The following is a 144,179-nucleotide window of genomic DNA, read 5'->3' as shown; positions in this document are numbered from 1 at the left end:
AAGCATCATACTTACCTGCTGCGCTGTCTGTGACCGGCCGGGAGCTCCTCCCACTGGTAAGTGACAGGTCTGTGCGGCGCATTGCTTAATGATCTGTCACTTACCAGTAGGAGGAGCTCCCGGCCGGTCACAGACAGCGCAGCAGGTAAGTATGATGCTTCTAATATTGTAATATTGCTAAGTAACCATGGCAACCAGGCCTGCAGTAGCGTCCTGGTTGCCATGGTTACCGATCGGAGCCCCAGAGCGATTAAACTGGGACTCCGATCGGAACTCTCCGCTGTCACCAATGATCGGAGGGGGGGAGAGAGGGGAGGCCGCACACTGGCCACCAATGATATTAATACAATAGAGGGGGGGGCCGCACACTGGCCACCAATGATAATACAATAGAGGGAGGGAGGGGGGCCGCACACTGGACACCAATGATAATACAATAAGGGGGGGGAGGCCGCACACTGGCCACCAATGATATTACAATAGAGGGAGGGGGGACCGCACTGGCCACCAATGAAATTAAAACTGGGGAGGGAGGGGGGTCTGCCCCCTGCTGCCTGGCAGCCCCTGATCTCTTATAGGGGGCTATGATATGCACAATTAACCCCTCAGGTGCAGCACCTGAGGGGTTAATTGTGCGGATCTCAGCCGACTGTAAGAGATCGGGTGCTGCCAGGGGGGCAGTCATGTACACAGTTCGTAGTATATTCTAACTAGAAGCGTCCCCATCACTATGGGAACGCCTCTGTGTTAGAATATACTGTCGGATATGAGTTTTCACGAAGTGAAAACTCATCTCTGAAAAAGCTTTTATGCAGACGGATCTTCGGATCCTTCTGTATGAAAGTAACCTACGGCCACGGATCACGGACGTGGATGCCAATCTTGTGTGCATCCGTGTTCTTTCACGGACCCATTGACTTGAATGGGTCCGTGAACCGTTGTCCGTCAAAAAAATAGGACAGGTCATATTTTTTTGACGGACAGGAAACACGGATGCGGCTGCAAAATGGTGCATTTTCCGATTTTTCCACGGACCCATTGAAAGTCAATGGGTCCGCGAAAAAAAACGGCACAACGGCCATGGATGCACACAACGGTCGTGTGCATGAGGCCTTAAGGTGGTTTTCGATGCCCAGAAAATTGGGCAGATTACCGGGAACAAACGTTCCTGCCAATGCTCGTTCCCGACAATCTGCCCGTCTAAATGTGTCGTTTGTGCAGACACCTAAATTTATTATTATGGGCAGCGGATCGTGTGGTCTAAACCGCGATCAGCTGCCCAGAATCTGTGCAGCTGTATGAGGACAGGTGACCGCAATAGCCATCCCGTGTCCTCATACTGTGGAGGTGATCACTGCATGGAAATGCAGCAGTCTCCTTCACTGCACAAGCAGCCGACTGTGGGGAAGAAACTCTTCCTTCCCCTTCCTGACAATCTGCTGCTCATCTGCCTGTCTAAATCCACCTTTAGGCTTGTTTCCGCGGTCAGTATTTGGTCAGTATTTTGTATAAGTATTTGTAGGCCAAAACCAGATGTGGAACCTACAGAGAAAAGGTAGCAGAGAAATAGTTGTGCCTCTTCTGTATTTTTGGTCCAACTCCTGGTTTTGGCTTACAAATACTGATATAAAACTACTGACCATGTGAAAGAGGCCTTACACTAGGTTTACACCCCATCAGAGGCCCTGTCAGGAGCCTTCATCGCAGATTGTTTTCAATCAAAACAATCACCTTGGAGGAACCCGACAGATCCCATTATAAGGCCTCATTCACACGTCAGTGTTTTACCATCAGTTGATTGTGAGCCAAAACCAGGATTGGAGCCTCCACAGACACAAGGTATAAGGGAGAGATCTGCTCCTGTTCTGTGTGGAGGCGCACCTGGTTTTGGCTCAAAATCACTGACGTGTGAATGAGGCTTAAAGGGCTTCTGTCACCCCACTAAAGTCATATTTTTTTTTTGGGCTAGTTAAATTACTTATACTGCGATATATGAAAATATAATGGTCTTACTTACTTTGATTCAGCAGTTTCTTCTAAAAACGAAGTTTTATAATATGTAAATTAGGTCTCTACCAGCAAGTAGGGCGGCTACTTGCTGGTAGCAGCTGCAGAAAACCGCCCCCTCGTCGTGTTGATTGACAGGGCCAGCCGGGATCTCCTCCTCCGGCCAGCCCTGTCAGCATTTCAAAAATCGCGCGCCTGTGTTCGTTTGGCGCAGGCGCTCTGAGATGAGGAGGCTCGCCTCCTCAGAACTCCCTCAGTGCGCCTGCGCCGATGACATCACCGAAATAGAAGACGTAATCGGCGCAGGCGCACTGAGGGAGTGCTGAGAAGGCGAGCCTCCTCATCTCAGAGCGCCTGCGCCGAATGAACACAGGCGCGCGATTTTTGAAGTGCTGACAGGGCTGGCCGGAGGAGGAGATCCCGGCTGGCCCTGTCAATCAACACGACGAGGGGGCGGTTTTCTGCAGCTGCTACCAGCAAGTAGCCGCCCTACTTGCTGGTAGAGACCTAATTTACATATTATAAAACTTCGTTTTTAGAAGAAACTGCTGAATCAAAGTAAGTAAGACCATTATATTTTCATATATCGCAATATAAGTAATTTAACTAGCCCAAAAAAAAAATATTACTTTAGTGGGGTGACAGAAGCCCTTTAACTCAGTGTGATTCTTTAGAGTCCAGACATGACAATAAGACAAATCCATGGCACACACTGATTGTTATCATAGCTGGCTTTTTTTTAGTGCTTCGTGGCAGGTTAAAATATGGAAAACAGATGCGGCCAATGACTGTTTTTCATTACCTGGGAAGATCTCATAGGGATCACATGATGTGATCCCCATCAGATCAAAGCCAGTTCTCTCCACTTTCAAAGATCCATAACATTTTTGGTTTTCTGTTTTATACTCATTTGAAGATTTGTTTTCTCGCCCAATTCCTTGGGGGACACAGGAAACCTTGGGTATAGCTCAACTCCCTAGGAGGTGTGACACTAAGTGAAAACTGTTAAGCCCCTCCTCCAGCAGCTATACCCTCAGCCTGGAGAGAGAGACTACCAGTTTTTTGCTTAGTGTCCAAGGAGGCAAGACACTCCCTGCTCTGCAGGGCTGTTTTCTCTCCTTCATTTGAATTTTTTTATTTTTATTTTTTATTGTTCTACTTTTCGCAGGGACAACAGAGACGCCTGGACCTCTCTGTTTCTCCTGGGGTCGAGCTGCACCAGTGCCGGCCTTCCGCACTGCTGCCTCCCCCACAGAAGACAAGGAGGACCAGGGCAGCCTAGCTCCCCTGCATCCCGCCAGCGCAAGGGTTGCCCGCACGCCAAGTCCCTCTCCAGCGTCCTGCCACTACGGTGCCAGTAGCTGAAGGGGCGACCCTGCTGGAATGGATAGAGGGTGAAGACATCAGGATGGTGAGAGTGGCTGTTCCAGCCCTGCTCTTTCCCACTCCCCCCCTCCAATGCCTCCTTCCCTGACGCTGGGGCAGATGTTCTGGGGCTACAGGGGCCCCCACTCCCTGAAGTGGGGCGATATGCAGGGGGGTTGAGGGGAATCGAATGGCAGAAGCCACATTCCATTCTGCACCGTGATGCAGAAGCTATCAGTTTGAGTCCCCCGCTTTACAGGCTCCTTCTGCAGCGGGACTAATGGGGTTAACACTGAGATTCCCGGAGCAACCGCAGGGGGATAGTGTCCCCTGTACTGGCCGCAGGGACTGCAGCAGCGGCACCCAAAAAGCGCCGGCAGGCTACGCCTGCCTATGCACTGGAGCGGCCGGCACCCCTTAACTGCCGACTGGCAGCGCGACGGCCGCACAGAGATCGCGGCGTTGCTCTTGTGCTGGTACGGCCAGTACCTCTCTGCGGCGACGCCTGTCATTACTACGCCGCATACCGCCAGGGGGGAAGCATGAAAATAACTGGCGCGATTACTGCGCAGCAGGCCGTCTCTTCCGGCCTATCTGTATTTAAATCTCGCGCGCGCGAAGCTAGCGGGGGGCGGGACTTTGCTTCCCGTTCCTCTCTATTACCGCCTTCCGGTCTTTCCAGGAGACCAGCAATCTCTGCTGCACCTCCTTCCCTGAGGAGAGATCGTGCTCCTGCTCCGGTGCCCTGCTCTGGTAGGACTGCTAACCCCTCCCAGCGACGCCTCCAGGGCCCGGCACCCCCAGAAGCGGTCTAGGGCGGAGTGCGTGTCATCTTCGGACCCCTCCTCCTCACAGGACATGCCCTCAGAGGGAGAATTAGTGGATTCGGATTGGGATTGGGATATGGACTCTGCTTTACCGTCCAAGCTGGCCTCTGCTGTGGGCCATCTCATTACCAACATTCGTGACACCTTTAAAATTCACGATGACCCTCCCAGCTCTGACAAAGCCGGTGTGTCCTTTTTCCGCCCCAAGCAGGCGTCCACAGTATTCCCTCTCCATGCCGACTTCTCGTCGGTAGTTTCTAAGGCCTGGTCTCGCCCTGATGCCCGTTTTACCCCCCCCCCCGCCCCCCCTAAGAAGTTGGATATCTGTTATCCCTTCCCGGCGGATTGCATCTCCGCTTGGGCGTCTCCGCCTAAGGTTGACCCTCCCGTGGCCCGCTTGTTCAAAAGCACGGTCATTCCTGTGGCGGACGGCTCCTCTTTTCAGTCCGCTGAGGACCGGCTCATGGAATCCCTTACAAAGGCCATATTTGCCGCCTCCGGTTCAGCCCTCAGGCCGGTCTTTGCTTCCGCCTGGGCCGGGAAAGCGGTCTCGGAATGGGCTTCCCAGCTGGATCAGGATCTTGATTCGGACGTCTCCATTCAGGACCTCCGTGCTTTAGCCCAGCTCATTGTTCAAGCAGGAAAATTCATTTGTGAGGCCTCCCTTGATGCAGGGGCCCTCATGGCTCGTTCCTCTGCTCTGGCCATTTCAGCTAGGAGAGACCTTTGGCTAAAGGTTTGGACGGCGGATGCCGCTTCCAAACGATCTCTTGCTCGCCTTCCCTTCACGGGCTCCCGTTTATTCGGGCCCCGTCTGGACGAGATCATTTCTGAAGCCACGGGGGGGAAGAGCACCCATCTTCCCCAGCCTAGGACCAAGAGCGCCATTCGAGGCCGTCCTGGTTTCTCTCGCTTTAGGTCCTCTCACAGGGCGGCTTGTCCTCGATCCGCGTCCGGTCCGTCGTCCAACTCTTCCCAGGATAGGCGTAAAAAGCCTTTTTTTCGGACTCAACCCTCCTGGCGTAAGTCCCAGCCTGCTCGCCCCCCCACGGCCAAGCAGACCTCCGCCTGAAGGTGCGCCCCCACCCACCCGGGTGGGGGGACGACTTCTCCTGTTCAGGGACATCTGGCAGGCGCACGTCTCCGACGCCTGGGCTCTCGAAGTTGTATCTTCCGGATACAAACTCGAATTTGCGTCCCTCCCTCCGGTTCGCTTCTTTCGCTCCCGTGTCCCGAGGGACCCCCAGTGTGCGGCCGACTTCTCCGAAGCCATTCGCACCCTTCTGGAAAAAGTGATCACTTCAGTTCCTCTAAGGGACCAATTCAAGGGGTTCTACTCGAATCTTTTTGTGGTCCCCAAAAAAGAAGGTTCGGTAAGACCAATATTGGACCTCAAGCGGTTAAACCGTTTCCTCCATCTTCGGCGGTTCTGTCACGGCCAGGCCCATGACCGTGACTTCTTACCGCATGCAGTTGCCGGCGGTTTTGCATGGGTCTTCAACCACGGGTGAGGGCCGCTTGTCTGTGGTCTCACTTGTGGTTGCCGCGGGCAACCAGTGTTGGGGTTTAGCAGCAGAGTAGCCTGAGCGTTGCTAGGCAGCTTGCTGCCCTGGCATGCGGTCACACCTAGCTTCCTTTTGTTAGGTGTGTTTGTTGTGTGCACTGTGTTGTAAGTTATTGTGTGCACTTTCCCTTTATGTATGTTTGTTTTCCCTTCTGTGTTACTGGAAGGGTTAACTTCCTTCCCAGTGTGTGTGTGATGTCACTGGGTGTGTCCAATCCTTGGGTGTGGCCACTGGGGCCTATAAAGACCCTCTCTCTTGCAGAGCTCAGTAGGTTGCTTCAGCATGCTTGCTGATAGCAGCCTCCTGTGTTTGTTCATCCGCCAGTGAGAGCCACCACTGTGGTCATAGTTTAAGTTTGAGTTTGAGTTCATAGGTTTAAGTTAAAGTTTTATGTATGCCTATGTCTTTATGTGTGTGTTGTAGCAAGTTTGTCTGTTGGGATTTTCATATGTGTTTGTGCAGCATAACGGTTCTGGATCCCTGTCTGTTTAGGGATCCAGTCAGCAGGGCTGTGGCAGGTTGGTGAATGTCTGTTCACCTGCCATTTCCGTATTGCTGTTTTTGTCCCCCTTTTCCCAACAGCTTGGCCATTGAGGCTCCTGCTCCTCCGTGTCAAGGAGGAGTAGGTTGCCTTACCCAGCTCCTAGCTCAGGGATCTGCGGAGGGTAAGATAGGGCTCCGAGGTTCCGGCGCATGGGCCCTCCTACCTTAAAGGTCGGCCCATGCAGGTTAGGAGTTAGGGTCAGGGTAGGGACGCTGTAGGAGGTGACCTGCTCCCTGTCCTGTGGCTTCATGGCCGAGTAGCTACTTCAACACCTGGCACCTCACGGCTGAGGGTTTCCCCCATCCTCAGCCGTGACAGGTTCAGGATGGAGTCTCTCAGATCTGTGGTGGCCTCTATCTGGAGAGAGGGGAGTTTCTGTCGTCTATCGACATCCAGGACGCTTACCTCCACGTCCCGATCGCTCAGTGTCACCAGCGTTTCCTTCGCTTTGCGGTGGGGAACGACCATTATCAATTTGTCGCCCTCCCCTTCGGCCTGGCGACGGCTCCTCGGGTGTTCACCAAGATCCTTTGCCCCTGTCCTGGTCTTGCTCCGCTCCAGGGGTGTTTTTCTACTTCCCTACTTGGACGATCTGCTCATCAAGGCACCCTCCTGTTCCCAGACGTCCACCAGCGTGAACCTCACGCTGCAAACCTTGGAGCGGTTCGGTTGGATCATCAACCTTCACAAGTCCTCACTTACCCCATCCAGACAACTCGTCTTTCTGGGGATGTTACTGGATACAAAAGCGGCGGAGGTTCGGCTCCCACCGGAAAAGCGTCAGCTCCTTCACCATTCGGTTCGGACCCTGCTTCTCCACCACCGTCCGTCCTTCCGGTCCAGCATGCGAGTACTGGGACAGATGGTGTCCTGTTTCAAAGCGATTCCTTTCGCGCAATATCACTCCCGCACCTTCCAGATGGCAATTCTGTCTGCCTAGGACAAGTCTCCGGAGAGTCTGGATCGGACCTCCCTCCTCTGGTGGTTACGGACCCCCCTTCTGGGAAAATCCTTTCTGCCAATGACCTGGTTGGTGATTACCACCGATGCAGTCTGCAGGGTTGGGGGGGGGGGGGGGGGTGTTTCCTCCCCGGTCCGTCCAGGGCACTTGGTCTCCATCGGAGTCCAAACTGCCGATAAACATTCTGGAACTGAGGGTGATTCTCCTATCGCTCCGGCATTGGACTCCTCTACTTCGGGGTCATCCCGTTCGGGTCCAGTCGGACAACGCCACGGCTGTGGCGTATATAAATCATCAAGGGGGCACTCGCAGTTCAGCGGCTATGCGGGAGGTGTCTCCATTGGGCGGAAACTCATGTTCCGACCCTGTCGGCCATTTACATTCCGGGTGTGGACAACTGGGCGGCGGACTTCCTCAGTCGGACGACGATCGACCCGGGCGAGTGGTCTCTACATCCCGACGTGTTCGAGTCCATTTGCCTCCGTTGGGGTTGTCCGGATGTGGACCTCATGGCCTCCAGGTTCAACCACAAGCTCCACACCTTCCTGTCCAGATCCAAGGACCCGAGGGCGTATTGTGCCGCCGCTCTTGTTCTTCCGTGGACGGAATTTTCCCTCCTGTACGTGTTTCCGCCCCTCCTTTTTCTGCCACGGGTCCTCCGAAAAATCGCGTCAGAGGGCGTGCCTACGGTTCTCATAGCCCCGGATTGGCCTCGCCGGCCTTGGTACGCCGACCTAATGCTGCTCCTGGGTGACGCGCCTTGGCCGCTGCCTCTAAGAGAAGACCTTCTCTCTCAAGGGCCGATCTTCCGCCAGCATTTAGGGTCGCTACGTTTAACGGCATGGCTATTGAGACCGCAGTTTTAACGCGACAAGGTTTTTCAGCAGATGTGGTTCGTACCATGATCCGCGCACGGAAGCCGGCCTCGTCCAGGATCTATTACCGGACCTGGCGGTCTTACCTGGGTTTTTGCGAATCTCTGGATGTTCATCCCCTTCTTTTTTCCCTACCCACGGTCTTGTCCTTCTTGCAGTCTGGTCTGGACCTGGGTTTGGGTCTCAGCTCATTAAAGGGTCAGGTCTCGGCGCTTTCCATCCTTTTTCAGCGTCCTCTCGGGCCTGTCAAAACCTTTATCCAGGGAGTCGCTCATTCTGTTCCCCCGTATCGCTCTCCCATTCTACCCTGTTGTGCTAACGGCACTCCAATCTACCCCTTTCGAGCCTTTGCGGAGGGTTTCTCTTCGTCTTTTGTCCTGCAAGGTCATGTTCCTTGTGGACATCACGTCGCTTCGACGGGTATCTGAATTGGCGGCACTTTCGTGCGCGGAGCCCCTTTTGGTCTTCCACCAGGATAAGGCGGTTCTCCGTCCGGTTCCTTTCTTCCTTCCGAAGGTGGTCTCCGCCTTTCACCTCAATGAGGACATCGTCCTCCCTTCCCTTTGTCCGTCTCCTTCTCATCCTCGAGAACGGGAGCTTCACCACCTGGATGTGGTTAGGACACTGAAGATTTACCTGGAAGTCACCGGACCCTTTCGGCGCACGGACTCTCTCTTTGTGGTTCCAGAAGGTGCAGGGGGTTGGCGGCGTCCAGGGTGTCTATTGCCCGCTTCATCAAGATGGCTATTGTCGAGGCTTACTGCGCTAAGGGAAAGGAGACGCCCTTTGGTGTTACCGCTCACTCTACCAGAGCGGTCGGTGCTTCTTGGGCTCAGAGGCATCGGGCTTCGGCTGAACAACTGTGTAAGGCGGCCACCTGGTCTTCCTTGCACACCTTCACCAAGTTCTACAGGGTGAACACCTATGCATCGGCGGATGCTGCTTTGGGCCGCCTGGTCTTGCAGGCGGCGGTTTCTTGATACCTCCGGTGGTTTTCTCCTTGGGCTGTAGTCCCTCCCTTCTTGGACTGCTCTTGAACGTCCCAAGGTTTCCTGTGTCCCCCAAGGAATTGGGCGAGAAAATGAGATTTTTGTATAACTTACCAGTAAAATCTTTCTCGCTCTTCCTTGGGGGACACAGCACCCACCCATTATCTGGTTTACCATTACAGTTTAGTTGCCCCTGTCGGGTAGTTGACTTGTTTGGTTTTATAGGTTGGTCATTGCCTTTCTTTCACTACTTGGACACGCAACTGGTAGTCTCTCTCTCCAGGCTGAGGGTATAGATGTTGGAGGAGGGGCTTAACAGTTTTCACTTAGTGTCACGCCTCCTAGGGAGTTGAGCTATACCCAAGGTTTCCTGTGTCCCCCAAGGAAGAGCGAGAAAGAGTTTTTACTGGTAAGTTATACAAAAATCTCATTTTTTTGACGGATGAGTTGTACTTTTTAATGGTTTAATGTTTCATATAAAATATTGCAAGCCTGTAAAAAATGTATTTGAAATAGTGAAAAAAATGCAGTACCGCCGTTGTTTTTTGGTTTTATTTTATATCACTTAATATGTGGTGAAAATGACATGCCAGCCTATTATTCAGTCAGTGCAGCAGTCCCAAATCTTCATAAATTTTGTTTTCTTTTGCTTCTGTTAAAAAATGATGAACCCTTTTAAAAAAAAAACAAAAAAAAAAAAAACAACTACTAAATAACGTTAGCTTTGTGTAGCCATATTAGGACTCCTATAACATTTATATTTTTCCTTTGATGACATTGTGTGAGGGTCTACATATATATATTTTTTTCACCTAATTTTTATACTTTTTTTTTGTGCTTCTAGGGGACCTGAACCTGGGGGTGGTTTGATCACTTTGTATAGTTGTATAATCCGGAGGCACGGTGCAATATGAGCAGTCACTAGGCCCCCAACTGCCATGACAGGCGATGGGCACACCGTGATAACCCACTCCCATGGCATCTGACCAGTTAAACACTCAGTTCCCCTCGCATCCAGTGATGTGCACGTACATCACTGGTTGTTAAAGGGGTTTTTCGATTTCATACTGATGACCTATCCTCAGAATAGATCTTCAGTATTCGATAGGTGGGGGTCCAGTCCCGATCCCCGCCAATCAGCTGTTTGAGGAGACTGCGACACTTCACTGAGCGCTGCTGCCTCCTCACAACTCCAAACATTGTATAGCGGCTGTGCTTGGTATCACAGCTCAGCCCCATTTAGGCAACATGCACACAAACGTATTTTGTTTCCGTGTCCGTTCCGTTTTTTTGCGGATTGGATGAGGACCCAGTAATTTCAATGGGTCTGCAAAAAATGTTCTATCCGCATCCTTATGTCCGTTCTGTAGCCCTGCAAAAAATATAGAGCATGTCCTATTCTTGTCCATTTTACGGACAAGGATAGGCATTGTTACAATGGATCCACAAAACAAACGGATGCCAAAAAGAAGTCATTTGTATTTTTTGCGGATCAGTGTTTTGCGGACTGCAAAACATATACGGTTGTGTGAATGTAGCTTTACCTGAATGAACTGATCTGCGCTTAGGCTACGTGACCAATGAACGTGATGTCACTGGCCTAGGGTAAGCTGCAAGAAGGCCACGGCGCTCACTGGAGAGCCACAGTCTCCTCAAACAGCTGATCTTTGGGGGTCCGGAGTGTCGGACCCTCACCGATCAGAAACTGATGATCTATCCAAAGGATGGGCCATTAGTATAAAACAGTTCAAAAACCCCTTTAAGGAGGTTTAGTCCCGAGGATGCAGCAAGAACAACAGATGTATACAATATGAAACAGGGAAAGTAAAGCAGCTCTCACCCACCATCCACCTGCCTTGAGCACGGATGGCAACCTCCGGACTTGATTGCTGTGAAATATTCAAAACCAAGAAAAATACAGCTTCCAAGATGCAAAAGGTAGAATCTTTATTGTCTGTTTAAAATCCAATGCAAGACATCACAGGTTACAGTAACCTATGATGTCTTGCATTGGATTTTAAACGCACAATAAAGATTCCACCTTTTGCATCTTGGAAGCTGGATTTTTCTTGGTTTTGAATATAACAGATGTATACAGTATATAATAGAAATACATGATATGACGACATAACATAGTGACAAGTCATTGATCCGTAACATTACCTGAAGAAGCCCAGCACGTAATTATGTATGAAATAAGTCTCAGGTTCTTGTCCCTGTTTTCAGTCAGAAGGTTTTCTTAGAACACAATAACCTTACCTGTGTAAAGCAACTTCTACGGACAAAATATCACATCTACATCTAAGGGCTCATGCACACGACCGTAGTCTTTGTCCGCATCCGATCTGATTTTTTTAGGGCTGGATGCGGACCCATTCACTTCAGTGTGGCTGCGAAAGATGCTGAGAGCACACTGTGTACTGTCCGTATCTGTATGTCCGTTCCGCGGCCCTGCAAATAATATAGAGCATGTCCTATTCTTGTCTGTTTTGTGGACAAGGATAGGACAGTTCTGTAGAGGGCAGGACGTTCTGTTCCACATATGACCAGTATCCATGTTTTGCGGACCGCAAAAACAGCTACGACCGTCTGCAAGAGCCCTAAATCTGAGTGCCATGATTAACTATAAGCACGTGTCACACAAAACCCCACATAGACAAGATGATCTGTCTGCATAGCTTTACTTAAAGAACAATGTCTGCATTCATATGGTTCTCCAGTTCTTGCGTCTCTCCTGAGATCTATACCTTACCAGCTTGTCCAGGTTGGTACATCTCATGAGGGAATTTAGTACTGTGTCACGGTTCCTGTTATAAACCGAAACCACTATGCAGGTGTGACGGCGACACAGATGACCCCTGATACTTTTCTCTTCCTGACGTCGAATCTCCCCTGTTCTGAGTAATAATATACTGTAAATGGGAGTCCCGAGGCAAGGCAGCTGGTTCAGGCCATCAGCTGGAGGAGAGGATAACCAGAACAAATATCTCTTTCACTGTCCAGACGCTTTTATTTATTGGGGATGAAAGGGTGCGTCCAGGATGTGGAAGCTTTGTTTGACAATGGTACAGATTCCATAGGAATGCATTGTCCTCTCTTAGCTTTCCTGTTGATATGTCAACGGGGAACAATACAAACAAGGACTCCTTTGTTCCGTCTTAAGTCTTCCTAATGATCTTCTCTGTAAACAGTTGCAGCGGCTGAGTCCCAACAAGTCTTTTATTAACATCGCTTGTGAGAAGAGTAGACACGGTAGATGGAGGCGGAGGGAGACAGTGTCGGCAGGCTACAATACTCAGTGATGCGGTATTAAAAACCTGACAATCGGGAGGTTTGTGCACAATATAAAATGCAGCAGCATGGGAGAATTTAGCACAGGGTACCTGTCTCCGGCCCATACTTTATAAGTGATGGTGGGAGAGAGGGTGGTGTACTTGCTTAGGCAACCATGTGACAGGCAGTAGAGGTTTTCAGTGTTGTACAGTTTGACCAGCCGGGGAACATCTGGCGGGGGGATTCCCAATTGTGTTTTGTCATAAAATTGGTGAACTTGACCATAATGAATGCTGCCAAACAATAGTGGTCAGGATTTATAAATATGGCTTTCTCAACCTAAATTCTTCCCCCTAACAACTGTCTTACATTTGCAGTCTGGAAAAGCTGGATCACAGCCCCTGTATAAGCTTATAAGCTCCTATAAAGGCTGTCACCCAACTTTTCCAGTGACAGATATTTCTTAGAAGGTGGTATTCACAAATATACATGATTAAAATTCCGCCAAACACTGTGGTATGACTACAGCACATGAATACACCCTTAAAAGGGTTTTCCAAGGTTTTAATACATATGGCCTATCCTCTGGATAGGTCATCAGTAGGTTGCCGATTATCCTTTGGGCGCTGCTGCCTTCTCGCAGTTTACCAAGCACAGCGCCGTACATTGTATAGTGGCTGTGCTTGGTATTGCAGCTCAGCCCCTTTACTTCTAATGCGGATCGGATGCGGACAAAAACCACGATCGTGTGAATGAGCCCTTAGATGTAGATGGCGCCTAGGCCACATGACTGATGAACGCGACGTCACTGGGCTAGGAAAAGCTGAGAGAAGGCCGTGGCACTACTGTGAGCACTGCTGCCTTCTCAAGCAGCTGATCTGCTTGATGACTTATCCTGAGGATAGGTCATCAGTATTAAAATCTCTGAAAAACCCTTTAAACAGTTGGTCCATACTGTTTCAAAATGTGCCCCATGCCAATAAATGGTATAAAATAAAGCATCCTCCTGTACTCACCTCTTAGGCCCCTTTCACACAAGCGAGTTTTCTGTGCGGGTGCAATGCGTGACGTGAACGCATCGCACCCGCACTGAATCCTGACCAATTCATTTCAATGGGGCTGTGTACATGAGCAGTGATTTTCACGCATCACTTGTGCGTTGCATGAAAATCGCAGCATGTTCTATATACGTGTTTTTCACACAACGCAGGCCCCATAGAAATGAATGGGGCTGCGTGAAAATCGCAGGCATCCGCACTGAATCCTGACCCATTAATTTCAATGGGTCTGTGTACATGAGTGTTTTTCACACAGCCCTGGCCCCATAGAAGTGAATGGGGCTTCAGTGAAAAATGCATTGTATCTGGAAGCAAGTGCTGATGCAATGCATTTTTCATTAAGGCCCCTTTCACACGGGCGAGTATTCCGCGCGGATGCGATGCGTGAGTGGAACGCATTGCACCCGCACTGAATCCTGACCCATTCATTTCTATGGGGCTGTGCACACGAGCGGTAATTTTCACGCATCACTTGTGCATTGCGTGAAAATCGCAGCATGCTCGTCTTTGTGCGTTTTTCACGTAACGCAAGCCCCATAGAAATGAATGGGGTGCGTGAAAATCGCAAGCATCCGCAAGCAAGTGCGGATGCGGTGCGATTTTTCACGCACGGTTGCTAGGTGACAATCGGGCTGGGGACCCGATCATTATTATTTCCCCTTATAACATGGTTATAAGGGAAAATAATAGCATTCTGAATACAGAATGCTAAGTAAAATAGGGCTGGAGGGGTTAAAAAAATAAATACAATTTTTTAACTCCCCTAATCCACTTGTTCGCGCAGCCGGCATCTCTTCTGTCTACATCTGTGCTGTGAGCAATAGGACCTTTGATGACGTCACTACGCCATGGTGATGGACCATGTGATGAACGCAGCACAGATGTAGACAGAAGAGATGCCGGCTGCGCGAACAAGTGGATTAAGGTGAGTTAAAAAAAAAAATTCATTTTTTTTAACCCCTCCAGCGCTATTGTACTATGCATTCTGTATTCAGAATGCTATTATTTTCCCTTATAACCATGTTATAAGGGGAAATAATCCAATCTACACTACAACTAACCCAAACCTGAACTTCTGTGAAGAAGTTCGGGTCTGGGTACCACAGTCGGTTTTTTTATCATGCGCGTGCAAAACACATTGCAACCGCGCGATAAAAAACTGCACAACGGAACGCAATCGCAGTCAAAACTGACTGCAATTGCGTACCTACTCGCGCGGGTTTGCCGCAATGCATCGGGACGCATCCGGACACGCCCGTGTGAAAAAGGCCTAAGGCCCCTTTCACACGGGCGAGTGTTCCGCGCGGATGCGATGCGTGAGTTTGAACGCATTGCACCCGCACTGAATACCGACCCATTCATTTCTATGGGGTTGTTCACATGAGCGGTGATTTTCACGCATCACTTGTGCGTTGCATGAAAATCGCAGCATGCTCTATATTCTGCGTTTTTCACGCAACGCATGCCCCATAGAAATGAATGGGGTTGCGTGAAAATCGCAGGCATCCGCACTGAATCCTGACCCATTAATTTCAATGGGTCTGTGTACATGAGTGTTTTTTTTTCACACATCAGTTCTGTGTTGCGTGAAAAACGCAGCATGTTCTATATTCAGCGTTTTTCACACAGCCCTGGCCCATAGAAGTGAATGGGGCTTCAGTGAAAAATGCATTGTATCTGGAAGCAAGTGCTGATGCAATGCATTTTTCATTAAGGCCCCTTTCACACGGGCGAGTATTCCGCGCGGATGCGATGCGTGAGTGGAACGCATTGCACCCGCACTGAATCCTGACCCATTCATTTCTATGGGGCTGTGCACACGAGCGGTAATTTTCACGCATCACTTGTGCGTTGCGTGAAAATCGCAGCATGCTCGTCTTTGTGCGTTTTTCACGTAACGCAAGCCCCATAGAAATGAATGGGTTTGCATGAAAATCGCAAGCATCCGCAAGCAAGTGCGGATGCGGTGCGATTTTCACGCACGGTTGCTAGGTGACAATCGGGCTGGGGACCCGATCATTATTATTTCCCCTTATAACATGGTTATAAGGGAAAATAATAGCATTCTGAATACAGAATGCTAAGTAAAATAGGGCTGGAGGGGTTAAAAAAAATAAATACAATTTTTTAACTCACCTTAATCCACTTGTTCGCCGCAGCCGGCATCTCTTCTGTCTACATCTGTGCTGTGAGCAATAGGACCTTTGATGACGTCACTACGCCATGGTGATGGATCATGTGATGGACCATGTGATGAACGCAGTGATGTCACCATGGCGTAGTGACGTCATCAAAGGTCCTATTGCTCACAGCACAGATGTAGACAGATGAGATGCCGGCTGCGCGAACAAGTGGATTAAGGTGAGTTAAAAAAAAAAATTCATTTTTTTTAACCCCTCCAGCGCTATTGTACTATGCATTCTGTATTCAGAATGCTATTATTTTCCCTTATAACCATGTTATAAGGGGAAATAATCCAATCTACACTACAACTAACCCAAACCTGAACTTCTGTGAAGAAGTTCGGGTCTGGGTACCACAGTCGGTTTTTTATCATGCGCGTGCAAAACACATTGCAGCCGCGCGATAAAAACTGCACAACGGAACGCAATCGCAGTCAAAACTGACTGCAATTGCGTACCTACTCGCGCGGGTTTGCCGCAATGCATCGGGACGCATCCGGACACGCCCGTGTGAAAAAGGCCTAAGGCCCCTTTCACACGGGCGAGTGTTCCGCGCGGATGCGATGCGTGAGTTGAACGCATGCACCCGCACTGAATACCGACCCATTCATTTCTATGGGGTTGTTCACATGAGCGGTGATTTTCACACATCACTTGTGCGTTGCGTGAAAATCGCAGCATGCTCTATATTCTGCGTTTTTCACGCAACGCATGCCCCATAGAAGTGAATGGGGTTGCGTGAAAATCATAAGCATCCGCAAGCAAGTGCGGATGCGGTGCGATTTTCATGCACGGTTGCTAGGAGACGATTGGGATGGAGACCCGATCATTATTATTTTCCCTTATAACATGGTTATAAGGGAAAATAATAGCATTCTGAATACAGAATGCATAGTAAAATAGCGCTGGAGGGGTTAAAAAAATAAATAAAAATAATTAACTCACCTTAATCCACTTGCTGGCGCTGCCGGCATCTCGTCTGTCTCCTTTGCTGAACAGGACCTGTGGTGAGCATTCATTCCAGGACCTCTGGTGACGTCACTCCGGTCATCACATGATCTTTTACCATGGTGATGGGTCATGTGATGGATCATGTGATGACCGGAGTGACGTCACCAGAGGTCCTGGAATGAATGCTCACCACAGGTCCTGTTCAGCAAAGGAGACAGACGAGATGCCGGCAGCGCCAGCAAGTGGATTAAGGTGAGTTCAATGTTTTTATTATTTTTTTTAACCCCTCCAGCGCTATTTTACTATGCATTCTGTATTCAGAATGCTATTATTTTCCCTTATAACCATGTTATAAGGGAAAATAATACAATCTACAGAACACCGATCCCAAGCTCGAACTTCTGTGAAGAAGTTCGGGTTTGAGTACCAAACATGAGCGGTTTTTCTCACGCGAGTGCAAAACGCATTACAATGTTTTGCACTCGCGCGGAAAAATCACGGGTGTTTCCTGTAGCGCACCCGCCACATTTTCCCACAATGCCCGTCGGAAAGAGGCCTAAGGGTTGCTAAGAGATGTTGTTTGTAAGCATTCCGTTTTTTATCACGCGCGTGAAAAACGCACGAAAACGCATTGCACCCGCACGTAAACAACTGAACACAATCACAGACAAAACTGACTGACCTTGCTTGCAAAATGGTGCGAGTTTCACTGAACGCATCTGGAGCCAATCCGTCACGCACGTGTGTAAGGGGCCTTAGGCCTCTTTCACACGAGCGTGACGGATTAGGTCCGGATGCGTTCAGGGTGCGTTCAGTGAAACTCGCACCGTTTTGCAAGTTCAGTCAGTTTTGTCTGCGATTGCGTTCTGTTCAGTTTTTTCCGCGCGGGTGCAATGCGGTTTGATGCGTTTTTCACGCTCGTGATAAAAAACTGAAGGTTTACAAACAACATCTCTTAGCAACCATCAGGGAAAAACGCATCGCACCCACTTGCTGTCAGATGCAATGCGTTTTTCACGCATCCCCATTCACTTCTATGGGGCCAGGGCTGCGTGAAAAACGCTGAATATAGAACATGCTGCGATTTTCACGCAACGCAGAAGTGATGCGTGAAAAACAACGCTCATGTACACAGACCCATTGAAATAAATGGGTCCGGATTCAGTGCGGGTGCAATGCGTTCACCTCATGCATTGCACCCGTGCGGAAATCTCGCCCGTGTGAAAGAGGCCTTACTCTTTCCTCAGAGTGGCAGCGCTGATCCTTCTCCCTGTGTTTGTATACAAGGCTGCAGCAGTGACAAAGAGGTATATGGCATATGACGGCTGCAGCCAAACACTGACCTCAGTATATAGTACAGGACTGCTGAGGCCAGTGATTGGCTGCAGCCGCCATGTGCCATATACCTCTTTGTCACTGCTTCAGCCTTGAATACAAACACAGGAGATGTGGTGGAGAGAAAGAGGTGAGTTATAGCAAGATTTCTTATTTTATAGCATTTACTGGCATGGGGTACATTTGGAATATTCAGAAGAGGACGAGGTAGGGATTATTACTGTAGACTGATATGCTGTAAATCTTATTCATTTCATAACTTTTCACATTTTTGCGTGTTCTTCATTCATTGACATATTTATAGCACCTTAACTTGAGAAAATGAGCTGTGCCATGCTCAGTTATTTAAAAAAATATGACTTGACATGTTTTCCACAGGACGGCATGTTTTTCCTTTTACGACTAAAGACAGTATGAGTCAAGTGGGCCTTGTAACAAGTGATAAACAGTCATTCTCAGAAGAAGTTTACAAACCCTGGGAATGATTCTCTTGTAAGAAGTCCTGATGTTTTAGTGGCAGATGCAAGAGCCGAGCAGTGACCCATGATGTTTCTCCAAAGCCCCGGCTTCACTTCCACCAGTGTTTAATAGACTGGTGCGGAGTGAAGCACGGCCGCTCATCCATGCAATGTCTTCTCTGGATGTTTTTAAGGTGTTTTTTTGTAATCTTGGCTATGTTAGGCAATTACTTTTTCTTTCTACACTTTTCTCATGGATTTTATCCCCTCTGACCTCAGGGTCATACTTTTACTTCAGCTACATGTGCACAGCCTGGACTCTTACAGGTTTATGAGCTGGATAGATTAACTGTGTACTTGGCCGCAGATGCTTCCTGGCCATTGATTGCCAACTGGAAAGAAACAGTTGTCTTGTTAGCCATGATCAGATTTATTAAAGGGGTTGTCCCATCTCACACATTGGTGGCAAATTGCTAGGATATTGCAGCAATATCAGATTCTGGGACCCGCACCTAACATAGTAACATAGTACATAAGGCCGAAAAAAGACATTTGTCCATCCAGTTCGGCCTGTCATCCTGCAAGTTGATCCAGAGGAAGGCAAAAAAACCCTGTGAGGTATGGGTTTCTCTAGAATGGGTCCCCTAAAGTGAGTGAGGATCACAGTGCAGGCACAGCCACCCTCCATTCACTTCTATGGGAGTGCCTGCTCAGCTGTTTTGAGAACTTCCATAGAAGTGAATGGAGAGCACACCGAGCATGCTTGGTGCGCTCTCCTTCGCTTTGGGGGCTCCATTCTAGAGATGGATGCTGGTCCCCGAGGTGGGACCCACACCTACCTGACATTGGTGGCATATCCTAGCAATATGCCACCAATGGGTGAGATGGGCCAAGCCCTTTAATGTAATGTAAAGCTTTAACATTTCCCACTTACATGTAATCATGATGCCATAGTCTACATGTATGTTTACACTAAGGCTGGGCTGCTGTGACTGCCTAAATGTTTGCATTTTTATTCTAATATCTATATAGTTTTTATTGTTTGGGTACAGATCACTGTGGCTCTGTTCATAGAGGAAGTTGTGAGTGATCCTGGTGCTAGCCTAGCACAGGTAAGTGTATAATGGTACCCGTATGTGCATGTAGTGTGTGGTGATATAAGACTGGCACTGTAGCTTGACAATCTGTATGGAAAGACCATAAAATCCAACCATATCTGTAGTACAGACAGGGTAATCCTTATTTGTGTATAATAGAAACCCACTTTCTGTCTGTGAAGTGACTTGGTAAAAATATTTTCTCTGCACACAGATATGGACTGATCAGCCTGGGCACAGTTAGCAATGTGTTTTAGCCATGCTGTAACCCCTATCGTTGGTCCCCAGGGTACATATCAGCTGCATCGGGGTATCTATCAGCACGTTTTTATCACGCTTAAGAGGAAGCTGAAGGACCGGTGAAATGACGCTAAGACGTTAATGGAGCGCAGTTGTGTTATCTAAACACTTCAGAGCTTTCCCCATGAGATGCGTTGCCTGGAGCAGTTAGCGTATTGTCAGCATTAAGTCTTCCTTTCTTCGGACTCACAAATAGGATTTGGATAAGGTCAATTAGAAAGACCCTGAAAAAAATTACCGTACATTGCTTTTTCATTTTAACTTCTAGGAGGTCTAGTGCAGTCCGTGTAAGGGCTCATGCACACGACCGTATGGCTTTTTCAGTGTTTTAACGGTCCGTTTTTTACGAATCCGTTTGTTCCGTTTTTTCCGTTCGTTTTTCATATGCCATATACATTATACAGTAATACATAGAAAAAATTGGGGCTGGGCATAACATTTTCAATAGATGGGTTCCGCAAAAACGAAACAGATACGGAAGACATACGGATGCATTTCCGTATGTGTTCAGTTTTTTTTTGCGGACCCATTGACTTGAATGGAGCCAAGCACCGTGATTTGCAGAACAGAATAGGACATGTTCTATCTTTTCACGGTATGGACATACTGAAACGGAATGCACAATGGAGACACTTCAGTTTTTTTTTTTTGCTGGAACCATAGAAAATGAATGGTTTAGTATTTGTACCGCATACTGAACGCAAAATACTGTCGTATGCATGAGCCCTAAGGCTACATGCACACGACCGTATGTGTTTTGCGGTCCTCAAATTGCAGATCCGCAAAAAAAAAACGGATGAGATCTGTATGCCATCCGTTTTTTGTTTTTTTTGCGGATCCATTGTAACAATGCCTAAAACGGACAAGAATAAGAAGTTATATTTTTTTTGCGGGGCTACGGAACGGACATACGAATGCGGATAGCACACGGTGTGCTGTCCGCATTTTTTGCGGACCCATTGAAATGAATGGGTCTGCATCCTATCCACACAAAAAAGGAACGGACACAGAAACAAAATACATTCATGTGCATGAGGCCTAAGATACATGGAAGGATACTTTAACACCATATGCTGTGGTGTATTAAAATTCCAGTAAATTGGATGTAATCCATATGCAGATGAGCAGTTAAGAGCACCGAGGGGGGCCCAAGCCACTCTATGCACTCTCGCTCCTCCTGCTTCCTCTGTAGGCCCCTCTCTCCTTGATACATATGGCCAGGTTCCTCCTTATACATCTCTCCTGGCCTTTGTCAGTCAGGAAGGATCAGGAGTGCACAGAGTGGCTTGGGCCCGCCCTCCATGCACTTAAGGGTGGGTTCACACTAGCGTTATGGAGTCCGTTATGGCTTTCCATTATAACAGGGTTATAATGGAACATAACGTAATCCATAAGACAGTTAGGGTGGGTTCACATTAGCGTTAAAGAGTCCGTTATGGCTTTCCGTTATAACGGAATCCATAGGATGGAATGCAAAACGGACGCCTTTAAAAGGCATTCCGATTTTGCTCTCTGTCCTAATAGAAGTCTAAGGGAATCAAAGCGGATCCGTCTGGGTCCCAATATGCAAGACGGAAAACAAAGTCCTGTCGACAGGACTTTGTTTTACGTCGTGCATAACGGGACCCAGACGTATCTGTTATGTTTTCCCATAGACTTCTATTAGGACGGAGCAAAACGGAATGCCTTTTAAAGGCGTCCGTTTTGCATTCCATCCTATGGATTCCGTTATAACGGAAAGCCATTACGGACTCCATAACGCTAGTGTGAACCCACCCTAACCGTTAAGCTAGCCCTACAAGGCACTGCGCCTGGTTTAATAATGAGTTTTGTGGTGAGAGTGCAATGCATAGAAAATCCGCCACGTGTGGTCATACACTGAAAGGCTCTAAGAAAGAGTGGAATATGGACCCAGAGATCACGTTGGCTTTTCATATGACACGTTTGATTAAATCTGTCAGCAACTAAGTGTATAGGGAATACACTGTGTACTGTGGATACGAACGTGCGGACAGACATAGGTAGGAGCAGGGAACAAGAGATCAGGGGTGGACTGGGAACTTAATGTCACCCTGGAAAAAAACTAAAAGTGGCCCCATTTAGTAGGTGGGTCCAAATTGACAGATGGTGGACATATCAAATGTAGTATTAATGCAATATACATGCAAAAAATATATATATTTTTTTTTATGTACATTCCATTTTCCTCTCTGGCAGGGCCCCCTGCTGTTTATCTTTCTGGTCCACCTTCTCCTACATTCAAAGGTGGACTGACATGCTCATAGCGTTCCTGCTCCCTCCTTCCACACCTTTCATTCATCCCTACTTCTAAATTCACAGAAATATATACAGGGTGGTCCACGACAAAGTAGCCTGCCTCCAGCGATAGTATGACAAGATGAACGAGCAAGTGGATTGTTTTTTTTACTTAGGCTACTTTCACACTAGCGTTTTTGCTGGATCCGGCAGGGTTCAGCAAACACGCTTCCGTTAGGCCCCTTTCACACGGGCGAGTATTCCGCGCGGATGCGATGCGTGAGTTGAACGCATTGCACCCGCACTGAATCCCGACCCATTCATTTCTATGGGGCTGTTCACATGAGCGGTGATTTTCACGCATCACTTGTGCGTTGCCTGAAAATCGCAGCATGCTCCTCTTTGTGCATTTTTCACGTAACGCAGGCCCCATAGAAATGAATGGGGTTGCGCGAAAATCGCAAGCAAGTGCGGATGCGGTGCGATTTTCACGCACGGTTGCTAGGAGACGATCGGGATGGAGACCCGATCATTATTATTTTCCCTTATAACATGGTTATAAGGGAAAATAATAGCATCCTGAATACAGAATGCATAGTAAAATAGCGCTGGAGGGGTTAAAAAAATTATAATTTAACTCGCCTTAATCCACTTGTTCGCGCAGCCCGGCATCTCTTCTGTCTTCTTTGCTGAACAGGACCTGTGGTGAGCATTCTTTGCAGGAACAGGACCTGTGGTGACGTCACTCCAGTCATCACATGGTCCATCACATCCATGGTGATGGATCATGTGATGACCGGAGTGACGTCACCACAGGTCCTGTTCCTGCAATGAATGCTCTCCACAGGTCCTGTTCAGCAAAGAAGACAGAAGAGATGCCGGGCTGCGCGAACAAGTGGACTAAGGTGAGTTAAATTATTTAAAAAAATAATTTAACCCCTCCAGCCCTATTGTACTATGCATTCTGCATTCAGAATGCTATTATTTTCCCTTATAACCATGTTATAAGGGAAAATAATACAATCTACAGAACACCGATCCCAAGCCCGAACTTCTGTGAAGAAGTTTGGGTTTGGGTACCAAACACGCGCGATTTTTCTCACGCGAGTTTGGTACCCAAACCCAAACTTCTTCACAGAAGTTCGGGCTTGGGATCGGTGTTCTGTAGATTGTATTATTTTCCCTTATAACATTACAATGTTTTGCACTCACGCGGAGAAATCGCGCATGTTCCCGCAAAGCACCCGCACATTTTCCCACAACACCCGTCTGAAAGAGGCCTTACTGATAATACAACCGTCTGCACACGTTATGAACGGATCCGGTTGTATTATCTTTAACATACCCAAGACGGATCCGTCATGAACTCCATGGAAAGTCAATGGGGGACGGATCCGTTTTCTATTGTGTCAGTCTTGCTCCGCATCCCAGGACGGAAAGCAAACCGCAGCATGCTGTGGTTTGCTCTCCGGTATGAGAACGAGACGGAATGTATTTTGGAACATTCCGTTCTGTTGGCTACGTTTTGTCCCCATTGACAATGAATTTGGACAAAACGGAAGCGTTTTGCTTCCGGTATTAAGACCCTATGAGGGATCTAAATACCGAAAAATATTAACGCTAGTGTGAAAGTAACCTTACCCACAAAAAATGCTGACAGTGGTCCCCGTTCACGTCTATGCATCTTTGGGCAGGTCGGATTATGTTGGCTGATACTGCTTGCAGCTCTTCAACAGTGATGCTGCAGAAGAAAAAATATCCTGCTTTTTCCAACAAGATGGGGCAAGATGCCGCACCTCACAGATCTCACTGGCACGGGTTAATGAACTGTTCACAGAGGACCAAACTGTGAACAAGGGGCTATGGCTGCCACGTTCCCCAGACCTGTCCACATACGATTTTTATCTGTGGGGAAATTTAAAGCAGAAAGTGTCCGCTAACAATCCACATCCCCTGGATGAACGCAAGGAGAACATCACAAACACCATCCGCAGCATCACAAGCAGTATCAGCCAACATAATCCGACCTGCCCAAAGATGCAGAGATGTGACCGGGGACCACTGTCAGGATCTTCAGTGACTTGTGGGTAATTAAAAAAAACAATCCACTTGGTCGTTCATCTACTCATACTATCGCTGGAGGTGTGCAAAGAAAAGGGGGTTAGTCAGCACCTCCCAATGCGCAAGTGCACGCTGCCATGGCTGAAAACAGAGAAAAAAAAGACAATACAACAGCACCCCGCAAACCAGATAAAGTACAATAATGCCATAGTCACAGAAAATATTATAGTGCTAATGCTACGCTTATTTATAAAGTGAGATGCTTGGCAAATACATTTTGTACAAAACCATCTGAGCCCGTCTGCTGAACGTCAAGGCGATCTCTGTTAGACTGGTCCTAACACTTAATAATACCTGTTATGCTGGAGGTGGCTACTTTTTCGTGGGCCACCCTTTAGATAGCTATGTTTCTCTCTCCAGAATGCTGCCCCCCCACACCCCCTGGTAATGTGAGTAAAGAAGGGACATTTATCAAAACTTTTATACCTGATCTCCCTGCATTGGCGTGAGATGCGCCTAATTTATTAAGATTAGGCGCATCTCTGCCACCCGGCAGATCCTGTAGCCTGCCCATGTTACATGCTGGCAAAGACTTCAGCTATAACTTATGCCACTTTCTGGCCTAAGTCATAGTAAATCCACCGGGCCTCCACCTGCTAAGCCCTTCCCCTTTTCTTGGCACTTTGGAAAAGTGCAGAGAAGCACAAAGTCGCAAATTATTACACACACATATGGCATGCGTTATAATTTGTGACCTTTTACGTCACAATACTGGTGTAAAAACTTTAGTAAATGTCCCCCAAGGAGTTTAATATTAGTGGTATAACCCCTTTTCACTAAAATATGTTGGAACAAAATGTACATACTGCATATTAAGAGGTGCAGGCCTCCTAATAAATTTGGCGCGTCTTTTGGGGGTCCATGTGCCAGAAGTGTACACATGCTGTCAGCAGGCACAGATTTGTGACACATCAGTAAATGCAGTATTTTTGTCTGCAGTGAGTGGCTTAAAAAGTTGCTAACTTCTGCTCAGCTATGGCATGCAGCAGAATTTACACCAGTTTACCACCACAGAACTGGCGCAAATGAGTTGATACAGTCCCTGCATGTTTTTAGAAATTGAGTCCTCATTTTAAGGACATAAATACCCCCTGTACACATACGGTGTGCGCCCCCGGGGAGTGAAGCCCTCAGATGTGCAGCCAGTTTCTGGACACAGGTGTTTGATCTTCTGGCCATTCTGGGATGGATGTTTTTTGTTCAGCTCCTTGACGTGGTTGTTGTGAACAGGATCCATGTTCCCTGCCCAGCGCTGCGAAGGGGAAAACAGTCCGTTTTAGTCATTTTTAGTTAAGGGAGAACAAGCTTTTGATCATTTTTGTCTGGCAGCCAAACACTTGACTTTCCAGTCAGAGAGAAAAAAAAAAAACAACAGATGACAGCATTTTATTTTCAGCTCCTATTACCTCTTTATTATATGTTACCATCCAGCCTCAAACACAAACCAGCTGTGTCCTCCTCTCTTGTAGCAAATGTAGCCGGAGTCCCAGATACTGTACCACGGGGTGCTGCAGACGGAGCGGGCCAGCAGAAGCCTGATACAAGCTGCAGCCCCCATTAGGCCGTGGAATGGGTTCAACATGAGCCTGCTGATTGTGGCCGCTTTTATGTTGTCTACAGGAATTCTTCCCCTCTGTTATCACACAGCCGTTCATGCTGATTAGAGGACCAGGCAGAAAAAGAGAAGGAACAGTATATCCTGCCCTCCTGAGCGTTACTCCATAGCAGAACGCTTTTTCTTTTAAAGGAGACTTTGTAGACATAAAACCTTTCCTCCAGGTATTGGTCATTCTTCAACAATAGCCCCTATAAGTAGTGCCAGTCAGAGTACCCCCACTAGCTGTGCCAGCAGGACAGTCCCGTTAACTGTGCCAGAATGGATTTACAAAACCAGTGCCAGTCACCAGAGCCATAAACAGCGTCAGACAGAGATCTTCAGTCTATGGTACAATCGTAGCCAAAAATCTTATGTGTCCTTCAAAGCATGTTTTAATGTGTGTAATGTATGGGTGCAGGCTACTCTCCTGGAGGTGCTGGTAAAGAGGTGCCGGCCGCTCAATTCATTTTCTATGGGTATGCCAGAGATAGGCGATAACTTCTTATAACCGGAATACCCCTTTAAGTTCATCGATGTTGTAATATAGTATATCACCTATAGCAGTTTGGTTCGTGGGGATGGTGACTATGGGTTCATGTTGCCATATACTGCCCAATAACCCTACACACTGACGTAAACTTTCAGTAAGGTTTCATTCAGAAGACCATTTGGCCACAGTGCCCGTGTTGCGGATCCAAGCCTTTGACTTGAGTGAGTCCACAATACGCAAGATATGGAAAAAGACAGGACATGTCCCATCTTTTGCAATGCGAAGGCACGGACCCCAAAGCCCACGTAAACACTCGGAAGCCCCCACAGCACGGGCCCGGCGGCCTTATGTTTGAATGAGCCCTTAGTTATATTCAGATCTACTCAACTGATGCAGCGGATTTCCCTTCACAAAGGGAGCGTTTCTCGTCCTTTTCCGAGAGACATTTCAGCACAGTGTTACATTACAGGATAAGCAGAAAGTGAAACGTTCAGCCCATAAAGGAAGTCTGCATCGCTTGTAATGTGCATGTCGAATTGGTAATTACTGCGTTTGCTTTTCAGATGGGAAAGATTACCTCCAGATCCCGGAGAGCGACTGCTTTCCTCTGAAATAAAGGCAAAAGGCCAATTAGAAATTAAAGAGGTCAGAGGCCGAGGGCAGTTTAAGAAACAGAAGCCTGAATGGGTGAATTAATCTAGCGCAAAGCATTTCCACAAACCGGCCGTTAGCTTTCAGAACACTGAGCAAATGTTTCTGAGGATTTGGTGCATTCTGGGGTGTGACACAAGCCTCCATAGGAATGCACGTACTAGGAGACAATTCTGTGGCCCCACAGATACGTTCTGCAAGTCACTGCTGCCTGAGCATGCACAGGACACTTGTTGTTACAATGTATCAGTGCAGGTAAAATATATCAGTCCGGAGTCCATGCTGTTTACCACAGAAGATTGTCTCCAACAGATTGGATCTAACTGTAAAAAAAAACAAAAAACTCTCAACTGTGAGAAACATTAGGCAGCTCTATGGGGTTTCATCTACATTAAAGGGAATCTGCCACCAGTGACCTCCCTATCAGACTGTCTGCGTAGACACCTGTGGTTCACCAGATTAAAAATATGTTTTTCTTTTAGGGCTGTTTCACACGAGCGGATGCCGTGCGTGACATCCGCTGCGTGAATGACAGCCAAGACCCGATGCGGACAGCAGAAGCACGAAGCATTAACATGACTGATAATGCTCCGTGCCTCTCTGTGATCTCTTTACTACGAAATCACAGTGACAACTTTATCTCCCTGTGATTTCGTAGTAAAGAGATCACAGAGAGGCACGGAGCATTATCAGTCATGTTAATGCTCCGTGCTTCTGCTGTCCGCATCGGGTCTTGGCTGTCATTCACGCAGCGGATGTCACGCACGGCATCCGCTCGTGTGAAACAGCCCTTATTGATCCGAGGCGCCATTTACGAGTTATACTGTATCCTAATATGCAAATTAGGCCCTTGGTGCAATGAAGGCATCACCATTGCTCTTGTTGCACCTAAGCTCCACACATTTCTGTGGCTGGCCCCTCCCTCGCTGCTTTGATCGACCTGGCCAGGCAGTGGCAAAGCAGGCCTCACGAACATCACAACTCATCACTCGCGGGCTGTGTATTGAACAGCTCCAGCATTGTCAACATATTTAGTTAATCCAGCAGAAACCTGGAATGATTTCCTTTCAAGCAGAGATCTTAACGAATTGGGAGCTCCTTCCAATAGGTGGCACTGGTGAGATAATTCTTTTTCTTGGTAGATACCTCTCCATACCATGGAGTACTTCCGATAAGTCTCCAGACAAAAGATGAGGACAACACACTATGCGCTGTCCACAGCCGTAGTTCCGCCTCGCAAAAATGATAGAGCATTTCTATCACAGGGCCAGCCATCTGCGGTCCGTAAAATGCAGAACGCACATGGCCGGTGTCTGTATTTTGCGGATCCGCAATTTGCAGACCACAAAACACTAGTGGACGTGTGAATTGACCCTTAAAAGGGGTTTTCCCATCTCAGACAATGGGGGCATATCGCTAGGATATGCCCCCATTGTCTGATAGGTGCGGGTCCCACCGCTGGAACCCACACCTACAATGAGAAAGGAGCCGGGAAATGAACGGACTGCGCATGCACAGACGCCCTCCATTCATTTCTATAGGGCCGCCGTCTATTGCCGTCTGCCCCATAGAAATGAATGTGAGCATGGTGCTTCTATGGGAGCAGCGCTTGGTGGTTCTCGTTGTAGGTGGTTCTCGTTGTAGGTGCGGATCCCAGCGGTGGGACCCGCACCTATGAGACAATGCTAGCGATATGCCCCCATTGTTTGAGATGGGAATACCCCTTTAATAAGATGCAGCACCCTGCGCTAAGCCAGCCAGAATCCTACTCTGTACTGATAAGGGGCAAGCACCTGAAACAGTTGTCGATGGATGTCTGGCTTGGCTATACTCCCTTTGCCGTGTTCTATGGCTTGTTGGAAAGTCTGAACTTGACTCATAGGGAGCCACTTTCAATAGGTGGCGCTGGCGAGATGGTTCTCTTTCTTGGGAGGTACCTCTTTGCATAAGCAGAGATGTTGAAAATGGTGAAGAAAAGTCTATTATGTGCATAGAATGGTGTCCTGCTTTCCTTTATGAGCAGCAGGCACCAGTGGCCCCTAGCCTTCATTGGCGGTATATCCCTTGTGCAGGCCTGGGGGCCTCTCATTTGTCCGACACAGATTCCACCAGGTGATAAGTCTGAAGGAAGCGCCTCTCTGCTGTTAGTTTTCTTTTCTCGCCCAATTCCTTGGGGGACACAGGAAACCTTGGGTATAGCTCATCTCCATAGGAGGCGTGACACTAAGTGAAAGACTGTTAAGCCCCTCCTCCAGCAGCTATACCCTCAGCCTGGAGCGAGCGACTACCAGTTTTTTGCTTAGTGTCAAGGAGGCAAGACACTCTCTGCACTGCAGAGCTGTCTTTGCTAAAGATTTTATTTTATTTTTATTTTTTTCCAACAGGGACAACAGAGTCGCAATAGACCTCTCTGTTTTCCCGGGGTTGAGCTGCGCCAGTGCCGGTTATCCGCACTGCTGCCTCCCCCACAGAAGAAAAGGAGGACCAGGGCAGCCCAGCTCCCCTGCATCCCGCCAGCACAAGGGTCGCCCACCTGCAAGCCCCTCTCCAGCTCCCTGCCACTTCGGTGCCAGTGGCTGAAGGGGCGTCCCTGCTGGATGGACAGAGGGTGAAAACGTCGAATGGTGAGGTGGCTGTGCAGCCGTTCCTCCCCCCCCCCCCCCCCCCCCCTGTCAGGGCCTGCTCCTGCTGTCCCCTCTGCCTGACCTTCATGTCGATTACAATTTACAGCTCTTAGCTGTGAGTCTGCGGCTCCTTTGTGTGTGGGGCAAAGCGGAGCGATGCTCGAGGGGGAGAGTTACAGCGCAGTTTACCTCAGGTGCGGCGGCCATGGGCCGCCTTTTCGTTATCAGCTGCTGGATAGCAGGCGCACTTGTACTGCGGCTGTGTTCAACTGCCGGCTGACATTCTGACAAGCGCACGCTCTTGTCCGGCCACCGGTGTGCGTTCGCCTCCGCTTATATGGAGGTGAACGGGGGACATTATTCTGTGGGTTTTTCGGCGGCATGTAATAAAGTTTCATCGGTGGGCGGAGCTTCGTTCCGTTTCCACTGTACATGTTAGGCTTCAGTCAAGGGGCGGACGTCTTTCTTCCCGCCCCTCACTAGCCCCGCCTCCTCTTCGTGCCTGCCTGCTCTCAGGACGGATTACCTCAGGGCTCTGAGGACCGCTGCTGTTGCCGCTGCTGTGCTGTCTGCTCCCACTGTGACCTGGTAGGACTGTTGACCCCTTCTAGCACTGCAGCCCTCTGGTCTGGACGTTTTTTGTATATTACTTCCAGCCAACATGTCTGACCCCTCAGTGCCTGCTGGTCCTTGGTATCATACCTGCACCGCATGTAAGGCACCCCTTCCTCAAGGGCAGCCTGACCCGCATTGCTCGGCTTGCAAAGCCCCATTACAGGGTCCGCCATCTGCTGTGTCACCCCCTGGCCTCTTGGATCCCCCTGACTGGGCTAGATCCCTTTCCCAGGCTGTGGTCAGTCTCACTAATGTTGTGGGCCGCCTTGCAGATGCATTGCCCTTACCGCAGCCGGATAATTCCCCTGCTGGGCCCTCCGGGTCCGCTACCTTAGCTGACCCGTCTGAGTCTCTCTCTCCAGGCGACACCTCCAGAGCCCGTCAACCCCAGAAGCGGAGCACCTATCATCCTCGGATGCTTCGGTATCACCCCCAAGGGTGCGCCCTCAGTCGGGTCCTTCCTCATTACAGGATATGCCCTCTGAAGGGGAACTAGCCGATTCTGATTGGGATATGGACTCGGCCTTGCCTTCAAAGCTGGCTTCTGCCGTGGGCCATCTTATTAACAATATCCGTGATACCTTTAAGATTCACGATGACCCTCCTAATTCTGAAAAGACCAGTGTTTCCTTTTTTCGCCAAAAACAGGCGTCTGCGGTTTTTCCCCTCCACGCTGACTTCTCGTCGGTGGTTTCTAAGGCCTGGGCCCGTCCTGATGCCCGTTTTACCCCGCCTAAGAAGTTGGATATCTGTTATCCATTCCCGGCGGATTGCATTACAAACTGGGCGTCACCACCTAAAGTCGACCCCCCTGTGGCCCGTTTGTCCAAAAGCACGGCTATTCCCGTTGCAGATGGTTCTTCCTTACAATCCACTGAAGATCGCCGGATAGAGGCCATTACAAAGGGTATCTTTGCAGCCTCCGGTTCCGCCCTCAGGCCGGTCTTTGCCTCCGCTTGGGCTGGAAAAGCGGTTGCAGAATGGGCGTCTCAGCTGGATCAGGAGCTTGAATCCGACGTCCCTATTCAGGACCTCCGGGCTCTGGCCCAACTTATCGTTCAAGGCGGAAAATTTGTCTGTGAGGCATCCCTGGATGCGGGGGCTCTCATAGCCCGTTCATCTGCCCTGGCCGTTTCGGCTAGAAGGGAGCTTTGGTTAAAGGTTTGGACGGCGGACGCCACGTCAAAGCGGTCTCTTACTGGCCTTCCCTTCACTGGTTCTCGATTGTTCGGGACCCGCTTGGATGAAATCATCTCTGAAGCCACGGGAGGGAAGAGTACACATCTTCCCCAATCCAGGACTAGGAGCACCACTGGAGGCCGTCCCACCTTTTCTCGCTTCAGGTCTTCCCGCAGGGCTCCCACACCTCGCACCACTTCAGGTCCATCCTCTAACCCTGTCCAAGACAGACGTAAGAAACCTTTTTTTCGGACCCAGCCCTCCTGGCGCAAGTCACAGCCTGCTCGCCCTCCCGCGACCAAGCAGAACCCTACCTGAAGGTGCGCCCCCACCCACCCGGGTGGGGGGACGTCTCCTCCTGTTCAGGGACTTCTGGCAGGCGCACGTCTCCGACGCCTGGGCTCTCGAGGTGGTGTCTTCCGGGTACAAACTCGAGTTTGCGTCCCTCCCCCCAGTTCGGTTCTTTCGCTCCCGGGTTCCTCGGGATCCCCAAGGGGCGGCCGATTTCTTTACTGCCACTCGTACCCTTCTGGACAAAGGGGTCATCGCTCCGGTTCCTATGGAGGAAAGATTCAAAGGGTTCTATTCGAACCTTTTTGTGGTCCCCAAAAAAGAAGGCTCGGTTCGTCCCATTCTGGATCTAAAACGGTTAAACCGTTTCCTTCGTCTTCAGCGGTTCCGGATGGAGTCTCTCAGGTCGGTGGTGGCCTCTCTGGAAAAAGGGGAGTTCCTGGCTTCTATCGACATCCAGGACGCCTACCTTCATATTCCAATCGCTCGGTGTCATCAGTGCTTTCTGCGCTTTGCAGTGGGGTCCGACCACTACCAGTTCGTTGCCCTCCCCTTCGGGCTGGCGACGGCCCCTCGCGTTTTCACAAAGGTCCTAGCCCCTGTCCTCGCCTTACTTCGTTCCAGGGGAGTTTTTCTTCTTCCATATTTGGACGATCTCCTTATCAAGGCACCCTCTCTGTCACTGACATCTGCCAGTGTGGACCTCTCGCTACAAACCTTACGCCGGTTCGGTTGGATTATCAATCTTCCCAAATCCGCTCTTGTTCCATCCAGGCAACTGATCTTTCTGGGGATGCTGCTGGATACAGATGCAGCGGAGGTTCGGCTTCCGTCAGAAAAGCGCCAGCTCCTTCATCAGTCGGTTCGGAGCCTTCTGAACCACCGCCGTCCTTCCTTCCGGTTCAGCATGCTGGTCTTGGGACAGATGGTGTCCTGTTTCGAAGCAATCCCCTACGCGCAGTATCACTCCCGCACCTTTCAGACTGCCATTCTGTCTGCATGGGACAAGTCCCAGGAAAGTCTGGATCAGCACTTTCCCCTTCCCCCCCAGGTTCGCTCCTCTCTACTCTGGTGGTTACGGACCCCTTTCCAAGGGAAGTCCTTCCTACCGATAACTTGGTTGGTGATTACCACCGATGCCAGTCTGCGGGGTTGGGGGGGGTGTTTCCTCCTCGGTCCGTACAAGGCACTTGGTCTCCATCGGAGTCCAAACTGCCAATCAATGTTCTGGAGCTGAGGGCGGTTCTCCTCTCACTCCGGCATTGGACTTCGCTGCTTCAGGGTCACCCTGTTCGTGTCCAATCGGACAATGCCACGGCTGTGGCATACATAAATCATCAAGGGGGCACTCGCAGCGCGGCGGCAATGAGGGAGGTGTCTCTAATCCTTCGCTGGGCGGAAGTTCATGTTCCAGCCATTTCGGCCGTTTACATCCCGGGGGTGGACAATTGGGCGGCGGATTTCCTCAGCCGGACGACGATCGACCCGGGCGGGTGGTCTCTGCACCCCGACGTCTTCGAGTCTCTTTGCCTCCGTTGGGGTCGTCCGGACGTGGATCTCATGGCCTCCAGATTCAACCACAAGCTCCCCACCTTCATGGCCAGAACCAAGGATCCGGACGCTTACGGCACGGACGCGCTTGTCCTTCCCTGGACGGAGTTCTCTCTCCTCTACGTTTTTCCGCCCCTGCCTCTGCTTCCATGAGTCCTTCGGAAGATCGCGGTGGAGGGCACGCCTGCGATCCTAATAGCCCCGGATTGGCCTCGTCGTCCTTGGTACGCCGACCTTATGTTGCTCCTGGCAGACGCCCCCTTGCCTCTGCCTCTAAGAGAAGACCTCCTCTCTCAAGGACCGATCTTCCACCAGCATTTAGGGTCGCTACGTTTAGCGGCGTGGCTATTGAAACCGCGGTCCTAACGCGGCGGGGGTTTTCTGCTGACGTGGTCCGTACCATGATTCGTGCGCGTAAACCGGCATCGTCCAGGATTTATTACCGAACCTGGCGGGCCTATTTGAATTTCTGCGAGACCTTAGATGTTCATCCCCTTCGGTTTTCTCTCCCCACGATTTTATCCTTCTTGCAGTCTGGTCTGGACTTGGGTTTGGGTCTCAGTACCCTAAAGGGTCAGATCTCAGCGCTTTCGATCCTTTTTCAGCGACCTCTGGCTCCGCTCGGTCCAGTTAAGACTTTTCTTCAGGGGGTTGCTCACTATGCTCCCCCGTATCGCGCTCCCGTTCCATCTTGGGATCTTAATGTTGTGCTGACGGCTCTCCAATCTTCTCCTTTCGAGCCTCTGCGCAGGGTTTCCCTTCGCTTGTTGTCTTGCAAAGTTTTTTTCCTCGTTGCCATCACGTCTCTTCGGCTTGTGTCTGAATTGGCGGCACTTTCTTGCGTAGAACCCCTCTTGGTTTTTCACCAGGACAAGGTGGTTCTCCGCCCGGTTCCGGATTTCCTTCCGAAGGTGGTGTCCGCTTTTCACCTGAATGAAGATATTGTCCTTCCTTCTCTGTGCCCGTCCCCGTCTCATCCTCGGGAACGGGATCTTGACCGTCTGGATGTTGTTAGGGCTCTGAGGATCTACTTGGATGTAACTAGACCCTTTCGGCGCTCGGATTCTCTATTTGTGGTTCCGGAGGGTCCGCGCAGGGGGCTGGCGGCATCTAAAGTGGTTATTGCCCGCTTCATCAAGATGGCTATTGCTGAGGCTTACCGTGCTAAGGGCAGGGAACCGCCCTTTGGTGTTACCGCTCATTCTACCAGAGCGGTCGGGGCTTCCTGGGCTCAGCGAAATCGAGCTTCGGCTGAACAATTGTGTAAGGCGGCCACCTGGTCTTCTTTGCACACTTTCACCAAGTTCTACAAGGTGAACACTTATGCATCGGCAGATGCTGCTTTGGGCCGCCTGGTCTTGCAGGCGGTGGTGCCTTAATGCCTATGGTGCTTTAATTCTTCTTGGGTTGTGGTCCCTCCCTATTTGTGGACTGCTTTTGAACGTCCCAAGGTTTCCTGTGTCCCCCAAGGAATTGGGCGAGAAAACAAGATTTTTGTATAACTTACCAGTAAAATCTCTTTCTCGCTCTTCCTTGGGGGACACAGCACCCACCCATTGTTTTGGTTGCCCTGACGGGAGTTTTGACTTGTTGGTGTTTATTTGGTTGATCCTTGCCTTTGTTTTAACTACTTGGGCACATAACTGGTAGTCGCTCGCTCCAGGCTGAGGGTATAGCTGCTGGAGGAGGGGCTTAACAGTCTTTCACTTAGTGTCACGCCTCCTATGGAGATGAGCTATACCCAAGGTTTCCTGTGTCCCCCAAGGAAGAGCGAGAAAGAGATTTTACTGGTAAGTTATACAAAAATCTCGTTTTTTTATTCACTGAAGTCCATTAAAACACAATTCTGCACATAAAACCCGCACCATCTTGTAATGCAAATGGAATTTGACCACATTCATCCTAAAGAGATTAGACAAACATTTATCAATGGCGCGCAATGTCTTTATTTATTCTGCTCATTGACGAGCCCAGGGAGGATTACCAGCCAGAAAAGAGATTTAACCAGGCCAAGACAACCCTTCTGTGGCTGGCTCCTAGTGGTAAAGTGCTTCTTGGCAGATATATGAACAGCACGTCAGACGCAGCCTCTACAATTTATTACACGCTGAACACTTGGGAGATTTTTTATTTTTTTGTGTTTGCTTGAAGGGCAGCAAAGATATAAAACATAGAATGTCAACTACCATGTGAACTGTGCAAGGGATATCATAGGCTCTTCTGTGTAACTCCCCTCTGTGTTTTCTTCTGTAATATGCCTATTGCTGTGCCTTATGGGCTATGGCATGACATAGGCCTCTTTCACACGGGCGTCGCGTGTGAGGGGCAGACAAGATTCGTGTGCGTTGCGGGAAAATGCATGATTTTTCCGCGCGAGTGCAAAGCGCTTTAATGCGTTTTGCATGCGCGTGAGAAAAATCGGCATGTTTGGTACCCAGACCTGAACCTGGACTTCTTCACAGAAGTTCGGGTTTGGGATCGGTGTTGTGTACATTTTATTATTTTCCCTTATAACATGGTTATAAGGGAAAATAATAGCATTCTTAGTACAGAATGCTTACTAAAATGTCCATTGAGGGGTTAAAAATAGTAAACAAATTTAACTCACCCCATCCACTTGATCGCGTAGCGGATCTCCTCTTTCTACTTTCTTCAGGACCTGGCTAAAGGACCTTTGATGACGTCACTGCGCTCATCACATGGCCCATCACCATGGTGATGGCCCATGTGATGAGCGCAGTGACGTCACCACAGGTCCTTTTCATCCAAAAAGAAAGAAGACATGCCAGGCTGAGCGTTCAAGTAGATTAAGGTGAGTTTATTAATTGTTTTTTATTTTTTAACCCCTCCATCACTATTTTACTAAAGCATTCTCTATTAAGAATGTTATTATTTTCCCTTATAACCATGTTATAAGAGAAAATAATAAAGATCGGGTCCCCATCCCGATCGTCTCCTAGCAACCATGCGTTAAAATCGCACCGCATCCGCACTTGCTTGTGGATGCTTGCAATTTTCACGCAGCCCCATTCACTTCTATGGTTGCGTGAAAAACGCACAATATAGAGCTTGCTGCGATTTTCACGCAACGCACAAGTAATGCGTGAAAATCACTGCTCATGTGCACAGCCCCATTGAAGTGAATGGGTCCAGATTCAGTGCGGGTGCAATGCGTTCACCTCACGCATTGCACCCGCACAGAATTCTCGCCCTTGTGAAAGGGGCCATATGAAAAACAAAACCTTGTGTTATACATCAGATGACTGTATAGTACCTGACCAAAATGCAAATCAAAAGAACAAGCCTTGAGAATAGTGAGTGCAGCTCTGGAGTATAATACAGGCTGTAACTCAGATTCAGTACAAGATTTGTAATGTATGTACACAGTGACTCCACCAACAGAATGGTGATTGCATCTCTGGAGACTAACACAGGCTGTGACTTAGGATGGATCAGTACACAATAGGTAATGTATGTACACAGTGACTCCATCAGCACAAAAGTGATTGCAGCTGTGGAGATTAATACAGGATCAGTACAGTAATGTATGTACACTGACTTTAATAGTAGAATAGTGAGTTCAGCTCTGCCATGTAATACAGGTTGTAAATCAGGATCTGTACAGAATAAGGCCTCATTCACACGACCGTTGTTTTATTCCGTGTCCGTTCAGTTTTTCGTGATTTTCTGCGGACCCATTGACTTTCAATGGGTCCATTGAAAACTCGGCTAATGTACCATTTGTCATCCGCGTCCGTGGTTCCAGTCCATCAAAAAAATATAACCTGTCCTATTTTTTTCACGGAAAACAGTTTGCGCACCCATTCAAGTCAATGGGACTGTGAAAAAACGCGGAGGCACACAAGATTGTCATGCGCGTCCGCGTCCGTTTTTTTCCTATCATTTGCATGGCAAACTTGACTTAGACTTTTTTTTTACTTTCCTTTATGTCTGGTGGTCCTCCAAAAATAAAGGAAGACACACGGAAACAAAAACGGAACAACGGAACCCCATTTTGCGGAACGGAACACGACAACGGTCGTGTGCATGAGGCCTAAGTACTGTATGTACACAGTGACTCCACCAGCAGAATGGTGATTGCGGCTCTGGAGTATAATACAGGATGTAACTCATGACCAGTACATTATGTCACTTTTTAAATACATCATACTACTTTACTATGGCACCCAGGACGCTATTAAAGTCCTGGTTGCCATAGTAGTAGTGGGGAGCGGGGGAGCGGTATACTTACAGTCCGTGCGGCTCCCGGGGCGCTCCAGAATGACGTCAGAGCGCCCCATGCGCATGGATGACGTGATCCATGCGATCACGTGATCCATGCGCTTGGGGCGCCCTGACGTCACTCTGGAGCGCCCGGGGAGCCGCACGGACGGTAAGTACACTGCTCCCCCGCTCCCCGCTACACTTACCATGGCTGTCAGGACTTTAGCGTCCCGGCAGCCATGGTAACCACTCTGAAAAAGCTAAATGTCGGCTCCGGCAATGCGCCGAAACGACGTTTAGCTTAAGGCCGGATCCGGATCAATGCCTTCCAATGGGCATTAATTCCGGATCCGGCCTTGCGGCAAGTGTTCCGGATTTTTGGCCGGAGCAAAAAGCGCAGCATGCTGCGGTATTTTCTCCGGCCAACAAACGTTCCGTACCGGAACTGAAGACATCCTGATGCATCCTGAACGGATTACTCTCCATTCAGAATGCATTAGGATAATCCTGATCAGGATTCTTCCGGCATAGAGCCCCGACGACGGAACTCTATGCCGGAAGACAATAACGCAGGTGTGAAAGAGCCCTTAACTGTTTATGGAGATCCTGTATATAAACTGTCAAATTAGGTTTTGAGGTGAACATAGGCTTTAAACTTAAAAAGGGTTCTGGAGGGACTTATACAATTATCTTCCTTTCACAGGGCTGAAGACAGAATGGATTTATTTAAAAGCCAGGATAAGCCCTTTAAAGGAGTTGTCTACTTTACAAGTGATGGCCTTTCCTCAGGTTAGGCCATTACTATCTGGTCAGCAGGGGTCCGACTCCCCGCACCCCGGCCGATCAGCTATTCTGCAGTAGCTCTGACCCGGAACTATGCAGCTCCATCCATTGTGCAGGGGTCGGTGCTGGTTACTGCAGTCTTTCTCCTATTAATTTCCATTGGAGCAGGGTGTTCGGACCCCTGCTAATCAGACAGTGATTGCCGATTCCAAAGATAGGTCATCACTTTAGGCTACTTTCATACTAGCGTTCAGAGCGGATCCGTCTGGGGTCTGCCCAGACGGATCCGCTCATATAATGCAGACTTTGGATCCGTTCAGAACGAATCCGTCTGCATTATATTGTAGAAAAAATTCTAAGTCGGAAAGTAGCTTCAGACGGATCCGTTCAGACTTTACATGGAAAGTCAATGGGGGACGGATCCGTTTGAAAATTGAGCCATATAGTGTCAAATTCAAACGGATCCGTCCCCATTGACTTACATTGTAAGTCTGGACGGATCCGTTTGCCTCCGCACGGCCAGGCGGACACCTGAACGCTGCCAGACTGATGCATTCTGAGCGGATCTGCATCCACTCAGAATGCATTGTGGCAGTACAGATGCGTTCGGGGCCGCTTGAGAGCCCCTTCAAACGGAGCTCACAAGCGGAGCCCCGAACGCTAGTGTGAAAGTAGCCTTAAAAAGGTTGTCCACAATTAAAAAAAACATGGCTGCTTTTTTCTAAAAACATCTGGCATTGCAGTTCAGCTCTATTCGAGTTAATGGTGCTTAGCTGCAATACTGCACACAACCTGTGGACGGTGTGGGGAGGTTTTTAGAAGATTGCAGCCATGTTTGTTTAATCCTGAACCCCTTTAACATTCCATAAGAGTAATTGGTTAATGAAGAGTGATCTCTGCATCAGGCTCCATTCAGACGTCCACAAATGGGTCTGCATCTTTTCCGCATTATCGGGAACGGGTACGGACCCATTCATTCTCAATGGGGCAGAACGGGATGCGGAGAGCACACTATGTGGTCTCCGCATCCGCATTTCCGGCGCGCGGTCCCGCAAAAAAATAGAACATGTCCTATTCTTGTCCGCAATTGCGGACAAGAATAGGCAGTTTTATGGGGAGTGCCGGCCGGGTGTATTGAGGATCCCTCAATACACCACGGACGTCTGAATGGACCGTTAGGCAGATATTCCTGTACCTGCAGATCAGACACGTTGGCAGTCATCTGCTCTCCACAAAGACAAAATGTTTTTTTTTTTCTCCAATACTAAAGGGCACATTTATTAAAACCGGCGTCTTACATTTAAACTATTTTCTACGCCTACTCCAGGCGTAGAAAATGATGTATGAGACGGGCCTGCTGGCCCCTCCTCTTCCCTGCTCGCGCCACGCCCACTTTTTTTTAGACCTGGCGTGAACGGGGAGAAATGGCAGATTGCTGTGAAAAGGACCCTAGCGCTGCAATCTGTTCCAGAAATACGCTTAATTTAGATGTATTTCTGTTTAATAAATGACCCCCTAAGTCTGTAAAATTCATTATTCTTCACTCATGCCTTCTCTAAATCATCTTATATAAGAATTGACCGATACACAGAGGTCTTAGCTCACATCTCTATTCCATTTACAGACTGCAGCCGCAACATGAAGAAGCCAGCAGCAGTCTGTGCAAGCAGAACTTGTTCCTTAGGCCTCTTTCACACGAGCGTGACGGATTAGGTCCGGATGCGTTCAGGGTGCGTTCAGTGAAACTCGCACCATTTTGAAAGCAAGTTCAGTCAGTTTTGTCTGTGATTACATTTAGTTGTTCAGTGTTTTCCACCCGGGCGCAATGTGTTTTGATGCGTTTTTCATGCGCGTGATAAAAAACTGCAGGTTTACAAACAACATCTCCTAGCAACCATCAGTGAAAAACGCATTGCATCCGCACTTGCTTCCGTATGCAATGTGTTTTTCACTGAAGCCCCATTCACTTCTAAAGGGCCAGGGCTGCGTGAAAAACGCAGAATATAGAACATGCTGCGTTTTTCACACAACGCAGAACTGATGCGTGAAAAAAAATGCTTATGTACACAGACCCATTGAAATGAATGGGTCAGGATTCAGTGCTGGTGCTATGCGTTCACATCACACATTGCACCCGCGCGGAAAACTCGCTCGTGTGAAAGGGACCTTAAAGAGGTTGTCTCACTTCAGCAAATTGCAATTATCATGTAGACAAAGGGGTATTCTGGTTATAAGAAATTATCCCCTTTCCACGGGATATGGGATAACTATAAGATTGGTGGGGATCCTACTGCTGGGACCCCCACCGATCATGAGGTCCTGTACCCTATGGAGCCCCCCTGAAATGGAAGAAGCGCCTAGTCTGAAATGTGCATCACTGCTCCATTTGTTTCTATGGGAGCACAGGAGATAGCCGAGCAATGTGGTGGCTGGAGTGCGCATAGGTTAGCACTTTTTCCTATAGTGTTCAAACACGGCCACCACTGCTGGATTGTAGGATGGTCGTAACCCCTGGAAACGAGCAGTGTATAATGTGATGGAAAAATGAATCAGGCCAGAAAGGAGGCAATATGAAGGCCAACATAGAATAACCGCAATAGAACTGTAGTTCTATGGAACTACAGTATAAGCTGTAAGACATCTGAGTACTGCATATTGTAGCCTCCTAGAGGGGCTACAAAAAAAAGAAGAAAAAAAAAACGTAATTCACACCCCTTTCCCTAGAATAAAAATAAATAAATCCATAAACAATAAAAAAATATAAACATCATGGGCATTGCAAAATGCCCATACCATTAAAATATAAAAAATATATTTATACCATATGGCGAATGGTGAAAAAAATATCAAAATGGCCCATTCTCTATTTTTTTTATCGCTTATGTTACCTAAAAAAAAATGGAATAAAATGTGATCAAAAAGCCACACTCCAAAATAGTATCAATAAAAATTACCTCCCAAACAGCTCAGTAGCTCATAACTATAAAAGTGTTATGGGGGTCAGAGTATGGCAATGTCAAAAAAGTTTTTTTCAAAGGCTACAAAAAGTCGCCTCATCCTAAACTGAATGGGGTTGCAGCGTGACTCGCAAGGCAGTGTTAAATTTATTCTATTTTTTTTGCAATTTCAGGGTTGCAGATTTGGCAACTTGCTAAAACCCATGGGACTGCAGACCCATTCAGTTAAGTGGCTGCACTGCTACACAACGACTGTGAAGTCCCAGCCTAAACTTATATAGTGCGCCTACATAAAAGCCTCATGCAGACGTCTGTGAGATACCGGACTGGCATTGCAGGAGCGCACGGCGTCATTGGTTGCTATGACGCCGTGCGCTCCTGCAATGCCAGTCCGGTATCTCACAGACCGTGTTCCACAGACGTCTGCATGAGGCTAAACGCTGGATTTTAGCTTTGTCCCTTTGTGTAGAGCTCCTTCTAGTGTTCACATTATGAAAGACAGCTGTTGGAACAGTGCTATCTTCCTAGTACAAAATGTACAGTGTATTTTAAGACCTATCGATGGTCATTTATTAAGACCAGCAATTTATACGCCGGTCTTAGTCCCCATGCACTGGCGGCGGAGGCGCCAAAGTTACGTAGAGGCGCAGGCCTCAACGTAAGTTTGTTGCTTGGTTTCCCTGGCCATGTGACATGGTTTAAACTATGCCAGCTCCCTTGTTGGTGTAGTTTAACCACCTCCCGACCGCTGTACGCACAGATGCGTCCTGGAGGTGGTTGTTTCATTCCGAGTGGACGCGCCGGCGCGTCCTCTCGCGAGACGCGAGATTTCGGTCACAGCCGGCCCGCGCATGCGCATCGCGGGCCGGCAAAAGTTTGAGGACAATTGCATCAGCAACCTGCCAGCCAATGATCGTCGCTGGCAGGTTGCTGATTTTTAAAAAATCGAATCACAAGCCATATAACAGATCATATTAGTAAATATGATCTGTTATATGGCTTCTATGCTCCTCTGCTGGTCCTTTTCGTAGGTTGGATCCAGCAGAGGAGCAGACTGAACTGTGAGTACACCAAACACTACACCTTAGCCCCAGATCACCCCCCTGCACCCCAATTAACCTTTTGATCACCCCTTTGATCGCCCCTGTCAATCACTAGTGAAAGACAAAAAGTGATCAGTGTAAACTGTCACTTTTTTTTTTTCACTGGTATTGGCTGTTAGGTTTTAGGGATAGTTTAGGCCCCTTGGTTAGGTAGTTAGCGTCAGTTAGCGCCCACCCCACCGCACCGCAGTCACTTTTATTCGCTGATTAGCGTATCGCTAATCAGCATTTGTACTTTTATAGTATCTGTAAGTGATCAAAACTGATCACGGTCAGATCTATAATTGTATTAGTGTCACCTTAGCTCGCCCTCCACCCAAAACGCAGTGTTTGCCCGATCAGGCCTGATCGGTCGTCCCTACGTGCGTTCACCCACGCCCGCCCCACCGCAGTGACAAAAAATTATTATTTTTTGATCACTGCACATTCACTTTACATGCACTGCGGCGATAAAAAAATCAGTTTTGATATTTTTTATCAACCGCAGCGGCCTCCGGTACTTCGCTAGCCTCCCCTTTGTAAGACAGGTTTGCTTTTTTTCTTGGGTAGTCTCAGGGAATACCCCTAAATTTAGTAGTCCAAAATGTCAAACAGGGGGTATTCTTCTGAAGAGGCCTACAGGATTCTGACCCAGTCGGATGAGGAATGGGAACCCTCATCTGACGAATCTAGCGGGTCAGAATATGAACCTGTGGAAAGCAGTGGCTCTCTGACCCAAAGTTCGGACGAGGAGGTGGAGGTCCCTGATAGCACCAGGCGTACCAGGCCCCGTGTCGCTAGACCACAGGTTACGCAGGATCTGCTTCAAGAGCAGCAGAGTGGGGCTGTCGCTGCCGGATCACGTGGTGAGGCATACACCAGCAGCGCAGCCCTTCCTGGACCTAGTACCAGCACTGCCGTACAACCTGGTGAAGTAGCGAGCACCAGAAGGGCAGTTGAAGCTGGTACGGTGGCACGTGCAGTAGTTACCCCGTCGCAGCCACCGCGCAGACAGGCCCGTAGAGCCCCTAGAATCCCTGAGGTGCTGGCAAACCCTGATTGGCAGTCACCAACTTCAGCCGCACCTGTAGTTCCCCCTTTCACCACCCAGTCTGGAGTTCGGGTTGAGACAGCTCAAATCGGTTCGGCCCTGGGATTTTTTGTGCTGTTCTTGACTGCGGAGCTCTTGGACTTACAGAGACAAACCGGTATGCCACACAATTTATAACCGCAAACCCGGGAAGCTATTATGCCCAGCCTTTCCGGTGGAAACCAGTCCAAGTTTCCGAACTTAAAATTTTTCTGGGCCTTCTCCTCAACATGGGCCTGACAAAAAAGCATGAATTGCGGTCATATTGGTCCACGAACCCAATTCATCACATGCCCATGTTCTCTGCTGCTATGTCCAGGACACGATTTGAGACCATCCTGCGTTTTCTGCATTTTAGCGACAACACCACCTCCCGTCCCAGAGGCCACCCAGCTTTTGACCGGTTCCACAAAATTCGGCCCCTCATAGACCATTTCAACCAGAAATTTGCAGATTTGTATACCCCTGAGCAAAACATCTGCGTAGACGAGTCCCTAATACATTTTACCGGGCGCCTTGGCTTCAAACAATACATCCCAAGCAAGCGTGCCCGGTATGGGGTAAAATTGTATAAGCTCTGTGAAAGGGCCACAGGCTATACCCACAAATTTCGGATCTATGAGGGAAAAGATCAGACCCTGGAGCCGGTCGGTTGCCCTGACTACCTGGGGAGCAGTGGGAAGACAGTCTGGGACTTGGTGTCACCCTTATTCGGCAAGGGGTACCATCTTTATGTGGACAATTTTTACACAAGTGTGGCCCTCTTTAGGCATTTGTTTCTAGAACGGATTTGCGCCTGTGGCACCGCGCGAACTAGTCGCGTTGGCCTTCCCCAACGGCTTGTAACCACCCGTCTTGCAAGGGGGGAGAGGGCTGCCTTGTGTAGCGAAGAACTGCTTGCGGTGAAATGGAGAGACAAGCGTGACGTTTACATGCTCTCCTCTATTCACGCAGACACGACAATCCAAATTGAAAGGGCAACCCGTGTCATTGAAAAGCCCCTCTCAGTCCACGACTATAATGCGCTCATGGGAGGGGTGGACTTCAATGACCAGATGTTGGCTCCCTATTTAGTTTCCCGCAGAACCAGACGCTGGTATAAGAAGGTGTCTGTATATTTAATTCAATTGGCGCTGTATAATAGTTTTGTTCTCTACAGTAAGGCTGGGAGAACACGATCCTTCCTCAAATTCCAGGAAGAGATCATCGAGAACCTCCTGTATCCAGAAGGTTCCGTGGCCCCATCCACCAGTGTAGTTAGCCGTCTACACGAGCGACATTTCCCCAGTGTCGTTGCTGGTACCTCAACCCAACCGCCACCCCGAAAAAAATGTCGTGTCTGTAGCAGGAGTGGAATAAGGCGTGACACCCGCTATTTCTGTCCTGACTGCCCTGACCACCCTGCCCTATGCTTAGGAGAGTGTTTCCGGAAGTACCACACACAGGTACACCTAGCATAGGGATTGCATCTCACAGGACAGGCACACAGGGCTATTAGGGCCCTTTTACTCACAGCTGCTGCAAACCTCTCCTTTCACCTGGGATAAAGTGCATAACGTACTTCGCCACATCTTTGGGCGATTTGCGCTTTGCACATTGTCCCATGGGGAAGGAGAGGTTTGTTCTATAAAGGTAAAAAAAAACGAAACAAAAAAAAAATTACCGGTAAGTAAAAAAGTTAAAAAAAAGTTAATATGTTCTGTTCTGAAGTTAATAAATTTATTGCGTTGCGGCCTGGTTTTTTCTTTTTTGTTTTGTTTTTTCTACCTTCCAGGTGGACCAACCGATCGACTAGCTGCAGCACTGATGTGCATTCGGACAGAAGCATTGCGCTGCTGTCAGATTACACGCAAGTCGGTGTATGCGGCGCTGCAAGACGAGATTTCTCCTCTGCAGTAAAAGATACGTTTGCCGAGGCATATGAGCTGAGGAGGTGGCGGTGTTCATATACTTTGGCAAACACTTTGTATATATATAAAAAAAAAAATCCTGGCAATGATTTATTCATCCACATCGATTGATGTGAATGGAGAAATCGGGTTTGCCAGGGCATACGAGCTAAGTGGGTATGGATGTTGGGCGGAGCTCCTATGTCCTGGCAGACGCCTTTCCCCTCCTTTTTCTTTTTTTGGCAGAGATTTTTTCATCCACATTGATCGATGCGAATGAAAAAATCTGTGCCGTTCATTTTTTTTCTTTCAGCCCAGAGGCTGAACGAAAAAAAAAAATCTCATTACCCGTATGCTCAATATAAGGAGAATAGCAGAAACTCCTAATGCTGGGCATACATGTAATGATTGCGGAGACCCTAAAATGCCAGGGCAGTACAAACACCCCACAAATGACCCCAATTTGGAAAGAAGACACCCCAAGGTATTTGCTGAGGGGCTTATTGAGTCCATGAAAGATTGAAATTTTTGTCCCAAGTTAGCGGAAAGGGAGACTTTGTGAGAAAAAAATAAAAATTTCCGCTAACTTGTGCCAAATTTTTTTTTTTTCTATGAACTCGCCATGCCCCTCATTGAATACCTTGGGGTGTCTTCTTTCCAAAATGGGGTCACTTGTGGGGTATTTATACTGCCCTGGCATTTTAGGGGCCCCAAAGCGTGAGAAGAAGTCTGGTATCCAAATGTCTAAAAATGCCCTCCTAAAAGGAATTTGGGCCCCTTTGCCCACCTAGGCTGCAAAAAAGTGTCACACATGTGGTATCTCCGTATTCAGGAGAAGTTGGGGAATGTGTTTTGGGGTGTCATTTTACATATACCCATGCTGGGCGAGATAAATATCTTGGTCAAATGCCAACTTTGTATAAAAAAAATGGGAAAAGTTGTCTTTTGCCAAGATATTTCTCTCACCCAGCATGGGTATATGTAAAATGACACCCCAAAACACATTCCCCAACTTTTCCTGAATACGGAGATACCAGATGTGTGACACTTTTTTGCAGCCTAGGTGGGCAAAGGGGCCCATATTCCAAAGAGCACCTTTCGGATTTCACAGGTCATTTACCTACTTACCACACATTTGGGCCCCTGGAAAATGCCAGGGCAGTATAACTACCCCACAAGTGACCCCATTTTGGAAAGAAGACACCCCAAGGTATTCCGTGAGGGGCATGGCAAGTTCCTAGAATTTTTTGTTTCAAGTTAGTGGAAAATGATGATTTTTTATTTATTTTTTTCTCATACAAAGTCTCATATTCCACTAACTTGTGACAAAAAATAAAAACTTCCATGAACTCACTATGCCCATCAGCGAATACCTTGGGGTCTCTTCTTTCCAAAATGGGGTCACTTGTGGGGTAGTTATACTGCCCTGGCATTCTAGGGGCCCAAATGTGTGGTAAGGAGTTTGAAATCAAATTCTGTAAAAAATGACCAGTGAAATCCGAAAGGTGCTCTTTGGAATATGGGCCCCTTTGCCCACCTAGGCTGCAAAAAAGTGTCACACATCTGGTATCTCCGTATTCAGTAGAAGTTGGGGAATGTGTTTTGGGGTGTCATTTTACATATACCCATGCTGGGTGAGAGAAATATCTTGGCAAAAGACAACTTTTCCCATTTTTTTATACAAAGTTGGCATTTGACCAAGATATTTATCTCACCCAGCATGGGTATATGTAAAAAGACACCCCAAAACACATTCCCCAACTTCTACTGAATACGGAGATACCAGATGTGTGACACTTTTTTGCAGCCTAGGTGGGCAAAGGGGCCCATATTCCAAAGAGCACCTTTCGGATTTCACTGGTCATTTTTTACAGAATTTGATTTCAAACTCCTTACCACACATTTGGGCCCCTAGAATGCCAGGGCAGTATAACTACCCCACAAGTGACCCCATTTTGGAAAGAAGAGACCCCAAGGTATTTCATGATGGGCATAGTGAGTTCAACTTTTTATTTTTTGTCACAAGTTAGTGGAATATGAGACTTTGTAAGAAAAAAAAAAATCATCATTTTCCACTAACTTGTGACAAAAAATAAAAAGTTCTATGAACTCACTATGCCCATCAGCGAATACCTTAGGGTGTCTACTTTCCGAAATGGGGTCATTTGTGGGGTGTTTGTACTGTCTGGGCATTGTAGAACCTCAGGAAACATGACAGGTGCTCAGAAAGTCAGAGCTGCTTCAAAAAGCGGAAATTCACATTTTTGTACCATAGTTTGTAAACGCTATAACTTTTACCCAAACCATTTTTTTTTTACCCAAACATTTTTTTTTAATCAAAGACATGTAGAACAATAAATTTAGAGCAAAATTTATATATGGATCTCGTTTTTTTTTGCAAAATTTTACAACTGAAAGTGAAAAATGTCATTTTTTTGCAAAAAAATCGTTAAATTTCGATTAATAACAAAAAAAGTGAAAATGTCAGCAGCAATGAAATACCACCAAATGAAAGCTCTATTAGTGAGAAGAAAAGGAGGTAAAATTCATTTGGGTGGTAAGTTGCATGACCGAGCAATAAACGGTGAAAGTAGTGTAGGTCAGAAGTGTAAAAAGTGGCCTGGTCTTTCAGGGTGTTTAAGCCATGGGGGCTGAGGTGGTTAAGACCATTTTGCACGACAAAAAACGGCATACAAAATGGTAAATGAGACGGGCCGGCTGGCCCGCCAACACCACGCCCCCTTTTTCCTCCACCTTGAAAAAGTGGCGTGAGCGGGGAAAAGGCGCAGATTTTGCCAAAAAGTGGTGTATATTTCTTCAATCCATTAGAATGTAAGCATGTATTGGGGGAAGGCACAAGTGTAGTATTATGTGCATGGCCTCCTTAAACGACTGCTTGATGTCTTGCAGCTGCTTATCTTATGTGAGAACAAAAAGAAATCCAACAGCCTGATCCTTCTTTGTCCCTACACCCTACATAGTGGTGTACGACTTGCCCCCTGTGACCGATAAATCAGTGTTGGATTTTCTGTGATTGTCACCAAATGGTGTGCGTCGCACTGCTACACCTTTGATAGTCATATGCAATGTCACACAATTTTCATGTGGCATGACACACCCCGCATTGCCCAAGCCTTAGAAGGACCGGGATAGATCACACTTCACCCTCTGATTTAAACCAATAGATTTATTTCAGTGAACAGGGGATTCCATTTATAAGTGTAATACATTCTTTGTGTTGTTATTTGCAGGTGTCCACATGGCATTTATCCAGAGTCCTGACTTTTTCCACTGCATAGAAGAGCACCGAGCATCCCTGCTAAAAGCCATACAGAGAAGTGAAAGGCAAAATCCAGAAGTAAAGGAGGTAAAACAGGAACCTATTACTAGGTGAGATAATCAGATATTACCTCAGCTGATAAGGGCTTTTAGGGCTGGAAGGGGATAGTCACAAGTGGCAGGTTTGCTGTAAAACTTTCTATCTTGTACAGATTCTGAGTTACAACCTGAATTATACTCCAAAGCTGTGCTCACTATTCTGCTGGTGGAGTTACTGTCCACGTGCATTGTATTACTTATCCTCTACAGATCCAGATTTATAGCCTGTATTACACTCCAGAGCTGCACTCACTATTCTGCTGCTGGAGTCACTCTCTACATACATTACATTACTTCTCCTGTACTAATCGTGAGTTACAACTAGTAGGATTCTGAACCACAGGCTTCAGAGCATTCCTTTTTTGATCAGTGCACAAAGCTTGCTCTATTATTTTATATTTTGGGAAATGCCTTCTTTACACTAGGCACTGCCAGGGACGGACTGGCAACTTAAAGTGGCCCTGGGAAAAAAAAAGTGGCCCATCCAAATTCATAGAAGGTGGGAGCAAAACAAGTAGGTGGGCTCAGCCATACCATATGCAATGCAGGCCACAGGCGTATCAAATGGCAGAGCAGGAGGCGCCTGTATCTGCCTCAGTATTCAACTGTATCATCATCCTGATAATGGTAATTCAGGAGGGCATCTGTGGTACTCAGCTTGGTATATAAGTACTTGGTGCTCCCATTAATGTTGAGAGCGTCAGATTGTTATATACCCATTTTCCTGTAGTCTCTATGACCAGTCTGCCCCTGGGCATTGTACAGTCAGACATTGCTGACTTTTTCCAATAACAGCCAGCAGAATAATGAGTGCAGCTCTGCAGTGTAATGCAAATTGTAACCCAGGACCAGTATAGTGATGCAAATTGTATTTCTCGCTCTTTCCTTGGGGGACACAGCAGACCTTGGGTATAGCTCATCTCCATAGGAGGCGTGACACTAAGTGAAGACTGTTAAGCCCCTCCTCCACAGCTATACCCTCAGCCTGGAGAGAGAGGCAGCCAGTTTTTGCTTAGTGTCCAAGGAGGCAAGACACTCCCTGCTCTGCAGGGCTGTTTTCTCCTTGTTTAAATTTTAGATTTTTACTTTTTTCTTTTCTTTTTTGTTCCAGATCATCAGGGACAACAGAGACGCACTAGACCTCTCTGTTTTCCCGGGGTTGAGCTGCGCCAGTGCCGGTCACCCGCACTGCTGCCTCCCCCACAGAAGGCAAGGTGGACCAGGGCAGCCCTGCTCCCCTGCATCCCGCCAGCGCAAGGGTCGCCCGCACGCCAAGTCCCTCTTCCAGCGTCCTGCCACTACGGTGCCAGTAGCTGAAGGGGCGACCCTGCTGGAATGGACCGAGGGTGAAGACGGCTGTGGTAAGAGAGTGGCTTCTCCAGCCCTACGTCCCCCACTCTGGTCTCCTGCGTGCCTGACCCCCATACTGGGCCTCTGGACCCTTCTGTCACTGCTGGACCTTGGCTGGCCCCTGGGGTGCCGCAGATCAACAATCTGCTGCCTGCCTCCCCCCCCCCTTTCCTGGCCCCCATAGGACATGCAGCTAGCTGCAGAAGCTGCTCCTCTATCCGCACAGGCACCCGGTCTCTGGGTCCCCCCATCTCCATACCGGAGGGTTGCTCAAGGCCTGAGGCTGTGGAGCAAGGCCTCGCCTCCGGCCAGCATTAAGATTCCGGCCAGCATTAAGCCCAGGCTCAGCGGCCTGCTAGGCCGCCATTCCGGGCCCTGACTCTTCCGGCGGCGGGGTGGGCTCCCGCGGCCGACGAGCCGCCATTCAGGGCCCCTGACTCTTCCGGCGGCGGGGTGGGCTCCCGCGGCCGGCAAGCCGCCATTCCGGGCCCCTGATTCTTCCGGCCGCCGGGGTGGGCTCCCGCGGCCGGCGAGCCGCCATTCCGGGCCCCTGACTCTTCCGGCCGGCGGGGTGGGCTCCCGCGGCCGGCATTGGGCTTGACTAGGCCCCAGCAGGCCCGTCCGGTCGGCGGGGCTCCGCAAATTTTGTCCCAGGCTTCGCGGTCTGCTGGGCCGCAATTCCGACCGGCCCGCGGGGTGGGCACCCGCGGCCGGTTTGAAGCGCATTCCGCCTCAGGTCCCGGCGGTACATAAGGGCCGGGCGCCGCAAATTTAGTCCCCGGCTTCGCGGCCTACTAGGCCGCAAAATTCCGGCCTCTGGTGGAGAGGGCGGGAACTTCTCCAGGCGCGAATTCTTCCCGCCTGGAGGTTCCTCCGCCCCCAGGGGATCGCAGCGCCGCCCTCCAGGCCGGATCCCTGTTATCCCTTTGGGTACAGGCCGGCTCCCAATGGGCCTGTATGGTTGGCCCCCTTTTTTTCCTGACTCGCAGACGATCTGTGCCCCTATATGGTGGCTCCCCTTTATCCTCAGAGAGGCTGTGTTTAAAATATATAAATGAAAAAAAAAAAAAAAAAAAATATGAATAATAATGAATAATAGATAACTGATTTCTATTGGACTGTGCAGGACGCTGCAGCCTCATCAGTAGTGCTGCATGACCTCTTTCCACAGGCGGCATGGTGTTGCGCTCCCAGCCTGCGTCGCTGCTAGGGCATTTCCCCTTTTAGGCGGTTTTCTTGCTCTCTTCCAGGATACGGCGCTGGCCAAGTGCATGCGGCCCTTCCATAGGCAGCATTCATCATCTCTCCAGTTATTGTGCCTGCCATGTGCACCCCTCCCCCCCCCCCCCCCCCCCCCCCCCCCCCCCCCCCCCCCCCCCACCCCCCCCCCCCCCCCCCCCCCCCCCCCCCCCCCCCCCCCCCCCCCCCCCCCCCCCCCCCCCCCCCCCCCCCCCCCCCCCCCCCCCCCCTCCTAGGCGGGATACTGCACTCTCCCTGGCTGCCGACTGGCCATGTGCATGACCCCCTTCTTAGGCGGAATACTGCACCTTCACCGGATACGGTGCTGGCCATGTGCACGACCCCCTTCCTTAGGCGGAACGCTGCACTCTCTCTGGATTTGCTGCCGACTATGTGCGTGACCCCCTTCTATGGGCGGAACGCAGCACTCACTGGATTCGCTGCCGGCCATGTGCGTGACCCCCTTCTCTAGGCGGAACGCTGCACTCTTACTGGATCGGTTGCCGATCATGTGCGTGACCCCCCTTTTTAGGCGGAATACTGCACTCTCACCGGATACGGTACTGGCTATGTGCACGACCCCCTTCCATAGGCGGAACGCTGCACTCTCACTGATGTGCTATGATGTACTTATGTACTATGTTATGTACTATGTTGCTATGCTGCACTCTCACTGGTTTCGCTGCCGGCCATAGGCATGACCCCCTTTCATAGGCGGTATGCTGCACTCTCATTGGATTCGCTGCCGGCCTTGGATATGCCTCCTTCCCTCAGGCAGCATACATACATCCCTCTGTCTGTGGTTGTTTTCTCGCAGGTACGTTGCTGGCCATGTGCATGTACCCCATACATGGCAGGGTGCTTGCAGCTGTCGGCCATATGCATGACTCCTCTTCCGTGGGCGGTGTATGCACTCTCGCTGGATTCGCGGCCAGCCAGGGGCATGCCTTCCTTCCTCAGGCGACATACACACATTCTCACTGACTGTGTTAGTCTCTCGCCGGTACGTTGCTGGCCATGTGTATGACTCCCATACATGGCGGGGTGCTCGCACTCTCCCTGGATGAGATGCTGGCTATGTGAATTACCCCCCCCTTTTTTTCTGGGTGGCATGCTACACTCTCACCGGATACATTGCGGGCCATGAGAATGGCCCTCTAACATGGGTGGAACGCTTGCACTTCCATTGGATACGGCGCTGGCCTTGTGCGTGACCACCCCTCATTCCATGGGCAGAATTTGGCACGCTCATGAGATTCACGGCTGTCCTTGTATGGCTGTGCTGGACTTGTACATGTCCCCCTTCATTGGCAGAGTAGTTGCACTCTCGCTGAGTTCAGTGTTGGGTCTATTATTGCACACTCACTTAATGCTAGGATAACCCTGTGCATGTTCCCCTTTCACTAGGTGGACCTCCTGCGTTCCTGCTGGATTATAGGGTATGTCCTGCTTCTCTGAAGTAGGTACGGCCTTAGGCATCACTCCCTTTTGGGACGGGCCTTTGCACTCTTGCCGACTGCAGTTTGCCAGGTACAATTTCCCCCCTTTCGGGGCGGACTGATTGCGTTCCATCGCATGCTATACTAGGCTTGTGCATAACTCCCTTTCAGGTTGCACTTTGCAATTCTGTACATGCTGTGGCGAGCCCCTTTTTCGCTGAGTAACCTTTTTGCAGTGAGCGGACGTTCTTGTGCGTTGTTTGGGCCGTGTATGCCTTCTCCTCCTGTAGGTGGGTTGGCCTTCTCACTGCTTACAGGACTGCTCGTACGTATGCCTCACCTGCTTCCTGCGGCATACTTTTGTTTTCTTGGGATTCAATGCTTGCCGCAAGCCTTGCACTCGTCTCTAAGGAGTTCATTCTGTCCACCTGACCCGGACAGGCTCTATTGCTCTCTGCTGCACCGAGCTGGGTGGTACTCATTAATTTAGTTGGCCTTTCATCCCAGGGAGTGTTCATGGGTCCTAGATGCGTGCCCATTCGTCCTTCCGCGGCATTGCTTCCCTGCGCTAGTGGTCACATGGTCGAGAGTGCTGTTGTCTGCAGCGCCCCTCGAATTCTTCGTGGCTCTGGCAGGACTGCGGTTCCCTTGCCTGCTGCAATTTCCTCCTCTTCGGATGCAGTGTGGTATGAGTCCTTCCTCTTGGCGCCTCTACGTTTCAGTCTGATCTGCTACCAGGTTCGGGCAGCTCTTCTCGGGAAGGTCACCCAACTTCTCTTGGGTGCTCTATTACCCAGGTCCGGAGGACCTCCGCCTTGGGTTCTTCAGGGTATTCGCCTTCTGCGATGCGGTGAACCGGGCGTCTCACAGTGTAGCAGGGTTCTGCTTTTGAGCTGTCCTATGGCTTCCCTGTTGCCCACTCCTCCTCCTTTCGGTTGGAGGGTGTTATGCCGGCCTCTGTCTCGACTACCTTATCTCGCCGGCTCTGTTTGGCCCCCGCTCGGTACAGATCACTCCGATGTGGCTTCTGCCCCGCCAGACTTCAGAGGCTGTTCTTTCACTGTCCTCCCCTTTGGGGAGAGCATGGTTGTTCATGTGGATGGTTCCGGTGTTCCTTTTGGCCTCGTACTGTCTCCCTTGTTCACACTGGCTGTATTAGCTGTGTGCCTATTTACCGAGTCTACCGCGTTCTGTCCTCCCGCTGAGTGCAGATTGCGTGGTCCATTCTAAGGCAATGGTCCTGCGGTAGACTTACCTTCTCGGTAACTTGGGGGGACTACCTTTCGATCCAGATTGTCCTTTGATCTCCCACACCGGGACTGTACAACGTGGCTACATCAGCATGGACTTTAGCCTGTCTTGTCCTGGCATCTGGCGGATCCTTTGGTTCCTTTCCGTCTGTCCTTCTGCTCCCCCACTCGGGTGGATACGGAACAACGTTGCTCGAGGGCCGACGGGACCAGTTTTTGTCGACCCTTCTGCCCGTGTTACTGGTCTGCGCCTGATCACATTGGGTTTTCGCCCGCTTGCCAGGCGACTCCAGCGGGTTCGCTACTGTCCGCTCCTGGCTGTGTTTCGCCAGGATCTGTCGTAAGACTTAGGGTTTTTTGTCTGGTTTTCTGTGGGAAGCTGTGCATTCCCCACTCTGAATCTCTCTCCCCATGGTTCTGTCTTTTTTTTTTCAGTCTGACCTGGACCTGGGACTGGGACTCCTTTTCTTGAGGTGTCAAGTGTCGGCGCGGTTCTTCCTCTTCCAGCGTTCCCCGGCCCTCTGGGCCTGTCAAGACCTTCTTCCTCGGAGTGGCTCTTTGGTTCCTCTGTACTGTCCTTCGGTACCGCCCTGGGGACTACATACTGAGCTCTCGGCGCTCCAATCTTGTCCTTGGAGCCGTTACAGAAGTTCTCTCTACCCCTTCTGTCCTGTACGGTTGTGTTTCCGTATCAGTCGTGTCTCTGATGGGTGCCTGAATGGCCCCTTTTTGTTCCGAGCCTTCTGTCTTTTCCCAGGACAGGGCTGTTCTACATCCTGTTTCTTTCTTCCTTCCTTCCTTCCTTCTGAAGGTGGTGTTTGCTTTTCGCTTCAACACTTCACCGATTTGGACGTTGTTTGGGCCTTGCCGTTTTTACTTGGAGATCTCCGACTCTTGTCGACGTTCGGCCTCTTGGGTTTCCAGAAGGTCCGTGCATAGGGTTGACGGACTCCAGGGTGGTTTTCCTCCGCTTTATCAGATTGGCTATTGCTGAGGTTACCGCACCAAGGGCAGGATTCTGCCTTTGGTGTCACCATTCATTTATTTCACCAGAGCGGTCGGTGCCTCCTGGGCCGGAGGCATTGGGCTTCGGCCATGCATTTGGGCAAGGCGGGCACAGGTCTTCCTTGCACGCCTTACCGAGTTCTACAGGGTGCATACTCTGGCTTTGGCAGATGCTGCCTTGGCCCGCCTGGGTCTGCAGGCGGCGGTTCATTGATGCCTTTCGGGTGCTTCACCTTGGTGCTGTGGTCCCTCCCCTTTTTTGGACTGCTTTTGAACGTCCCAAGGTCTTCTGTGTCCCCCAAGGAAACTGGGCGAGAAAACGAGATTTTTGTATAACTTACCAGTAAAATCTCTTTCTCGCTCTTTCCTTGGGGGACACAGCACCCACCCATTCATTGTTTTCTCTGCACGGTTTCCGAGTTTTTTTGTTACCCGTTGGGTAGTTGGCTTGTTGGTTCCTTGGGTTCCTTGTTGGACTTTGCCTTTTCTCACTACTTGGACACGCAACTGGCTGCCTCTCTCCAGGCTGAGGGTATAGCTGTCAAGGAGGGGCTTAACAGTCTTCACTTAGTGTCACGCCTCCTATGGAGATGAGCTATACCCAAGGTCTGCTGTGTCCCCCAAGGAAAGAGCGAGAAAGAGATTTTACTGGTAAGTTATACAAAAATCTCGTTGTTTTCTACTGTGTTGGATCATAGTAAGCAGTTCACTGGCTTCCTTGTGTGACGTGCGTTTTTATGTTTGTTTCTCCAGTATATTGTTACGGGCTTGGTTGTTTCTATCCGTTGTCTGTAGGAAATAAACATTGGATAATTTGATTTTAGAAATGTCTTTTCAAGGACCATTTTGATTGGTGCCATGTCCAGCATGATAGAGAATTCAGCTATGGCTCTGAAAAATGAAAGATGGAATCTGGTTACTATGGGCAACTAAGCCAGTTTTCCTTTAGACCAGTTTTGATAAGTCTGCCCATATGTATATTACCTGACCCCTTGGTCCTTCGCACCAGTGTCTCTTACTACATTGGGACTATCTCAAACGGTGGTGGCCTGGTGGCTCCCCTGGAGCAAAGATCAGATCCCTGTATATAAGGGTTAAAGGGGTTTTCTGAGATTTTGATACTGATGCCCTATCCTCTGAATAGGTCATCAGCTGTTTGAAAAGGCACCGTCGCAACGTATTGCATAGTGGCTATGCTTGGTATCGTGCTCGGCCCCACTGAAGTGAATGGAGCTGAGCACAATACCAAGCACATCAGCTATACAATGTATGCCGCTGTGCTTGGTAAGCATGGCAATCAGCTGATCGCGGGGGTCCTGGGTGTCGGATTCACAAAAATCTGATACTGATGACCTATCCAAAGGATAGATGTTCAAATAGTAGTTGACTGCAGCATTTTCATCAAAAGGTTCTTTATTAATAGTTCATCCATGAAAACATGTACAAAAAGGTGCATAAAAAGCAGCAACGTTTCGACTAACACCGTAGTCTTTGTCAAGCCTAGTATGAAGTAGGGTTGTTGCGGTTATTGAAATTTCGATACCCAATTGATACTTTTTCCATTTTTGCGATACTGGGCTGCGCTGCTGCGCAGCCTAGCATCACAGAACATGGAGCGCACTGCTGTCAGCGCGCTTATGTTCCCTCAGCAGCACAGGGGAGAAGGAAGCAGTGTCTCCCTCCCCCCTGTCCCGCTGCTGTCACCAATGAGGAGAGAGGGGCGGGCACACTGTGCCACCAATGATAGCAGGACTTTTCATGGGTCTGGACTTTAAGTTAGCAGGCTACATTCGCCTGTTGTGGCCTAGTTATCGTCTCTCCTGGGCGTTCCTTCTCCCTGGCTGTGACGTTCTGCACTGCGATTAGACAGCGCTAGAGCCAGAGAGAAGGAATGCCCAGGAGAGAAGCTGATGGGCCACAGCGGGCGTACAGAGCGGCACCCAGGAATAATAGTAAGTGCAGGGAGATCCCTGGGCGCTGCTCCATGTAGCCTGCTACTTAACAAAGTCCGGACCTATGAAAGGTCGTCTTTAACTTTTAATACAGGAGGCAGGTGGCGGCAGCAGAATCACATAGCCGACACCCTGCCTCTGACAGGGAGCTGTGATCAGCGGCTTTTAACCCCTCAGGTGCGGCACCTGAGGGGTTAACTACCGCTGATCTGCTGCCAGTACCCGGCTCCTGTATTAAAGGTTAATTATCATTGGTGGCGCAGTGCGCGCGCACTAAACCCACCCCCCCCCCCAGTATTAAAAACATTGGTGGTGCAGTGCGCCCTCCCCCCTCAACTCCCCCAGTAGTAAAGTTATTGGCGTCAGTGGCCACAGGGTCCCCTCCCCTCCTCCTCATTGGTGGTGCAGTGGCAGCTTCTGATCGGAGCCCCAGCAGTGTAATCCTCGGGCTCCGATTTGTTACCATGGCAGCCAGGACGCTACTGAAGCCCTGGCTGCCATGGTAATCTCCCTACTGCTGTGTGTACTATGCAAAGGGCAGCAGCGAGAGTGTGAGATCCTATTCACCCTAATAGAGATCTATCAGGGTGAATGGGACAAGGGATGAAAAGATCCCAGGTTCTAGCCACTAAGGGAGGAAATAATTATTAAATAAAATGTAAAAAAAAAAAGTTTAAAAAACCACCAAAATATTAAGTATAAATCCCAATATACATATAAAATATATAAACAATAAATAAATAAACATATCACCTATCGCCACGTCAAAACTATTAAAATGTAAAAAAAATCTATGGGGTGAACGCCGGAACAGGAAATAAAATTAAATAAAAACTGCGTGATTCGCCATTTTTTAAAATGCGGAATGCACGTGGCTTTTTTGGTGTTTTATTTTTTCCGCGTGGTATCGAGTATCACAATACTTTTTTATGTTATCGAAATCGAATCAAAAATGTGGTATCGCAACAACTCTAGTATGAAGTATTATCCCAAAGTATTTATAGGGCCTCTAATACCACCCACAATACCATTATACCAATCGCATCAAGTGATTATCAATAACCCAACCCAGGCTTAAAAAAACACCAGTATCACATCACCAAATTGCATTACTCATAGTGATTTACATAAAATCTATTATAAATCAGCGGAGGACTCCTCACCTCATGCACTTTCCTTCTGCTTGGCATCTCATGATGTTCATTGCCCATGCGCAAAAGCAGTCAGTACATCCACGTCATGTTTCCTCAAATCATATGATTAATCTCCTGACCAGCAGACACTACCTCCATTAGTCTATCTAATCCAGTGCTTCTAGCCTATCCGTGATCGGCTCCCGATCACATGATCGCAACCCACAGTTCCTGCTGACATCCTCAGCTACCAACTCAGGTGAACTTACGTTACCATGGGGACCATCAACAACAATACCTCTAATCATACAGGTCACGGAATCTTCACTATACCGCACTGTATATTACCAAACCAATATAGAGGAGTGTAATCATGGGGATAACTATAACCTATATAATATGCTAATTTTGCAGATCGCCAACCATAAATCTTCATGCATGATAAGGTTCCAGCGCTGAACACTCTCCACCTATATGAACAAAATACATGGGACATTTTTAAAAATCTATTTAAAAACAGTTTTCATACCAATCACCTAAAAATCCTACTGACGAAGATATATTATTCAATAAATTCTATGATTAATCCATACGGTTGTAGTGATCTCAAACTAAAGATCCATTTCAATTCTTTCTTCCTCAAAATCATCTCTCTGTCACCTCCTCTTCTCAATACTCCCACAGAGTCAATTACCCTGAATCTGAGTTGGTTAATCGAATGGCCACAATCTATGAAATGTTTGGCTACCAGTTTATCCAGCATTTTCTTCCTGATGGTACTTTTATGTTTATTTATTCTTTCCCTAATTTCCATAGTAGTCTCTACATATATAATATATAATATAATATCCATTGATCTTATATTTATGTCCCGTGTAAGGATGTACAAATGTGTCTCCTTTTATCATATTGCCACAATTACAACAACCTAAACACGGTAAGTTGCCTTTTTTGCGTGGAGCAAGGTACTGCTGTTGATCAACCTGTGTACCGCCTACATCAGTTTTAACCAATCTATACCTCAGATTGGCACCCTTTTTATAGGTCATCAACGGAGGTACCTCAAATTATTTGATCGAGGGCAATCCTTTATGCAAAATCTGCTACTCTTTCCTCAAAATATTGGCAATTTTCCCACTGTGGCTCTGCATATTATAATAGATTTTATGTAAATCACTATGAGTAATGCAATTTGGTGATGTGATATTGATGGTTTTTCAAGCCTGTGTTATTGATAATCACTTGATGCGATTGGTATAATGGTATTGTGGGTGGTATTAGAGGGCCTATAAATACTTTGGGATAATACTTCCTACTAGGCTTGACAAAGACTACGGTGTTAGTCGAAACGTTGCTGCTTTTTATGCACCTTTTTGTACATGTTTTCATGGATTAACTACTAATAAAGAACCTTTGGACGAAAATGCTGCCGTCAACTACTATTTGAACATTTATCTATGGATTGCCGTGGATCCATCGTCATGGATGGGCTGTTGCATGTCTAGAGGAGTCTGGAAGGTACAGGAGTGCTGCTCTATACGCTATTTGTCTATCCAGAGTATAGGTCATCAGTATCAAAATCTCAGAAAAACGCTTTAAAGGGTCAAAACCAAGGGACCACCAGGATAACGATCTGAGAATTAGCCCAAACTCATGCCGGTTAGCTGGTACAATGGGTTCACACCAACGGCTCGTAACACTGTTTTATTGCCAGAGGTTCTGAAAATTTCCTCCTGCTGATACTAATGACGGTGTCAAACTGTCACGGATGAGGTAAAGGAGTAAACACCACACCGATAACAAGGGAAGAAGGGAAAAGCTACTAGGCCTCAATGCTAGGGAAGGGAAAGGGTCACCACCTAAAGAAACCTACTCCTGGCTCTGACTCCTAACCGTATGGGCACCCCTTAAAGGTAGAAATGCCCATACACAGAAACCTGAAAGCCCTGGAGACCCTGAGGAGCCCTAAAGCTATTGGCAGGGCTGAGACAACCTGTTCCTTCCAAGATGAAGGCACAAGCGTCTCCCTGAGGCCTAGTAACCACAACCAAGGGGAAAAGACAAAATACAAACAAGCGAGACACTTAGCTTCTGTTGTAGAAGGATGAGCAGGAAATCAGGGAGAACCACATTCCAGCTCTTTTCAAAACCAAATGAAGCAATCTACCGCATAGTCAGAAGGGTGGGGTCAGACTATAAAGGATAGAAGTGATGACCACTGAGCAACAGCTGAGACAAGGGAAGTGGTCATTAACCCTTTCAACACTGAATCAAGAGAAATCAAGGAGGTTGTTAGATTTCTCCACGCTCAGCCAGTCTCCTTGATCTCCTGACATCAGTCACCTGAGGGACCGTGACTGTACCCCCCCTTCTACAGGTGACCTCCGGGCACCCAGCACCGACCTTATCAGGATGGGCTCTGTGAAAGGCCAGACGATTCGCATTAACATCACCCGCTGGAACCCACATCCTCTTCTCTGGTCCGTAACCCTTCCAGTGGACGAGATACTGGAGGGATCTACTGAGAACTCGGGATTCCACAATCCTGCTGATTTGAAATTCTAAATTGCCGTCCACCAAGACAGGAGCGGTAGGCAAGGTGGACGGCTCAACAGGTTCGACACATTTCTTCAACAACGACTTATGAAATACGTTATGAATTTTCAAAGCCTGAGGAACTTCAAGACGGAAGGCTACAGGGTTAACAATGGCAGTGATCTTATATGGACCAATAAATCTTGGGCCCAACTTACAAGAAGGTACCTTAAGCTTAATGTTTCTTGTGGACAGCCACACAGAATCACCCACTCTCAGGTCTGGACCACTCATACGTCTCCTGTCAGCCACACGCTTATACCTGTTGCCCATCTTTTTCAGGTTATTTTGAATTATCCACCAAATCGAAGACAAAGAAGAGGAAAATCATTCCTCCTCAGGAATACCAGAAGTTTGAGAACCAGAAAATGTGCCAAACTGCGGATGGAATCCATATGCCCCAAAAAACGGCGACTTATCAGTGGACTCCTGTCTATGGTTATTAATGGGAAACGACAAGAATGAAAACCACTCCTCGTGGTTCTCTAAAATAAAACATCTCAAGTAAGTCCCCAGATTCTGATTGGTGCGCTCCGTCTGTCCGTTCGACTGAGGATGAAAATCCAAAGAAAAAGACAATTGTACCCCCAGTCGAGTACAGAATGCTTTCCAGAATCTGGAAACAAACTGAGTCTCCCCGATCAGACACCACATCAGAGGGAATGCCATGTAGTTTCACGATGTTATCGACAAACACCTGTGCAAGATTTTTGGCATTAGGTAGAGCAGGCAACGCTATAAAATGCGCTATTTTGCTAAACCGATCAACTACCACCAGAATCACGTTTTTTTCCCGAAGAATTCGGTAAATCCGTGATAAAGTCCATGGACAAATGTGTCCAAGTTCTGGATGGGATGGGTAATGGAAGAAGAGATCCAGAAGGCCGAGTATGTGTCACCTTAGCACGAGCACAGGTACAACAGGCTGACACATAGTCCTCAACACACTTACACAAACCCGGCCACCAAAATCTGCGCGAGATGAGATCGACTGTGGATCTACTCCCAGGGTGTCCAGCCAAGACAGTACAGTGATGTTCCTCAAATACCTTATGACGTAAGTCTGAGGGAACAAACAGTTTCCCTGGAGGACAAAAGGCCGGTGCATCCTCTTGGGCCTCCAACACCTTAGCCTCAAGATCAGGATATAGGGCAGATATGACTACCCCTTCAGACAAAATAGGACTAGGATCTTTAGAATCAACCCCCCCCCCGCGCGCTTGACGTTCTTAACCCAGGGCGATAGGTGACAATGAAGTTAAATCTGGTGAAAAACAGCGACCATCTGGCCTGCCTTGGATTCAGTCGTTTAGCCGACTCAAGGTAAGCCAGATTTATGTGATCAGTAATTACCGTAATAGGATGAATTGCTCCTTCCAACCAATGGTGCCATTCTTCAAAAGCCAACTTAATGGCCAGCAAATCTCTATTACCCACGTCATAATTTCTTTCAGCAGTCGAGAGTTTTTTAGAGAAAAAAGCACATGGGCGCCATTTACTAGGTGAAGCACCTTGCAACAAAACTGCTCCCACCCCTACCTCGGATGCGTCAACCTCTACAATGAATGGCTGAGACACGTCCGGTTGCACCCGAATAGGTGCTAAAGCAAAACATTCCTTCACAGCAGAAAAGGCTTGTAATGCTGCCTCAGACCAAAAAGAGAAATCGACCCCCTTCCTAGTCATGTCTGTTAAAGGTTTAACCACAGTCGAATAGTTCAAGATTAATTTATGGTAGTAGTTGGTGAATCCCAAAAACTGCATAAGCGCTTTCAGATTTTCAGGTCGATCCCAGTCCAACACCACACGGACTTTCTCGGGATCCATACGAAAACCTGAGGGTGAGAGCAGGTAACTCAGGAATTGCACTTCCTGAACAGCAAAAACACATTTTTCCATCTTCGCATACAATTTATTCTCTCTTAGGATCTGTAACACCTGTTTCACATGATCCTGATGAGTCTCCATGTCTGGAGAATAAATTAGTATGTCATCCAGATATACACTGCGTGCAGAATTATTAGGCAAATGAGTATTTTGACCACATCATCCTCTTTATGCATGTTGTCTTACTCCAAGCTGTATAGGCTCGAAAGCCTACTACCAATTAAGCATATTAGGTGATGTGCATCTCTGTAATGAGAAGGGGTGTGGTCTAATGACATCAACACCCTATATTAGGTGTGCATAATTATTAGGCAACTTCCTTTCCTTTGGCAAAATGGGTCAAAAGAAGGACTTGACAGGCTCAGAAAAGTCAAAAATAGTGAGATATCTTGCAGAGGGATGCAGCACTCTTAAAATTGCAAAGCTTCTGAAGCGTGATCATCGAACAATCAAGCGTTTCATTCAAAATAGTCAACAGGGTCGCAAGAAGCGTGTGGAAAAATCAAGGCGCAAAATAACTGCCCATGAACTGAGAAAAGTCAAGCGTGCAGCTGCCAAGATGCCACTTGCCACCAGTTTGGCCATATTTCAGAGCTGCAACATCACTGGAGTGCCCAAAAGCAGAAGGTGTGCAATACTCAGAGACATGGCCAAGATAAGAAAGGCTGAAAGACGACCACCACTGAACAAGACACACAAGCTGAAACGTCAAGACTGATTTTTCTAAGGTTTTATGGACTGATGAAATGAGAGTGAGTCTTGATGGGCCAGATGGATGGGCCCGTGGCTGGATTGGTAAAGGGCAGAGAGCTCCAGTCCGACTCAGACGCCAGCAAGGTGGAGGTGGAGTACTGGTTTGGGCTGGTATCATCAAAGATGAGCTTGTGGGGCCTTTTCGGGTTGAGGATGGAGTCAAGCTCAACTCCCAGTCCTACTGCTAGTTTCTGGAAGACACCTTCTTCAAGCAGTGGTACAGGAAGAAGTCTGCATCCTTCAAGAAAAACATGATTTTCATGCAGGACAATGCTCCATCACACGCGTCCAAGTACTCCACAGCGTGGCTGGCAAGAAAGGGTATAAAAGAAGAAAATCTAATGACATGGCCTCCTTGTTCACCTGATCTGAACCCCATTGAGAACCTGTGGTCCATCATCAAAGTGAGATTTACAAGGGGGAAAACAGTACACCTCTCTGAACAGTGTCTGGGAGGCTGTGGTTGCTGCTGCACGCAATGTTGATGGTGAACAGATCAAACACTGACAGAATCCATGGATGGCAGGCTTTTGAGTGTCCTTGCAAAGAAAGGTGGCTATATTGGTCACTGATTTGTTTTTGTTTTGTTTTTGAATGTCAGAATGTATATTTGTGAATGTTGAGATGTTATATTGGTTTCACTGGTAAAAATAAATAATTGAAATGGGTATATATTTGTTTTTTGTTAAGTTGCCTAATAAATTATGCACAGTAATAGTCACCTGCACACACAGATATCCCCCTAAAATAGCTAAAACTAAAAACAAACTAAAAACTACTTCCAAAAATATTCAGCTTTGATATTAATGAGTTTTTTGGGTTCATTGAGAACATGGTTGTTGTTCAATAATAAAATTAATCCTCAAAAATACAACTTGCCTAATAATTCTGCACTCCCTGTACAACAACAAATCTCCCCTCCAGATGATGAAAGATGTAATTGACAAAGTGTTGAAAAACCGATGGAGCATTGGTTAACCCAAAAGGAAGGACCAGATTCTCAAAATGACCCTCAGTGGTATTAAAGGCAATCTTCCATTTGTCCCCCTCTTTGATCCTTACCAAATTATATTCCCCCCTCAGATCCAATTTAGAGGACACCTTGGCACCGACAATTTGATTAAACAAATCCGGAATCAAAGGAAGGGGGTAAGGATCACGGACAGTAATTTCGGTTGAGCTCACGGAAGTCCAGACATGGTCTTAAGGGTACCATGTTTTTTTTTTTACAACGAAAAACCCAGCAGCCACTGGGGATTTGGATGGTCTGACATGACCTTTCGCCAAGCTCTCGGTGATATACTCCCGCATAGCCTTTCTTTCGGGCTTCGAAAGATTATACAGTACAACCGAGATTTGGGCAGTTTAGCTCCAGGAAAAAGATTGGAGGGACAATCATACTCCCGATGTGGGGGTAACTCCTTCTTACCACTCTCAGAAAACACATCAGAAAATTCTGAAATGAACGAGGGTACAGTTTTAGTGGTGACCACAGAGAAAGACGTATTAAGACAGTTGTCCATTCAAAAATCACTCCAATTGAGAATCTGTCTCACTTGCCAGTCGATGGTAGGGTTATGTTTGCTTAACCATGGTAAACCCAAAACCATCAGAGCAGGCAGACCCTCCAACACATAACACGAGACAGATTCCTGATGGAAATCACCCACTCTTAAAGGATAACTGTCGCTTTTTTTTTTTTTTGGAGTATTGGATTGTGGTGATTAATATCACCTTGGTGGCCCTATTTCAACTTTTCACTGTGTATTCAATTACCCCTTAATTCCACATTTTTGTTCCCTGTACTGCCTACTTTTACCTGTGCTTAAAATAGGGTTGCGAGGCATGGTCCGTCTATCTGTTGATAGACGGAGCACGCAGCGTGCATGCTCACATTACTGACAGCCAGGGACTGTAAATAAATGATTAAACCAGGTCCTCCCCAGCAGCTGATAACAGTGCCTGGGCTGTGTGCACTTCTCCCTGTCCCTGAACTTGGCAGACGCTCCCTTACTCAGCAGAGCTGGAGAATGCAGAGTTGAAGCAGCGCACAACAGGGAAGGGAGATCTGCCATCTGCTCAGTGTATAAATGAAAGCAACATGTGGGAAGAGGACCCCTTTGTGCTGCAGGAGATTAACCCTTTAGGGGGGAGGGCTTTGGTTACTGACACTTTTGGGGGGCTATTGTTACTGGCTAGTGAGGGCAGGCAGGATTAGCCTCGGGGTGAGGGCAGTGGCGGCCATCTTAACAGAATAGTGAAATTGCAGTTTTATGCAGACTGGTTGCTAAGGGCTGAATCTTATTAAATATGGGGTAGGTCAGTCTAATGGTAACCGATTCTGGAATATCATGTTATTAGTAACTACTTATATGAAAATTGAAATTAGGGTCTAAATGTGACAGTTATCCTTAAAATGGATGTAATTTACCACCTGCGACAGGCATTTTTGGGTAAGAGGTGCAGAATCAATTGCAAAGACAGAAATGCTTTTCTCTAGTGCACTAGTAGTCAACCCATGAAAGCGAATGAACTGTCCATCAATCAGGTTAACCCCAGCCCCACTATCGATAAATACCTATCGACCTTTGGACTCTAGCACCACCTCGGCAGACAGGAGAAATCAGGTACTAGCAGTAAATGACAAAAGTACGTTTTCTTGCTCTCCACCCACACCACCAATAGTTATTTGGGGATTAAACGTTTTCCTTTATTTTTTCACCTTGACACTGAATGTACAGGCAAATATTTACAATATATTTATATTTCTTTCCACAACAAAAACAGACTCCCTTCATATGACCAAAGCTCTTGCCAGCAGTCTCAGGAGTAGAAGTTCCCCCTAACTGCACAGGCACATCACAAGGCACAACCACAGGTGTCTCTTTACCAAAAGTGTCAAAGGAAGCCGCCACCTTGTTTGACAGTACGTCTTGAGGGTGAGGACCCCTAGATCTCTCCCTCAGGTGTATCAAGACGTACAGCAAGGGACATAGCTGCTTACAATGACTCAGGATTTTCATGAAAGGCCAACGCGTCCAGCAGCCTCTCAGATAGACCCTGACAGAATTTGCTACGGAATGCAGGATCATTCCACTCCGTATCCATAGCCCATCTCCTAAATTCAGAGCAATAGATCTTCGTGGAGCGCTCTCCCTGCCGTAAACCACGTAACTTGGTTTCGGCCTGAGAGATCCGATCCGGGTCATCGTAAATAAGACCCAAGGCTCTAAAAAATGTATCTACCAACTGGAGGTATGGTGATCCGGTCGGGGGAGAAAAAGCCCACGACTGGGCGTCATCTTTAAGCAAAGAAATTATCATACCCAAACGTTGACTCTTGTTCCCAGAAGAGTATGGACACAGCTTAAAGTATAATTTACATGACTCCCTGAACCGGATGAAATTGTCACTACCTCCAGAAAATCTGTCCGGGAGTGTCACCTTTGGTTCAGGGCAGGCCTGGTACCAGCCTCCTGTGTTTTCTGAATCTGTAAGACTGTCGTGCGGAGGTCTGCTACCTCCAAAGACAGCCCCTGCATCTGTTCGACCAGTGCAGACATACAATCCATAGCTGCACTGACCTGAACAAAAAATGGCAGTTATGGTGGTAGATTATGTCACGGATGAGGTAAAGGAGTAAACACCACAATGAGGTAAAGGAGTAAACACCACACCGACAACCAAGGGGGAAGAGAAAAGCCACTAGGCCTCAACGCTAGGGAAGGGAAAGGGTCACCACCTAAGAACCCTACTCCTGGCCCTGACTCCTAACCGTATGGGCACCCCTTGAAGGTAAAAAAGCCCATACACAGTAACCTGGAAACCCTGAGGAGCCCTAAAGATATTTGCAGACTGAGACAAACCCGTTCCTTTCAAGATGAAGGAACAAGCATCTCCCTGAGGCCTAGTAACCACAACCAAGGGGAAAAAACAAAATACAAACAAGCGAGACACTTAGCTTCTGTTGTAGAAGGATGAGCAGGAACTCAGGGAGAACCACACTCCAGCTCTTTCTAAAATCAAATGAAGCAATCTACCACATAGTCAGAAGGGTGGGGTCAGACTATAAAGGGTAGAAGTGATGACCACTGAGCAACAGCTGAGACAAGGGAAGTGGTCATTAACCCTATCAACACTGAATCAAGAGAAATCAAGGAGGCTGTTAGATTCCTCCACACTCAGCCAGTCTCCTTGATCTCCTGACATCAGTCACCTGAGGGACCGTGACACAAAGGTCACATTGCAGCACTCTGCTGCTTTACCATCCACATACACTGGCAGATAGATGAAGGTTAGCAATACATAGTGATACATTTAGTTCTCAAGTTGGTGGAAATCTGTAGATTACTATCTTCTTGTCTCAGTTCTCAGGTTGTTGCTGGAATTGATAAGATCGTCCATGAGGTTTTGGAAAGTCTTTCTAAAGATGAAGCCCCAGTTCTGACAGTGGAAAACAGATCAAACTGGACCAACATTGAGTAAGTGGCAGACCACATCTGGCCGCTGAGGTTTTTCCAGTGCAAAAAATGGAAACGATAAAGGTTAAAGGGGTTGTCCCATGAAAAATATTCTATAGTTTTCAAACCAGCACCTGGACCTAAACTCTTTTGTAATTGCATGTGATAAAAAATTTGGCATAGCCACTGAGTAATTCAATAAAATGTATCTGTATAGCACCTCCTGTTTTTTTCCTATTTCTTTGTCCGTCTCACTGAGATGGCCGCACATGCTCAGTTTCATCCTTCAGCTGCCTCCTGAGCTGTGATAGGGAGAGCATGGACACGCCCCCTCAGCTGCAGCAGAACAGACACTCCCCTTGAGCCGTCAGCTTGATATAAATCTAGCAGAGCAATGAATGGGGAGATCTCTGGATCCATGTGAGGTACAGGGCTGGTTCTAGCTTTGTTAGAGAGAGATTGTCATGTACTATATGATGTTTGATTTTAATTTTTTACATTAGTCATAGGATAACCCCTTTAAGAAATTGCAGTTGTGAATCTTCTTTGGTGTTCTGGGATTGTATACGGGTATGTTAACACGTCTAAAATCCACTGACTGTGGAGTCTACCAGACAAAAGCGCTGTTTTCTGTGATGTAATCTATATGGTAGCATTTTTCTCCGCCACTGGTTTTAAAAGAAGTGTCATGTTAACTTCAGCTGTGTTCGCCATTGAATTTAATGGGGAAAGGCTAAAATAGCTATCTGTCTTCGGTGTGTCCAACATTCATCCAGTTGTTCTTGTCCAGGTTTACTGATTCAGTTGGATTGCAAATGGCAAAGAATTGCACATCTCGGAAAGTGAGAAGCAACCGCCCCAAGTCTGCACAACGGTTTGGTAAGTGCTGCCATATACGCATTAATAGTTTATCAGAATACATTTAATAAGGTTAAAGATCTTCTGTAAATGGCAAATTCACCCAAAAGTGATCAAATAAGTGGAGTCAGCAAACTTAGACCTGCATGAATCCATTAAGATTACCTCCTTAATGACCAGCCGTACTTGGTTTTATCGATCTATAGTATAATGCCAGGTCTACACGGGTCAAATGTCAGGCTGCTTATCTGAAACGAACATTAGTGCGAACGCTTGTTCCTGATAATCGGCCCCTGTAAGGCTGCCACTGATCACCCAATGAGCAAGCAAAATGCTTCATCATCAGGTGAAATGATTGTTCATGCAGACACCTAAATCATTGCTTCTGATTGTTTCAGATCTGCTGCCCAGAAACAATGAATATGTGTGAGGATTAGTGATTGCAGTAGCCATCCCTCGTCCCCATACAGTGGTGGTGAATGCAGCTCTCTCCTCCACTGACGAGCAGGCAGTTATAAGGAAGGAACGGTTCCTTCCTGATAATTTTCTGACGCTTTTAAATGCACCGTAAAGGGAACCTGTCACCGGGATTTTGTGTATAGAGCTGAGGACATGGGTTGCTAGATGGCCGCTAGCACATCTGCAATACCCAATCCCCATAGCTTTGTGTGCTTTTATTGTGTAAAAAAAAACAACGATTTGATACATATGCAAATTAACATAAAAGAGTCATATCTTACTTGTGTGACCAGAGAAGAGTCATATTTTCAATCTCTGACTCATCTCAGGTTAATTTGCATATGTATCAAATCGGTTTTTTTACACAATAAAAGCACACAGAGCTATGGGGACTGGATATTGCAGATGTGCTAGCCGCCATCTAGCAACCCATGTACTCAGCTCTATACCCCAAATCCCGGTGACAGGTTCCCTTTAAGTACCGCATAGGTGTCCCGTGTCGCCCTGGAAAGCTGAGATCTTGCTCTGACAGCTGGTATCAGAGAAACCTCCAATCCTGGCCTCTTAACCCTTCGATTGCAGAAGTCAAGACTTCCCGTTCAATCATGATACCGGGTTTCCAGGTGACACAATTGAAGACTAGGGGGCCCTGTGCAGGCAGCTTTGGGGAACTAGAAAGGACCCTAGGGATGACTGTGCCCTACTAGTCGTGTTAGGGCATATGGAGTGTGCCTTAAAAGAGTTGAGAGTTTTCCGAGATCAGACAAAATCTAACCAAGTTGGAAAACTTACTTTAAAGGGAGTTCAGCCATTTTGGCCATGCAAAACTGCTGACAGGACTAGGTAAGGGTGCCGAGCGCTTATAGAGTAATGTAAATACCGTAGGCAAAGAGAGAGTATAGGCGTGCTCAAACCCTGTCACACCACGCCAAGAACCACAGCGTTACTAAAGTAAAAAGAGGAAGGACATGTCATGAGGAAGGATCGCTTTTGTCTCTGATCCAAAACATGTAGACTGGACTGTAAGGCTGCGTTCACACGGGCGAGATTTCCACGTGGGTGCAATGCGGTAGGTGAACGCATTGCACCCGCACTGAATCCGGACCCATTCATTTCAATGGGGCTTTTCAGATGAGCGATGATTTTCACGCATCACTTGTGCGTTGCGTGAAAATCGCAGCATGCTCTATATTCTGCGTTTTTCACGCAACGCAGGCCCCATAGAAGTGAATGGGGTTGCGTGAAAATCGCAAGCAAGTGCGGATGCGGGGCGATTTTCACGCATGGTTGCTAGGTGACGGTCTATTCACTGTATTATTTTCCCTTATAACATGGTTATAAGGGAAAGTAATAGCATTCTGAATACAGAATGCTTAGTAAAATAGCGCTGGAGGGGTTAAAAAAAATAAACCAAATAAACTCACCTTCTCCTCTTGATCGCGAAGTTCCCGGTCTCTTCTTTACCTTCTTTAATGATGAGTTGTGGGTTAAAGGACCTTTGGTGACGTCAGATACACATGCTCCAATCACATGGTCCATCACACGTGGTGATGTACCATGTGATAGGAGCATGTGATCTGACGTCACCAAAGGTCCTTTAGCCCCCAACAATCATATACGGGAAACTTCGCGAACAAGAGGAGAAGGTGAGTTAATTTTTTTATTTTTTTTTAACCCCTCCAGCGCTATTTTACTAAGCATTCTGTATTCAGAATGCTATTATTTTCCCTTATAACCATGTTATAAGGGAAAATAATACAATCTACACTACAACTAACTCAAACCTGAACTTCTGTGAAGAAGTTCGGGTCTGGGTACCACAGTCGGTTTTTTATCACGCGCGTGCAGAACACATTGCACCCGCGCAATTAAAACTGAACATCGGAACGCAATCGCAGTTAAAACTGACTGCAATTGCATTCCTACTCGCGCGGGTTTGCCGCAACACACCGGGACACATCCGGACCTAATCCGGACACGCTCGTTTGAACCCAGCCTAACTGGCTTTTACCTGCACTGAAAAATAAAGGTAACATTTTAACTGAGCTGGACCTTTTTCTCTTTTTACTTTAATGTGAATACCGTATAACCTTTATTCTGCCAGATTTTGCTCCTACAAGTGACCAGGACATGATACTTCACTGTGAGAGCTCTTTGTATTGAGCTGCTTCAGCGCTCCTCTTGTCTGCATTGAGTGAGAGCAGCAGACAAGAGACCAGGAGATCACCACAGGTACCATTCAGAGCAGAGGGAAGGAGCTGTGAAGCAGCTCAATGCAGAGAGCACTTTAGGGTCCATTCACACGTCCGTAAGTGTTATGCGGATCCGCAAAACACGGACACCTGCAATGTGCGATCCGCAATTTGCGGACCACACATCACAGACACTATAATAGAAAATGCCTTTTCTGGTCCGCAATTGCAGACAAGAATAGGACATGTTCTATTTTTTTCAGGAACTGAATTGCGGATCCCAAAAAACAGATTCGGATCCCAAAAATGCGGATTTGCATCCGTTCCAGCCCCATTGAAAAAGGGAATGGGTCCGCAAATTGCGGAACGAATGTGGACCCAAATGACAGACGTGTGAATGGACCCTTACAGTGAGGCACCACCTGTTGGGCACTTGAAAGTGCAGAACCTGGCAGAATAAAAGATCATATTCACACTACTCCTGATAATAATAATCTTTATTTACATAGAGCCAACATATTCCGCAGTGCTTTACAATAATACTCCTTATAATAAAAACTACACAAAAGGTATGTTTGTTGTGCTATCCCCGGCCCCTAGCTAGCACTTTCAGCAGTCTTTCATAGTCAAAACTGGTGACAGACTCACTTTAAAGGGTTTCTGTCACCTGAAAAATGGGTATTAAGCTGGCTGATATTAGCGATGTGCTAATGTCAGCTGAACATAACTACACTGCTCAAAAAAATAAAGGGAACACAAAAATAACACATCCTAGATCTGAATTAATTAAATATTCTTCTGAAATACTTTGTTCTTTACATAGTTGAATGTGCTGACAACAAAATCACACAAAAATAAAAAAATGCAAATCAAATTTTTCAACCCATGGAGGTCTGGATTTGGAGTCACCCTCAAAATTAAAGTGGAAAAACACACTACAGGCTGATCCAACTTTGATGTAATGTCCTTAAAACAAGTCAAAATGAGGCTCAGTAGTGTGTGTGGCCTCCACGTGCCTGTATGACCTCCCTACAACACCTGTGCATGCTCCTGATAAGGTGGCGGACGGTCTCCTGAGGGATCTCCTCCCAGACCTGGACTAAAGCATCTGCCAACTCCTGGACAGTCTGTGGTGCAACGTGACGTTGGTGGATAGAGCGAGACATGATGTCCCAGATGTGCTCAATTGGATTCAGGTCAGGGGAACGGGCGGGCCAGTCCATAGCATCAATGCCTTCATCTTGCAGGAACTGCTGACACACTCCAGCCACATGAGGTCTAGCATTGTCTTGCATTAGGAGGAACCCAGGGCCAACCGCACCAGCATATGGTCTCACAAGGGGTCTGAGGATCTCATCTCGGTACCTAATGGCAGTCAGGCTACCTCTGGCGAGCACATGGAGGGCTGTGCGGCCCTCCAAAGAAATGCCACCCCACACTATTACTGACCCAATGCCAAACCGGTCATGCTGGAGGATGTTGCAGGCAGCAGAACGTTCTCCACGGCGTCTCAAGACTCTGTCACGTCTGTCACATGTGCTCAGTGTGAACCTGCTTTCATCTGTGAAGAGCACAGGGCGCCAGTGGCGAATTTGCCAATCTTGGTGTTCTCTGGCAAATGCCAAACGTCCTGCACGGTGTTGGGCTGTAAGCACAACCCCCACCTGTGGACGTCGGGCCCTCATATCACCCTCATGGAGTCTGTTTCTGACCGTTTGAGCAGACACATGCACATTTGTGGCCTGCTGGAGGTCATTTTGCAGGGCTCTGGCAGTGCTCCTCCTGTTCCTCCTTGCACAAAGGCGGAGGTAGCGGTCCTGCTGCTGGGTTGTTGCCCTCCTACGGCCTCCTCCACGTCTCCTGATGTACTGGCCTGTCTCCTGGTAGCGCCTCCATGCTCTGGACACTACGCTGACAGACACAGCAAACCTTGCCACAGCTCGCATTGATGTGCCATCCTGGATAAGCTGCACTACCTGAGCCACTTGTGTGGGTTGTAGACTCTGTCTCATGCTACCACTAGAATGAAAGCACCGCCAGCATTCAAAAGTGACCAAAACATCAGCCAGGAAGCATAGGAACTGAGAAGTGATCTGTGGTCACCACCTGCAGAACCACTCCTTTTATTGGCGGTGTCTTGCTAATTGCCTATAATTTCCACCTGTTTTCTATCCCATTTGCACAACAGCATGTGAAATTGATTGTCACTCAGTGTTGCTTCCTAAGTGGACAGTTTGATTTCACAGAAGTGTGATTGACTTGGAGTTACATTGTGTTGTTTAAGTGTTCCCTTTATCTTTTTGAGCAGTGTATATTAGTGCCATCTCACTGCCTAAAGCCTTTATTGAGATAAACAAACTTTTATAATATGCTAATTAGCCTCTAGGAGAAGGGGGAGGCGTTGAACCTGCTCCTAGAGGCTCAGTTTGCCCACCTCTTTTCACGCCCTTCTCTTGATTGACAGGGCCAGGCAGCGCTGCTCTCCTCCCGCCGGCCGTGCCTGCAGTGTAAATCTCGCGCCATTCGGCGTAGGCACAGTGAGGGACGGATGCTCAGCGGCTGCTGGCTTCCTCACTGCGCCTGCACAAAATACTGTATGGCGCGAGATTTACACTGCAGGCACGGCCGGCGGGAGGAGTGCAGCGTTGCCTGGCCCTGTCAATCAAGAGAAGAAGGGCGAGAAAAGAGGTGGGCAAACGGAGCCTCTAGGAGCAGGTTCAACGCCTCCCCCTTCTAGAGGCTAATTAGCATATTATAAAAGTCTGTTTTTCTCAATAAAGGCTTTAGGCAGTGAGATGGCACTAATATAGTTATGTTCAGCTGACATTAGCACATCGCTAATATCAGCCAGCTTAATACCCATTTTTCAGGTGACAGAAACCCTTTAAAAAAACGAAAGACTCCTTACTTACCTGGTAAATCTCCTACTGTACTGCCCTGACTCCGATCCTCCCTTTTAGCCTCTAACAAAGCCTGGCAGGGAAGACTGGAAATGAGGATTTATTGGGCAATTAATTGGTCTTTTTTTTATTATTTTTTTTTTATTTTTATGGCGTTCCAGTCCCCCTCCTATACTAGATTTTGTCTGCTGTTGGACGACCCTTATAACAGCAGCTTATGTCAGAGCGACACAGGACATTATGTATCAGTATTACACTTGTCAGTTATCAATATGAACAATAAAAACCTGAAGAATTAATTAAAAAGGTTATTTAGTTTGAAAAATAACAATATAAAAATAATAAAAAAGAGACTAAAAATGATTTTTTCCTTAGTTTTTCATATACATTGAATGAGTAATGATGGAAGGATAGCCTCTGTCATTTGAACCGCTATAAGCTCATATATTAATAATCATATTTCTCTGTCATCTAAATTCTGTCCTCAGCTCTGACCATGAAAATCTTGTCTGTGATCTATAAACTGGTGCAGACCAATACCTACGCCACCAAGAGGTATGTTCACACCCTACAAAGATAAATGATTGGCCAAGATAGCTATGAAGGGAGCAGAGGTTGTAGTTACACCTGGGACCCGGTGCTGGAAAGGACTGAAATCTCCCTCTGGCACAGTACTTGAAATTTCATGTGACCACTGGGGCCATTTCTGCACCTTTGTTGTCCAAGATTATACATTATACGGGATTTTGATACTGATGACCTATTCTCAGAAATGGTCATCAGTAACTGATCTCTAGGGGTCCAACACCCGGGACCCCGCCTATCAGCTGTTTGAGAAGGCACCAGTGCTCCGCTGAGCGCCGCAGCCTTCTCGCAGCTTACCAAGCACAGTGCCGTACATTGTATAGCAGCTGTACTTGGTATTGTGCTCAGCCCCATTGAAGGGAATAGGACTGATTATCTATCCTGAGGATAGGTCATCAGTATCAAAATCCTGGAAAACCCCTTTTAACTTATTTTTCTGTGTTTCTTAACTCCAGGGACATTTTTTATGAAAATGTTCAGCTTTATGGTAACCAGACTACAGTGGACAGTATAGTGACGGATATTTCCTGTATGTTGAAGGTCCCAAGAAGAAGCTTACACATCGTATGTCTTTGGATCAGCTTCATCATTTTTATGAATGTTTTATCTTTTGTAAGAAAAGCGTAAACTTGATCCGTATTGATTTTTGTCTCCAGCTTTCCACATCCAAGGGCTGTGTGGCCGGCAACCTCCTATATATAGAGCAAGATGGGACTAAAGTGGACTGCAGCTTTAATACCTCGGTAAGGAGTTTGCACAGTCGGTGGATTTCAGTGGTTCAGCAGCATGGAGCTAGAGATCACCATCCTTATGTCGGTGAAGAGGGGGTTCTGCAGGGCCCGACTTGCTGGGGATTTCGGAATTTTAGGGTGAAAACTCTTTACTGTATATTATTTCCAGCATTGTAAATATCAAGAATGATCACTTCACTATAATTGTACTGTGAGTAGCTCATCTGTGAGGAAGGCCTATATTCAAGTAAAAATAAAAAATATTTCCTTGTATTATAGGGAGTCTTGGTGCCATCAAACGTTGAAGGAGTCACAAGTATCCTTTAAGTGCCAGGTGTGAATTAAAACATTGAACAGAAGCAAGAAGATACATTCAAAGAAGGCCCCTATTGTACCAAGCAATCATGCAGCACTTCTTTATATAGGACATCTATGACTTTTTATTATTAATTTCCTGGTTCATGCATAGAATATCATAGCTGCAGTGAAGACTGACACATAGGCAGGGCTTGTAACACTGTATAAGGCCTCATGCACATGACTGTATGTTCAATCTACGTCCGATCCCTAATTTATATGGATCACGCACAGACCCATTCATTTCTATGGAGCACACAGAAGTCATCCACAGCTGTGTGGATGTGCCGCAAATTAGGGTACATGCACATGTTCAGGATTCATGTGCGGAGAATCCGGATTTTCCGCACTCAATCCTGATCGTGTGCATTTATCCTAATAGAGCATGTCCTATTCGTGTCTGTTTTGTGGGCAAGAATAGGCATTTCCACCATAGGGCCTGTAAAAAGTGCAGGATGCACACGAACCACATCTGTATTTTGGGGGTCCACAATTTGTAGACAGCAGAACGGACACAGTCCTGTTCAGAAGACCTTGGGGTAGATTTAATTGAGCATCAGGTTCTGTTTAAAAGCTTTGTAGCCATCTCCCACAAGCGCAGCAATGGCTGTCCTGACAGGATGTCCGCCGCGTCTGTTACTCATGTAGATTAAGATAATCCAGAGTTGCTGATTTGAACACTAAATATCCTAGATCAATTTATATACTTGCCTGTCTTTAAGTAAAACTGTCGTATTTTTTTATTTATTTTTTTGAGTATAGGATTGTGGTGATTAATATCCCCTTGGTGGCCCTATTTCAACTTTTCACTGTGTATATCAATTACCCCTTAATTCCACATTTTTGTCCCCTGTACTGCCTACTTTTACCTGTGCTTAAAATAGGGTTGCTAGGCACTGGTCCGTCCGTGCAGGTCACATTACTGTCTGCCAGGGACTGGTATTAAATGATTAAAGCGAGGTCCTCCCCAGCAGCTGATAACAGTGCCTGGGCTGTGTGCACTTCTCCCTGTCCCTGTGCTTGGCGACGCTCCCTCACTCAGCAGAGCTGGGAGAAGGCAGAGCTGAACAGCGTAGACCAGGGAAGGGAGATCTGCCATCTGCTCAGTGTATAAATGAAAGCAACATGTGGGAAGAGGACCCCTTTGTGCTGCAGGAGATTAACCCTTTAGGGGGAGGGCTCTGGTTAGTGACACTTTTGGGGGGCTATTGTTACTGGCTAGTGAGGGCAGGCGGGATTAGCCTCAGGGTGAGGGCAGTGGCGGCCATCTTAACTGAATAGTGAAATTGCAGTTTTATGCAGACTGGTTGCTAAGGGCTGAATCTTATTAAATTATGGGGTAAGTCAGTCTAATAGTAACTGATTCTGGAATATCATGTTATTAGTAACTACTAGTGCAATTGTCTGTATTATGTATGTGCACCGCTCATCATATGTACAGTGCTATGGAATGAATGGCGCTTTAATAATAAATAATAATAAAATACTAGGGCTGCACGATAAATCGAAAAAATAATCGAATCGCGATAATCGGCAAATGCGATATGGCGATTTGGCCGACCCGAAAATGCCGCGATTATATATGAAGGGGCCCCGCGCACATAACTGGCTTTGTGTGTAAAGTATTTTACTAGTGTGTGAAACAATCTCTCTCCTATTGATAACAGGTCCAGCCTCTGTACTCACTAATAATGCACTACAGCGAGCTGGCCGGCCGGCGCGTGACTGACGTCACTTAGTAACGCTCCTGCTTCCTGAAGTGGGAGGAGCGTTACTAAGTGTCTCGCGCCGGCCGGCCAGCTCGCTCCCGCTCGCTGTAGTGCATTCATAGTGACAGTGATTACAGAGGCTGGCCATGTTATCAATAGGAGGGAGATTGTTTCACACACTAGTAAAATACTTTACACACAAAGCCAGTTATGTGCGCAGTTTAGGACACATGAGGGGACACATAAGGCCATGAGGAGGACCAGCATAAGATGCTATATGTCTTATGCTGCCCCCCCCCCCCTCATGGCCCTATGTGTCATAGCACACATCCCCCATAACAGCGCCCTCCACAGATCCCCCATAACAGCGTCCTCCACAGATCCCCCATAACAGCGTCCTCCACAGATGCCCCATAACAGCGTCCTCCACAGATCCCCCCCATAACAGCGTCCTCCACAGATCCCCCCCATAACAGCGTCCTCCACAGATCCCCCCCATAACAGCGTCCTCCACAGATCCACCCCATAACAGCATCCTCCACCGATCCCCCACAACACAGCGTCATCCACAGATCCCCCACAACACAGCGTCATCCACAGATCCCCCACAACACAGCGTCATCCACAGATCCCCCACAACACAGCGTCATCCACAGATCCCCCACAACACAGCGTCATCCACAATTCCCCCCACAACACAGCGTCATCCACAGATCCCCCACAACACAGCGTCATCCACAGATCCCCCACAACACAGCGTCATCCACAGATCCCCACAACACAGCGTCATCCACAGATCCCCCATAACAGTGCATCATCCACAGATCCCCCATAACAGTGCATCATCCACAGATCCCCCATAACAGTGCATCATCCACAGATCCCCCATAACAGTGCATCATCCACAGATCCCCCATAACAGTGCATCATCCACAGATCCCCCATAACAGTGCCATCCACAGATCCCCCATAACAGTGCCATCCACAGATCCCCCATAACAGTGCCATCCACAGATCCCCTATAACTATGTCATACCCAGCCGCGTCGGCGGCTCATATGGGAAAATCCAAGCAAATAGACCTCTAGCACAATTCCCTTAAAATATCGCATCGCATATCGTTATCGCAATTTTTAGGGCCCTAATCGCAATCGCACACAATTCCCATATCGTGCAGCCCTAGTAACTACATATATGAAAATTGAAATTAGGGTCTAAGTGTGACAGTTATCCTTTAACACATAAGACTTGAGAACCGCCGCACGCTTTGTCCTCATTATTGAAAAAGATGCTACGTTCCAAAGACTTCTTGACGATGACTTTTGTGGAAAGTGCGGTCCGTGCATACTTATTACGGTAAGACTGCGCCACTGCCACATGATGGTCCACTGCGTGCATCTATAACCAGTGCATTGTTTTAATTTCAGGGTAAAGGAGTCCCAGATCTGAACACCAGACTGTTCGTACGAAAGTTGTGGGACACTTTCCAGATCCCTATATTCACCTTGGTTGATGCTGATCCTCACGGTATGATGGTTTTCAGACAGTGGGTAATCACAGTAAGATTCCAGTAATCAGACATCATCTGGACCATCAGGGTGCCATATTAGCTGAAATGTCAAACAACCTAATTGTGTGGATACATATCCCCCCGCAAATGTAGATGCACACGTATATAGAAGACTGAAGGGCCCATAGGAATGCATTAAAGGGGTTATCCAGGAAATTATAATGGAAACCTCTCCTCAGGATAGCTCATCATTATCACATCGGCAGGGGTCTGAGTCTCGGTACCCACACAGGTCAGCTGCTTTAGGGAGCCAATGCGCTCATCAGAGTTTGGTGACCTCTGCGGACTCCGAGCGGCTTACCAAGCACAGCACTGTACATAGTATAACGGTTTTGCTTTGTATTGCAGCTCAGCCCCATTCACTTCAATTGGTCTGAGCTACAAATAGACCATGAGACTGATGTACGGTGACTTCACATGGCCTAGGAAGAGGCCACGGCGCTCATGGGTTTAACAGCTGATCTGATATTGATGATCCAGAGGACAGGTTATCTTTATCATTTCCTGGATAACCCCTTTAATGCATTCCTATGGGCACTTCAGTCTTCCATATACGTGTGCATCTACCGTTACATGCTTGGGGATATGTATCCACACAACCAGGAGTTTGATATTTCAGCTAATATGGCACCCTGATGGAGCGCCCGAACTCCTCTAACAGCTGATCTGATATTGATGACCTATCCAGAGGATAGTTCATCAATATTATTTCCAGGATAACCCCTTTAAGCTGCTCAGTTTTGATGAAGGGAAAATAAACTGTGCATCAATGACCTTGCCATTTTTCACCTTAAGGACCAGGCCATTTTTTGCAAATCTGACATGTGTCACTTTATGTGGTGATAACTTTAAAACGCTTTTACTTATCCAAGCCATTCTGAGATTGTTTTCACATCACATATTGTACTTCATGACAGTGGTAAATTTGAGTCAAAATATTTCATTTTTATTTATAAAGAATTACCAAATTTACCAATTTGGTATTTTGGGGTACAAAGAATTTTTGGTTGCTCTATATTACAAGGTAACAAAAAATTGCTATTTTGGCACCATTTTTATTTTTTGTTATTTACAATGTTGATCTGACAGGTTAGATCATGTGGTATTTTTATAGTGCAGGTTGTTACGGACACGACAATACCAAATATGACTTTTTTTGGTTGTTTGTTTCAGTTTTACATAATGAAGCATTTTTAAAAAAAATATTTTTTGTGTCTCCATATTCTGAAAGCCATAGTTTTTTTTTTTTTTTTTGGGCGACTGTCTTATTAGGGGCTCATTTTTTTCGGTATGAGATGACAATTTGATTGGTACTATTTTAGGGTGCGTATGACTTTTTGATCGCTTGGTAAAAGAAGAAAAACTACACAAGAGGACACAGTTTTAAATTAGAGGGGCAAAGGTTTAAAAGTAATATAAGGAAGTATTACTTACTGAGAGAGTAGTGGATGCCATGGAATAGCCTTCCTGCAGACGTGGTAGCTGCAAATACAGTAAGGGTTTAATCATGCATGGATAGGCATAAGCTATCTTCTTATAAGATAGGGCCAGGGACTATTAATAGGATTCAGATATATTGGGCAGACTAGATGGGCCAAATGGTTCTTATCTGCCGACACATTCTAAGTTTCTATGGTATTACACTTTTTGGTATGTATGATGACAAAAAATGGTTTTTTTTACACACTTTTTTTTTTTTTTTTTTTACAGTGTTCATCTGAGGGGTTAGGTCATGTGATATTTTTATACAGCAGGTTCTTACGGACGCGGCGATACCTAATATGTATACTTTTTTTTATTTACACAATAACAGCATTTTTATTTATTTTTAACTCGTTACCGCGATGAGGTCTATGTCAAGGCCGATTGAAGAGAAAGTATCCGGAACTTGAGAGTCCATGTTTCAGTGAGATGCTGACGAACAAGTGTCATCCGACGCTGAGTGCATATGTAAAGGGTGCAAGGTCAAAGGGGATGAGCACCACTCCCCCCACACTTTTTAAAACTTCTGAGGGCACTTACTATGTATAAAAACTATATTTTCCATGGATACTGCATGGTTGACTAGTGCTTTCCAATGACTTAGGCCTCATGCACACGACAGTGTTTTTTCCCTGTCAATGATTTGACTTCAGTGGTCCATGTCCGATTTTGCTTCAGTTGTGTTTCCTTGTGTCTTCCTTTTTTTTTTGTCTGACGGGGAAAAAACGGAATGTTAATGAAAAGTGTAATTTTATTGCACCAAGGTCTTGTAGAAAAAAAACGGACGCGGACACGGGTGACATACCAGTTGTGCATCAGTTTTTTTTTGATGGACCCATTGACTTGAATGGGTCCGTCCTCCGTTTTTCACTGACAAGAATAGGACAGGTTATATTTTTTTGACGGACTGGAATCACGGACGCGGAGAAAAAACGGTGGACTATAAGTTTTTCTCGTGCATGGCATTGGGGGACACAGCACCATGGGTATATGTCCAACTACCACTAGGAGGCACTAGACACAAAAAGTGTTGGCTCCTCCCCGTTGGGCTATACCCACTCCACAGGCACAAGGCTATTCAGTTTTTGTCTAGTGTCCGTAGGAGGCAGACCTGTCCTGCTTTTTTGCAGGTCCTGCTGTTTATTTTTTATTTTATTTTTATTCTTTTTTCTCTCTTCTGCAGGTCTCGGTGATCTCCACCGTTATACCTGCTGCAGGCTGGGGCTCCATCGTGTTCCACTTTAGTTGCCCCCCTGCGGGCGCGTACTTCTGTACCATCGCCGGTCACCCAGTCCCCACAGACTGCATCCGCAGTGGCTTGCCGGCATTCCCACGGTTCCCGTGTTGAGTCTGCCGAAGGGGTGACCCTGCGACGCCCGAAGACATCAGATGGTGAGTATAGTGAGTATACTCCCCTGTCCCTGCCCCAGGGTTAGGTTCCCTCCTGTGGCCAGGGGGGTGGGATCCACCTTAGCTGGGGGTCCTGAGAAGCTTCCATCTTCCTCCACCTTTCTCTTCCCCCTTGGTTGGTTTTTCTCTCCTCCCTGGCCACACAGTCCAGGCGTCGCTTCTTCTGGGCCTTCCCAGCTACTTTAGTCCCCGGTTTTTGCAGGGACTAGGCCTCATCTTCCATGGCCCGTTCCCGGCTCCCAGGTGCTCTGTTTGCCCTGTTCCGCCCCACCCCAGGCGTCGCTCCCCCCCCCCCACCCTCCTCACCTAGTTTTGTGGGTCCGGAGGCCCCTCGGTCGGCCGCGATTCGTCCCGCCCCCCTCGCTCCATTCCCGGCCGCCTCATAAATCGAGGCCCCGGCTTTTGGGCCTGCTAGGCCGCGATCTTCCCGGCCCCTCCTCCTTGCTTCCCGGGCTTTTCAGACCCCGCCCGGCCCTCGGGAGGGGCTATCTCTCTCCTCCCTTTACTGGATCTAACGTGGGTTATCTATCCAGTGGATAGATCCTCAGTTTAAAAGAACTACAGACCCCCTTTAGGTCATTGTCCTATGTACTGTGTGAAGGCAGCTAATGCTGTACATAGGGATCACTCAAGTCGTCCCCCCCCCACCCCTCCTCAATTGCTTCATTTCTCCTGCAGCCTCTATAGCTGCTGCAGCACCTCTTTGGGGAACATGGCATCCGGGTCCAGATATGACAGCCTCTGCTGGCTGCTCTATGAGGGTCTCCTCTCCCAGCCTCTCCTCGGATCGCCACGTCTTTTCACGTGCGTCCGCTGTCTACGAAGGCTGCCATGCGGTCGGCCTGTCCCTGCTTGTGTGAAGTACCTCTTTCCAGACCCCATTGTGTCCCCTGACCAAATCCTTTTGGGTAGGTCCCTTCTGAATGGTCTCCCTCTTTGTCAAAGCCATGGGAACCTTGTCCGACTCTCCCAATCCCTGGCGGAGTCGCTGGACCGCTATCTATCCAATTGCGGCCACCTATGCCCTCCCAGGGTCCTCCCTGCAGATGAGGCATGCTCAGATACCGGGTCCGGCAAGGGGTAGCTCACAGTACAACCTCGGGTGGTCTCAACAGGATTCCACCCCTCCTCGGCATCCTCGGGTCCTCCCCAGGACAGGCCTGAGGCTGGTGACGAATCCTTTCCCGTCACCCCATCCGTTGCCTCGGGGGACACCTCTGCACCGATTCCCTCGGAACAGAGCATCAGGCGGTCTTCCTCCATACAGAAGCCTCTGGGAGGTCAAGACTAACGTGCACGGAGGAACCTCTCCTACCCAGGGTTGGTATCCCCTCTAGTGGATTTTCGGATGGCGCTCCCCTGACTGCACAGGTATTCAACCGCACAGGTAAGGCAGCCGTCCCCGTGTTTAGCATAATGAGTCACCTACTTGGTGTCTCTGGTACGTACGCCTTCTCCTTAACAGGGGGGTACCTGCACCACTGCCATAGGCTGTACCTGACAAGCCTTCCTGGTTCCCCTATACCAGGGGCTATGCTCTACACATTTGAGAGTGTTTCCACCGGGTCCCCATCCTGGTGCTGGTGTTCGTCACTCTACCTCATAACGGGGGTCCCTGTTCTTGGCAAGCGCCTCCTGTTGGTTGGTAAGGAAAAGCAATTATATATGTCTGTTTCCATCCGCCTTGCTCCTTTTCATAGGTAGAGTACCTACACCTACTCCAGATGCTGAAGCCATTACTCCTGGCTGGCTCTATGGTGTTCCATGCGGCACTATTTCTCCCTTCCGGGCGAGATACACAGGCCGCCTTCAATTGCCTTGGCAATTGCACCTGTCTGTTCCCAGCCACTGTGCTCCTTTCTTAGGTAGAGTACCTACACCATCTCCTGATGCTGTAGCCGATACATCTGGCTGGCGCTATGGTGTTCCATGCGGCACTATTTCTCCCTTCTGGGCGGGATATACAGGCCTCCTTCAATTGCCATTGCAATTGCTCCTGTCTGTCCCCAGACTTTTTTGCTCCCTTTCTTAGGTAGAGTACCTACACCATCTCCGATGCTGTAGCCAATACCCCTGGCGGGCTCTATTGTGTTCTATGCGGCAACATTTCTCCCTACGGGCGAGATATAGAGGCCACTTTCAATTGCCGTAGAATTGCCTCTGTCTGGTTCTAGTCGGCACCAAGCTGCCACCTTGGTCCCTTCATAGGTAGAGTACCTACACCATCTCCTGATGCTGTAGCTGTTGCTCCTGTGTGGCTTTATGGTGTACCATGTGGCATTTTCTCTCCCTTACCGGACGAGATATTGAGGCCTCCTCCAATTGCCGTGGTCATTGCACCTACCTCATCATAGTGTGCACCAAACGGCCATCTTACTCCCTTCATAGGTAGAGTTCCTGCACCGTCTCTGATGCTGCAGCCGTTACACCTGTCTGGCTCTATGGTGTACTATGCGGCCCTGTTTCCCTTTTTTTTTTCAGGCGAAATAGAGGGCCTTCTTCAGTTGCCATTTCACCTACCTGATTGTAGTGTGCACCTGTCTTGTTCTTTGTGGTACCGTGCGGCCCTATTTTCCCCTTCCCGGGCGGAATATAGGTACCATTGCTAACGCGGTAGCCGTTGCACCTCTCTGGTTCTAGGGTGCACCATGTGGCCACATTGCTCCGATCTTAAAGGTAGTACCTCTACCATCTCCAGATGCTGTACCCATTACACCTTTCTGGTCGTTTTCTGCACTACGCAGCCATATTTCTACTTTACAGGTTGAGTACCTGTACCCTCCAAATGCAGTAGCATTCCCAGATTCTGTGGCTATGTTTCCACTCTCCTTAGACATGCAGCCACTTTCCCTATATTTTAAGCGTGTGGTTGTATTACTCAAGGTGCTGGGCGCTATGGTGCAATCTGTGGCCCATACAGTTTCTGTATTACAGGGTGCTTTCTGCCCCCAGGTTCTAATCTGTGCTGCGGATGTTGGTTTCACCCTTTTGGTTCTTCCATACATCTCCACTCCGTTTCTGTCGTACTCAATGGTCTCCTTGTACTTCTCAGGGCACTGTCTACAACAGGCCATCCTGGTTCTGCATGTGCATGGTTTCCATATCTGGCAGGGGTGGGCCAGCCCAACCCCCACCTTGTCGGTCTAGTGCTACTTATTGTAGCTCCAGTATATGGCTGATCTGTTCTGATCTGGCGGGTGGTCCACATTCAACCATGCTCCCTACACCATGGCCAGGTGGTTGTTGGCCTTTGTGCTAGGGTTGCTCTTGCCATCTCTATAAGGTACTACGGTTTGCTGCGCTTCGCGTTACCCCATGTTATAGAGGAGTACTCGCGTTGTTTCCTATTACAGAGTGGCCCATTCCTGGTGGAGTACAGGGATCTCCACTGGATCTTCTACCTTGTTGGGGCACGTAGCTGGTGTGCATCGGCCGCTGCAGCAGTTTTCGGTCATCGCTGGATGTCCTCCGCCACACGGAATCATTCTGGGGTCATCAGCATTTTTCATCGCTGGACGTCCTCCCTGACGGGTCAGGGACAGGACCACTGAGCGCCACACACCTGCCTGGCAGGTAATTTTTCAGCTGGTTGCTCTGGCATCGGACAGGGTCCCGTAGTTCCTTCTGGGTCCAGGTGTTCTCTGTATTCCCTTATATTCTCTGCTTAGTTGTACTTCATGACAGAGGGGCAGTCCCCTTGGACCTTGCCGTCGTTTGCACCTGTCAGGTACTTTCTCCCCCCTGGGAGTTTTCAGTACGCCGGTCGCGGCTGGTTTCTACATTTCTGTGTAGTCTCACCCGGCTTTTTCATGGCGACTTCTGCATTCCTTATGCATATGGATGTCTGTCAATTTTGTGGTACATCCCGAGCTGCTGTACTTGTCCTCTCTGGGACAATGTATACAGTTTGCTAGTCACTGTTCTTGGAACGGGTAGTTGTCCATGGCCAATGTCCCTTCCCCTATGGTAGTTTCATCTCTCCTTTCCTGGATATTCTGGCTTGCGTTGTCTTCTGGTGGTTCAGCTCCTGGTTCCTTGTGAGCCCATCCGGGGTACTCCTTCTGGAGTCCCTGGTCCCCGTTTATTTGACCACTCAGGTTCTGCATGGCAATCGTTTTTTTGGGGGGATCGGGGCCTGGGTTGATTGTTCCCTTTATGGGTTCCAATAGCCTTGTGGTCTTCTTGGGATTCGTGTCTCTTTTCCCATCCTCCCACGTCAAGTACCTGGTATTGAGTGGTTTAGCACAACGGTTTGCAATTCCGCCGTATGGTCTCCTTCGGGAGGGACCTCCTCCTGTTGTAGAACCTTTCCTCCTTCGGCGGTTGGAGTACTCTCCTTCTACTTCCATGTCTTTCAGTCCAGTGTGTCCTGCTGAGATTTCCTGGGCCTGTATCTGGTTCCTTTTTTCCCCTGATGCTTCACATGCCCAGAGTTTCCTCTGGTCTTACGCTTCACAGTGATATCTTGTTTTCCGAGGCTCGGGCCTCATCTCCTGTTTTTGGGACGCAGGTCTTACTCTTTTTTCCTGGCTTTTACCTACAACCCCCCTCCTTCTCCAAGGGTTGGCGGTTTCCTCTAGCAGCCTTGGGTTTTCGCCTTTTAAATAGGGCGCATAACTTCATCATCTGCCTTGTGGTGAGGGGAGACCTGCTCCCTTCACATGTGAGCCTTGCTATGGCTTCCCTCACTCGTTTGGCTTCCAGTACTTCCTTGTTTCCTTTCTCCCCTGGCCTGTCAGGGGTTGACCACAGGTTTTTTTCGCTCTTTGGGTCTGAGACTATTTAGAGCGTTAGGTAGTCCCAACACGCGGTGCTGTCCTAATTTTTTCTCCAGCCCTTGGCTGAGCTCGGTGTTCCCTTTTGCCGCCTTCTTGCATTTGGGATTTTCTTCCAGGCATTTTTCCTGGGCTGCTGACAGTCTTCTCTGATTCTTCCTTGAGGCTTCTTCCTTGTTATGGAACCTCTTGCCCATTCCGTGTTTTCTACTGTTGGGTCACATGGTTCTCCTGCACCTGTATACCCAACCGGTGGCATGGCTGTTCTTTTCCCACCCTCGGGGACTGCTTTGGGACGTCCCATGGTGCTGTGTCCCCCAATGCCATGCACGAGAAAATTGGATTTTTTGTACTCACCGTAAAATCCTTTTCTCGTAGTAGGCATTGGGGGACACAGATCCCACCCTATGTTTTTACTTCCGATTTTCCGGGCTGGTCTCTTGATCTTTCCCGGTACGGGAGTTGTTGGTTCCTTGCTTTTTTTCTCTCTCCTACTGCTTTTTGTACAAACTGAATAGCCTTGTGCCTGTGGAGAGGGTATAGCCCAACGGGGGGAGCCAACACTTTTTGTGTCTAGTGCCTCCTAGTGGTAGTTGGACATATACCCATGGTGCTGTGTCCCCCAATGCCTACTACGAGAAAAGGATTTTACGGTGAGTACAAAAAATCCAATTTTTTTCACAGCTCCATAGAAATGAATGGGACCTCCGCAAAACTGTGAAAAATGACGGAACGGACGCGAATGTACACAATGGTCGTGTGCATGAGGCCTTAATGTGGGTGTCCTGTCCACCATCCACCTCAGGGCTTTGGCCTTTTTGGCAAAGAACAGAGCCTCCCCCAGGAATGCCCTCTGATAGTGCGACCACTTCTCCTCATCCAATACTCCAAGGACACATATTTTGGGACACACCGATATCGGAGTGGGAACCATGGTCGACAGAGCATCCACCACACCCTTCCAAAAAGCCTGTAAGTGATCGCACTCCCACATCAGGTGCCAGAAGTCCGCCCCAGGAATTTGACATCTATGACATCTACTATGGGTTAGCCTGCCCATTTTGTACAGTGTAGTGGGAGACAGGTAGCTTCTGTGCAGTATAAACAGCTGAATTAGTCTATTATTGATCGAAGGGGAGACCCTAGTAGGGGTCAACAAAGCCTCCTCCCAATCCTCCACAGAGCGAAACGACACCTCAGCCTCCTTACATTTTGCGTGCAACTCCAACTCCTTCCGCATAGAATCCTTTTTAACATAGGAAATTGAGGATTTTAAGCAGCCTCTCAGGTAGGCTTTCAGTGTATCCCACAGTAATAAATCATCCGTCTCCTCACCCTGCATCTCTAAGAATAATTGAAGCTGATCAGGGACCCTGTCATTGGGGGTCATCAGAGAAAGCCGGAAGGGATGAATTCTTATCTTACCTCCCCTAGGAATATCACCTGACAACCTTAGGCTACTTTCACACTAGCGTTCGGAGCGGATCCGTCTGATGTTTCATCAGACGGATCCGCTCCGATAATGCAGACGTTTGCATCCGTTCAGAACGGATCCGTCTGCATTATTACTTCGAAAATTTTCTAAGTCTGAAAGTAGCCTGAGCGGATCCGTTCAGACTTTACATTGAAAGTCAATGGGGAACGGATCCGCTTGAAGATTGAGCCATATAGTGTCATCTTAAAGCGGATCCGTCCCCATTGACTTACATTGTAAGTGTGGACGGATCCGCTCGCCTCCGCACGGCCAGGCGGACACCCGAACGCTGCAAGCAGCGTTCAGGTGTCCGCTCACTGAGCGGAGGCTGAACGCTGGCAGGCGGATGCATTCTCAGTGGATCCGCCTCCACTGAGAATGCATTAGGGCCAGACGGATGCGTTCGGGGCTGCTCGTGAGCCCCTTCAAACGGAGCGCACGAGCGGACACCCGAACGCTAGTGTGAAAGTAGCCTTAATCGCGCCAGTACACGGGCGTGGTCCGATGAATATCTTCAAGATCAGTATAAACCGCAGCATTGCCCAATAAATAATCAATCCTAGATAAAGCGCCTCTAGCAGGTGCAAAACAGGAGTATTCCCTTTGGTGCGAGTGTCTGAGTCTCCACATGTCCAGCCAACCCAACTCTGCTGTAATTCTGTACAGGGTAGTGACAGGGAAAGAGCCGTCAACCCTCTCCCCCGCTTGATGATATCTGTCCAGGCTCTCCTGCATCACCATATTAAAATCCCAACTATTAATATACTTGTGATGCCGTCCGGTAAGAAGTATCAGCGAGGTCTCGGGCGCCTAGAGATCCAGTCCTCCGCTTCTTTGGGGTCAGTAAAGAAGACCGACCGTTCGCCGTCTACTACACGGAGGCATGCTGGGTAGGCCATCGAGTACTGCAGATTCAATTCTCGGAGGCATCTCTTGACCGAGATGAAAGTAGCCCTCTTCTTCTGAAGCTCAGCGGAGAAGTCGGGGGAAAAGCAATACAGTCGCGTTGTCATGCTTAATCTCCCCCTTGTTCCTTGCTTGGCTGAGTATAAGGTCACGGTCCTTCCAGATAAGCAAACGGGCAAGTAAAGGCCGTGGCGGGGCTCCCGGCGGTGGTGGTCTGGCGGGAACCCGATGAGCCCGCTCAACAGCATAAGCAGCGGAAAATGTGGCTCCAGGAAATTAGCTCCAAGAAATTAGCTGGGTCCCGACCTTCTGCCCTCTCTGGTATGCCCAGAATCCTCACATTATTGTGCCGGGCCCGGTTCTGCCGCCACAAGCTGACAGACCTTTCCACATCTTGCAGTCTCATATTTAGTGGTCTGGTGAGGTCCTCTAGAGCTGAGACTCGGTCCTCGGTCTGGCACACCCTCTCTCTGAGCTGTTGCACGTCTTGCCGCAAGAGGCCCAGGTCCACCCGTACCTCTTCGATTTTGCAAGTGAGAGAAGATTGGCAAGAAGAGATCGCTGTCAGGAGCTGTTACGAAACAGCCTTCAGGGTGAGTTCTGGCTCTCCGGCATCCTCAGGCTCCACATGCTGTGCAGCTTGGCCTCGCGTAACTGCCGCGCGCGGAGTGGCGGGAGCAGCGGCGCCATGTTGGTTCTCTTGCCGAGCATATTCCTTGAGTTTATCAGCCGCAGTTTGCGCCTTGCTAGGTCCATCTCGGACTTCCTGGGCTTCCTCCTTCTCCTTTGCACTTGCCACTCAGAGTTTGGAGTAGACAGCTTGGCAGGATACGTCAGGATACTATACGGGGAACGGAGCAGCTCTCAAGTGGGTGCGCTCATGTCGGCCATGCCCCCCAACAGCATTTTTGAAACAAAAAAAAATCATGTTTTAGTGTCTCCATAGTCTTAGAGACATATTTTTTTTTATTTTTTGGGGCGATTGTCTTAGGTAGGGGCTCATTTTTTGCAGGATGAGGTGATGGTTTGATTGGTACTATTTTAGGGTACATACTACTTTTTGATCACTTGGTATTACACTTTTTGTGATGTAAGGTGATAAATAGCTTTTTTTTAGCACAGTTTTTATTTTTACGATGTTGACCAAATGGGGTGGATCATGTGATATTTTTTATAGAGCAGGCTGTTACGCACGCTGTGATACCTAGTATGTTTTTTTTTTTTTACAATTTTATATATCTCTTTTTATGGGAAAGGGGCTTTTTTTTATTGAAACTTTGTTTTTTTATTGTTAAAAACACTTTTATTTCACTTTTAATATTTTTTATTTTTGTCCCACTATGGGACTTCAACATTACAGGGTTTGATCCCTGTTTCAATGCAGCACAATACATCTCATAGGCCTCTGTACCTGCCAGGCCCCAAGGCCTTGGAATGGTTCGGGGCTGCCATGGCAACCATTGGGTCCCTGCCACCGCAGCGCAGGGACCCGATGGCTAAGGAGAGGGAGCCCAAACCTCCCATATGCTGCGGTCAGCGCTGACCGCGGCATATGAGCAGTTAATCCACCAACATCAGTGTTATCACGGATGCTGGTGGATGCAGCAGGGATCCGGCTGTCAGTAACAAGCGGATCCGTGCTGCTGATCACGGCACATGGGGGGAAGGAAGGACCACAGGACGAGAATGCGTCCTGGGGCGCAAAGTACCGGCCATTTAGGACGAGCATTCTCGTCCTGGGTCTTAAAGGTGTTAAACGTTTATCATGTTGCACACCTAAGGTACTGCCACCATTAACACCAATCAGCCAGCCTGTGCTTATAGTTACATATGTCCCAATCTGTCTGTGCTCTAAGACCTGTGGTAACAGTTTACTTTTTTTTATATGTATATAGGGATAGAGATTATGTGTATCTACAAATACGGCTCATTGGTGAGTATAGCAGATTTCATAGCAGCACATGCAGTCAAGCTATGAAACTACTAATTTCATGTAGTAACATTCAACATCAAGACTTGATTTATTATAAAATGGACAAATGTATTTTTTCGGCCTTATATACTATGTTAATAAAAGTTTATGTTTATTGCATCTTTGCCTGTACGTAACATCATCATCAAAACAGTGAAAAGGTTTGAGTGTAGTCCTGAGCCTGAGAACAAAAGTCAGTGTAGCATTTTGTGTGTGATATGGAGTGGCCTGCATTAGTGCGAGGGTCTGAGTGTGTGTCTCACTGTTGGGGTGTTCATGTGTCAGTGTGTGCCATTGTACCTGTGTGTTGCCATGTCATAGTCTGTGCCATGTGTTCCCATGTTAAAGTGTGTGCCTATATATCATTGTTTGCCCATGTGTTAGTGTGTGTCCATGTGATAGTGTGTCCCCATGTGATAGTGTGTCCCCATGTGATAGTGTGTCCCCATGTGATAGTGTGTGTCCATGTCATAGTGTGTCCATGTGTTAGTCTGTCCCCATGTGTCAGTGTGTCCCCATGTGTTAGTGTGTGCCCATGTGTTAGTGTGTGTCCATGTGATAGTGTGTGTCTCTATGGCAGCGTGTCGCTGTGTGTTTGGCACTTTATGTACGCAGTTTCAGCATGGTCAGGACTGACGTATAATATATAATACTACAGCATACAGTAAGCTTTTTGTGACTACTGTGCATTTGAGAGAAATAAACCCTTGTCATAAGCATTCAACATAGAACCTGCCATACAGTGTGTGCTCACCACATACAGTTTTCAGGCTGGATCTATGGCACTTGTGACCTGACACCCTGACATGAAGAGCACTTCTAGTGTTTGTTTCTTTTGCACTGTGTTCATCTCGGAGATTTGTGCTTTTTCTTCTTTTAGTCAATGTCGTTTGAGGCTCATAATTTAACAGTCCCGTCCACCGCTTGGCTCGGCCTGCTGCCGTCTGACATAGAGAGGTGGGGAATAAATTCAGTATGGACAGCGCGTCACTAAGAATTCATTATTGGATGGATTATAGATAGTTTTCAGTGCTTGACATGACATGTTTCAGGTTACACGTCCCTGCAGAGGCGCTGATACCATTATCTACCCTGGACCAAAGAAAGCTGCAGAGTTTACAGAAGAGGCCTTATGTTTCCTGCCAGCCTCTGTGGAAGCAAGAGGTGCATGACAAAATAAAGCATTCAGAGCACGTCTGATTAGGATAGAAGCTGCTAAAAGTCTGGATTTTTTCTCTTTGCAGCTGGAGATTATGAGTTCGAGGAAAATGAAAGCAGAAATCCAAGTGCTGACTTCGCTCTCCCCTACATTTCTTACTAGTATTTACTTACCCAACAAGCTGGAGTATGGAGGATGGATCTGAGGTGATGGTGCTGAGGAGCTCTGTGTCTCCCCGCTGGAGCTACTTGTTCTACTTGTTAAGTTGCCTGAAGTGTAATAAATATTGGCTTATTGTTTAGTATTCAATTCATCGCTTTTCACTTTTATCTTCTCTTAGTTTACCCATTCCGTTTCCAGTTTAAAGGGGTTTTCTAGAATTTAAATATTGCAGACCTGTCCTCAGGAGCTGCCATGAACGTCTGATCATGGGGGTCCAACATCTAGCACCTGCACCGATCAGTTGTTTGTGGGAGGGGTGGTACTTGGGTGAGCCCTGCAGTATTTTCATAGTATACAAAGTATAGCGCTGTACATTGTATACTGGCTGTTCTTGATATTGCAGCTCAGTCCTCTTCAAAAGGCCATGTGACCAATGAAAGTGATGTCACTGGTCCGATCGGTGGGGGAGGAGGCAGGAGTCAGACCCCCACCAATCAGAGATTGATGACCTGTCCTGAGTATAGGTTATCAATATGTCTTGAAAGGTTATCAAGTCTTAAAATTCCCTTTAATGAACCATAGCTCCTTGACAAAAAAAAATATTTAACATTAAAGGAGAGTCCAGGGTACTTAGCAGGTGCCCCCAGAAGCCCATTGTTTATACACCAAAGGTTTAATAGCAAATCCTGTAAAGCAAGGCTGGCCAACCAGCGGCTCTCCAGCTGTTGCAAAACTACAACTCCCACCATGCCCAGACAGCCTACAACTATCAGCCTACAGCAAGGCATGGTGGGAATTGTAGTTTTACAACAGCTGGAGAGCCGCAGGTTGGCCAGCCCTGCTGTAAAGGGATTGTTTCCAGCGCTGCCGCTCCAATCCTTACCTCTGCTCTGTGTTTACAGGCTGCAGCAGTTACATAGCCATAAATGACACACGCACGCTGCAGCCAATCACTGGTGTCAGCGGTATAAACCAGAGCAGCAGCGCTGGGGATATAGTTGTGAGTATATGTTCATCTATTATTTAAAAAAATTTAGAGGCTGTGTGGACATTTTCTAATATGTCAGACAACCCCTAATTTAAGAGGTTGGGCCCCCATGGATCAGACTTGTCTTCCAGCACATCCGACAGATTCTTAATTGGATTTTGAGGACGAGTCAACACCTTGAACTCTTCATTTCAAACCTTTTCTGAACGACTTTTGTAGTGTGGCAGGGCATATTAGGCCCCTTTCACACGGGCGAGTATTCCGCGCGGATGCGATGCGTGAGTTGAACGCATTGCACCCGCACTGAATCATGACCCATTCATTTCTATGGGGCTGTGCACACGAGCGGTGATTTTCACGCATCACTTGTGCGTTGCGTGAAAATCGCAGCATGTTCTATATTCTGCGTTTTTCACGCAACGCAGGCCCCATAGAAGTGAATGGGGTTGCGTAAAAATCGCAAGCAAGTGCGGATGCGGTGCGATTTTCACGCACGGTTGCTAGGTGACGATCGGGATGGGGACCCGATCATTATTATTTCCCCTTATAACATGGTTATAAGGGAAAATAATAGCATTCTGAATACAGAATGCTAAGTAAAATAGGGCTGGAGGGGTTAAAAAAATAAATACAATTTTTTAACTCACCTTAATCCACTTGTTCGCGCAGCCGGCATCTCTTCTGTCTACATCTGTGCTGTGAGCAATAGGACCTTTGATGACGTCACTACGCCATGGTGATGGATCATGTGATGGACCATGTGATGAACGCAGTGATGTCACCATGGCGTAGTGACGTCATCAAAGGTCCTATTGCTCACAGCACAGATGTAGACAGAAGAGATGCCGGCTGCGCGAACAAGTGGATTAAGGTGAGTTAAAAAATTGTATTTATTTTTTTAACCCCTCCAGCCCTATTTTACTTAGCATTCTGTATTCAGAATGCTATTATTTTCCCTTATAACCATGTTATAAGGGGAAATAATAATGATCGGGTCCCCAGCCCGATTGTCACCTAGCAACCGTGCGTGAAAATCGCACCGCATCCGCACTTGCTTGCGGATGCTTGCGATTTTCATGCAAACCCATTCATTTCTATGGGGCTTGCGTTACGTGAAAAACGCACAAAGACGAGCATGCTGCGATTTTCACGCAACGCACAAGTGATGCGTGAAAATTACCGCTCGTGTGCACAGCCCCATAGAAATGAATGGGTCAGGATTCAGTGCGGGTGCAATGCGTTCAACTCACGCATCGCATCCGCGCGGAATACTCGCCCGTGTGAAAGGGGCCTTAATGAAAAATGCATTGCATCAGCACTTGCTTCCAGATACAATGCATTTTTCACTGAAGCCCCATTCACTTCTATGGGGCCAGGGCTGTGTGAAAAACGCTGAATATAGAACATGCTGCGTTTTTCACGCAACACAGAACTGATGTGTGAAAAAAAACACTCATGTACACAGACCCATTGAAATTAATGGGTCAGGATTCAGTGCGGATGCCTGCGATTTTCACGCAACCCCATTCATTTCTATGGGGCATGCGTTGCGTGAAAAACGCAGAATATAGAGCATGCTGCGATTTTCATGCAACGCACAAGTGATGCGTGAAAATCACCGCTCATGTGAACAACCCCATAGAAATGAATGGGTCGGTATTCAGTGCGGGTGCATGCGTTCAACTCACGCATCGCATCCGCGCGGAACACTCGCCCGTGTGAAAGGGGCCTTAGGCCTTTTTCACACGGGCGTGTCCGGATGCGTCCCGATGCATTGCGGCAAACCCGCGCGAGTAGGTACGCAATTGCAGTCAGTTTTGACTGCGATTGCGTTCCGTTGTGCAGTTTTTATCGCGCGGCTGCAATGTGTTTTGCACGCGCATGATAAAAAACCGACTGTGGTACCCAGACCCGAACTTCTTCACAGAAGTTCAGGTTTGGGTTAGTTGTAGTGTAGATTGGATTATTTCCCCTTATAACATGGTTATAAGGGAAAATAATAGCATTCTGAATACAGAATGCATAGTACAATAGCGCTGGAGGGGTTAAAAAAAAATGATTTTTTTTTTTTAACTCACCTTAATCCACTTGTTCGCGCAGCCGGCATCTCTTCTGTCTACATCTGTGCTGTGAGCAATAGGACCTTTGATGATGTCACTACGCCATGGTGACATCACTGCGTTCATCACATGGTCCATCACATGATCCATCACCATGGCGTAGTGACGTCATCAAAGGTCCTATTGCTCACAGCACAGATGTAGACAGAAGAGATGCCGGCTGCGCGAACAAGTGGATTAAGGTGAGTTAAAAAATTGTATTTATTTTTTTAACCCCTCCAGCCCTATTTTACTTAGCATTCTGTATTCAGAATGCTATTATTTTCCCTTATAACCATGTTATAAGTAAAAGTAAAATAGGGCTGGAGGGGTTAAAACATTTTTTAACTCACCTTAATCCACTTGTTCGCGCAGCCGGCATCTCTTCTGTCTTTATCTGTGAGCAATAGGACCTTTGATGACGTCACTACACTAATCACATGATCCATCACCATGGTGATGGATCATGTGATGAACGCAGTGACATCATCAAAGGTCCTATTGCTCACAGTTAAAGACAGAAGAGATGCCGGCTGCGCGAACAAGTGAATTAAATTTTTATTTATTTTTAACTCCTCCAGCCCTATTTTATAAGGGAAAATAATACAATCTACAGAACACCGATCCCAAGCCCGAACTTCTGTGAAGAAGTTCGGGTTTGGGTACCAAACATGCGCGATTTTTCTCACGCGAGTGCAAAACGCTTTACAATGTTTTGCACTCGCGCGGAAAAATCGTGCATGTTCCCGCAACGCACCCGTACCTTTTCCCGCAACGCCCGTGTGAAACCAGCCCTATCTTGCTGGAATTTTTTTATAGCTTACCTTTACATTGTATGCAATATTAACCACTTGCCGCACACATAACGCCGATAGGCGTCCGGGTGGCAGCGCTCTCAGGGCTCAGCGACGCCTATTGGCGTCATCTCGTGAGACCCGAGATTTCCTGTGAACGCGCGCTCACAGGAGCACGCAGTTCACAAGTTGATCTACAGCCTGCCAGCGCTGATCATTTGCTGGCAGGCTGTAGATGTTAAAAAAATCGCATCGGAAAGGTATATTAGACGCTGTTTTGTTAACAGCGTCTGATATACCTGCTACCTGGTCCTCTGGTGGTCCCTTTTGCTTGGATCGACCACCAGAGGACACAGGCAGCTCTGTAAGTAGCACCAAGCACCACACTACACTACACACCCCCCCCACTGTCACTTATTAACCCCTTATAAACCCCTGATCACCCCATATAGACTCCCTGATCACCCCCCTGTCATTGATCACCCCACCGTAAGGCTCCATTCAGACGTCCGTATGTGTTTTGCGGATCCGCAAAACACGGACACCGGCAATGTGCTTTCCGCATTTTGCGGATCCGCACATTGCCAGAACTATATAGAAAATGCCTTTTGTTGTCTGCAATTGCGGACAAGAATAGGACATGTTCTATATTTTTGCGGAACGTAAGTGCGGACCCGGAAGTGCAGATACGCAATTCCGGATCAGAGCGGGACAAAGTCTGCGGAGCAGAATTGCGGACGTGTGAATGGGGCCTAAGGGTCCCTTATCACCGCCAGTTAGTTAGCTACTTGTTAGGTAGTTAGCGCCCACCGCACCGCAGTCACTGATTAGCGTCATCGCTGTCGCTAATCAGCACTAGTACTATATAGTATCTGTAAGTGATCAAGACTGATCGCAATCAGATCTATATCCGTACATTAGGGTCACCTTAGGCTCTACAAAAAACGCAGTGTTCGCCCGATCAGGCCTGATCTTGTGTGCACACTTACGTTCAGTCCGCCCCACCGCAGTGACAGAATTATTCGCTGAGGGGCATATTGAGTCCATGAAAGATTGAACTTTTTGTCACAAGTTAGCGGAAAGGGAGACTTTGTGAGAAAAAACAAAAAAATATCTATTTCCGCTAACTTGTGCTAAAAAAAAAATCTATGAACTCACCATGCCCCTCACGGAATACCTTGGGGTGTCTTCTTTCCAAAATGGGGTCACATGTGGGGTATTTATACTGCCCTGGCATTTTAGGGGCCCTAAAGCGTGAGAAGAAGTCTGGAATCCAAATGCCTAAAAATGCCCTGTGAGGAGACCTTAGAACTGAATGAGGTGTAGCCAGACAGCATGATTGGCATCGAGACCACCAACAAAGCACTTGCCCAGTATCCCAGTCAATAACAGGAGTATGTGCAGCCAGAAAAGGGTTATTGCAAAAGGTCAAAAAAAAAATGTTATATTTATAAAGTGAAATGTTTTGATTTAATTTTTGTATCTAATAGCACTGTATTTATAAGGCAGGGTTAAATACCTTGCTTGACTTAGCCCCATTTAGGTTGCTAGGAGGTGAACCTGGGTCTGCCCCTAGTTAAATGAAGTTCTAGTCTAGTTGTGCTACAGAGAGGGCCTTAGAGCAGACTGAGAACTTAAACTGGCCTTGGAAAAAAAGCTAAAAGTGGCCCCATATTGCCTCCAAAGGGAAACTTCCCTGTAGGGTGTATGGCCAGTCTTCCCCTGGTGAAGGGTCTATGTTCTGAGCTCCTCAGAGCTAGACCCGGGTTTCAGAGAACCATCATCTCTGAGACTACAACCACTCAAGCAAGCTAATCTGCTACTAAAAGTGCTCCAAAGAGAGAAAACAAAGTAGAAGGTCCAGAATCTGCAGAGACAGAGAGAAGGAGTACCACAGCCCCCATCATTGCTACTATCCAAACATACATTGTTATTGGGAAAGAATTGCACTGTGAGCTGCTGTTGGAATTTTACCTTAAAGGGGTACTCTCATCACATACAATAGGGGCAATATCGCTAGGATTGTTTGATAGGTTCAGGTTCCACCTCTGGGACCCGCACCTACAACGAGAACAGAGCGAGGAGAGCTGTGGCTGGAGGACCCAGGATTTCCCAGGGTCCGTCCACCACCAAGCGCCGCTGCCAAAGAAGTGCATGGGAGTGCACCACGCACGCGCAGCGCCTGCTCCCATTCATTTCTGTGGGGCAGACGGAAATAGCCGGCTATTTTCGGCAGCCCCATAAAAATGAATAGAGGGTGGCTGCGCAGTGCGCCCTCCGTTCATTTCCCCGATCCGTTCTCATTGTAGGTGCGGGTCCCAGAGGTGGGACCCGCACCTATCAGACAATGGGGGCATATCCTAGCAATATGCCCTCATTGTCTGAGATGGCAAAACCCCTTTAATATTGTTGGATGTACTATTACTCCTATTCTGTACTTAAAGGAAACCTGTCACCAGGATTCTGTGCATAGAGCTGGGGACATGGGCTGCTAGATGACCTGATATGAGTCCTGTGTCCGGAGATGAGTCAAGCGGAAAGGAGCCCAGCACCGCCCCGCGTCCTCCGAATCTCTTCCTTGCTGGCTGACGTCACAGAGCTGGAGCGCCAAAATCTCGCGATGCGCGAGCTAGCACATGCGCAGTGTCGGCATCATGTTCATTCCCTGTGCTGGCATCAGCACAGGGAACGAACTACGCATGCGCTAGCTCGCGCATCGCGAGATTTAGGCGCTCCAGCTCTGTGACGTCAGCCAGCAAGGAGGAGATTCGAGGGACGCGGGGCGGTGCTGGGCTCCTTTCCGCTTGACTCATCTCCGGACACAGGACTCATATTCAGGTCATTTGCATAGGGATCAAAAAGGTTTTTTAACACAATAAAAGCGCAGAGAGCTGTGGGGACTGGGTATTGCAGATGTGCTAGCGGCCATCTAGCAGCCCATGTCCTCAGCTCTATACACAAAATCCTGGTGATAGGTTCCCTTTAAGTAAAAAAAAAAAAGACCAAATTATTATTTTTTGTCTCCTTAAAATCCTTATGCTGCGATTTCTCAATATATAGGGCTATTACTCAGTTTGGTTCAATAGTTATATAAAAAAACGGACTTTTATAATATGCAAATTACCTCTCTAGCAGCAGGTAGGGCGGCTACCTGCTGCTAGCAGCCGCATCCTCCATTCATAATGACGCCCCCGCCTCATGTTGATTGACAGGGCCAGCGAATGCGCTCGTCCTCTGACTGGCCCTGTCTGCGTTTTAAATCTCGCGCCGGTCTTCAGTTGGCGCAGGTGCACTGAGTGGAGAAAGCTCGCTCGGCCGCTCCATCCTCAGTGCGCCTGCGCTGGGTGTACATGTGACGTCATCGGCGCAGGCACACTGAGGATGGAGCGGCCGAGCGAGCGTCCTCCACTCAGTGCGCCTGCGCCAACTGAAGACCGGCGTGAGATTTAAAACGCAGACAGGGCCAGTCAGAGGAGGAGCGCATTCGCTGGCCCTGTCAATCAACATGAGGAGGGGGCGTCATTATGAATGGAGGATGCGGCTGCTAGCAGCAGGTAGCCGCCCTACCTGCTGCTAGAGAGGTAATTTGCATATTTTAAAAGTCAGTTTGTTTGATATAACTACTGAACCAAACTGAGTAATAGCCCTATATATTGAGAAATCGCAGCATAAGGATTTTAAGGAGACAAAAAAAAAAATATTGTTTAGTGGAGTGACAGAAGCCCTTTAAGACCACTTGAAAAATGGCAAAAAAACGAGATTTTTGTATAACTTACCAGTAAAATCTCTTTCTCGCTCTTTCCTTGGGGGACACAGAAGACCTTGGGTATAGCTCATCTCCATAGGAGGCGTGACACTAAGTGAAGACTGTTAAGCCCCTCCTCAACAGCTATACCCTCAGCCTGGAGAGAGAGGCAGCCAGTTGCGTGTCCAAGTAGTGAGAAAAGGCAAAGTCCAACAAGGAACCAACAAGCCAACTACCCAACGGGTAACAAAAAAACTCGGAAACCGTGCAGAGAAAACAATGAATGGGTGGGTGCTGTGTCCCCCAAGGAAAGAGCGAGAAAGAGATTTTACTGGTAAGTTATACAAAAATCTCGTTTTCTCGCCCAGTTTCCTTGGGGGACACAGAAGACCTTGGGACGTTCAAAAGCAGTCCAAAAGGGGGAGGGACCACAGCACCAAGGTGAAGCACCCGAAAGGCATCAATGAACCGCCGCCTGCAGACCCAGGCGGGCCAAGGCAGCATCTGCCAAAGCCAGAGTATGCACCCTGTAGAACTCGGTAAGGCGTGCAAGGAAGACCTGTGCCCGCCTTGCCCAAATGCATGGCCGAAGCCCAATGCCTCCGGCCCAGGAGGCACCGACCGCTCTGGTGAAATAAATGAATAGTGACACCAAAGGCAGAATCCTGCCCTTGGTGCGGTAACCTCAGCAATAGCCAATCTGATAAAGCGGAGGAAAACCACCCTGGAGTCCGTCAACCCTATGCACGGACCTTCTGGAAACCCAAGAGGCCGAACGTCGACAAGAGTCGGAGATCTCCAAGTAAAAACGGCAAGGCCCAAACAACGTCCAAATCGGTGAAGTGTTGAAGCGAAAAGCAAACGCCACCTTCAGAAGGAAGGAAGAAAGAAACAGGATGTAGAACAGCCCTGTCCTGGGAAAAGACAGAAGGCTCGGAACAAAAAGGGGCCATTCAGGCACCCATCAGAGACACGACTGATACGGAAACACAACCGTACAGGACAGAAGGGGTAGAGAGAACTTCTGTAACGGCTCCAAGGACAAGATTGGAGCGCCGAGAGCTCAGTATGTAGCCCCCAGGGCGGTACCGAAGGACAGTACAGAGGAACCAAAGAGCCACTCCGAGGAAGAAGGTCTTGACAGGCCCAGAGGGCCGGGGAACGCTGGAAGAGGAAGAACCGCGCCGACACTTGACACCTCAAGAAAAGGAGTCCCAGGTCCAGGTCAGACTGGAAAAAAAAATGACAGAACCATGGGGAGAGAGATTCAGAGTGGGGAATGCACAGCTTCCCACAGAAAACCAGACAAAAAACCCTAAGTCTTACGACAGATCCTGGCGAAACACAGCCAGGAGCGGACAGTAGCGAACCCGCTGGAGTCGCCTGGCAAGCGGGCGAAAACCCAATGTGATCAGGCGCAGACCAGTAACACGGTCAGAAGGGTCGACAAAAACTGGTCCCGTCGGCCCTCGAGCAACGTTGTTCCGTATCCACCCGAGTGGGGGAGCAGAAGGACAGACGGAAAGGAACCAAAGGATCCGCCAGATGCCAGGACAAGACAGGCTAAAGTCCATGCTGATGTAGCCACGTTGTACAGTCCCGGTGTGGGAGATCTAAGGACAATCTGGATCGAAAGGTAGTCCCCCCAAGTTACCGAGAAGGTAAGTCTACCGCAGAACCATTGCCTTAGAATGGACCACGCAATCTGCACTCAGCGGGAGGACAGAACGCGGTAGACTCGGTAAATAGGCACACATCTAATACAGCCAGTGTGAACAAGGGAGACAGTACGAGGCCAAAAGGAACACCGGAACCATCCACTTGAACAACCATGCTCTCCCCAAAGGGGAGGACAGTGAAAGAACAGCCTCTGAAGTCTGGCGGGGCAGAAGCCACATCGGAGTGATCTGTACCGAGCGGGGGCCAAACAGAGCCGGCGAGATAAGGTAGTCGAGACAGAGGCCGGCATAACACCCTCCAACCGAAAGGAGGAGGAGTGGGCAACAGGGAAGCCATAGGACAGCTCAAAAGCAGAACCCTGCTACACTGTGAGACGCCCGGTTCACCGCATCGCAGAAGGCGAATACCCTGAAGAACCCAAGGCGGAGGTCCTCCGGACCTGGGTAATAGAGCACCCAAGAGAAGTTGGGTGACCTTCCCGAGAAGAGCTGCCCGAACCTGGTAGCAGATCAGACTGAAACGTAGAGGCGCCAAGAGGAAGGACTCATACCACACTGCATCCGAAGAGGAGGAAATTGCAGCAGGCAAGGGAACCGCAGTCCTGCCAGAGCCACGAAGAATTCGAGGGGCGCTGCAGACAACAGCACTCTCGACCATGTGACCACTAGCGCAGGGAAGCAATGCCGCGGAAGGACGAATGGACACGCATCTAGGACCCATGAACACTCCCTGGGATGAAAGGCCAACTAAATTAATGAGTACCACCCAGCTCGGTGCAGCAGAGAGCAATAGAGCCTGTCCGGGTCAGGTGGACAGAATGAACTCCTTAGAGACGAGTGCAAGGCTTGCGGCAAGCATTGAATCCCAAGAAAACAAAAGTATGCCGCAGGAAGCAGGTGAGGCATACGTACGAGCAGTCCCGTAAGCAGTGAGAAGGCCAACCCACCTACAGGAGGAGAAGGCATACACGGCCCAAACAACGCACAAGAACGTCCGCTCACTGCAAAAAGGTTACTCAGCGAAAAAGGGGGCTCGCCACAGCATGTACAGAATTGCAAAGTGCAACCTGAAAGGGAGTTATGCACAAGCCTAGTATAGCATGCGATGGAACGCAATCAGTTCGCCCCGAAAGGGGGGAAATTGTACCTGGCAAACTGCAGTCGGCAAGAGTGCAAAGGCCCGTCCCAAAAGGGAGTGATGCCTAAGGCCGTACCTACTTCAGAGAAGCAGGACATACCCTATAATCCAGCAGGAACGCAGGAGGTCCACCTAGTGAAAGGGGAACATGCACAGGGTTATCCTAGCATTAAGTGAGTGTGCAATAATACACCCAACACTGAACTCAGCGAGAGTGCAACTACTCTGCCAATGAAGGGGGACATGTACAAGTCCAGCACAGCCATACAAGGACAGCCGTGAATCTCATGAGCGTGCCAAATTCTGCCCATGGAATGAGGGGTGGTCACGCACAAGGCCAGCGCCGTATCCAATGGAAGTGCAAGCGTTCCACCCATGTTAGAGGGCCATTCTCATGGCCCGCAATGTATCCGGTGAGAGTGTAGCATGCCACCCAGAAAAAAAGGGGGGGTAATGCACATAGCCAGCATCTCATCCAGGGAGAGTGCGAGCACCCCGCCATGTATGGGAGTCATACACATGGCCAGCAACGTACCTGCGAGAGACAAACACAGTCAGTGAGAATGTGTGTATGTCGCCTGAGGAAGGAAGGCATGCCCCTGGCTGGCAGCGAATCCAGCGAGAGTGCATACACCGCCCACGGAAGAGGAGTCATGCATATGGCCGACAGCTGCAAGCACCTTGCCATGTATGGGGTACATGCACATGGCCAGCAACGTACCTGCGAGAAAACAACCACAGACAGAGGGATGTATGTATGCTGCCTGAGGGAAGGAGGCATATCCAAGGCCGGCAGCGAATCCAATGAGAGTGCAGCATACCGCCTATGAAAGGGGGTCATGCCTATGGCCGGCAGCGAAACCAGTGAGAGTGCAGCATAGCAACATAGTACATAACATAGTACATAAGTACATCATAGCACATCAGTGAGAGTGCAGCGTTCCGCCTATGGAAGGGGGTCGTGCACATAGCCAGTACCGTATCCGGTGAGAGTGCAGTATTCCGCCTAAAAAGGGGGTCATGCACATGATCGGCAACCGATCCAGTAAGAGTGCAGCGTTCCGCCTAGAGAAGGGGGTCACGCACATGGCCGGCAGCGAATCCAGTGAGTGCTGCGTTCCGCCCATAGAAGGGGGTCACGCACATAGTCGGCAGCAAATCCAGAGAGAGTGCAGCGTTCCGCCTAAGGAAGGGGGTCGTGCACATGGCCAGCACCGTATCCGGTGAAGGTGCAGTATTCCGCCTAAGAAGGGGGTCATGCACATGGCCAGTCGGCAGCCAGGGAGAGTGCAGTATCCCGCCTAGGAGGGGGGGGGGGTGCACATGGCAGGCACAATAACTGGAGAGATGATGAATGCTGCCTATGGAAGGGCCGCATGCACTTGGCCAGCGCCGTATCCTGGAAGAGAGCAAGAAAACCGCCTAAAAGGGGAAATGCCCTAGCAGCGACTCAGGCTGAGAGCGCAACACCATGCCACCTGTGGAAAGAGGTCATGTAGCACTACTGATGAGGCTGCAGCGTCCTGCGCAGTCCAATAGAAATCAGTTATCTATTATTCATATTTTTATTTTTTTCATTTATATATTTTAAACAGCCTCTCTGAGGTTAAAGGGGAGCCACCATATAGGGGCACAGATCGTCTGCGAGTCAGGAAAAAAAGGGGGCCAACCATACAGGCCCATTGGGAGCCGGCCTGTACCCAAAGGGTTAACAGGGATCCGGCCTGGAGGGCGGCGCTGCGATCCCCTGGGGGCGGAGGAACCTCCAGGCGGGAAGAATTTGCGCCTGGAGAAGTTCCCGCCCTCTCCACCAGAGGCTGGAATTTTGCGGCCTAGTAGGCCGCAAAGCCGGGGACTAAATTTGCGGCACCCGGCCCTTATGTACCGCCGGGACCTGAGGCGGAATGCGCTTCAAACCGGCCGCGGGTGCCCACCCCGCGGGCCGGTCGGAATTGCGGCCCAGCAGGCCGCGAAGCCTGGGACAAAAATTGCGGAGCCCCGCCGACCGGCACCGACGGACGGACGGGCCTGCTGGAGCCTAGTCAAGCCCAATGCCGGCTCCGGGAGCCCACCCCGCCGGCCGGAAGAGTCAGGGGCCCGGAATGGCGGCTCGCCGGCCGCGGGAGCCCACCCCGCCGCCGGAAGAGTCAGGGGCCCTGAATGGCGGCTCGTTGGCCGCGGGAGCCCACCCCGCCGCCGGAGGAGTCAGGGCCCGGAATGGCGGCCTAGCAGGCCGCGGAGCCTGGGCTAAAATTTTTGCGGCGCCCGGCCGCACCGGAATCTTAATGCTGGCCGGAGGTGGGGCCTTGCTCCACAGCCTCAGGCCTTGAGCAACCCTCCGGTAAGGAGATGGGGGGACCCAGAGACCGGGTGCCTGTGCGGATAGAGGAGCAGCTTCTGCAGCTAGCTGTGCTAGCTGCATGTCCTATGGGGGCCAGGAAAGGGGGGGGGGGGGGGGAGGGAGCAGATTGTCGATCTGCGGCACCCCAGGGGCCAGCCAAGGTCCAGCAGTGACAGAAGGGTCCAGAGGCCCAGTATGGGGGTCAGGCACGCAGGAGACCAGGGTGGGGGACGTAGGGCTGGAGAAGCCACTCTCTTACCACAGCCGTCTTCACCCTCGGTCCATTCCAGCAGGGTCGCCCCTTCAGCTACTGGCACCGTAGTGGCAGGACGCTGGAAGAGGGACTTGGCGTGCGGGCGACCCTTGCGCTGGCGGGATGCAGGGGAGCTGGGCTGCCCTGGTCCACCTTGCCTTCTGTGGGGGAGGCAGCAGTGCGGGTGACCGGCACTGGCGCAGCTCAACCCCGGGAAAACAGAGAGGTCTAGTGCGTCTCTGTTGTCCCTGATGATCTGGAACAAAAAGAAAAGAAAAAAGTAAAAATCTAAAATTTAAACAAGGAGAAAACAGCCCTGCAGAGGAGTGTCTTGCCTCCTTGGACACTAAGCAAAAACTGTCTGCCTCTCTCTCCAGGCTGAGGGTATAGCTGTGGAGGAGGGGCTTAACAGTCTTCACTTAGTGTCACGCCTCCTATGGAGATGAGCTATACCCAAGGTCTTCTGTGTCCCCCAAGGAAACTGGGCGAGAAATCATATTTTACATTGTTGGATCTTAACAAGGTTCCAAGTAGAGCTTCCACATGCAACAAGAAGAAATGGGAGTGAGACAAAACATTTTTTGAGCATTAAATTAATTGAAAATAACGATTAAACTGAAACAGGCTGTTTTTCAGCTGATCAAAATTTTAGGACCACATGCCTTTAAAAGACCAAATCTGTGCAAAGATGTGGATTCATTGTCATTTTCTGTCAGGTAGTCACACGTTGTGATGGCAAAGGCAAAAAAAACTCTCCCTTTTTGAACGTGGTCAGGTTGTTAAACTGCATAAGCAGGGTCTCTCACAGCGCTCCATCGCTGCTGAGGTGGGACGCAGTAAGACAGTCATTTGGAATTTTTTAAATGATCCTGAGGGTTATGGAACAAAAAAGTCAAGTGGAAGACCCAAAAAAATTTCATCATCACTGAGCCGGAGGATCCAATTGGCTGTCCATCAAGACACTGGACGATCCTCGACCCAAATTAAGGCCCTTACTGGTGCTGACTGCAGCCCCATAACCATCAGACGACATCTGAGACTGAAGGGCTTCAAAAACAAAAAACGTCTTCAAAGACCTTGTCTCCTTGAACGCCACATAACTGCTCGTTTGGACATTGCAAGAGAGCACCAAACATGGGACATTCAAAGGTGGAAGAAAGTTTTTCTGATGAGAAAAAATGTAACCTTGATGGTCCTGATGGTTTCCAACGTTACTGGCATGACAAGCAAATCCCACCTGAGATGTTTTCTACGCGCCACAGCGGAGGGGGCGCCATAATGGTCTGGGGTGCTTTTTCCTTCAGTGGAACAATGGAGCTTCAGGAAGTGCAGGGGCGTCAAACGGCCGCTGGCTATGTCCAGATGTTGCAGAGAACATTGCTCATGACTGAGGGCCCTTGTCTGTGTGGTAACGACTGGGTTTTTCAACAGGACAACGCTACAGTACACAATGCCCGCAGGACAAGGGACTTCTTCCAGAAGAACAACATCACTCTTTTGGCCAATCCTGCATGTTCCCCTGATCTAAATCCAATTGAGAACCTTTGGGGAAGGATGGCAAGGGAAGTTTACAAAAATGGACAACAGTTCCAGACAGTAGATGGCCTTCGTGTGGCCGTCTTCACCACTTGGAGAAATGTTCCCACTCACCTCATGGAAACGTGTGATAAACAATAACGGCGGAGCTACTCATTACTGAGTTCATGTTTGGAAGTTGGATTTCTGTTTTGGGGGGGTTTAGTTTTTTTTTTGGAGGTGTGGTCCTAAACTTTTGATCAGCTGAAAGACAGCCTGTTTCAGTTTATTCGTTGTTTTAATTAAATTTAATGCTCAAAAAATGTTTTGTCTCACTCCCATTTCTTCTTGTTGCATGTTGAAGCTCTACTTGGAACCTTGTTAAGATCCAGCCATGCTAAATATGATTTTTTGACATTTTTCAAGTGGTCTTAAACTTTTAACCACTTACCGTCACACTAACGCCGAAAGGCGTCATTTCTGCGGCGCTCCCAGGTCACACTAACGCCGATTGGCGTCATCTCGCGTGAGCCGAGATTTCCTGTGAACGCGCGCACACAGGCGCGCGCGCTCACAGGAACGGAAGGTAAGAGAGTGGATCTCCAGCCTGCCAGCGGCGATCGTTCGCTGGCAGGCTGGAGATGTGATTTTTTTAACCCCTAACAGGTATATTAGACGCTGTTATGATAACAGCGTCTAATATACCTGGTCCTCTGGTGGTCCCCTTTGTTTGGATCGACCACCAAAGGACACAGGTAGCTCAGTAAAGTAGCACCAAGCACCACTACACTACACTACACCCCCCCCCCCCGTCACTTATTAACCCCTTATTAGCCCCTGATCACCCCATATAGACTCCCTGATTACCCCCCTGTCATTGATCACCCCCCTGTAAAGCTCCATTCAGACGTCCGCATGATTTTTACGGATCCACTGATAGATGGATCGGATCCGCAAAACGCATACGGACGTCTGAATGGAGCCTTACAGGGGCGTGATCAATGACTGTGGTGATCACCCCATATAGACTCCCTCATCACCCCCCTGTCATTGATCACACCCCTGTAAAGCTCCATTCAGACGTCCGCATGATTTTTACGGATCCACTGATAGATGGATCGGATCCGCATAACACATACAGGCGTCTCCCTGGAGCCTTCCAGGGGGGGTGATCACCCCATATAGACTCCCTGATCACCCCCCTGTCATTGATCACCGCCCCTGTCATTGATCACCCCCCCTCCCTGTCAGGCTGCATTCAGATGTCCGTATGATTTTTACGGATCCACGGATACATGGATCGGATCCGCAAAACACATACGGACATCTGAATGGAGCCTTATAGGGGGGTGATCAATGACAGGGGGGTGATCACCCCATATAGACTCCCTGATCACCCCCCTGTCATTGATCACCCCCCTGTCATTGATCACCCCTCTGTAAGGCTCCATTCAGACATTTTTTTGGCCCAAGTTAGCGGAAATTATTATTTTTTTCTTACAAAGTCTCATATTCCACTAACTTGTGTCAAAAAATTAAATCTCACATGAACTCACCATACCCCTCACGGAATCCAAATGCGTAAAATTTTTTAGACATTTATATTCCAGACTTCTTCTCACGCTTTAGGGCCCCTAGAATGCCAGGGCAGTATAAATACCCCACATGTGACCCCCAGGTATTCCGTGAGGGGCATATTGAGTCCATGAAAGATTGAAATTTTTGTCCCAAGTTAGCGGAAAGGGAGACTTTGTGAGAAAAAAATAAAAAATATCAATTTCCGCTAACTTGTGCCAAAAAAAAAAAAAAATTCTATGAACTCGCCATGCCCCTCATTGAATACCTTGGGGTGTCTTCTTTCCAAAATGGGGTCACATGTGGGGTATTTATACTGCCCTGGCATTCTAGGGGCCCCAAAGCGTGAGAAGAAGTCTGGTATCCAAATGTCTAAAAATGCCCTCCTAAAAGGAATTTGGGCACCTTTGCGCATCTAGGCTGCAAAAAAAGTGTCACACATCTGGTATCGCCGTACTCAGGAGAAGTTGGGGAATGTGTTTTGGGGTGTCATTTTACATATACCCATGCTGGGTGAGAGAAATATCTTGGTCAAATGCCAACTTTGTATAAAAAAATGGGAAAAGTTGTCTTTTGCCAAGATATTTCTCTCACCCAGCATGGGTATATGTAAAATGACACCCCAAAACACATTCCCCAACTTCTCCTGAATACGGCGATACCACATGTGTGACACTTTTTTGCAGCCTAGGTGGGCAAAGGGGCCCATATTCCAAAGAGCACCTTTCGGATTTCACAGGTCATTTACCTACTTACCACACATTAGGGCCCCTGGAAAATGCCAGGGCAGTATAACTACCCCACAAGTGACCCCATTTTGGAAAGGAGACACCCCAAGGTATTCCATGAGGGGCATGGCGAGTTCCTAGAATTTTATATTTTTTGTCACAAGTTAGTGGAAAATGATGATTTTTTTATTTTATTTTTTTTCTTACAAAGTCTTATATTCCACTAACTTGTGACAAAAAATAAAAACTTCCATGAACTCACTATGCCCATCAGCGAATACCTTGGGGTGTCTTCTTTCCAAAATGGGGTCACTTGTGGGGTAGTTATACTGCCCTGGCATTCTAGGGGCACAAATGTGTGGTAAGGAGTTTGAAATCAAATTCTGTAAAAAATGACCAGTGAAATCCGAAAGGTGCTCTTTGGAATATGGGCCCCTTTGCCCACCTAGGCTGCAAAAAAGTGTCACACATGTGGTATCTCCGTATTCAGGAGAAGTTGGGGAATGTGTTTTGGGGTGTCATTTTACATATACCCATGCTGGGTGAGAGAAATATCTTGGCAAAAGACAACTTTTCCCATTTTTTTTATACAAAGTTGGCATTTGACCAAGATATTTCTCTCACAAGTTAGTGGAAAATGGTGATTTTTTATTTTTATTTTTTTCTTACAAAGTCTCATATTCCACTAACTTGTGACAAAAAATAAAAACTTCCATGAACTCACTATGCCCATCAGCGAATACCTTGGGGTGTCTTCTTTCCAAAATGGGGTCACTTGTGGGGTAGTTATACTGCCGCAATTCCGTATCCGGGCAGCACATTATGCGGCCCCATAGAAATGAATGGGTCTGCAATTCCGTTCCGCAAAATGCGGAATGAAATTGCGGATGTGTGAATGAGGCCTTAAGCTCCTTGAACAGATCCTGTTACCCAACCCCAACTTGATACCAGTCGGGTACATTGTCTGAACTAACTGTAACGCAGAAGGTGTGGACCCGCTTTGTCATTGAATGGATTTTTACTTGGAACTACTTCTGAGGGCATTATCAATCTGTTGCACTGGTTTTCACCTTCTCACCACTATACAGGGATCTGTACTTCACAGCAGTGGCAATTAAGCCACTGCCTCTAGAAGTTGTCTCCTTTCAGAGGCTGTTGATCCAGGTGAGTCATGAGACTCTGCAACAAATGCGGTCCGCAAGGGGTCCCTTTAAGATAAGTGTTTTGTGACGCCAGTTGCACTGAAGCAACAACGGGACGGAGTCCCTTTAAGAAATGGTGTTAGTGGTACCCAGGTGTAGGAATGGCCGAGTGGTATAGGGTGGCCTATAATGTCCCTTAATGTTTTGTGCACACGTTACGGTGCTCCTACCTGGATATACTGGAACCCCAGGCGTTTGCTCTGAAGCAGACAAAGGGGATAGTTGAATTGTGGGATGAGGAATAAATTGAGTCCAGACCTTGTGGTGAAGTTGAAAAGCAGCTTTAGTTTTAATAAACGTGTAAAGGGGGAATATTAATCACCAATATTTATGCAAATATCGATAATTAATATTCATAAATGGGAGGAGCCATCTAGTGATAACTCCGCCCATTTATGCCTTTATATAATAATAACAATACCTTCGCTATGCTTCACACTGATCACTATGCTAGCTGCATGCGCCTTACTAAACTAACTATCGCCAATAACCACACGCCACACAGATAGTTATAAACCAAACACAGTATTTATTACTAACAATACACAACGCACGCAATACTAACAATACAGCACTAAATATACAATCCTAAACTACACTACACAGCACAATATCAACAATCCACCCCACCTGACTATTCACTGTCCCTACGGGGTACGACGAAGGGTTAAAAGGATTTGTTTGCAGAGCAGAAGCATGCTCTACAAAGGAACCAAGGCAGGGAAACAGGGGTTATTCAGGGTACAGGGGTCTATGGGGGGTGAACCAGGGGAGAGCAGGCACACAGGGAAACAGGGGTAACCAGGGGAGACCAGGGGTGTACAGCAGGGATCAGGGACACAGCAGGGAGTGGGGGTAATCAGGGGTACTAATAGGGCCACAGGATCAGGGGTACAACAGGGGTATCCAATAAGGCAAGGGTTTGGGGATCAGGGTGTCCAGTAACACGGCAAGGGTAAATCAGGGCCCAGGGTCACATCACATCAAGGGTAAATCAGGGCCCAGGGTACACATCAGGGACACAAATATAGGGGTTACAGGACCAGGGGTGTGGGTTAACCAGGGGAGAGATATAGCGGTCGGGGGTCAGGGGATATACTTAATCCTTCCAGCGTTAGTAGGCCATTTCCAGGCGGTCATCATAGAGCTGCACTCTCCCATGTATCTAGTCTGGTTGCAAGAGACAGCACCTCTGGCCGGTTCGGGGTTTTATAGCCCAAAAGCAACCCCCTCCTCAGGGATGTGACATCATAGTGTCACTGTGACGTATGCCTGCCTACAATCCCCAGAGTCCCCCCCCCCCCTAGTCCCAAAGATGCTGGGAGTAGTGGGATGGAGTTTTAGCCATGGGCAGAGGTGTGGAAAAACAGGTTCTCAGATTCTTGATGTCTGGTTAGAAGGTCCCCTCACAAACGGTGCCAAAGCGTCTGATTGCTTTGGGCCTGAACAAAAGGGGACTAGATGCTAATCAGCTGTTATCCTACAGGCTATAACAACTCTGTAGATAACAGTTGGAATTGCATATATGCATATATATATCCACAGATGCTTGGGGGCTCATCTATATCTGGGGCATACAGGGGACATATATAAGAGGGCACATATATTTACTAATATAAGGGGGCACAGCTTCCAGGGACCACATATTTCCCACAGGGGCCACCATGAGCCCCTGGGGATCACCATGGGCAGACGTGCGCAGATGCTGGGCACATCTGCGCACATCACCCCATGATGCGGTGGTTAATGTATGCATATATATACCATACATGCCCGCACGTGTTTGCAGGCATGCATGGATATATATGCATACGTCTCAACCGCTCCTCAACAAAACGTTTCTCCAAACGATTTACAGACTTTGTCTTGATTTCCAGTAGGCTTTAGCATAAAAACTGGCAGGTAAACAAACTCAACTCTGCTACATCGGTTGCTCTCTGGCTCTGCTGTACTGACAGGCTGGCTATATAACTCAGCTTTTGCTGTATGCTGCACTTTCCTTCTGTAGTCTGTCTCTTAAGTCATACCAGGGAACTTTCTTCCTGGCTTCTGAGGCTTCAAGCTTCTACCTCCATGTCCAGCTGAGCTTAGGGTGCTCCGGCTGGCTTGGTTTGGGCTTGGGTACGTCCCGAAGAGAGGTGGCCCTGCACACCTTCACCTAGCTTGGGGTAAGCTAGGACTGACCTCTAACTAACTAGTCTCCACCCTTCCTTAGAGAGAGGGTTAGAATGGAAAGAAAGGTCTAACTGTAGCTCTGCCATGCTTGCTGCCACCTGCTGGTGAACCAGGCACATTACATTTGAACATAAACAGTTGCAAAATAGGAAATGCACAGTGGTTGGACCTGAAATACATACACATGATGACATGAGGTTAACCAATAAAGACAGTAGCGGGGTGCAGAAGTGGTAATGCCACCCTGGGTCGTTACAACTCCAGTACGTGGCACCAGGGGGACAAGCAAAAGCCTGGTAGGTGGGCAAGTGAGGTCAGAACATGCAGAGTTACTGCAATATGGTAATAAGACAATAGATCAGGACAGGCGGCACAGTGTCGACGGTAAACAGGCAGAGGTCGTGCATGAGAGGTCAGAACAAGGAAACTAGATAAGCTAGGAAACTATAGCACAGACACCTTGAGGATCTGAGCACCAGGAAGCAGGTGAGGCAGTGGTCTGAGCGAATTCTTTGGAGGCTGTGCCTGCTGGCCAACGGGGACCACCACCATCACACCCCGCTTATTACATTTGGCTGGTGGACACTGAAGGATGGAACTGAGCTTGTGTGTCCACCTCAGGAAGGTGGACATAGAAATAAGGAAAACAGCAGGTGGCGCTATACAAACACATTTTACTGGATAACCTAGTGACTATACTTCTTAATTACATCCAATGATCTTTATCCTGTATTGAAGTCTCTCAGCTTGTCTGGGCCCCATCACCCAATCCAGTGATCACTTCTTTCACTGACAACTGAACTCCAACCTTACAGCAGTATTTCTATGGACACATCCTGCAGTGATACACTGTATGCAGCCAAAAGGGCAATAGATGTCCTTTATTTTCTGGACATTTGTTCTGTCCTGATTGTAATTATTCACTGACAGCCAGCAACCCTGATTCTCTCTGCCTCGGTAGTCCTCTATGTGATAATTCCTCGTGATTTCCAGCAGGTGGCGCTGCTGTCCTGTAATATTTAACTTTTAATTATAGCAATATTAAAATGACAGACCCTAAAATTAGATAAAGATTGTTGACGCAGGTAAGCAACTCAGTGCCCAGCGGCACTTGGTAAAGAACACCTTGTTCCTACCGCTCTGTCGTCAGGATGCAGGGAGCAGCCAGTATCCAGGTGAAAGCGATTCAATCTACTTGGAGGAGACTGTATGCTGCTGTAGCTCCTGGGATTTGGGGTCTATTATATCCCTAAAGCAGCCTCACCACAGGGCATTCGTCCTTAAAAGGGCGACCCCGTCTGGAACCTTTCCCTATTTGCTGGCCCTGATACAGCCCTATCCTAATCCCAGTCCCTACATGCACGTTTTATATTCAGCTAGAACAATCATCAGGGGAACTAATCAGGATATTTAGGCAGGGAAGAAGCCAAGGGAGGGTTGTGATGGGGGTATCAAAGTACAACCCACCTACAATCAACAGTATGACAAACTGATCCCTATATGGATGGAGCGGTGATACTAGTTATAACACACCTCACCAACCAAAAGTTGGAAGGAGGGAGACCTAGATATCACTCCCTAACCTCTCACAGGGGCAAAATGACAGCCGTGGGCAATAGATCGCACCCGCGCTGAAAAAGGCGCCAGCTTTTAAATGCTTACCTACGGCAGAACGAGGCCATGACGGCCGCGCCTCCCGCGTGGGCACGTGAGCCGGCTAAAGCTAGACTACGCATGCGCGAGGACGCAGGCTCCCAGATTAGAGACGTGATGACTTTAGTGGCATGTGATACCGTCATCATGTCAGAGCGCACCAAATGATACTGCGATCGGCGGTAAGTACAGTTGCTGGGCAACCAGGTTCCGTCCCCAGCAACCAATACCAACACAGTCCTGCATTGGGGCCGTGTAACATAGAAGGGCATTTATAGCATAAATAAAAATTGGAGACCAAGTCTGGGGAATAGAACAATTACCCCATGTTTACATTACTTGCCACCAATGGTTAGTAAAGAATTATTACTCTGACAGATAGACAAGGAAATAGTCATATATAAAGAGAACGGATTACAATATGAGCCAACCCCGAAAAATCGCTGTTGAAAATTCTTAAACCTAAGCCAGACGTCACATTCCGAGTTAGGTTTCACAAGGGGAATGTTTAAATAAAGCAGCTAAAATTCAGCTGCTCATTTAGTCCAGAGGGTGAGAAAAATCCACCTGGCCTCACGCTGCAACAAAATACGGTCCCAGTCACCCCCTCTGATAGGTGGTTTTACCAATTCAATACCTACAACACTAATGCATTGTGGGTCTCCTTGATGTTCATACATGTCTCGACACTACCGTGTCTCTCTTGTTAGCTATATCGCCAACTCATCTTCGCAACTCCCTCCTCGTTTTGCCTATATACTCCATTTTATAGTCACAAGTGATCTTATAGATTACACCACTGCTGCGGCAGGTAATAAAGTCGCGGATACGAAAGGTTTGTTGTAAGTTTGTACTGAAAAATATCTTAGAGGTCCTCATTGTGCCCACAGGCAACTCAGCCACTGCAACTGAAACACCCCCCCGGTTTTCGTTCCAACCAGGTACCAGATGTAGGTCCCGGGGAATAGTGACTATGAACCGAAATATCCCTGAGACTTTGTCCCCTCTTAAATGTTATTTGTGGGTAATCATGTACAGTCTCACGGATATCAGGGTCCATGAGGAGGATTTACCAATGTTTTTTCAAGATATCCCTCACTTTATCAGACATCCCATCAAATGTGCCAATCAGGCAAATCTTATAATTCCCTAGCTTTTTCTCCTTGGGAGTCAGGAGATCTATATGTGGTGTCGATCTAGCCCTCTGGAACGCCTGTCGCAACATAATATCCGGGTACCCTCTAGAGTTAAACCTTTCCCTGAGGTCCCAAGCCTGTCTCACAAACTCGCGGTTCTCAGAGCAGTTTCAGCATACACGCAAGTACTGCCCTCCTGGGATCCCCTTTTTGAGAGGGGTGGTGTGGCTGCTAGACCAGTGTAAAACTGAGTTGGTAGAGGTAGGTTTTCTATAAATTGTAGTAGACAGTTCATCCGATTGTCCCCTAGAAATACAAATGTCCAAGAATGGCAATGAATTTAAGTCCACCTCAAACATGAATCTTAAAGGGTTTCTATCACTTCGTTTCACCTATTTAGCTTTCAGACACTAGCGATCCGCTAGTGTCTGCTCTATCTAACCATCCTAATATAAGAGCTTATTGTCCTGCCGTTTAGCTAAAAAAATAACTTATATAGATATGCAAATGAGCCTCTAGGTGCTATGGGGGCGTGATTAGCACCTAGAGGCTCGGTCTACCTTAACAAACTGCCGCCGCCCAGCGCGTCCCTCCAGCCCGCCCATCTCCTCCGGAATGCGATGCTCCTCGTATTCGGCGCATGCGCAGTGAATGTCTGATCGCTTCCCTGCTCAGACATCTCCACTGCGCCTGCGCCGATGACGTCATAGTGCTCCGAGGAACAGGCGCAGTGGAGATGTCTGAGCAGGGAAGCGATCAGACATTCACTGCGCATGCGCCGAATACGAGGAGCATCGCATTCCGGAGGAGATGGGCGGGCTGGAGGGACGCGCTGGGCGGCGGCAGTTTGTTAAGGTAGACCGAGCCTCTAGGTGCTAATCACGCCCCCATAGCACCTAGAGGCTCATTTGCATATCTATATAAGTTATTTTTTTAGCTAAACGGCAGGACAATAAGCTCTTATATTAGGATGGTTAGATAGAGCAGACACTAGCGGATCGCTAGTGTCTGAAAGCTAAATAGGTGAAACGAAGTGATAGAAACCCTTTAAGCCAATTTCATTACAGTTGAGTTTATCAACAAACTGTGTGAAGGCAGGTCTGGAGTCATTCCAAATGATGAATATGTCGTCGATGTACCGGGCCCACAGCAAAATGGCCCCGATACTCGACAACATACCTTCACCAAAAACCATGGTGGATTCCCACCAGCCCAGGAGCAGGTTGGCATAGAATGGTGCACAAGAACAACCCATCACTGTACCCCCGAGCTTGTGGTAAATACTACCATTAAAAATAAAGAAATTGTGCGTGAGTAAGTATCTCAGCAGTCTCGGCACAAAATCATTATGCTGAGAGTATTGTTGGCCCCTCATACTCAAAAAATATTGGACTGCTCTCAGGCCAACATTGTGGAGGATTGAAGAATACAACGCCTCTACGTCAATACTAGCCAGCATCGAATGTTTCTCAATAATAATGCCGTCCAACCTCTTGAGGAGATCCATCGTGTCCCTCGTGTATGATGGAAGTGATGTCACGAAGGGCATGAGGATCTGATCCATGTACACGCCTAAATTTTGACAGATACTACTGACTCCTGACACTATAGGTCTACCCTTTAGGGGTTTCGTCCCCTTATGAATTTTTGGCAGACTAGAGAATGTCGCTGTTACAGGGAGACTGGGATAGAGGAAGTCATACTCTTCCTTCGAGATCAGTTTTCTATCCATCACATCTATCAATATTCCCTTGAGTTCCAGTAGGTATGGATCGGTGGGATTTGAGGCCAAGATTGCGTAGTTTCACAGAGAATCTGGGCACACATTGATTGATAATCCGACCGATTCATAACCACGGGGTGTTTCCCCCTTTGTCAGAGGGTTTAATAATAATCGTGGGATCATCCCTCAGAGAGACAACTGCTCTCCATTCCTCCCTTGTATAATTTGTGGTCCGATGGGGTAGGGGTAGTGCCATAAGATCATCAAAAACTAGCTGTAAGAAAACATCGAGGCATGAAATGTCAGTAACTGGGGGCATCTTTTTGCTCTTATTCCTTAAAGGGGTGAACGGACCTTCTCCATCCGAATTAGTGGACTAAATGAGCAGCTGAATTTTAGCTGCTTTATTTGAACATTCCCCTTGTGAAACCTAACTCCGAATGTGACTTCTGGCTTAAAGGGATTCTGTTACCTCGTTTTACCCTATAGAGCTGCGGACATGCTAGCATGTCCGCAATATACCTGTCCCATAGCGGTGTGCTTTTATTGTGTTTAAAAAATGATTTTGTAGATATGTAAATGAGCCTGGTAAGGAGCCCAAGGGGCTGTACTAACCTTCCTGGAGCCCCCTGTGAAGGAGCCCAGCACCGCCTGCGTCCTCCGAATCTCCTCCTTGCTCACAGTTAGATTGCCGTAATCTCGCGATGCGCGCGCGAGCTCACGTATGCGCAGTGCCGGCATAGTGTTCCTTCCCTGTGCTGGCATCAGCCTCAGGGAAGGAACTGCGCATCGCGATCTAACTTTGTGAGCAAGGAGGAGATTCGGAGGATGCAGACAGTGAAGGTTAGTACAGCCCCTTGGGCTCCTTACCAGGCTCATTTACATATCTATAAAATCATTTTTTAAACACAATAAAACCACTCAGAGATATGGGACAGGTATATTGCGGACATGCTAGCGGCGATCTAGCAGTGCATGTCCGCAGCTCTATAGGCTAAAACGAGGTGACAGAATCCCTTTAAGAATTTCCAACAGCGATTTTTCGGGGTTGGCTCATATTGTAATCCGTTCTCTTTATATATGACTATTTCCTTGTCTATCTGTCAGAGTAATAATTCTTTACTAACCATTGGTGGCAAGTAATGTAAACATGGGGTAATTGTTCTATTCCCCAGACTTGGTCTCCAATTTTTATTTATGCTATAAATGCCCTTCTATGTTACACGGCCCCAATCCAGGACTGTGTTGGTATTGGTTGCTGGGGACGGAACCTGGTTGCCCAGCAACTGTACTTACCACCGATCGCAGTATCATTTGGTGCGCTCTGACATGATGACGGTATCACATGCCACTAACGTCATCACGTCTCTAATCTGGGAGCCTGCGTCCTCGCGCATGCGTAGTCTAGCTTTAGCCGGCTCACGTGCCCACGCGGGAGGCGCGGCTGTCATGGCCTCGTTCTGCCGTAGGTAAGCATTTAAAAGCTGGCACCTTTTTCAGTGCGGGTGCGATCTATTGCCCACGGCTGTCATTTTGCCCCTGTGAGAGGTTAGGGAGTGATATCTAGGTCTCCCTCCTTCCAACTTTTGGTTGGTGAGGTGTGTTATAACTAGTATCACCGCTCCATCCATATAGGGATCAGTTTGTCATACTGTTGATTGTAGGTGGGTTGTACTTCGATACCCCCATCACAACCCTCCCTTGGCTTCTTCCCTGCCTAAATATCCTGATTAGTTCCCCTGATGATTGTTCTAGCTGAATATAAAACGTGCATGTAGGGACTGGGATTAGGATAGGGCTGTATCAGGGCCAGCAAATAGGGAAAGGTTCCAGACGCGGTCGCCCTTTTAAGGTGAGGCTGCTCTGACATCTAGAAGCTAGGGCCATTCTACCACAGGGTAAGGCTACATGCACACAAACGTTTTTTTCCGTGTTCGTTCCGTTTTTTTGCGGATAGGATGTGGACCCATTCATTTCAATGGGTCCACAAAAAACACGGACAGCACACTGCGTGCTATCCGCATCAGTATGTCCGTTCCGTTGCCCCGCAAAAAAAAATAGAGCATGTCCTATTTTTTTTCTAGTTTGCGTTCAAGGATAGGCATTATTACAATGGATCCGCAAAAAAAAACGGATGTCATATGGAACGTCATCCGCAAAACACATACGGTGTGCATGTAGCCTAACTTTAGGGATATAATAGACCCCAAATCCCATGAGCTACAGCAGCATACAGTCTCCTCCAAGTGGATTGAATCGCTTTCACCTGGATACTGGCTGCTCCCTGCATCCTGACGACAGAGCGGTAGGAACAAGGTGTTCTTTACCAAGTGCCGCTGGGCACTGAGTTGCTTACCTGCGTCCAGCGATGGACTGGCCATCGGGAGTACCGGGAGAATCCCGGTGGGCCGATCGAATTATGGGCCGGCCAGGGCCGCCATCAGGGGGGTAAAGCCGATACCCCAGTAAGGGGCCCGGACCCCGGGGGGGCCCGGCCGGTCCCGAGCCATTTTAATTTTTTTGCTGTCAGTGTGTTAACTTTAAAATCAGCGCTCATCTCTTTACTATCTTACACTGACTCAGCTCCAGTAACAGCAGGCAGTGTGGGGGCGGCGCTCACTCACCGACGTCACACGCCTGCTCCTCCCACTAGGCGGCGCAGGCGCGTCAGTGAGTGAGCGCTGCCGCCCGCACTTGTTACTGGAGGCTGGAGGGAGCTGAATGTAAGGTAGTAAAGAGATGAGCGCTGTGTTAAAATTAAAGTTACTGTCTGCAGCCTGCAGGATACCGATTTATTAATGTATACTACTGTGAGTGGCGGGGAGGGGGATCTATGGATGACGGCACTGTTATAGGGAGGGGGATCCGTGGATGGCACTGTTATGGGGGGGGGTCTGTCATGTGGATGACACTTATGGGGGGGGGGTCTGTGGATGACACTTATGGGGGGGATCTGTGGATGGCACCATTATGGAGGGGGATCTGTGGATGACACTGTTATGGAGGGGGATCTGTGGATGACACTTATGGAGGGGGATCTGTGGATGACACTGTTATGGAGGGGGATCTGTGGATGGCACCGTTATGGAAGGGGATCTGTGGATGGCACCGTTATGGAGGGGGATCTGTGGATGGCACCGTTATGGAGGGGGATCTGTGGATGATACATACCGTATATAACATCTTATGCTATATGTGTCATCCACAGATCCACCCCATGACAATGTCATCCACAGATCCCCCTCCATAACAGTGTTCTGTGGATGACACTATTATGGGGGGGATCTGTGGATGACACTATTATGGGGGGGGATCTGTGTATGACACTGTTATGGGGGGGATCTGTGGATGACACTGTTATGGGGGGATCTGTGGATGACACTGTTATGGGGGATCTGTGGATGACACTTATGGAGGGGATCTGTGGATGACACTGTTATGGGGGGATCTGTGGATGACACTATTATGGGGGGATCTGTGGATGACTGTTATGGGGGGGATCTGTGGATGGCACTGTTATGGAGGGTATCTGTGAATGGCACTGTTATGGAGGGGTATCTGTGGATGACACATAGCATAAGATGCTATATACGGTATGTGTCATCCACAGATCCCCCTCTATAACAGTGCCATCCACAGATCCCCCCATAACAGTGCCATCCACAGATCCCCTCCATAACAGTGCCATCCACAGATCCTCTCCATAACAGTGCCATCCACAGATCCCCTCCATAACAGTGCCATCCACAGATCCCCTCCATAACAGTGCCATCCACAGATCCCCTCCATAACAGTGCCATCCACAGATCCCCTCCATAAAAGTGCCATTCACAGATCCCCTCCATAACAGTGCCATTCACAGATCCCCTCCATAACAGCGCCATTCACATGTTTTTTTTTTGAGTGTGTTTGGGAAAAATAAAGTGGGCCGGTCTGGCTGAAGTCCAGGGCCACTTTATTGTCCCAGTCCATCCCTGCCTGCGTCAACAATCTTTATCTAATAATTTTAGGGTCTGTCATTTTAATATTGTTATAATTCAAAGTTATGCTTTAGTATAACAATTGATCGCTGTGTCAGTTGGATTTTTCAGTGATCTTTCACACTGTATTCTGTCCTGTACTATTGGCCAGGAGTTCGGTTACCACCAGATCCGCGCGCTGTCCACCAGGTGGAGCTCTGATTGCCTGGCTGCTGAGCGGCGCTCCCGTGACGTCATTTGTCGCCTAGGAAGCGTGGTGCGCGGGAGGTGCTGCCGGCCGCGTCTAGTGACAAGCGGATAGACCGGAGAGGGGACCGGGCAGAGGAAAGAGGTAGAGAAGCGGCGGGGGGCTGTGTGTGTACAGCGCTCTACAGCCCAGTAGATCATTGATAATGCCCGATGCGTTTACATGTGCAGGTTTCTCCGCCATTGCTGGACGCATCGTGGGTGTGTATATGTCTGCCTCTGATACCCCGTGTTTCCTTCCAGGACCAACATGAGCTTGTTCAGTTCCAGCGGGGGCTTTGGCGCTGGAGGGACAGGAATGTTTGGAGGAGGCACAACCGCTGATAACCATAATCCAATGAAGGTCGGTAGCCAGCGCCGCTGTTACTGGTCCCAGTATATGTCCCACAGCTTGTAGTAACATGTACTGGTCTTCTCCTACACAGGACATTGAGGTCACCTCCCCCCCTGATGACAGCATCGCCTGCCTCTCCTTCAGCCCCCCAACATTACCGGGGAACTTCCTCATCGCCGGTTCCTGGGCCAACGATGTAAGTTCTGTTCGCAGGGCGACGTTAGAAGTGGCGGCAGTGTTCCATTAACCTTCGACCTGCCACTGCTGTCAAAGCATGCTGGGAGTTGTAGTTGTAGGTTGGGGAACACTGCCCTGGTCTGTTATAAGGCTACGTTGTAGCGGCGTGTATTCCAGCAGGCTGTTCCGGCAGAGAAGAGTCAGTTGGAATTCTCCGGATCCGTCACCGCTGGATACAAACGGAATGCCCAAGGGCCACTCCCATCTGAGACAATGGGGGCATATCGCTAGGATATGCCCCCATTGTCTGATAGGTGCGGGTCCCACCTCTGATACCCACACCTAGACTGAGAACGGAACTAGGAAGTTGATGGCCGGAAGACCCCAGGTCAGGCCACCGCCAAGCACTCTCCCCGTAGTAGTGAATGTTAGGGCATCGCGCTTGCGAGGCCACCACTCCCATTTATTTCTATGGGGCCAACGGAAATAGCCGAGCGCTCGGCTATTTTTGGAGGCCCCATAGACATGAATGGAGGGCGGCTACGCATGCGCAGTGCGCCCTCCACTTTTGGGGCTCTGTTCTCAGTGTAGATGCGGCTCCCAGAATTGGGACCTGCACCTATCAGACAATATGTGATATGCCCCCATTGTCTGAGAAGAAGAAAACCCCTTTAAGTAAATATGCATGCTGCGGTTTTTGTCCTGCCGATTCTTGCCGGATTTCGCAGATGTGCAGTCAGTGATTGTGAGCCAGAATCAAGAGTGGGGGCTACACACAGAGAGGGTATAATGGGAAGATTTGCTCCTGTTTTGTGTTTTTGATCCATACCTGGTTTTGGCTCCCAAGAACTGATGAAAGTCACTGGTCAAACACTGACTGTGTGAAAAGCGGCCTTAAACTATATAAGGCAATTCCCCAACACAATTCTGGAGATGCAGAGAGGTTCCTTGCGGCTTTTCACTGTATAGACTGTTATGAAAACACAGCCTGTATTCTTAAAGGGGGTGTCCAGGAAAAGATATTGATGACCTATTCTTATGGGACCCCCGCCGATCAGCTGTTAAAACAGGCTGGAAGTTTGAGCGCTGTGGCCTCTCCCTATGCCATCAGATTCCACCGTACATTGGTCACATGGCCTAGTTGCAGCTCAGCCCCAATCAAGTTAATGGGGCTAAGCTGCAATACCAGGCACTGCCACTATACGATGTACAGTGCCCTTTTTGGAAAGCTACCATGAGCTGACTGCACTCAGCAGAGCTCCGGTGAGCACAGAGGCTCCCTAAAACAGCTGATCTGCGGGGATAGCAGGACTCGGACCCCCACCAGTGTGATAATGATGACCTATCCTGAGGATAGGTCATCATTATCTTTTCCAGGTTGACCCCTTTAACAAGACAGTGTGCGAGCTGAAACGTCCTGCTGGTATAAGGCTACTTTCAAACTTGCGGCACAGTGATCCGGCAAGCAGTTCCCTCGCCGGATCCGGCAAAACGTATGCCAACTGATGGCATTTGTAAGACTGATCAGGATCCTTATCAGTCTTAAAAATGCCTGATCAGTCAGAAAAATGCATTGAAATGCCGGATCCGTCTTTCCCGTGTCATCCGGCAAAACGGATCAGGCATTTTTTTTTTTTTCACCTTTCTTTCGGTCTGCGCATGCACAAACCGGAAGGACGGATCCGGCACTAAAACATTCCTATGGAAAAAAAATGCCGGCAAGTCTTCAGTTTCTTTGGCCGGAGATAATTCCGTAGCATGCTGCAGATTTATCTCTGTCCTGATCAGTCAAAATGACTGAACTAAAGACATCCTGATGCATTCTGAACGGATTACTCTCCATTCAGAATGCATGGGGATAATCCTGATCAGTTCTTTTCCGGCATTGAGCCCTTTTGACGGAACTCAGTGGCGGAAAAGAAAATTGCTAGTGTGAAAGTACCCTAAGCTGACATTTCTCACCGCAGTAGGTGATTTATTTATTTTTTAAAGAAAAGTCTTGCAGATAAAAGGAGTCATTGTTATTATGTACTGTAATATCCTGGTAGATCCTTGACTGTAGATTTTAGGTGTTCTTTGGCTTGGATCTTGAGTTACCATCTGGAGAAGCTGATGTTCTCCATTATTATTGGGCAACTTCTAGCTGTCATCTCCTGACAGCAAACCTCTTGCTATCTTGTCCCTAGTGTCTATTAGAACAATGTTAAGCTAACAACCCCTTGCCAAATAACATAGAACTGCTCCCATGGCTTTTGCCATAGACTATGCAGCATCTGTTAATAGCACAGCATGGGGACAGGTCCTGTGCGTCTAGGGGATATATACCACAGGTTGAAAATCTAGGCCATAAAGAAAAAGAAACCTGAGATGCCTCAGACCTAAAGTGCAGTGTACCTCTGTATACCTAAAGGGGTTGTCCAAGTTATTCTTTTATTTTAAACGAAAGAAATGGATTTTCAGTTGACTTAATTCTAGTGTCATGACCCGTGAAGTCAGCTTCTTTGTTTGCTATGATGACGTTCTGTGCAGAAGGGAGCAGTCCTGTCTCTGTGCACGAAATGTCACTGATGTCTGATCCGCGGGCTCTGCTTGTTGGAGCGACCAGCCAGCGTCCGACCCACGGGCTCTGCTTGTTGGAGCGACCAGCCAGCGTCCGACCCACGGGCTCCGCTTGTTGGAGCGACCAGCCAGCGTCTGACCCACGGGCTCCGCTTGTTGGAGCGACCAGCCAGCGTCTGACCCACGGGCTCTGCTTGTTGGAGCGACCAGCCAGCGTCTGACCCGCGGGCTCTGCTTGTTGGAGCGACCAGCCAGCGTCTGACCCGCGGGCTCTGCTTGTTGGAGCGACCAGCCAGCGTCCGATCCGCGGGCTCTGCTTGTTGGAGCGACCAGCCAGCGTCCGATCCGCGTGCTCTGCTTGTTGGAGCGACCAGCCAGCGTCCGATCAACGGGCTCTGCTTGTTGGAGCGACCAGCCAGCGTCCGACCAACGGGCTCTGCTTGTTGGAGCGACCAGCCAGCGTCCGACCAACGGGCTCTGCTTGTTGGAGCGACCAGCCAGCGTCCGACCAACGGGCTCTGCTTGTTGGAGCGACCAGCCAGCGTCCGACCAACGGGCTCTGCTTGTTGGAGCGACCAGCCAGCGTCCGACCAACGGGCTCTGCTTGTTGGAGCGACCAGCCAGCGTCCGACCAACGGGCTCTGCTTGTTGGAGCGACCAGCCAGCGTCCGACCAACGGGCTCTGCTTGTTGGAGCGACCAGCCAGCGTCCGACCAACGGGCTCTGCTTGTTGGAGCGACCAGCCAGCGTCCGACCAACGGGCTCTGCTTGTTGGAGCGACCAGCCAGCGTCCGACCAACGGGCTCTGCTTGTTGGAGCGACCAGCCAGCGTCCGACCAACGGGCTCTGCTTGTTGGAGCGACCAGCCAGCGTCCGACCAACGGGCTCTGCTTGTTGGAGCGACCAGCCAGCGTCCGACCAACGGGCTCTGCTTGTTGGAGCGACCAGCCAGCGTCCGACCAACGGGCTCTGCTTGTTGGAGCGACCAGCCAGCGTCCGACCAACGGGCTCTGCTTGTTGGAGCGACCAGCCAGCGTCCGACCAACGGGCTCTGCTTGTTGGAGCGACCAGCCAGCGTCCGACCAACGGGCTCTGCTTGTTGGAGCGACCAGCCAGCGTCCGACCAACGGGCTCTGCTTGTTGGAGCGACCAGCCAGCGTCCGACCAACGGGCTCTGCTTGTTGGAGCGACCAGCCAGCGTCCGACCAACGGGCTCTGCTTGTTGGAGCGACCAGCCAGCGTCCGACCCGCGGGCTCCGCTTGTTGGAGCGACCAGCCACAGTTTGTCACTACTGACATCCAATCTGTGGGCTTAGCTGCCTCATCTGTGCGACCACACTTGCACCATGCATTGTTAGCAGTCAGGCATGCGCACTTTTTTCAGGCAGCAGCCAGTGTGTACCAGTCATAGTCATGAGCATGGCACATCAGTACTGAGGCCTGGCATGTGGGTGGAGCTTGTCAGAAGCCACGCCCAAACTGCACTTGACATCGATGTTGAGGTCCAGCATGTGGGCGGAGCTTGTCACTCCCACTGCACGTTACCGCAGCCAGAATGTGGAATGGCTTAGCGTTCGCTTTCACAATTCTGAGCAGAAGTATTCCGATCACAGTAAAACCCAACAGGGAGGAGGGAAAGGGTTGGGTTTAGTGCACTGTAACAGGTGCCTGTATGAATGGAAGAAGCAGCAGGATTTAAAGGGGTTCTGTCATCAGATACGTTGCAATAAAACCTTGGTGCGCGCAATCATGAGAAAATTGATGTTTTATAATATGCAAAAGATCCCCAGGAGCAATGAGGGTGGTGCCTTTGCACGTTTTGCTCACAGAGGCTCTGCTCACATCCTTTCATGTCACGCTCTCACTACTGACTGGGCCAGGCAATGAAGACATATTCACGTCTGGCCCTGAAGTCTCGCGGGAGCTCGTTCAGTGTACAGGGATGCGGACATCTAGGAAGATGGGGCTAGGACCATGATGTTCAACTGTCAAGCGCACCTGTCTCGGGTGAGATGGTTTTATTGCGACTTATCTGATGACAGAACTTTCCCCCCTGTTTTGGCTTAGCTAAGAGCAGCAAAGCTGATGGTGTGAGTAAGTAACCATGGATGGTGTTCTGCAAAGAGAACCAAGACAGTGCAGGTGCTTCACTTATGTACCGTATATATTTCTGACCATCAGGTTTGCAGTGTGTTTTTTTTTTTTTTTTTTTCTCTCTTCTTTTCTATAACTTGGACAATTCCTTTAAGCCTGGGCTTAGAGTTGATTAGAAACAGCTAAGTGATCTTAGTGAGCGATTTCCACTACTCCCATAGACTTGTGTGGGACTTGTGTGGGAGCAAGCATTCCACAGGTCCAGAGAGGTACAGACCCCCATTATAGCGATTGGTTGGGGTACTAGCAGTCTGACCCAAACTGATCTGTAGACAGATGGATTGTAACATAAACTTATCTGCTTGCTGGCAGTGAATGGGAACATTTGTTTGCCCCCAAAGATTAAATGCCTTCAGGGGCACTGTGACGGACTGAACCGTCAATGGGGCTGCTGGAGAAGCCTGAGGGCTAGCCTCCTTCCTACGGACTATGGACCCAGAACTATGGAGACCCCCCTCAGACCTCTAGGGGTTACAAGGAACTATTAACTCTGATTTATGTGTGGAGTCATAGGCCCCTTCTTTCCTATTGCCCATTAAAGGTGCAGGGTGTGAATCCCGCAATACAAAAAGGGTTAACTCTGCACTGAGACTCCCAATGAATGTGTTAGTTTATTTGTCCCTTTGTTCTATTGTGTTAGTGATAGGATTAAGATAGCTGACTCCGGTGTAGAGGAGTAGATCACCCTAAAATACACTCAGGAGATAATTCCATCACGTGTCTCCTCTCTCCCTATTCTTTAAGACACTGGGGAGGGCATGTCTGTTTGCATGCTGTTCATGTTTGTTTGAGTTATGTTGTTAGACTTCTTGAACTGTATATATACTGAATTGGTCTTCAATAAAGAGAGTTCCTGATTTGTTTCACCCTCAACATAGTCTCATCTCATGTGTGGTGGGGAAGAGCTATATTTACTCTGGGGATTGCTATCGGTATTATACTCCCCTGGGACTACAACACTGGAAGCTGGATCCTGGTCTTGGGCCCAGGGTGGCTGGAGGACAGCGAGACCCCAGCCAAGCTGTAACGCTGGAAGTGGGCACTACAGCGCTAATGGTGTCCGGTGGAGTGCTTGGAAGTACTCGGTGAGCACTAGGAAGCATCGATTGGCGGAGGCACCCAGTCGGGGTGCCAAGTGGTCCGTCACAGGCACATTTATTAAGACCGACGTTTTAGATGCCCAAACTGGCAGTGTATTCGCGTAGTTATGAAGAGGCGCCGGCCTCTCCATAACTTCAGCGCAACCAGCGCCAGTTCTAAATGTAAGACAGCTTCCTACGTTAAGACCTTTTTCTACTCCTAAAACAGGTGTAGAAAATGGTGAATGAGACGGGCCTGCCGGCCCTTCCACGCTTGGGCCACGCTCACAATTTTAGACCTGGCGTGAGCAGGGCGAAGTCACGGATAACGGTGCAACTAACCATTGCGTCTCTATGTGCCCCTGAAATACGCCTAATTTAGGGGTATTTCGGCATAGTAAATGACCCCCTAAGAGTTTTCCAGGAGTGCAGTGTTGATGGCCTATCCTCGGGATAGCTCAGCAATATCTGATCGGTGGGGATCCGACTCACGACATCCCTACCGATCAGCTGTTTGAAGAGGCCGCACTGCTCTGGTGAGCACCGCGGCGTTACATGATCTAGGCATAGCTCAGTCCCATTTAAGTAAATGGGCCTGGGCTGCGATACCAAGTACAGCTGCTGTACAAGGAACAGAGCCGTTTGGTATCCTGTGTTGAGGCCGCATCACTCATCGGAGCGCCAGCCGCCTCTTCAAACCGCTGATTATTGTGGTGCCAGGTGTAGGACTATCCTTTTATTGACTACACACTTCTCTTTCGATGCACATTTCAGTGGTGACATCTCTTTTAAAATGTATTGTTCTGTTGGGTCTGTCCGTGTTATTTAACCTTTTGGACTTGACGTCATTTCATGGATCATGTTTTTTCAGTGACCACCCTTTTTCTTGCAGGTTCGTTGCTGGGAAGTGCAGGACAATGGACAGACCATCCCTAAGGCTCAGCAGATGCACACAGGACCAGTGCTGGATGTGTGCTGGAGTGATGTACGTATGGCGTTTGCCGATTTCCCCCGTCTTATTAGGTTACAACATCGGTTTCCCTACATTTGAATCTATCCATGTAATAAATCATTTAGCATGAAGTTGGATATGTACATGCAGCTGTGGAATTGTGCATGCTTTTCCCCACTACAGGGTTGGATTAAAAGTGTATTGCATGCCATCAGTTTTCTGTATTGTTTCAATACATTTTTAACTTTACCTGGAAAATTGCGGAACATCAGTGTGTACTTGTCACATGAGAAGTCGCCACACAGCTCCAAACTAATGCACGAGAAGAATGGTGTGAGGGAGATGCAGCTGCAGTACCTCTCCTTCAGTCTGAGAGCGGAGATATCTCATACACATTTATTAGTGCCTGATTATTTATATATATATATATATATATATATAATCTCTATCACAAGTTCAGGGATGTAATAAGATTCTCTGCGGGTTCAGTGTCTCCTCAAGTCAGTGGATTCTAAATTATTCTTGTCTTTGCACAGGACGGCAGTAAAGTGTTCACAGCCTCTTGTGATAAAACAGCCAAAATGTGGGATCTGAACAGTAACCAGTCCTTACAGATCGCCCAGGTAAAGTGACTTCTCACTGTAGTGTGTATGTAGTCGGCTCTTGAAAGGGTTGTCCTGTTTCCTGTATTGATCATCAGTTTGAAGAGAAGGCAGCACTCGTACGAGCGCTGCCCTCTCTTCACTGTTTACCTGCTCGCCCTCAACATTGCAAGGGCGAGTTGGTGTACAGTAATTGCAGCACCTCCGTCCTCATTCACTTCAATAGGAAGGAGCAGATAGCGTGTAACTGCTCCCTCCCATTGAAGTAAATGGGGTCGTAGGAGCTTTAATTACACCTGCTTGCTGCTGCGATGTAAACAGTGAAGAGAAGGCAGCGTTCGTATGAGCTCTGCCTTCTCTTCAAGCAGCTGTTCGGCGGTCGTGTCTGGAGTCGGATCCCGCCAATCTGATATTAATGACCTACCCTGAGAATAGGTCATCAATATCTGAAACCAGACAACCCCTTTAACATGTACTGGTCAACTGATGAGGTTCATCTACAAGACTGCATCATTTTCTCCTGTCAGCACGATGCGCCGATCAAGACCGTTCACTGGATAAAAGCTCCGAACTACAGCTGCATCATGACTGGAAGCTGGGACAAAACCCTTAAGGTAGTATTCACGGCTGAAGTTTTCATCTTCTGCAGTGCTTTTGAGGCTTCTCTGGTGGTTACTGCATTATGCCTTTTCCCCTCTTACAGTTTCCCTATAAATCAGGGGGCAAGTTTTTAAAAAGAAAACTGATTTTACAATCGCTACCACCTAAATACACTGCTAGCTCAACCCCTTTTCTGACACATTGGGCAACATATTGATAGCTGAATCTATTTATACCTAAAATGTCTATGTTAGAGCATGTAACGGGGGAACCCCTCGGCGAGCTAAATCTGCAGGAAATATGCCACTGCCTCTATCGGTCGCAGTGGTCATATGATTGATCACTTGATCTCTGACATTCTAATAGGCTTCAACTGGCAGATTTGCAGATTCAATCCAAAAAAATGTTCCCCTGCCGTTCTCTGTCAAGACCTGATTATCCTCAATTGGATATGTAGTACATCAAAATTTACAGTAGACACTGAACACCAATAAAATGTGTGTTTTAAGGTAATATACAATGTATGTTTCCCAATTTGTTAGAAAAGAGGTTGAGCTAGCAGTGTATTTGCAAGGGTGGTTGTAATATCAGTTTTGTTTTTAAACATACTCATACACTGGAAAAACCAAGTAATCCCGGAAAACCCCTTTATAGTATTAATGGGTGCTCTTCTTTTTTTTTTTTTTTTTTAATTTATTTTGATGAAGCGCAAAAAAAAACGGGGAAAAAAAGTAACCGATACAATAAAAGCAGTGTAGTCTTCTATCAGTGGTGTCGCATATTTAGCTCTCAACCCCTCTTCTTCTTTTCCTCATCTAGTTTTGGGACACACGTTCCCCAAACCCTCTGATGACGCTTCAGCTTCCTGAGCGATGTTACTGTGCAGATGTGGTAAGTCCTCCCTGATGGCAGTGTCTGAACATATGAGATAGGATTTGGACTTTGATACCAATACAAAGAATCGTTTCACAGTTCTGTATACCAAAACAATACTTTGCCCAAAAAAATCTGTTGTTCCACCCATAAAACCACAACAAACATATCCTGGGGTAGTTCTTGACTGCTCCAATGCTGCAAAATCTGCCATGTATACCGCGGTTTCTGCATTTGCTTTTCACTTTGAATGCCACTGACCCGCTCTTGTGTTAGCCCCTTTGAATGGAGCTAAACCACGAGTGAACACCAGCCGCAGTTTCTGTCTGGACACTGCGTCTAGAAGGCCTGGTTACGGCTTTAAACAGCCATCCGTGTGAACGGCAGTGCGGCCTCCCATTGAAAACGGAGAGAGATGGACTTCATGCGGCCACTGATGAAATTTTAGTGCAAAATCCCTGACCATATTCTGCCGTCAAAAGATAAACGGGCAACTTCCGTGGGGCTAGTGTGTGGTACATTTTGGGGTTTATTTCTACTAATGTGAAGCTCATGGAGGTACTAAATAATAAGACCATATGCCTCACATCAATAATATGTGACCCCATCATTTATCTCACATAGTGGAAACAATGAGGTTAATGTGAGTCACATTAACCCCAAAGTTCCTAAATGCTGGCCATTCCTATGCTATAGTCTGCCTTTATTTCAAGCTGTAAGTTTGACTCTAATACCTTCCTGGGCGGTCACTGTCCTCCTTTCCTATAGATTACTGGCGCAGACACTGTACTAAACCTGGACTTTCAATGACCTAAATGACGCAGACAGTGGTACGACACATCAGGAACTCACCGGCTGTGTCACTTGCGCTATTCTCTTCCCTCCCTTCACTATAGTCCCCTCAGGGACTTGTAGACATATCAAAATAAAATAAATTTTTCAATGCATTGTGCAGCCCTGAAGTTCTATTCCCCTCACCCATGACGGCACCCATGCGACTAGGACCTCCTATCCGGGACAGGAAACCTGAAGAGATAAAATGGTTCACACCCCCCACCACACCTCAGTTCAGGTTTCCTGTCCTCCGGATAGGAGGTACCTGAGGAGTTCCCTTTTTCTTTTTAGGTTCTCACTTCGGAGGGCTGAGGGAGGTCCGGGTCTACAACACTGTAACGGGTCTACACCTGCTGGCGTAATTCTCCGGTGGGAGCCGTCGCCTAAGTTTGTCCTGCTTCTGCCTCCTCCCAAAGCCTCATTGGGGAGCCGCTCTGGCCGTGTTCAGGCGGCTCCCGGTCCATGGTAGTGCGACAGCCCACTTCTAAGATGGCAGAGAGTGCTCCCGATCCGCTCTGCGCATGCGCACCGGGGCGGCTTCTTTCAGGGCATTAAAACTCTGCCGGCGGCGCTAACAGGAAGGGGAGGGGCTTGCCGGCCTCATGGATTAGGCTTTTCTGTTGGACATACTGTTAAAAGGAGCCGAGGCGTGTAACAAGTCGGTAGTAGGAGGGGACAGCCAGCTGTGGTACGCACACAGTGCTGTGCATGACCTGGAGTCTCCACTAAGATGTCGGAACCAGGTGATGCTGGACACGCCGATCCCTTGGAAGCCTCGAGACCCACAAGCCTGGTATTGGACCTGAGGAGTGGGGAAGCTTGACGCTTCACTTTGGGGGCGATTGATCCTCTCTTAATAATTTTGGGTGTTCTTTGCTTTTTTTTTTTTTTTTTTTTTTTTCTCTAGGTAGCAAAAACACCTAAGAAATCTTTCGGCAAAACTAAACATAAGGAATGTGGAGGATGTAGAGTAGCGTTGTCAGCTGCATATGCTAAACCACTATGTCAAGCTTGTATAGATAAGTTAGTCATGGAAGAATCCCATAGCTTATCTAAAACCATTAAGGCCTAAGTACGATCTGAAGTGAAGTCCTTCAGTTGGGGCCGTCCGAAATCACCAGAAGGGCGTACCTGTAACATGGACTGATTTTTCTGGTGGAGACATGGACATAAAATCAGGTCAGGAGTTATCGTCTGATTTTATGTCTTCAGATGAGGATTCAGCGGGGAAAGCATTATTTCCACTGGAAGATACTGAGCCGTTATTAAAAGCCGTAAAAACCACGATGAAGGACGTAAAACAGCCTAAGGGCCCATTCACACGACCGTATGGCTTTGTGGATCCGCAAAACACAGACACCGGCCATGTGTGTTCTGCAATTTGAGGACAGCACATGGCCGCAACCATAACAGAAAATGCCTATTCTTGGCCGCGATTGCGGATAAGAATAGGACATGTTCTATTCTGCGGAGACGCGGTACGGAATAACGGATGTGGCTGGCACACGGTGTGCTGTCCGCATCTTTTGAGGGCCCATAGAAATGAATGGATCCCCAGACCTTCCGCAAAATTGCGGAACGGCTACAGATCCGTACATACGGTCGTGTGAATGGGCCCTTAGACTATTGCCAACCAGGATTTTGAGGGCCTTGGCCCTAAACGCTATAGTTTTTTCCGTTCATAAGAACATAGAAGCATTGATTAGAAAAGAATGGAAAAACCCTGACAGAATTTTTTTTATACCGAATTCTGTTAAAAGAAAATATCCATTTGAAGAGTCATTGGCGGGCTTATGGGACAGAGCTCCTGCTGTAGATGCTTCTGTAGCCAAAAAATCTGCTCTTCCGTTTGATTTGGTCTGTTTAGGAGACCCTTTAGATAAGTGCTGATGTTTATCTTAAGCGTACTTGGGAATGTGCCTCTACAAGTCTCATGCCGGCCATTGCCGCCTCCTGGGTCTCCAGGTCATCAAGGCTAAGGATAGGTCAACTAGAATCTCATATCAGAGACAACCCCTAGAGAGGACTTACTATCCTCCCTCCCAACTTTCCTCAAGGCAGCAGACTTCCTTGCAGAGGCTTCTACTGACGTGGTCCGTTTTTCTGCCAGAGCAGCCGCTATGTCAAATGCAGCAAGGCATGCTATTTGGCTTAGATCATGGAAAGGGGATTCAGGGTCCAAGTCTAGACTTTGCTCTCTCCCTTGTGAAGGTTCTGGATTGTTTGGTTCCTCTCTGGATGACATTTTAGAGAGCTTTTGACAAAAAGAAGGGGTTTCCGTTTCCCCAGAAAACTTTATTTATTTTTCGTAAACCCCAGGCCAGTTTTAAAAGACAAAGGGTTCGGCAAAGTAATAGAAGTGAGAGAGAAAAATTTCCTAAAAGATCAGTTTTTTTTTGTTTGTTTTTTTAAAACCCAGAAAACAGATGAAAAGACAAATCCCAATGACGCCAGAAGTCCACTTTAGAAAACCTAGGATGGATAATCAATTGGAAAAAAATCAAATCTGATTCCTTCTCAAGTTTGTGTTTTTTTGGGAATTCAGTTGGACTCTTGTTTACAAAAAATGTTTCCTTCCACTTCAAAGGAGAGAGGCGATTATGGAGCAAATATGGTCAGTCTTCCTGTCCTACCACTGTAGCGATGGCGGTGCTAGGGCATATGATATCAGCAATCCCAGCAGTACCTTATGCACAGATCTACTCCACAGATCTTCAAGCGGACATCCTAAGATCCTGGGACGGCTCACCGTATTCTTTGGATCAAAAATTCCACCTTTCCTCAAAGGCAAGACGCTCCCTGTTGTGGATGATACCAAAAAAATCTATCAGCAGGAGTGCCATGGACATTTCCAGACCAAACCATAATTACCACAGATGCCAGCCCTTGGGGTTGGGGAGCCCACTCCCAAAACGGATACTGGCAAGGGAGGTGGGATCTGAATACGATGAAAGCATCCTCCAATTTCAAGAAGTTAAAAGCAGTAGAGAGGGCACGGACGGTGGCCCTTCCGGAAATAATAAACAAAGATTGTTTCTATTCAGACAATTCAACAGTGGTGGCCTACATAAACCGTCAAGGAGGAACGAGAGTCTCTTCCCTCCTACATCTATGCCAGAAGATCTTTTGTATAGCAGAGAGAAGAATGCTTTTCCTTGCAGCGGGTACATCTGAAGGGGAAGGAAAATGTTATAGCAGACTTCCTAAGTCGAGTTTCCATAAGACAGGATGAATGGTGTCTAAACAAAAGTTTATTTTTTTACAGATAGTACAGAGGTACGGTCTTCCTATAGTGGACCTTTTTGCCTCAAGGTATTCTCCCTCAATCATTTGGACAGCCCATCAGCAGTGGATGGGTTAGCTCAGGACTGGAGCCAAGAATTAGGGTACGCATTCCCTCCAATTTGCCTCATCCCACGAGTATTAAAGAAAATAGAGAGAATGCCTCAGTTATCCTGATTGCTCCAAAGTGGCCCAAGAAGTCCTGGTATTCAAATCTTCTGAGGGGGGCAGTACCGCCTCCGTGGGCCCTACCATTGAGAGAGAACCTTCTTTACCAGGGTCCGCTAGTTCATCCCAGCCTAGAAGTTCTTCAGCTTTCGGCATGGATTTTGAAAGGGAGGTCTGGTCAGGAAGGGGATTGTCGGACAAGGTTGTTTCCACCTTGCTAAAAAGTAGTAAGGCAGTTACCTCTAAAAAATATATAAAAATTTGGAATATTTTTTTCTACGTTCTTAGGTCACAGCCCCCCAGATCCCTTTAAATCTCCACAAATACCAAGAATCCTAGATTTTTTGCAAGCAGGGCTAGATAGGAATCTTAAAGCTTCCACACTAAAAGTTCAGGTAGCTGCCCTAAGTTTATTTTTTTGATTATAGGTTAGTTGATCATCCGTGGATTTTAAAGATTCTTGTCAGCAGCCTCTAGGTTACATCCTTACTTAATCCCTGGGATATGAATACGGTTCTTTCGGCCCTATCTCACAAGTCTTTTTGAACCATTAAATGAGATTTCTATTAAAATGTTCTACTTTAAAATGGCCTTCCTTCTAGCAATAACCTCTGCTAGACGGGTTTCTGAGATTCAAGCGTTTTCTGCTTTCCCTCCCTATACCACTTTTTTGGAAGATAAAGTTATCATCAGACCAATTCCATCTTTCCAGCTGAAGGTGGTCTCAGATTTTCACAGAAGTCAGGATGTGGTTCTTCCCTCCTTTTGCCCAAATCCAGGTAATCCGTCAGAAGAAACATTTCATTGCCTAGATGTTAGGAGGTGTCTGCTTTTTTTTTTTTAACCTAGATTCTACTTCTCCTTGGAGGATAGATGATCTCCTAATCCAGTATCAGGGAAAGTGTAGGGGGACGCAAGGTTTCCACTAGCGTTATTGCTAGATGGGTAAAGAATGCCATTTATTTCTCTTGCCTATTCTTCCCTTAGTCTGCCCCCTCCAAGGGGGTTTGGGGCTCATTCTACCAGGGCCATTGCGACCTCTTGGGCAGATGCTTCTCTGGCCCAGATATGTGGAGCCGCTACCTGGAGCTCTCCCCATACTTTTTTCAGACATTACATGCTGCATTTTGACTTAGATGCGACCTTTGGGAGGAAAGTGCTACAAGCTGTAGTCGTCTGTCCGTCCCCCCCTAATTTTTGTCTTGTTTATAGTTTAGTCGCGCATGGGTGCCGTCATAGGTGAGGGGAAAACAATAATTGCTCTTAACGGTAATTTGTTTTTCTTGAAACCCATGACGGCACCCCAAAAACTTCCCTCCCTAATAAAAAATAAATAAAATGAATATGTTTAGATAGAGCCTCTTTTTCTTGGAAATTTGGAGGAACTACCTGATGGATTCTCCTCTTTCCACTAATCATGTTGTGTTCTGTCCTTTAATCCTTCTTGCTTTGTGGTTGGCACGCCTCTGGAGTTTTTTTTTTTTTTTTTTTTTTGTAGTGGGGGGTGTGAACCATTTTATCTCTTCAGGTCTCCTGTCCCGGATGGGAGGTCCTAGTCACATGGGTGCTGTCATAGGTTTCAAGAAAAACAATCACCGGTAAGAGCGATTATTGTTTTCCGTCCGTACACTAAATGCTATAGTCTGCTGTATGTAAGGTCTATTAGAACTGAGCCATGGTGCTCATCAAGTTGTTAATTTCTTGTGTTCTCCTCAGGTCTATCCTATGGCCGTTGTAGCCAGTGCAGAAAGAGGGTTAATAGTTTACCAGCTAGAGAACCAGCCCTCTGAGTTCCGAAGGATTGAGTCTCCCTTAAAACACCAGGTAATGTGATGAGTGTGGTGGCTTGTGGCCTGGTATCTTCTGTGTATGTAGAGCTTGTTAGTTCTTCTGAGATTTAAAAAAAAAAAAAAAAAATCAAGAAAAGAGCAAGAAATTATAAAAAAAAAAAAAAAAATACATTATTCCCATCTGGCGACCGCTACAGATGATCCCTGGCCTCAGTGCTTAGATGTGACTGCTGAGGCCGATAATTAGCTGCAGCAGTCACGTGAATGAGTCTCCATTGGTTCTGTACTAGGTAACTGGTTAAGGGCATCGGTCAACAGACTTGTACCTATGAAACTGGCTCATTTGCATATATTTAAACATCATTTTCTCAGCAATGCGGATACATATGAACATGGGACCAACGCAGATGCCTTCAGCTGCCAAGCCCACATGTAACAGGTCAGCCAGTGTCATAGGTACAAATCTGCTGCCCTTTAAAGGATACACATAGTCTGACATGCTTACCTTTAGGCTAGGGCTACACTGCAACCTGTGTCGCGTGACATTTATTATAATCCTAGTCAATGGTGTCGCACTGCGACGCGACAGTTGCAAAAAATCCATTCAAGTTGTATTTTTGTGCGACAGTCGCAGCATGTCGCAGTGCGATACCATCAACTATCATTATAAAAAATGACGCCTTATCCCTCAGTTTTCATTGTGCAAAGCTCAGCGCATGTCACAATTTTTACCAATACACAGGGTGCATAAGACTCTCTTCTTTATGCATAAAATTGGGATTTGGAGTGATTCCTCATGCCCCATATGCAGGTTTGTCCCAGCTACCTTATTACATATGGTGTGGGACTGTATGCAGTTGAGGACATATTGGAGAGAAGTTTTTGGAATTATCCGGATCGTATTTATAACAGACATCCCATTTAACCCTAAGGAGTGTGTATTATTAGGGACCGGGTGGGAGATGACATAACTAACTTGGGTATTTAGAGGGTCTTATTCCAGATGTGAAAATCGATTGCTTGTTACTGTATCCAGGCCATTCCGCCCACTAAACAGAGCTTTATTAATCATTACTATTCTAAGATTGGACTTATGTGAAAATGAGACATCTTAATAAATTTAAAGCCCTATGAGATGGATGGATTGATGTTTTGGTATTACCCTCCCAAGGTCTGCTGGATGGCAGGGATAGTGGGTGTCAGCCCCCCACTGATGAGATACTGGTGACCTATCCTGAGGACAGCTCACCAGTATTAAAATCTCAGAAAGCCTTTTTTAAATAATAATTTGGGGACTTCTGTGTCTATTCCATTTTTCAGCACCGATGTGTCGCCATATTTAAAGACAAACAGAACAAGCCAACCGGCTTTGCCTTGGGCAGTATTGAAGGAAGAGTCGCTATCCATTACATCAACCCCCCAAATCCGTAAGTATTCCACCTGTGAGGACTGAGCAGAATGCATTGTGGGTCACTTAACCGCAGTAACTCAAGTCTCTTCCTCAGAGCCAAAGACAACTTTACATTCAAATGTCATCGATCCAATGGGACAAACACTGCAGCTCCTCAGGACATTTATGCAGTAAGATTTGGGATTTTCCATTCTGTAGTTGTGAGGGTGGTGGGTGCACGATTCATACCTTTTCTGCTTTTAGACTTTCTGTTGAGGTCCAGGGTATCAGGGAGCCTGCGACCGATGTCCAGCATGATGAAGGAATGCTGTTGATGCCAGACTAATGTCACTTTTCTGTACACTGTTGATAGCTAACGTTCTCCCGTCAGGTAAACGGCATCGCCTTTCATCCGGTACACGGCACTTTGGCCACGGTCGGCTCTGATGGACGCTTCAGCTTCTGGGACAAGGACGCTCGGACAAAACTGAAGACTTCAGAGCAACTGGACCAGCCCATCTCTGCTTGCAGTTTCAACCACAACGGAAACATCTTTGCCTATTCCTCCAGCTATGACTGGTCCAAGGTGAGTACTCCCATTGTTTGCTGTCTGCCCAGTGTGCCCATCTACTTAGCAGTCATTAATCCTCCTTTCCCCCCCAGGGCCATGAGTTCTACAATCCACAGAAGAAAAATTACATCTTCCTGCGTAATGCTGCTGAGGAGCTAAAACCGCGGAATAAGAAATAGTAAGTTTTAACGTGTTTACTTGTTTTTCTATTTATTTCTGATTGACTGGCCGCAGCCCAGCTGACATTAGTCCATCAGTATTTTGATTCCAAAAAGGAAGGTTAAAAAAAGAAAAAAAAACATTAGCCCCCTTCAGATAGACAGTACTTCGACCCATTTTTATAAAAAAAAAATTTTTTTAAATCGGATCATTTTTATTTGTAGTTGTATAATCAGATTCAAAGTATTACCATCACACCTATAAGACAATGGGGACATATCGTCTAATGGTGGTATTATTAATACTGGGAGCCACTAATGGAGGAAAAAATACTAGGGGGGCACTAATGGGACATTGTTTTACTGGGAGACATTAATGGGGCATTATTAATACTGCCGTGTCCCGTCTATCCGGTGAACTGGAAGAGATACGGGAGACGGCAAGTGCGCACTGTGCCCGCCGTCTCCTCATACAGCTGATCAACGGGGTTGTCTTTGCGATGAATGGGTTTTGGGTTGCGGTTTGGGCACTATGTCTCTAAAAGTTTCGCCATATGTTGCAGGTAGATTTGCACCCAGATCCATACCTTTACATTTATCCACATTGAAAGCATTTGTCAGGTGGATGCCTAAGCATTCTGCGTTTCCATGTGTGCCTATAATATCTGCACGTCTTCTATAGACTGCAATGTACTATGACAGTTAGGCTGAGTTCACACGGGCGTTGCGGGAACATGCGCGATTTTTCCGCGCGAGTGCAAAACATTGTAATGTGTTGCACCTGCGTGAGAAAAATCGGCATGCTTGGGATCGGTGTTCTGTAGATTGTATTATTTTCCCTTATAACCATGTTATAAGGGAAAATAATACATTCTGAATACAGAATGCATAGTACAATAGCACTAGAGGGTTTAAAAAAATCAAATAATTTAACTCGCCTTAATCCACTTGCTCGCGCAGCCCGGTATCTCTTCATCTTAGCTGTGTGCAGGAAAAGGACCTGTGGTGACATCACTCCGGTCATCACATGGTCCGTCACATGATCTTTTACCATGGTGATGGATCATGTGATGACTGGAGTGACGTCACCACAGGTCCTTTTCCTGCACAGCTAAGATGAAGACAGAAGAGATGCTGAGCTGCGCGATCAAGTGGATTAAGGTGAGTTAAATTTTTTTATTTTTTTTAACCCCTCCAGCGCTATTGTATTATGCATTCTGTAATTCAGAATGCTATTATTTTCCCTTATAACCATGTTATAAGGGAAAATAATACGCACCGCATCCGCACTTGCTTGCAGATGCTTGCGATTTTCACGCAGCCCCATTCACTTATATAACGCACAATATAGAGCATGCTGCGATTTTCACGCAACGCATAAGTGATGCGTGAAAATCACAGCTCATGTGCACAGCCCCATAGAAATGAATGGGTCCAGATTCAGTGCGGGTGCAATGCGTTCAAGTCCCGCATTGCACCCGTGCGGAATACTCGCCCGTGTGAACTCAGCCTTACAGAGATTTCAGATCTAGAACAGCCTGTTACGTGCTGGGACTCTCCATCAAACCTTCCCCTGTATTAATCACGGCCTGTTTCCCTGACAGATGGATCACGATGTTTGGATGTCTTTTACTTATGTTCTCTGACCTCGTCGGGTTTCATCTATCAAGCTCTGCAATATTCTTCCTTGTGGTCAAAATGACCCCAGAATGCTGACATACAATGACACGTGTCCTGGCGGCCGCCAACTTCACTCTCCTGTGTACAGATCACCCGAGTACGTATGAGGACCTCAGCCCTGCCCGGTCTCTATCTCCCCATCCCTTGCTGCCTCTGTGGGACTTTGTGACTGTTGTGGGATGGTGAGGCCTCAGCATGCGGACAGATAAAACTGCCTTAAATCCACTGTGTAAAATGAAAACTAATTGCTTTGGTTTTTATTTTATATCTGAATAAAGCATCATTTTTAGTAAACGCTCATGGGGTCCCGGGGCCGAGCATTGCCTTATTTACCCAGTCTCCGGGTGCTTTGATTCCCCTGGTGATATGTGGCTTGCTGCCTAGGACTGAGGGGTTTAGATAAGATATCGGTTTAATTATGTTGGAACATTTTGTCATTTATATGTCTTTGTGTTTTGTAATTTATAAGACCTCATCTGACCAGGACCCTGTGGTTTTACTTGTAAGGTTTGTCTTCCTTGATTTGACCAAGTCGTCTTGTACTCTCACGTTGTGCTCCTTATTTCCTCTTCACTGCATTGCTGAGTCACCAGTAAGAAGATCAAGGACCCTCACTTCCAGCGGCTGCCAACCAGATGCAATTCTCCTCCTTCAGGCTGCAATTTTGAGCGGGGAAGATGTTATCAACACTTTGAAAGAAAACCACCATAAGACTGATTAGAGGTCGACATTAAATTTTCCGTCCCCATGATAACACTTCTTCCCATGTTCTGGTCAGCTGCAACCAATCACAATACACTTCAAAGGAAGGAAGAAATATGATTCATTGAGGCCCCTCGCTTACCCTGTGCTTACGGTGAGCTGACAGAGTGCCGAAAGTGTTGTTATGGCACCAGAGGTTTCTAGTGCAGAAGACTTGTGGTTTTAGTCTCCACTTGATGCAAGCTCTTTAATGTATTGTAAATGTTAAGAGGATTTAAGTTAAGAAATGTAGATCCCTTGGTATTATTGTCATCGCTCAGATGTCTTAAAGGACGTGCGGCTGTCTGCTAGCATTTGAAACATTTCCTGCAACGTGCCAGCCTAACCACATGGTGGCAGTACAGCACCTGTCACAGGTTTCTGTTGTTTTGCATGAAGTAGAACAAAAAATGAAGTATCATGTCTTTCGGTGTGGCTCAGCTTTTAAGGGGCAAGGGTTACACCAGCATGTTTCACATCATGATATACAGGAACATGTTAAATTTATGTGAGCTGTACATATATAATTATTTAGATAAGATGCCCAGGTTATACCAGAATGGTCCATATCACTATATACAAGAATATGTATAACATATACAATTATATACGGAAGATGCCCAGGTTATGCCAGCATGGCCCATATCACTATATACAAGAAGATGTATAACACATACCAGCTGTACATATATAATTATATACAGGAGATGCCCAGGTTATACCAGTATGGTCTATATCGGTACTTGCTGGTGATCATCCTCCATCCTCTTGACTTACTCTTACTGCTGTAAGATCACTGCTTTCTATCAGGTACTTTCCAGCCAACACAAACAAGAGACATTTGGCAGCAGAGATGCTCTTATCTGTAGCGGAGAAGCCGATCTAGGTAATTCATGCTATATTTGGTGATATTAATCAAGGCAGAAAGGAAGGATATGTGCGGGGGTCTGATGAGCTCTGCAGGAGATTTTAGTGTTAACTCTTTACATAGTTAATACCGTTGAAAAAAGTTCAAGCAAGGCATAGGTGGGGACGCGAATCCCAGAAGGAAGTGAGACTCGGATACTTGTAAATTAATTTATGAAGTTATTGAAGTTATACTGTATGGAGTACTTGCTCTGTACGGTATCTAAACAAAGTTTTATGCGAATCAAATTCGGATGTTTCATCCGAAGTCGATTCGCTTATCCCTAATGTGTACCATTGTGGTTAACTGTAATAGCCCAAGTGGGTTAAAAACGACCCATCAGCTCTCCTGATGTGTTCTCTTGTCTCCGGATAAAACAATTTTATTTGTCAGGAGGAGAATTATTATACATTTCTAGGAGGAGTAACAGAGGAAGAACACAATAGAGAGTTATAAAATAAAAAAAAGATTCTTATTTCATGGGAAATAAAAGTATTTACTTTTGTGCAGCACTAAATATCATCTTTCGACAGCACACATGAAGGGGATGAATGATTATATCGTCCCATACTAATGATAGGTATCACAAGTACACACATGTAATGAGCGATGTTCACCATGCTGTTTTCATTGATCTGTTCTCGTAACAGGCACAATCTGCCTATGTAAAAGGACTCTTAGGGGTTAAAGGGGTTTTCCATTTACACGGAACTATAAATAACACCAGCAGTCAACCTTACTGAATTATATAAGTCAGATGATGAGGTTCTGAGTGCATTTTTACTCTTACAACATAATTGCGATCTGTGACCTTCACCTTGTGTTTACATCCCAGCGCAAGGCTTATGGGGAGTGCTTAGCATCATTTCTCTGCCTCTCCTTCCAATGCAGCCTTCACTTCAATCTAGTGAATACTAACAAAGCTGTGTTGACTATGTGTTGGGGGAGGGGGCCCTCTTCCAGCATATAAACTTTTACTAAAGAAACGATTTGACCGGTTTTCCACTCCAGACCTTCTATATGTCAGGGAGAAGATTTACCATTACACTACAGACCTGCTTAAAAAGCTTTCTTCACAGGCACAACATTAAATAAATAATATACATTACTCACAAAAAGTTTGGGAAATTTGGCTTTCTGGTGAAATTTATGGAAAAACGTAGAAAGTTCACTCTACAGTGATATATCATGAAAGTAGGGCATTTAAGTAGAAGCATGCAATGGTGATTTCCTCACCTCAAACAATTTATTGAAACAAAAGCCAACAACAATGGTGGGTATAGCTCCACAAAAATGTCACTGTCTCAATAACTTGTCATGTGGCCTTGATCATCAATTACAGCTTAACAACGACATCTCATGTCAAGACATCTCAAGTCGACTTATTGTCTGCTGAGGCATGGCATCCCACTCTTCTTGAAGGTCGCCCCTCAGATCATTGAGGTTCTGTGGTACAGAGTTACGAGACTCTACACGCGACTCAGCTGATCGCATAGGTTTTCAATGGGATTCAGGTCTGGAGAACGTGCAGGCCACTCTATCTGAGGTACCCCACTCTCCAGCAGCCGTTCCCTAATGATGCGACCTCGATGAGCTGGCTTGAAGATGAAATTAGACCTGTGTTGTTCATTCAGAGGCACAATGATGTTATTCAAGTAGTATGGGCTTGTCACTGTACCTTTCACAAAGTGTAGGACAGTTCTGTATTGACTAGACTGTCCACACTGTAACACCACCACCAAAGGCTCGTCTGGTGACAACAATGGCTGATGCATCGTTGGCGGCCATCATTTCTGCTCAGTGTGAATCGACTTTCCTCAGTGAACAGCACTGAGGCCCACTGGTCCCTCGTCCTGGGTAGATTCTCCCTAGCCCATGCAAGACGATGATGCCTGGTGTGGGCAGGTACCCTTGCAGGTCGTCTAGACTGCAGATGCCCCTGATGTAAATGGTTTTGAATGGTCTGACGTGACACTTGGGTGGCTCTCGCCTCCCTTAAATGTGCCTGGAGTTGTGCAGTATTCATCTG

General features: G+C 47.9%; 2 protein-coding genes across 4 annotated transcripts; both read left to right on the top strand.

The window, feature by feature from the left end:
• The first annotated feature begins 29,683 nt into the window (after window positions 1-29,683).
• Window positions 29,684-92,372, top strand: SPO11 (SPO11 initiator of meiotic double stranded breaks). The gene is made up of 17 exons (XM_040438356.1): window positions 29,684-29,721; window positions 30,505-30,565; window positions 30,614-30,863; window positions 30,996-31,553; window positions 48,440-48,578; window positions 67,537-67,650; window positions 68,420-68,508; window positions 74,527-74,593; window positions 75,079-75,187; window positions 75,280-75,366; window positions 75,634-75,670; window positions 78,666-78,775; window positions 78,847-78,946; window positions 90,932-90,969; window positions 91,889-91,965; window positions 92,061-92,172; window positions 92,253-92,372. The coding sequence occupies exons 1-17, from the start codon at window positions 29,684-29,686 to the stop codon at window positions 92,370-92,372; spliced, it is 2,106 nt and encodes a 701-aa protein (XP_040294290.1).
• A 28,902-nt stretch (window positions 92,373-121,274) lies between these two features.
• RAE1 (ribonucleic acid export 1) lies at window positions 121,275-140,796 on the top strand. 3 transcript variants are annotated; one of them, XM_040437244.1, is made up of 13 exons: window positions 121,275-121,384; window positions 121,543-121,642; window positions 121,725-121,829; window positions 128,495-128,587; window positions 129,091-129,177; window positions 129,684-129,770; window positions 130,576-130,647; window positions 136,630-136,737; window positions 138,024-138,130; window positions 138,209-138,284; window positions 138,485-138,679; window positions 138,757-138,842; window positions 140,427-140,796. In XM_040437244.1, coding segments are annotated over exons 2-13 (1,110 nt in total). In that variant the 5' UTR covers window positions 121,275-121,384; window positions 121,543-121,549; the 3' UTR covers window positions 140,428-140,796. The 3 variants fall into 3 exon arrangements, with proteins under 3 accessions (XP_040293178.1, XP_040293179.1, XP_040293180.1); XM_040437246.1 differs by having other exon boundaries at window positions 121,288-121,385; window positions 121,473-121,642; XM_040437245.1 differs by lacking the exon at window positions 140,427-140,796 and having other exon boundaries at window positions 138,757-138,843.
• The last annotated feature ends 3,383 nt before the right edge of the window (window positions 140,797-144,179 follow it).

The sequence above is a fragment of the Bufo bufo genome, chromosome 6 (assembly GCF_905171765.1).
Source record: "Bufo bufo chromosome 6, aBufBuf1.1, whole genome shotgun sequence".
Taxonomy (NCBI): domain Eukaryota; kingdom Metazoa; phylum Chordata; class Amphibia; order Anura; family Bufonidae; genus Bufo; species Bufo bufo.
The sequence above is the reverse complement of the archived record's forward strand: the minus strand, read 5'-3'. Positions and strand labels throughout refer to the sequence as shown.

What these genes read in the sequence shown, in the direction of transcription:
- SPO11 (XM_040438356.1), top strand. Translation starts at nt 29,684, where the DNA reads ATGCTCGAGGGGGAGAGTTACAGCGCAGTTTACCTCAG. An exon ending in TACAGCGCAGTTTACCTCAG is followed by an intron (nt 29,722 to 30,504) that starts GTGCGGCGGCCA and finishes CTCTCTCTCCAG; the next exon opens with GCGACACCTCCAGAGCCCGT. An exon ending in CAAGTCTGCACAACGGTTTG is followed by an intron (nt 68,509 to 74,526) that starts GTAAGTGCTGCC and finishes TTCTGTCCTCAG; the next exon opens with CTCTGACCATGAAAATCTTG.
- RAE1 (XM_040437244.1), top strand. Translation starts at nt 121,550, where the DNA reads ATGAGCTTGTTCAGTTCCAGCGGGGGCTTTGGCGCTGGAGGGACAGGA. An exon ending in TGGATGTGTGCTGGAGTGAT is followed by an intron (nt 128,588 to 129,090) that starts GTACGTATGGCG and finishes GTCTTTGCACAG; the next exon opens with GACGGCAGTAAAGTGTTCAC. An exon ending in CTCCTCAGGACATTTATGCA is followed by an intron (nt 138,285 to 138,484) that starts GTAAGATTTGGG and finishes TTCTCCCGTCAG; the next exon opens with GTAAACGGCATCGCCTTTCA.